Source organism: Python bivittatus, unplaced genomic scaffold (assembly GCF_059951505.1).
Source record: "Python bivittatus isolate LINGU-HERP-01145 unplaced genomic scaffold, Pbiv_v1 ctg000220_np1212, whole genome shotgun sequence".
Taxonomy (NCBI): Eukaryota; Metazoa; Chordata; class Lepidosauria; order Squamata; family Pythonidae; genus Python; species Python bivittatus.
Genome location: NW_028277048.1, coordinates 1,611,902 through 1,756,080, shown reverse-complemented (window position 1 = coordinate 1,756,080; position 144,179 = coordinate 1,611,902). Strand labels below are relative to the sequence as shown.

The 144,179-nt window shown below is 42.5% G+C and overlaps 3 protein-coding genes across 5 annotated transcripts; 1 reads left to right on the top strand and 2 right to left on the bottom strand.

Moving 5' to 3' along the window:
• Positions 1–31,965: 31,965 nt before the first annotated feature.
• On the bottom strand, positions 31,966–66,885 carry RASAL3 (RAS protein activator like 3). Its single transcript, XM_088137616.1, has 19 exons — positions 66,626–66,885; positions 64,751–65,159; positions 54,694–54,809; positions 54,288–54,366; positions 51,770–51,852; positions 51,063–51,151; positions 49,024–49,129; positions 48,366–48,464; positions 47,268–47,810; positions 46,807–46,951; positions 46,179–46,323; positions 45,343–45,579; positions 43,487–43,688; positions 41,844–41,947; positions 40,672–40,978; positions 40,154–40,276; positions 38,851–39,050; positions 38,126–38,201; positions 31,966–37,208 (listed from the first exon to the last, which is right to left on the bottom strand). Exons 2-19 carry the CDS (start codon positions 65,157–65,159, stop codon positions 37,128–37,130), a joined length of 3,144 nt encoding a protein of 1,047 aa, XP_087993742.1. The 5' UTR covers positions 66,626–66,885; the 3' UTR covers positions 31,966–37,127.
• A 4,060-nt stretch (positions 66,886–70,945) lies between these two features.
• On the bottom strand, positions 70,946–83,407 carry PGLYRP2 (peptidoglycan recognition protein 2). 3 transcript variants are annotated; one of them, XM_007440606.2, is made up of 5 exons: positions 83,135–83,407; positions 77,660–77,747; positions 74,725–75,621; positions 73,495–73,705; positions 70,946–71,427 (listed from the first exon to the last, which is right to left on the bottom strand). In XM_007440606.2, the coding sequence occupies exons 2-5, from the start codon at positions 77,721–77,723 to the stop codon at positions 71,088–71,090; spliced, it is 1,512 nt and encodes a 503-aa protein (XP_007440668.2). In that variant the 5' UTR covers positions 77,724–77,747; positions 83,135–83,407; the 3' UTR covers positions 70,946–71,087. The 3 variants fall into 3 exon arrangements, with proteins under 3 accessions (XP_007440668.2, XP_087993744.1, XP_087993745.1); XM_088137618.1 differs by lacking the exon at positions 83,135–83,407 and adding an exon at positions 82,218–82,676; XM_088137619.1 differs by lacking the exon at positions 83,135–83,407 and adding an exon at positions 81,572–82,127.
• Positions 83,408–89,707: 6,300 nt separating this feature from the next.
• On the top strand, positions 89,708–143,560 carry LOC103054301 (ultra-long-chain fatty acid omega-hydroxylase-like). The gene is made up of 14 exons (XM_088137617.1): positions 89,708–90,483; positions 91,048–94,235; positions 110,161–110,383; positions 115,134–115,278; positions 123,102–123,155; positions 124,846–124,973; positions 128,029–128,150; positions 133,168–133,435; positions 135,426–135,492; positions 136,349–136,478; positions 139,619–139,752; positions 141,291–141,355; positions 142,111–142,187; positions 143,120–143,560. Exons 3-14 carry the CDS (start codon positions 110,162–110,164, stop codon positions 143,295–143,297), a joined length of 1,590 nt encoding a protein of 529 aa, XP_087993743.1. The 5' UTR covers positions 89,708–90,483; positions 91,048–94,235; position 110,161; the 3' UTR covers positions 143,298–143,560.
• The last annotated feature ends 619 nt before the right edge of the window (positions 143,561–144,179 follow it).

Below are 144,179 nucleotides of genomic sequence, written 5' to 3'. Positions count from 1 at the left end.
CTTCTGTTATCAGCATTATCCTTTAGCTGAAGGGATTGTATATAAACCAGCCACCCAGTCTGGTGGACTGTATCACTGGGCGAAGATCCAAAGCTTCTCTCCCACACAACCTGTCTTCCTATCAAACCTCCCCTTCCTTCTCCTCAACTGACATTTGGAGACAGCCTCAGCCCCCTCCTCTAGCCCAACTGAGAGCAATTGGTCTGGTTAAGATGCTCTGAGGGACCAAGTTCCATTTCTCCAGCCATCGTACCATCTTACCCACCAGCTGAGTGTAATAGCAAAAGTTAAGCATGAGGTATTGCTGTGAGGGAGTGCTTTAAACAAAATATTTCTACCCTAGGAGTTCCTCCCCATGTGTTGGTTTTTATACAGGCAGGCAGATTCTTCTAAGAGAGGCTGTCAGGAGGCTGCAAACTGAACCTGCATTACTAAATATTTACTTTGTCTTGGTGCCAGGATGGATAATAAATGGGGACATAGTGGCTTTGTTTGCTCTCAGTGCTGTCATATAATTCAGATATGATTGACATGTACATCAACAGCTAATTATGTATTATTTGATTGGGATGACATCATCAACGAATAAGAAATGTAGAGGGGAGAGGTACATTTTACAGCAAATTGTATTACAACTCAGACCAACTCCAAACAACTTAAGTCCCAGCTGGAGCAGCAAATGTTGCCATTACCATCCTCCACAAGTCAAAATGTGTAATATCTGAAGCACCTTTTCCCCTTTTCATTGGCAAAAATGTAACAACAGTAGCAGTAGCAATGTGAACCATTTAAGAATCAGCCCTTGTGGCAAAAACCTCACTCTGGTATCTGGGGGTACCAATGTGTTTGCCAACACATTCCTTGGCACCCACTAAGCTCCCAGCACTGTTATATTTTATAAAATTGTGGGTGGCTGCAGTGGGCTCTGGGTCTTCTAGTCTTTGGGTGTTTTGTGACAACCATTTTGTGAAAGTGCTCATAACATGCTCTCAAAATGCCAAGGCTGCTTGTAGGCCCAAAAGCTGGAGACCTCTTGCCTAAGGTAAGGTCTGGCAGAGCTATAAAAATGAAAAAAGGAGAAAAGAAAAATAGGACCACCCTTAGAAGTCAATTTCACATCTACAAAGTTCTGGGACAAATGTTTGCTGGCACCCTGCTCTGACACTAATTTTTTATTTGAGAGAGCGACACACAAAGCCCAGCATACAAAGACTTGAATCAGCAGGGTCCCCCTTTTCTGCAGTGGGCCCTCATTTGGTGAAAAAGTAATGCAACAGTAAATGTCACAGTCAGTCAGTCATTTCCTCTAGAGTAGGCTCACCAAAACTGTTTACTTCTCAGAAAAGTTTAAGGTGTTGCTTAATACGTTGCGGCCAAGAGGAAATATTTTTCAAAGGCACCAAGATCTGATGAAGTTTCATAATGAGCAACATTCACTCTCAGTGCTTTGTTCCAAAGAAGTCTGCCTCCTACCCATAAAGACTGTTTTAGCATTCCTTTTTCAACTCCACAGCACGAGATCACTGTCCCTGGGAAACTTTTCTCCATGCACAGCAATGAAGAATTCTGGTGTTTTTCTGGGAGAAGCCCAAGACCACTTCCAGCAGAAATGGCAATATAAGACTCATTAACCTCAATCATGAGAAACTGCAGCAGAACTTCATATAAAAACCCCGCTTGACTAAAAAGGTTTTTAATGTATGCCTAAAATCAACAAGGAGGAAGCTAGGCAAGTTTTCCCAAGGAAAACATATGCAACACTCTCCCACCCACCCGCACTAAGAAGGTCTTTGCTATACTATTCTGGCTCATGAAGATGAAAGAATTAAATATACCTTTTCCTATCAATTCCCAATGTTTATGAAATGTATTCCTGTTTGAAAAGGGATACGACAAAAATATATGCATCTGTATTACTTACAAGTTTGTTCATATATCATGGAGACTGCTGTATGTACCATAAATTTGCAAACCACAAATTGCACATCTTGTGCAGACCACAGCTTGCATACAACATGGCATGACATCAATAAGTGGTTCTTACTTAGCCAGTCCCTCCCAATATTGCAACAGTTGCCCCTTAGCATTTCAAATTGCTCTTCTTCTGGCATCCAATCGGTTTTTCTAGGACCAGACAAGATAAGATGGAAGATATCATGGACCTTCACAATTCTACATGATGTTATAACTACTTCTGGTAGCAGGGATGACATATCCTTCAAGACAGATCTGAAAACAGAAACACATGTATATAATCCAGCTATCTCCCTTCTTTCTTCCTCTTTTTGGTTCCCATATGTAAAAATTATGCCATGTATAACCTTTTAAACCGCAGAGCTGTGCAATTAGTTTTTCAGTAGAGATCACATGTCAAAAAAATAGTGGGTGAGGTCTGGGCAAAAGTTAAATCTGGATTAATTAACTTTTAAATTCAAGGTAATTAAATTTAACAAAAACAGGCAATATGATTTTTGCCCACTTATTTAATAGTCTTCTCCTTTTGTCACATTAAAGTTTGTTTGTTTGTTTATTTATATATATTTCAAATTTGGTCACTGCCCATCTCACTCAAGAGCAACTCTGGGTAGTTATTGAATTAAAATTTATTGTTCAGTAGCAGTTTATAAGCCTAGAGCCAGTTGGAACTGGACACGTCCAAATTGGATTAAATAAATAAACTCTGCAAAGACAGAACACAAGACAGCTTTCTTTCTCTGGTATCATGTAATGCATTCCCTGGTAGCATGATACTATATAAAAAAGGGCCTGATACTAAAAGGGTAAACTTTGCAACAAAACAGGAAACTTGCCAAATATTTATATCCTGAGTATAGATGGGAACTTCAAGGCCTTGCTAGTACTTTTCCTCCTAGAAATGTAGCAGAAAGCTTGCCTGGGGTTTCCAGGCACCAAAGGCAGCAAAACCTCCCCTTCCTCTTGGGTGGGAAGCAACATCTGCTGAAAAACACTGAACCATAAATCATGATTGGAGAACCACAATGGCCAGATTCACACAACTTACAAGGCCAAAATCTAAACCGACTCAAATGCTAGAAAAATCTGCTGAATGATAAGAGCAGGTTGACAGTGGAACCAATTGCCTAAAGAGCCAGTGGGCTCCCCTTTAGAAGATATGTTTAAAATGAGGATGCTTTTGTTTCGATTCCTCTGCTGAGCAGGACATTGAACTCAGTGGCCTAAATGCCCCCTTCCAACTGAGTAATTCTATGAAACCACATGAAGGCTTCATGGGTTGTGTGAAGCAAATCCTAGGGGAAAAGTTCACCCGTGACAGGAAGCCATTTATCAGGTCAAATGATTGGGCCATAGACACTCTAAGCCAAGCAAAGCGGATTATCACTTACCAGAATGTAGAAATGTGTCTCTGTAAAAGCAGGTTAACCACCAAACAGACCCTTATCAACGGATCTCCATTATTAGCATTTCATAAGGACAAAAAAGCTTCCTAATGTAGTGACCAGATGCACACAGGTGAAATATAGGTGAACCTTGGAAACAGCAACAATGCTTGTATATTCAATATTACTGAAATAAATGGGGTTTTCTACTTTTTTTTGCTTTAGGAAAAACTCTGAAGATTGTAGCAGCAATTTTACCACAAGATAAGCCAAGAACAGGAGAAAATGATTGCCTGCTGCTTACGTCCCTCCATCACAAGGCTGACTCTTTCGCAGGACAGAATAGAGGATCTGAAGGCTAACCAAGGTTTCTGACTGATCTCAGCATCACATAGAGCCTTGGTGAGCAAGTGTTTGTTTACCCACTCTTGGTCCTTGCATAGTTTGCCCTGTTTATGAAGCAAGCTGGGCCCAAGGCCCTGGCAGTCAAGGAAAGTGTGTTATGAGGGATGCAAGAAATACAGTTCCACTAATTAGACCCCAAACGTAAAAAGTCTGAAAATCATTCAGTCAAGGCATCCTTTAGTCACATATAGTTTGCTCTCTCTTGATCCACATATCCTCTTATTCTTATTTTTTAAAATGTGGAGCTTGCCATGGCATGGCTTAATATAAAATAGTAAAACAATAATAAAATGAAGGTCATTAATTAACCAGAAGAGCAGTTAAAGCTGGGGTAAAATCAAATAGGTTAACATAGTGGATAGACTAGAAAGGGGCTCTTTCCAGTTTCCAAGGACCAGACTGGTAAATGCAGCCACCATCCTCCCAAGTCTTGCAAAATAAGTCTTTAACACTTTGAATTGTAAAATAAGTCTTTAACACTTTGAATTGTACAGTGAAAGGTACAATTTCCTGAAGGTTTCCTGAAGGAGGTGTCCCAAAGTAGCAGTGCTACATCTCTGGAGGCAGTAGGTACAACTTAATGGCTTAGAGTAGTGTTTCCCAACCTTGTTAACTTTAACATGCTGGCTGGGAAATTGTGGGAGTTGAAGTCCACACAGCTTAAAGTTGCTAAGGTTGAGAAACACTGGCTTAGAGAATAGCTACAAATTGAAGAGGCTGTGGATTATATCATAGATTCTTACCTGAGTCTCATGAAACTTGCAGTCTTCTTGTACCATATAGGAGCATAGAAATATTAATACTAATTCCAAGACTTATTGATGATGAGATTCATTATTTAGCTAAACTAAGTACACCCAATGAGATATCTAGCAGAAAGAAAAGGCAGATGAGTACATGAGATATGAGGAATATCTCACTCAGTCTACTCAATCCTCAAAAGAAGTAGATCTGAGGATCTACTATTATCCCTCCTGGAAAGGAGCTGAATTCACATATCATGATAAACCATAAAGTGATTTGTTTGGTATTGTCTTCACATGTTGTATATAGCCCATCAATGCATATATGAAGAAGAAAGCAAATAACCATTGTTTCTGCTGGAATATCAGTTAGGTCATAACAGTGGTCCTTCCTCACATGCTGTCTGTTTAGGAATTACTGAAGAGGGGAGCAAGATTTCTGATCTAGACAGCTGTTCATCCTGCAAAAATTAGAGACCATATATGGGGAACATACAGTACTTGATTGTTCCCAGCTCAGCTCACCCTCCGTTTCTTTGGCCTGCTCCATGGGAGGAAGCCAAGGTTCAGATATACTTCCCTCTGTGTCTTTAAATCTCTTCTCCCCTTGCCCCTCTTCCCTGCAGAACTGGCTGAACTCCCCTGACTTTCTTGGCAAATAAAACTGTGGCTTATTAGGACCATGTGATGGAAGACATGAGCGGGGAGGATTCTGGAAGGGAGCTTCAAGGTTGCCAGGAGAGGGGAGAGAGGTTCCAGGGGAAGCACCTCCTCAGCCCCCAGCCGGAGTGTGGGACAGTCAAAAGAAGGAGACTGGCCTCTCCCTAAGGGCATTATGGTTATAGTTGCTGTCGTTGGGGATTAGGATTAGTCTGGCGAGATTCTGTCTATTAGGTGTAAGCTAATAAAGGAGCTGAACTGCTTCTGGACTGTCTCGCTGTTGTTCTTGGGCTGAACCTGACAGATCATGAGGGAAAGCCTCCTTCAACAGGTAGCTCCAATGAGAGATAACAGCTTTTTAAATCTCTCCCTCACCTCCTGCATAGTTGCAAGGCACAAGAACATTCTGGGATGGGAGAGAGAAGCAACTCTAGTGCACATATTTTACATGTTTTAAAAGGCAAAATAACACCTATCCTACCCTGGGAAGTAACTTTTGTTTGTCTATTGAGTGACCACTAGCATCAAAGACATACCAGCACAAGGACTTTTCAGTAGTTCAAATGCAGTTCTAGAACTATCAGATAACACCATGTCAGCTAGTTTCAGAAGCTAGGTTAATTTATTTCTGCCTCTATGCTGGTTTATTTGATACTAGGGGAATGCTGGCTTCTCCTTTTCAATACATATGGCTCTGCAGAGATTGAGTCATTCGTTTTCCCATGCCTCACCTCTCCTATTGGCTCCTGAATTCAGGGCAATCATTACAGAATCCTGTTCCTGCTGCAGGTCAGTGGGCAGTGTCTGCACCTCTCCCTAATCTGGCCACTGCTTCAACACGCAACCATTGTTACAGCTATTGGGGAAAATACTAGTTGCAAAAAGGTTGAAATGCTATCATTTCACCTTCACAGCTGACATTAAGCTTTGGGATGCCAAAAGAACGACTACTTCACAGCTAGGTAGCTATAGCTCCAGGATTGGCAACTGGAGTAGCTCAGGATAATTAATCGATTGAATTACTTAATGTACATTAATTGGAGAAATCACTGATTAGCTCATGGTGTTCTCAGCATGGTCTGTTGGAATTTAGGCTCCTTCAGTGTGCTATGAGAATGTGGCTGTCTGGTTATTTTAGCTCTTGCTCATAGCAGTAAATACAAATGATCCGCAAGCTGTAGAAATAAAAGTCAAGGGACACAAAAAATGGGACTAAGATTGAATAGTGAAAGTTTAACTGTGTGAAAGTTCAACTCTGATGTCAAGTTTTAATATTTGTGGTTTTAATATTTTTCATTGTACACAGATAGTGTTTTATCTGCTGGTTGTGAGCCGCCCAGAGTTCGGTACAAGATGGGCAGCTATATAAAGAAGGCTAAACTCATGACAACAGGTGCAGCGATTGGCCTTAGAATTGACAGCAGAGATAGGGAAGTGGTGGACAGCTTCTGCCTTTTAGGAACTATCACCAGTAAAGGAACCAGAAGTCAAGAAATATGCTGCAGACTGGCACTCAGTAGAGCAACCATGAAGGCCTTGGAAAAGATAGTCAGATGCCAGGATGTATTTATACCTACAAAGTTCAGAAATGAGCAAGGAATAGTTTTCCCTGTGACACTCTATGGAAGCAAAAGTTGGACTTTGAGGAAGCAAGATAGAAAGAGGAGATTTAAAAAAAAAAAAGATTTTTTTTATCCCGCCTTTATTATTTTTATAAATAACTCAAAGCGACAAACATACCTTATACTCCTTCCTCCCCCTATATTCCCCACAACAACACTGTGAGGTGAATTGGGCTGAGAGAGAGTGCCCAAAGTCTTTTTTTTTTTTGAAGTCTATCTTTTCAAAGATAGAAAGAGTAGTGACACTTTTGAACTTTAGTGTTGGAGAAGACTGAGAATATCATGGATAGCCAAGGAAACAGATAGTTGAAGAATCCAAAATTCTCACTTGAGGCACAAATGACCAATTTCAAATTTTTATACCATGGACACGTATGCAAAGATCTAGCTCTTTGGAGAAGGCTCTAATGCTGGGAAAGGTGGAAGGAAAGAGAAGAGGATGACTAGCAGTGGCAATGAGTGTACCACTGGAAGATCTGAAGGACCAAGTTGGGGACAGATTTTCTTGGAGAAAATCCATCTATGTGATCGATAAGAGTCAACACCAACTTGATGGCACATGATCGATAGTGGTGAATGTTATGCTTTTGACTTTGTAGCATCTCCCTGCAATCATGTATAAAGCTAAGGGAGAAGGGAGCAAAATCTACTGTCCCCTGAGGGGCTTTTCCCATTTGCATCTAACCACAACCCTGGCAACATTTTTCCCCCAGACATATTCTCATTCCACTGACTTAACTCATCTCCAGCCCAAGCTTAAGTCATCCTTAGCTGTTAGCCTTTCTCACCTGTTACTTGCAGAGAATTCAGGAGACTGAATGCCTGGGAATAGAATCAGGGTATAGACAGCCATGAATGAAGACAGAAAACTACATGCAGGTATAGTTTTCTGCTGATTTAAGCATGGTTGAAAGTGCTTCAGCTGAGTGAGGAATGGCCCTTGAGTGTGTTAAGAGTTTTTAAACAACTTTTCCACAGCCCAGCACCAAGTGAATGTCCAGTTGGCCTTTTGTACTGGGGGCTTCACAGGAATTCCATGTGCTGCTATATTAGGGGCACATGGCAAAGTAGCTTAAGGGAAGCAGGACCATAGGATTAAGCTGCAACATAAGCTGTTAACAGCTTTTAGCCTTTCCTCTTGGTCAAAAGCAGCTCCTGAGGAGGCCATCACATGTGGATCTACACGGGCATTATACGACTCACACACTCACTCGTGAAATAGATGATGCATACTCTGAGGCTCAAAACGAATGGCTTTTCTTGACTGCATTCAGGATGGTTGTTCAGGCAGTTTGCACCATACAGTGAGTACAGGGGTTTCAATATGGTACAACAGTTTAATTTGTGGGATGCTGATTTAAGATGTGGTGAGATGTTGTAAACAGGGAACATCACGTTCATTTTCTAAATGAAACTGCTAATAAAGTATTAAGATGCTGGCTGGTGAATTCTAGAAGTTGAAGTCCACACATCTTAAAGTTGACAAGGTTGAGAAACACTGGACTAGAAATTTAGGGAGAGGGAAAGATTATCCTAATCTCCACTTTTCCCAAGGGATGACCGGAAAAATATTAATTTCATTTTTTAAAATCTATGTTGGACAGCAGGAATGAAGCAAGGATTGTTCAAACCATGTTTGTCATTCAGATTGAGCTAATCAACAACAACCTGTGGCTACACCTCCAGTCTTGTGTGTATGCCTTGGGCTCATGTTCTAAACACAGCAGCTATTGTGGCTGGTGTGGGTCTTCCGGGCTGTGTGGCCGTGTTCTGGAAGTTTTGTTTCCTAACGTTTTGCCACCCCCCCCACACACCCCCTAGCCCCCCACACACACCCCCAATCCCCCCCCCCTTCAGATCTCTATAAATACCCACAAAAGGGACACATCATTCTGGGCACAGAGAGAACTGCTCCTGTCTGTGCTCCTCCTCTCTGAAGATACCAGTCACAGGTGCTGGCGAAACGTTAGGAAACAAAACTTCCAGAACACGGCCACACAGCCCGGAAAACCCACACCAGCCATCGTATTCTGGCCATGAAAGCCTTCAACAATACACAGCAGCTATTGTTCTGCATTATTGGTTGGGTGTCTACTGAGAGCAGTTGTGGTAATTCCCTAGCCACCATGAGGCCTTATCCATGGAGAAAGCTCCCGGTCAGATCTTTTGGCAGGCTGATCCAGGTAAGGACAGGAAGAAGCTGTGGGGGAGCTGTGCGGATTAGATGACACCAAGGAATCCTTGTTTCCCTGCAAATCCATTGCTTGCCTGCTTGGATGTTATATGTGTCTTGCCCTTACAGCCACATTTTCAACACTGGGATTGGGAGATTTGGTGAATGTTTGTGCCTAGAATTCTGTTGCATTTGCTGAATATCGAAAAGGGGTTCTGGGACAAGTGTACGCAACTTACCCTTCCTATTTTTGTCCTTAGCCTTTACTGTTCAGTGCTTGCACAAGTCTCCTTTCATCATAGCTACCATCACCAATGTTTCCACTACATTCTAAGTTGTCCAGGTAAGAGAATAAAATATGTGTTTCCAAATTGGGATAAGGTTGGCTGTAGAGTTAATTGAAATCCTGACCTCAGTGATGGCTCTGCAGAACGAGATAGGAGGGCAAGTCAACATTGGTTTCTGCTGATTTTTATGACAGTGTTTTAACTTTCCTTTTGCAAGACGAACACATTGTTTTTATTGATTTATGGCAGTGAGACACAGTACAAGCTGGGGCTGGGTGGGTGGGATGAGAGAAAACTTAAGCTACTGATTAAGTCCTGCTTCTTCTCTGTTACTCTGGTTCCATCAGTTTTCTCCATTGTACTGTTGCTGCCATGATAGAACCATCAACAGAAGCATAATGCAATATCATTGCAGAATTATTTGTGGACCAGTTTAATAATATACAATTGCATGTTTACCACAATGGAGATCATTCCAGGACTTAGCAGCAATGCAGTTCTTATCCATAACCTGAGGACGTAATGCACTAACAGGGAGATAAAGAGATGGGGGGGGGGAGAGGGGGAGGGCAATGTTGCTTTTATCAGCAGTGAAATGGAACCAGTCTGGAAGAGGAAGAGACAGTTCTACTTGTTGTCATTGAAGTGACTGAATTCAGAAGTGTTCCTCAGATTGGCCAGATTTTAATTTCTACTATTATGGTAAGGATTCCTTCATACATGGAAAATGTGGAAAAATACACATTGACATGTATCTTCATACCGCTGTCTTATCAAGACACTATCAATTGCATCATTATAGGCTCCTTTTCAAGAGAACATGAACACATGGTGGTTTCAGAGTGGCACCTTGATTTACCACACCTGCACACTTAAGGATCCAGAGTAAAATTGACAAGAGCCATTCCACTCTTTGATTTGTTTTCACCTAAGAGATTTTTGGTTTTCCATTCTAAATGCCCTGTACTGGTCTACATGTTAGTACATGTTAAATTAGCTTATGTTTATTTGTTAAGTACCAATTTCAGATCACATTCCAGATGGAAAGTCTGGATTGGGCAAGTTTATTAGGGCATTTCACTCTTTTAGCTGTAAATAAAACTAACTTTCATCTATCTATCTATCTATCTATCTATCTATCTATCTATCTATCTATCTATCTATCCATCCATCCATCCATCCATCCATCCATCCATCCATCCGTCATGGTTGTCCGAACAAGCACCTTCTGTTGTCTTTGCCCTTCATGGATTCACATCATGACTACACTGCTCAGTGCATACTCAACCTTCATTTGATGGTTTTGTGCCCACAGCCCCATAACATGGGGCTGGATGTTAGCAGGAGGAGATGGACTTGTTTCAACTGCAACTAATTTCTGTTTGCGTTCAGAGTTCAGTTTGTGTTTATTTACTAACCTAAAATTGAATCTCAGTGCAGCCTCCAAATGCAGTTGCTTTTATGCACATGAAGTCCAGAAGAGTTACTGGTACAGTCCTTGTCCAGAGGCAGGACTGTCTGCCCACATTCCTCAAATTGGGGAAACCAATACACTCTAGATACATTTTTTTTTTAAACTCCCCAAAGAATGTACTTGAAAGGGTGGACATCAGATTATGGTTATATATGCATAGGGGGTGGTTAAAAGAATAAGATTGAGAAACTGGAAAAGTGATATCATTCTAGATGTTTAGGAATGGCTTTTGGAAATGTGTAACTTATCTGTCCTAGAAAAGGCAATATTTTCCACTAATCAATGGAAGAAGAAATACGTTCTATAATAATATTTTGTATCTGATTATACTACAGTATTATATGGTAGTAAACCACTGGCTTTCTATAAATTTAATATATAAGATTTTTAAAGGTTTTTTTCTCCTCTCTTTCTGGTTTCTATCATTTTTTTAAAGTTTAAAAATTGTTAAAATAAAATTTATAATTTTGGAATTTTAGTGCATTTTGGTATTTTGCTTATATTTTGTATTCTTCTAAAATAAAGATTAATTTTTAAAATATTAAAATTCCTTTTAAAATATTAAAAAGCGGGGGGGGGAGGTTTGAAAGGAGCTTCAGAGGTTATGTAGTTCAACCCCCTGCTCAGTGCAAGATTCACTAGAGCGTTTCTGACAAAAAGGCAAGTAGCTTCTGCTTGAAGATCTCCAGTAAAGTCCACTTCATGCGACAGCCTCTTCCATTGGCTAATAGCTTGTATATCCAGGTGGTTCATCCTGATGTCTAACCTGGATCTGCTTCCTTGTGGTTTTAATTCATAGGTTTTGGTCCTGCCTTCTGGGGCAATAGTGAATAAGTTCAGTCCTTCTATGTGATAACTTTTCAGTCAACTGCTTAAGTCTATGACTGCAGTTCCCTTGTTCTTTCTTCCACCTTTTGACAAAGTAGGTTGTCCACAAGAAAGGACAATAATTTATAGAATCTCTGTTTCGTTCAAGATATTATTAGATTTATATCTTGCCTTTATTTTGTACAGCTCAAGGTGATGTACATAATGCTCCCACCTCCTATTTTCTGTACAACAACCACCCAGTGAAGAGGGTTGTGCTGGGGGGGGGGGCAAAGTCACCTAGCTGACTTTCATGCCTAAGGCAGGACTAGAACTCGTGGTGTCCCAGTTTCTCATCTAGCAACCTAACCACTGTAGCAAATTGATTCTTGGCAGAATTAGCTTCACAGCAGATGTCAGGGTAATAGAACACTCCCTACATCACTATTGCATGTCTTCTTGAAAGTCTTGCTCATCTGATGCAGAAACACTTCATCCATATCTTCTTCTGCATCAGATGAGCAAGACTTTCAAGAAGACATGCAATAGTGATGTAGGGAGTGTTCTATTACCTTCATCCATATCTAAATTCCCCTTCATGGATCACTGCCTTGTCGTGGCGAAGGGGCTTGCGTAACTCAGTGAAGCCATGAGCTATACCGTGCAGGGCCACCCAAGACGGACAGGTCATGACAGAGAGTTCTGACAAAATGTGGTCCACTGGAGAAGGAAATGGCAACCCACTCCAGTATCCTTGCCAAGAAAACCCCATGGACAATGTTAAAAGGCTAAAAGATATGATGCCGGAAGATGAGCCCCTCAGGTCGGAAGGTGTCCAATATGCTACTGGGGAAGAGCGGAGGGCATTTCCAAGTAGCTCCAGAAAGAGTGAAGCGGCTGGGCCAAAGCCGAAAGGACGTTCAGCTGTGGATGTATCTGGAAGCGAAAAGAAGGTCCGATGCTGTAAAGAACAATATTGTATAGGTACCTGGAATGTAAGATCTATGAACCAAGGCAAGCTGGATGTGGTCAAACATGAGATGACAAGATTGAACGTCGACATCTTGGGAATCAGCGAACTGAAATGGACGGGAATGGGTGAATTTAATTCGGGTGACCATTATATCTACTACTGTGGGCAAGAAACCCTTAGAAGAAATGGAGTTGCACTCATAGTGAATAAGAGAGTGGGAAAGGCAGTAATGGGGTACAACCTCAAAAACGACAGAATGATCTCAGTGCGTATCCAAGGCAAACCATTCAATATCACAGTCATCCAAGTCTATGCCCCAACCACTGATGCTGAAGAAGCTGAAGTTGACCGCTTCTATGAAGACCTACAACACCTTCTAGAACTAGCACCAAAAAGATGTCCTTTTCATCATAGGGGATTGGAATGCTAAAGTAGGAAGTCAAGGAGTAATCGGAATAACAGGCAAGTTTGGCCTTGGAGTACAAAATGAAGCAGGGCAAAGGCTAATAGAGTTCTGTCAAGAGAACAAGCTAGTCATAGCAAACACTCTTTTCCAACAACACAAGAGACGACTCTACACATGGACATCACCAGATGGTCAATACCGAAACCAGATTGATTATATACTTTGCAGCCAAAGATGGAGAAGCTCTATACAGACAGCAAAAACAAGACCAGGAGCTGACTGTGGCTCAGATCATGAGCTTCTTACTGCAAAATTTAGGCTTAAATTGAAGAATGTAGGGAAAACCACTAGACCACTCAGGTATGACTTAGATCATATTCCTTGTGAGTACACAGTGAAGGTGATGAATAGATTTAGAGGATTAGATTTGGTAGACAGAGTGCCTGAAGAACTATGGACGGAGGTCCGTAACATTGTACAGGAGGCAGCAACTAAAACCATCCCAAAGAAAAAGAAATGCAAGAAAGCAAAATGGCTGTCTGATGAGGCTTTACAAATAGCTGTGGAAAGAAGGAATGCGAAAAGCAAGGGTGAAAGGGAAAGATATAAGCAACTGAATGCAGATTTCCAGAGAATAGCAAGGAGAGATAAGAAGGCCTTCTTAAATGAACAATGCAAAGAAATTGAGGAAAACAATAGAATGGGGAAGACTAGAGATCTCTACAAGAAAATTGGAGATATGAAAGGAACGTTTAGTGCAAAGATGGGCATGATAAAGGACAAAAAGGCAGGGACCTAACAGAAGCAGAAGAGATTAAGAAGAGGTGGCAAGAATACACAGAAGAACTCTACAAGAAAGATCTTAATGTCCCTGATGTCCACGCTGGTGTGATCACTGACCTTGAGCCAGACATCCTAGAGAGTGAAGTCAAGTGGGCCTTAGGAAGCATTGCTAACAACAAAGCTAGTGGAGATGACAGTATTCCAGCTGAGTTATTTAAAATACTAAAAGATGATGGTGTTAAAGTGCTGCACTCAATATGCCAGCAAGTTTGGAAAACGCAACAGTGGCCACGGGATTGGAAAAGGTCAGTTTATGTTCCAATTCCAAAGAAGGGCAACGCCAAAGAATGCTCAAACTATCGCACAATTGCACTCATTTCACATGCTAGCAAGCTTATGCTCAAAATCCTACAAGCTAGGCTTCAGCAATACATGAACCGAGAACTACTGGATGTACAAGCTGGGTTTCAAAGAGGCAGAGGAACTAGAGATCAAATCGCCAACATTCGCTGGATCATGGAGAAAGCACGAGAGTTCCAGAAAAATATCTACTTCTGCTTCATTGACTATGCAAAAGCCTTTGATTGTGTGGATCACAACAAACTGTGGCAAATTCTTAAAGAGATGGGAGTACCAGAACACCTTACCTGTCTCCTGAGAAATCTGTATGCGGGACAAGAAGCAACAGTTAGAACCGGTCATGGAACAACCAATTGGTTCAAAATAGGGAAAGGTGTACGACAAGGCTGTATACTGTCACCCTGCTTATTTAACCTATATGCAGAGTACATCATGAGAAATGCCAGGCTGGAAGAATCACAAGCCGGAATTAAGATTGCAGGGAGAATCATCAACAACCTCAGATATGCGGACGATACCACCCTAATGGCAGAAAGTGAAGAAGAACTAAAGAGCCTCTTGATGAGGGTGAAAGAGGAGAGTGCAAAAGCTGGCTTGAAACTCAACATTAAAAAAACTAAGATCATGGCATCTGGACCCATCAATTCCTGGCAAATAGAAGGGGTAGAAATGGAAGCAGTAACAGACTTCATTTATTTGGGCTCCAAGATCACCGCAGATGGAGACTGCAGCCATGAAATTAAAAGACGCTTGCTCCTTGGGAGGAAAGCTATGGCAAGCCTAGATAGCATATTAAAAAGCAGAGACGTCACCTTGCCGACAAAGATCCGCATAGTCAAAGCTATGGTTTTTCCAGTAGTAATGTATGGCTGTGAGAGCTGGACCATAAAAAAGGCCGAGTGCCGAAGAATTGATGCCTTTGAACTGTGGTGCTGGAGAAGACTCTTGAGAGTCCCCTGGACTGCTAGGAGGTCAAACCAGTCAATCTTAAAGGAAATCAACCCTGATTGCTCATTGGAAGGATCGATAATGAAGCTCAAGCTCAGATATTTTGGTCACCTAATGCGAAGAGAGATCTCTTTGGAGAAGACCCTGATGCTGGGAAAGATTGAAGGCAAAAGGAGAAGAGGACGGCAGAGGATGAGATGGTTAGATAGCATCACTGAAGCAATGAGCATGAAACTGAGCAAACTCAGGGAGGCAGTGAAGGACAGGAAGGCCTGGCGCAATATGGTTCATGGGGTCACGAAGAGTCGGACACGACTTAACGACTAAACAACAACAACAATATCTAAATTGTCTATAATAAAGTCCCATAGTGGTGTCACTTCTGTTTCTCTTCTCTTTTATTCTTATTCAAACCCTTCAACAGAAGTTCCATGCTGCAATTCCTGAATTTCTGTGCAAGTATCTTATACAGTACAACAATGCCACCCTTTCAGCTGGGTCTGTTCCATTTGAATAAGTTATAGCCTTTCAGTGCTATGTGCCAGTCATCCCACCAAATTTCAGTGATGCCTGTCACATTGTATTGGTCTTCTTGAATTAGGATCCCTAGTTCTCCCTGTTTATTTCCCATACTCTATGCATGAGTGTGGAGATATTTGAGGTTTTGAGTGGCCCCACCTACTGGCTTCACTGTTGTTTCTGCAAAATCCTGGCCTCCTGCTTCTTTCCTTGTATTGAGTTTTTTGGCCCCAGGCCTTGGCTGAATGTTTAGTGCTGAGTTTTTGCATCTGCCTCTCCCTGTTTTGTTCTTATTTAACAACCTTCTAAAGAATCTGGAGAGCATTTGCCAAGAACGCCTTTCCTAGCCTTTGTAAAATGTAGCTTATCTCTTTCCAGGAATATTTGTGAAAGTAGCGTAGGCTGTTATTATAGAATCCAAAGCCGTTTTGGTGACAGTATCTGTGTATGCAGTTGCTGACTTCCAGAATCCCGTTTTCTTGTCATGCACTGGGACTCTCAACTGGAAGAATTGATGAAAAAACCTACTTGTGCTCCCAATTCGTTTACTTTCCTGTCCAAGGCCTCATAGTCTCCAAAGATTCTCTCAAGGTCTCTTCTGGTGGTATCACGAATCAAGAGGAAATAATAGTTGTGAGTGGGTTTGAATAGTCTTGGTAACCTCTTTGTCATATCCCAGATATGGGTACCTGGAAGACAACACACCTCCCACAACATTGTATTAGATCTGTACACAGGGCACCTAGTTTCTCTTAGCAGGGATTCAGCCACTACCACAACACACCTCTTCTTTCTAAAAGTGACCTTTGGGTTTCTTCAGTGCACAGGGGTTCAAGTGACCTCCACAATGTTCTTTTCTTTTTTCTTTTGGTATAATTTTATTAAAGATTTTTTTAAAAAGAAGATAAAAACAAATACAAATACAAAGTGAGAAAAAGAAAAGAAGAAGAAAGAAATCAAAGAGAAAGCTAAAAATGCAAAAAGGGGAAAAAGTGAAAGAAAAATAGAAAAGAAAGAAAAAAGATACAAAGAAGTAGCCTTCGATCTTCTTTACAGCAATTATAAGTACAATTATAAGCTTACCTCTTACTCTATGGGTACAACATAACTCTCTTCTTTCTATAATCTATCCTGTCTAATCATCAAAACCATAAATCCTAAGTTCATTTTTTTCTGTTTTATGAAAAAAACCACAAGGAGTTTCCAGTCAGCAATAAACATAGATATTATCTTTTCTCTGATCAAAGAAGTCAATTTAGCCATCTCAGCAAGTTCCATCATCACCAACCATTCCTCCATTTTGGGTAGTACCAAATCTTTCCATCTTTATGCACACAATAATCTCTCTGCAGTTATCATGTACAAAAAAAAAGTTCCATAACTTTTTTCCGACTGTTTGTCCATCAATCCCAAAAGAAAAACCTCTGGTCTCAATTGTATATTAATCTTTAAAATCCTCTAAATCAGTGTATGTATTTGAATCCAAAATGTTGTAGCTTTTTTACACATTCACCAAACATGATAAAATGTCCCTTCTTGTTGTTCACATTTCCAACATAAATTTGAAGTGCCTTTATAGATTCTAGACAATTTCTCTGGTGACATACACCAATGGTACATCATTTTATAAAAATTCTCTTTAAGATTATAACATAATGTAAATTTCAATCCTTTCAGCCACATATTTCACCATTGTTCCATCTGTATGTTATGGAACCTCCACAATGTTCCATGACAAAGTTTGCTCAGTTGGCTATGGATTGTTGATGGGATCCCAGTTGCTGAGCTCCACTGGCACTGAGTGCCTCCTGATCCTCATGCTTCTTGGTCTCATGCTTCCATGTGTTCTCCTCTGCCAAAGGAAGTTTTTCCTGTTCTCTTCACTACCTTCAGCTATCCTGTCCAAGAAATTATCATCTTCCCAGATCCACTGCAGTTTAGAAACTCTTTCAACCCCACTCCCTTTCTCTGCCAATAAGAACACAAGCCTATAAGGAGCAACATAGGTTGCTGCCCTTTGATTAGTATATGTCACATACACAAATCTGTAGCTTGATCACTTTCTTGCATATATACAGGTAGTCCTCACTTAACTATTGTTCGTTTAGTGGCCATTCAAAGTTACGACAGCACTAAAAAAGTGACTTATGATCGGTGCCCGAAGTCACGACTGTTGCAGCACCCCCACGGTTATGTGATTGCGATCCGGGCACTTGGCAACCAGCTTGCACTTACAATGGTTACAATGTCCTGGGGTCACATGATCACCATTTGTGACCTTCCCAGCTGGCTTCCAGCAAGCCAAATCAATTGGGAACCATGTGATTCACTTCACAACCATGTGACTTGCTTAACGACTGCAGTGATTTGCTTACTGGCCACTGCAAAAAAGGTCATAAAATTGGGTCTGGTCACGTAATGATTTGCTTAACAACCACATCACTTAGCGATCTAAATTCCAGTCCCAATTGTGGTCGTTAAGCGAGGACTACCTGTAACTGATTTTCTCAGCCTTGAGAAGGCTGTGAAAATAACTGTGAAGAACAGGAAGAAGAGCCGCAACCAAAACAACATCAGATAAGAGAAATCTGAGTCCAAAGCAGGAATGTAATTTGAGAAAGCGTCTCAGATTTGACCCTCCCTAGTTCTCTTGAACCTAAAGGCAGGGAGGGGAGAGGTGCATTCAGATTTGCAAGATTCTCTTACTGCAACCTTATAACAGCAGTAATATTAGCATTCATAACTTTGGTTTCTTGGACTTCCTTGAAGGGCGAACACTTAGAGATCTATATCCATAAATCTGCTTAATGTTTTTATATATTTAGTTCCCAGTTTAAATAGTGAATATATGTGAGCTGACCTATGGTAGGTAGGTTGGTACGCTTTCTTGAATTATCTTGTCATTTCTGAGTGATCACTGGTAGATTATTGAGATGATCTGGGTTGGTATAGTTTCTTCATTTTTAACAAAGGGTTGAAATTTGCCCCAAAGCACACAAATACTTCAATCAGCATTTTGGGATGTTATGAATTAAGTGAGAGAGATCAACCTGGTGTATTTATTAAAAGTCTATTAGCTTGCAATACCTAAGCATTCAACTGCTTCCTTGTATTAATCCACGTCTTATTAGACTGGATATAATAGCTGCTTAGACCCCCAGCAATTGCCTCTCTCCGTTCTGTAGTGTTATTGTTACAAGTGTAGAACTGTAGGCTGAGACGGTGGTACCCTGGTCTTCAATTTTTCTTTTCTGTGCCTTGTTTCAATTTCATACAAGAATTCATAGAGCAAAATGACCCCCCAAATTCTGGCCCCAGGCATTTGTCAGCATTTATAGTGCCACAAGAATCTTCCCTGTTTTTTTCAATTCACAGAGGATACAACATTGAAAAATGCCCGGGGAATTGTTTCTCTGGGCTTTGATCTGCCTTTCCATGAAGAGAATTCTCTTCTGTGATACACAAAGCTCAATTATGTCAAGGCCTTTCCTTTTCCAAGGAGAAAACGAGAGTCCATGTGAAGTTGTCCTTGTTCAAATAGAAAGTTCACAGCCTAGAAGCCAACCCCATTTTCTTTGCAGGCCTTGGGATGGCCCAACCAAAAAATATCACCTCCTTGCTTTTTGTGCCCTTGACTAGTGTCACGTTGAGTTCTCTTATGTTCCAAATGACCTTCAACTATGAAGATTCAGCCAAGGCTGAAGGCTGTATTCACATGAACATAACCAAATCAGTGTGGAGTCCTTCAGTAGGATTACCACTGGGGAAAAGATACCGAAGAAAGATATCAGCATGCTGTCTCTCCCTATAGAAGGATTATCATGTCATGTCAGGATGGAAACTCCCCAGAGAACCTGATAAGAAAAAGAGGAATACAGTGTTGTGGTTTTGCTTTTAAAAGAAGACCAACCTTAATCTGTGTCCTTTTCTTGTTTTCTCTTGTCTTAAAGTTGCTGTAAGGAATATGCAATGTTGGTGTAGCTATTCCCACTGAGGTAGAGAACAGGGATGACATACACAGATGCATATGCTATCTCCGCCATGACCTGTTACTTATCCAGGAGGGAATCTTAGTATAAGTGTGGCCCATGTGCGTGCCTCCAGGGTTTGAGTCAGCCAGAAAGAATGCCAGTTTCCTCTGCTGGCCAGCATCTGAGTTCTAATCTGCTTTATTGATATGGTTGCAAGTGGTACTATCCTCACAGCTTCAATGCAGGACTATTTAAAGCTATTTAAGCCCAGATTCCCCAACTGTATTTGTCACCCACCAGTGGGAAAAGCAATCAGCAACCACTCTTCCTAAAGGGGGGGGGGCGGGGTGGAGTTGGGCAAGTATGGGCAGATGGCTGGGACAGTGGCTTTAGCCGTCTTTGAAGTTACCCAAGTTACAGGTGGACAGTGCAGTGCTGCCCTGCCCAGATGACATGTCATTTCTGAACACAGGTTTGTGGCTTCCTGGAAGAATGCTTAAATTATGTCCAAAAAAGGTGCAGGGTGAACCAGGAAGGTGCTCTCCAGGGCACTGAGAGAACTGTCTCCCAATTTACCCGGCACCCCTCCTTCATCAACCTACCAGGTGGGTGCTCTTTTTTTGACATGGATATAGCACTCTTCCAGAAGAGTGCAAGACCCTTTTCCAGAAGTGGCCTGAGTAAAAGGCCACTCACATGCAAGGAACATCAGGAGTGCCTCCTTCCTCACAATTCCCCATGGGCTACCTCTGCAATAGGCTAGAAATGAGAAAAGACAACATCACAAGTACTTTAAAAGTGGTTAGTAAAGCACTTTTGCGCTGTAATTAGAGGGATGTAAGAACAAGTCCTATGTATACACAGCATAGTAATTAAAAGAGCATTATGGAGTAAGCATGAGTTCTTTCTACATAACTCAACTTGTCTGTGTTTCTTCTCCCTTGTCTTCTACTGGTTTACCATTTCTTTACACAGCAATGTCTAATTCCAAGACAAATCAACACTTGTGGCTTAGGGTGGAAAGATACATTTCTTTTTCATTAGGAAATACTACTGATTCAGGCAATACAATAAAGGAAAAAAATCAAATTTAAAATGATTTCCTGTAGTTACTAGTTCTGTTCCTCAGTTGTGAATAGAGGTCATTACAGTCTCTCCTATCTGTTGAAAGTAGAGATGCCTTTGTATCACCCCAATTAATAATGTTTTACCAGGAAATATCATTTTCCAGATCTTGGCTTCTTGACAAATACTTTCATTGGAAAAGAGATTAGCATTTATAACATCTTCTTTATTCTTTTTTTCCTCTTGGGAGTTTACCTTAAAAGGAAAAAGTCACATAGAACCTGTTTGACCTGATATATATAATTTTTATTAAGAATTTTGATTATAATAGTAAAATCTATTACAAACTAAACTTAAAGAGAGTAGAAAGGAGGAGTAAAAAGTGCAAGAGAAAAAGAAAAAAAGAGAGAGAAAAATAAGAGTAAATAAATAATAATTAATAATAAAAATAAGAAAGAGAAAAGAAATATATAAAGAAGTGATTTCCAATCTTCATCATAACAAGTATAAACAAATTTAGTGACTCTTCACTTCTCTAAGGTTACATTTATCTCTTTATCCCATATCCCATCTCTTATCTATAAACAAATCCATCATCTTTTCAGTCCTGGTGTCAGCAGAAAGTCCATAAAGAATTGCCAGAGGTAACAATCTATCTTGTTTTAACCTTGATCAAATAAACCAAGTTTATATTTTTTCCTTTTATTTCTAACAGTTTTAATCTTTAGTTCATTCAAATATTGTCATAGGATTTGATTTCTCTCCATTTCTTCTTTGTCCCATCGCACAGAGTTCTTCAAAACTTTAACAAGCCTCTTTTGTAAATCCAGTAGGAAAAAATTATCCAGGTCACTCTCTTGGTTTGTCATTTGTGTTTCCCTTTTAAATTTTAAAGCCTCAGCCAGTTTCTTTTGTAGAGCCAGTGAAACATCCTTTTCTAAGTCATTATCTTGGCCTGTCAGTTGTAAATCCACTTTCGATACCATCTCTATGTTTTCAGATAAAATTTGTTCTATATCTGTGATTTCTTCAATAACATCTTTTGGACATAGTCTGTCCATAGAAGCAGATATCATTACTGACATTGTTGATATTGTATCTACTATTTTCTGATTCCATTCTTCAAAAGTCTCCTTCAGTATTTTCATTGTTAGAACATTTTGCAACATTTTGCTGTTTTGTAAATTCTTTACCTAAAAACTTTAGTCTCCTCTAGTGTCCAGTTTTTGAAATCAGGAAATTGCTTATATTTTTTTTTCTTCTTGTTTGGTAAAAACCAAAACAAAATCTATTTCCCACAAAAAGCTGTTTGTTCTTTGTAATTAATTCCAAAATCTTATTGTAAATGTTTCAATATTCCAATTTTATTTGGACCCTTAGTCTATTTATAATTTTCTAGGATCAAAATCTTATTTAGATTTTTGCTGTATTTCAGATCCTTTAAATTCTTAAACTTATGATTAACATTTTATTTCATTTAGGTTTGAAAGCAGACTCACCCAGTGTTTTCAGACTCATTGGTCTGAAGGTCTCTAATAGCTTAGAAGTAGTCAATGAGCAATTTTCAAAAGTGATTAGAAAGTGAGGTTGGCAAACTTAGTGTCTTTTAAAAGTCTTTGCCACGGTTGCAAGCAAGATGGCTAGTCCCATTGTCTCCTGCTGCTCAAACCTGCAGAAAACTGCTGTCCTGTGGTCTCCTTGTGGAGAGCGGCCATCCAGAGCACATGTGGGCAATCTCTGGTCCTCTCCTTAGCCAGAGAGGTTCCAAGGAACCAGTCTACTCATTGGTTCCTTGATCTTTGCACCAGTCATTGCCTTCGCTTTTGCAAAGCCGTCTTCAGTTCGCCATACCTTCTGCAGAAGTCCCAATTTTGCTTCCTTCCTCATAACCTTTGAACTATAAAGGAAATACTTGGCTGTTGGTGGGAGGAGTCAAAACTAGGTTAGTGACTCTAGATTTGCTGCATTATTAATAGAGTAGAGTGAGCAAAAGCTGTTTTTCCAGAATATTGATTACGGCAGAGACAGTGCTAAGTTCCATCCAGCACAGAAACTTGAGCAATGCAGAATATGATTGGGCTATTGATGCCCAAGTAGATTCCTTGGAAGAGCACCGTCAAAAAGGATTCTGGATCATACCACCAATGCAGCCTCTAACATCTCTGCAAAAACATACAGTAAAACCTTGGATTGCGAGTAACTTGTTCTGCGAGTGTTCCGCAAGACGAGCAAACATTTCTAATAAATTTTAACTTGATAAACGAGCGATGACTTGCAATACGAGTAGTACGTGACACCGAATGTCACATGATCACAACTGAGCCAATGGTTCTCTCTCTCTCGCTGTGGGATTGTGGGTGATCGTCTCCCATGCTTGGATGCTTGGTCTCAGGCCCTCCTCTCTCTTGTCTTCCTCACACCATCCACGAAGGTTTTCAAAGGTAAGTGCAGGTTAATTTGTTTTATTTTTCTTTATATTTTGTATTTTCTTTATTATTTTGTATTCTATTACAGTATTGTAATCATTTTTATATGAATATTTTTGGGTTGTGGAACGAATCACCTGAGTTTCCATTATTTCTTATGGGGAAATTTGCTTTGATATACAAGTGCCTTGGATTACAAGCATGTTTCCAGGACGAATTATGCTCGCAAACCAAGGTTTTAGTGTAATTCCTTTTAGACGTTTAAATTTATTGTAACCTTTTCAGTCTGTTACAAACCAGAGTATTATTTAAAAAAAAAAAGCCACGAATGCAGCAAATAGCAATAGGGAAAGAAAGCTAACAGATGTGCTTATATATTTAAGGGCACTGGTTTGTCTGAGGTAAGAATAACTGAGCGCTGTAAGAAAATGTATGTTTGAGCCTTTATGAGGTCTAATTACATAGACCCACTGAAGCAGGGAGAGCCAGTTTGATGCAGTGGTGAAGGCACCAGGCTAGAAACTGGGAGACTGTGAGTTGTAGTCCCACCTTAGGCACAAAGCCAGCTGGGTGACCTTAGGCCAGTCACTCTCTCCCAGCCCTAGGAAGTGGGCAATGGCAAACCACTTCCGGAAACGTTGCCAAGGGAACTGCAGGGACTGATCTGGGCAGCTGCCAGGAGTCAAAACTGACTCAAAGGCACAATGTGTGTGTGTGTGTGCATATGTGTATACACATACGTACATACACATATACACATACATACATTCATACACAGGTATATGATAATATGGTTGTACAGTATTGGAGTAGGACAGTCATGCAAGAGGAGAAAACTTAGTGTAAAGAAGGGGGAAAAATTAAAAACAAAAAAATTGTTCAGAAAATACACCACAGCAAATCACCACTGATCATACATAACTGTTACAATACCATCTTGTAACTTTTTTGCCCTTTGGCCTTTTGTTATACATTACCTTTAGAAGCTAAATGTACTGTAATGTTTAAGAGTCTATTAATATATTTTAGTATATATATAATATCCCCTGAAATATATTCCTAAGTCCAGGACCAAGTCTTGCTATGTGTGATATGAAAGCTCCCATTTCGTTGTTGATTGTGTTTAAAAGGATCACTGTTGCCATTGCACATATGCTGGCAAGGAGCTTGTGAACAGCAATGCCAGCAAGCAATGGCTGGTGTGCATTTGGGAGGGTTGTGAGGGACCTTGTTCAAATGTGGCTTTTGCAAGGAGACATGGACCTCTCCTCCAGAGCCGTCATCATTCCACCCCACCCCCAAACCAGACATGGAACATTCAGATGGCATCTCCTTACACAGGTTCTTTTCCTCTGTTGGTCAACAGCCAACGATAGAGGAGAGTATGGGATGGAGAGAGCTAGGAAACCATAATGCAGAAGGTCTGAGCTCTGGTGAAACATTATTGTTACATTCTCCATATGTTACAGTCAGTGGCAGAATGTAAGTTTTGCATGTTCAAGGTCTGGCTATGGGGGCAGCCTTTTGAAAGATGAAAAGCTAGCAGTGCTGGATTAGGTGAATTGGCAATCTGACTCAGTTAAAAGCAACTGAATATATGATTGAATTGGAGATGGGGTTGTAGATCTTAAGAGTTAGGTGACTCTATCCATTTTGTTTTCCCCAGATTTTTCAAAGAACTAATCCAATTCTGCTTTGACCCGTTGTTTACAAATCTTTATGCATTTTCTTGCTCACTCCTTTTAATGTGTAAAAAATATGGGTTTCAGTGTGTGCATGCAGTCTGGATTCTCCACTCCATTTGGCAAGTTGAAATTTGTCTCAGTTGTAGACATATGTTTATGTGTCTAAAAATTATGATAGACCACATTTTCCCCCAATCCTACTTCGGGGGGTGGGGGGGAGAACATAAGTAAACTGCCAGCTATTGCTATAAGTAGGTTGAAGAGCAGAATTATAAGAGCAGTTATTTCCCACCATAACTGTAAGTCCTTTCATCCCTGGTTAGAATGACCATTGCATTGTACACATGAACATGCTTGTCCTATGAGAAAACTAAGGACACTGCCTTCTGCACTTTGTTGCTGCTCTTCTGCAATTCATTGGTCCAAGAGGCAGTACTGTAGAAAGATCTCTCTCCTGATATTTATGGCAGGACCCAGCCCTCCCTCCAGAGACCGCCCCAAGATTGACAAAGGGCCCTCCCACGTGAGGGTGACTGCCAATGATCGCCTCATCGGACCACTCTGAGACTCCTCCCTTCACTCCAGTTGATTGGATGGACAATGGAAGAGGGAGGTGGAAGTATGCAGAGAATGCATGGAATTCTCAAGCTCAGAGCCGTTGAAGGGGCTGTTCCTCCAAGATGCAGAGATTGTGCGGCCTGAGCTGGCATTCCTGCCTCGGGTTTGATTTATGAGGGATCCTTGAAGCAGACAGGATTGGGTGGGTTCACATTTAGTACACGCAGTTCTTTTCCCAAGCAGTAGACCAGACCTAACTCTGCTTTCTCTGTCCCTCCCTGTGATTCTTGGACATGGGCAGGTACGCTGGGTTAATCGGGTTTTGGAGTCTCTGCCTTGCAGCAGTGCAGACGGTAACACGTTATGCCTGGCTTTGAAAAATGCTGTCCTCAGCTTGGGGAAAGTTAGATTGTGTAGGTAGCTTGCTGGTTCCCCGGTGCCCTTATTCATCCAATTTCTGCCATGTTGGGGCAGCCTATTAACTTCAGTCTGAAACTCCATATCCCTTATTCTTTGGGTGAACAGTTGTTTGGCTTGGTCACATCCTAAAGAAACAAGGAATGGTACAAAAAGCCCGTATAATGCCACCTTCTGCTCTACAGCCTGTTTCCAGGGTGAAGGAAAATTATCCATTAAAACTAGAGGGGTCAGTCTGACTGGGAAGAATTGGATTTTCAGCCAATAGTTTATCCTCCTCCTGGATTGCAGGCATCCTTGTCTTGAACCTTAACTGAACATTTGCTGTTCCACTGAGTTCAGCGAGGATTGATCTCAAAAATTTTGTTTGCATCATTCTTCACATAAAGTCCTATTCATACACCATAGTGGATTTGGACCAGTGGTTTGGCTTCAAAAAGTTGAATGGATTAACTGGCCTCTGCTTGTATAAAAGAAGCACTTAGAGGCACTTGTGGACCTAAGAGCTAGCTGCACTATGTGAGTCTGGTGCACGTTCCAGGTGACTTTAGAGTGGAAAACCACCCTGAGGTATTTAAATGTGGTAACCTGCTCTAATTTTTGCCCTCCAGCTCTCCAGGATTATTGGGTGGCTCTCTTAGCAAAGTCCAGAATTTTGGATTTTTGAAAATTAAAAACCAGGTGATTTTGTCTGCAGTACCAAAATATTGCTGCTATTGCTCTTTTTAGACCTATAGGATTACAGGGCTTTATATATGCTTTATAAATTATATATATATACAGAGAGAGAGAGAGAGAGAGAGATCAGCTTTATATATATGTGGATAGAGCAGATACATAAATATAATATATTTAGTAGTCTCTATATATCTAATTTGGCCTTTGTATCTCTGAAGTTGGAAGCCAAATGCTATTCTGAACATTCTCTAGAAACAGCTTCTGTGAGGTAATATTTTATCCCTGCTCCTACAATGATTTTTTTAAGTGCCTTGCATGTACAAGATTGATAAGTATTTTGGGGCACTAAATAGGATGCTAAGAGAGCCAGTTTGGTGTTTGGCAAAATACCGAGAGAACATGAATTCTAGTCCCACCTTAAGCTCAAAGCCAGCTGGGTGACCTTGGGCCAGTCACTCTCTCTCAGCCCCAGGAAGGAGGCAAAGGCAAACCATTTTTGAAAATATTGCCAAGAAAACTGCAGGGACTAGTCCAGGCAACTGCCAGGAGTCAGCACTGACTTGAAGGGATAGAAGCAACAACAACAGAAAAGATGTTGGGGGGTGAGGACTGAAACTACAAGGGCTCAGCAAGAAAAGGAACATGATTTTTCCAGGCTTGGGAGACAAGAGCTGCCTTATTTAGGCCTGTCTTACTGAGGGCTGTACCTCTGATCTGATAGCAGAAATGCTTCCTTTCCACAGGTGAGTGGGCAGATGGTCTTCTGAGCCCGAAGAAACCTATTTTTTACTGCCATTCCGGAACACAGGTCAGATTTCTTCTGCTTCAGTGTTTCCATGTGATGAGGAGGATTGCAACAGCTGTTCCTTTGCTTTCGCCTCTCAGCTGGCACTGACACAGAAGCAAAATAATATAAGATTTTGAGTTACCAAACTTCCTTATTTCTCAGTGAAAATGTACATTTTCCTATTACAACATAAGTTTTGTTCTGAAATATATCATTGTACCTGTTTGGAATCTTTTCCTCTTTGAGATGGATAATACCCAGGAGAAGAAAGCTACCAGGGGTGGGGTGGGGAGGGGAGTTAGGTTTATGGTGCAACCATCTTTCACAGGATTTTACAGGGTGCAGATCCAATTGTCTCCCATATGGAACCCTCTCATATTTTCTTACCTCTTCTTTTTTTTTTTAATCCATGTAATCTACTGAGAGAAAGATAGAAAAGCTGTGCAGTGTCTTTTGATTGGTAATACCAGAAGTCCTGGGTCTGGAAACACCCCTGGGCAACTTAAACCTAGATAATAATGCAGCACAGTAAGCACCACACCTTTCTTTCTTGGGCAGCTATCCCAGAGACGCCGAGAACAACGTTTTTCTATATCTTATCCTGCTGAGTAAAAAAGCTTCAAAACCAGAAGCTAAATCTGGGAGATAAATCTGGGAGCGACAAGAAGGAACATTTCCTTTTTCGGTGTCCCTTCCTTTCCACCAATAGATGATGAGTAATCACATCCAGTAGCAATGCATGTAGGGCTTGTGTGTATGACTAATATTATTTCCAGGGCTGCTGAAAAATCCTTTGACAAGTTCCTTTCACAGTCCTCATGGGGATTCCAGAGTTTTAAAATCTTGGATGAAATCAGAAATTCTGAGGAAGCAGTGAGAAGTAAGGAAAGAAGAGAAGCAAATTCTCTTTCTTCTATGCCACATATTTTTACAAACAGCAAAATGCATAATTATGAAATCTCTACAGGTAGAAAGTGAGTCTATATTTCATAGATATGTGGTAGGATTGTTGCAAGACTTCTGAGTCTGCTTGCTTCTCTAGAAGATTCCCAAGCATGAAAGCAGTGTCACCCTGGCCCAGACCTGCTGTGCTGGGTGTGTTCCTCACAGCATTGTCCCTGCAGTCTGTGCTTTGTCCCCCCATCAGGAATGTGCAAGAAATGTGCATTTATACTGCATGGCTGGCTGGGGAGTTGCAGTCCACATATCTTCAAGTGGCCAAGGCTGAGAAACACTGCTGTAGAGAATAAAAGCAATATCTGGAATGAGGAGCAAGGTTAGACTCTTATTAATATACCAGAAGTAGTTGTTTTCTATTTATTAATCACATGAAAGTGGGAAAGAATTTTGGGAACAGGCCTTTGGATATGCATTTGTCATAATGAAGGAGTACATCCATGGAGCTTATTCAGTATTATATTTGTTAGCCACAGGACTCTGCTGGTTTTGTTACAAGAGATTAGTACATCTATTGCTCTAGAAAGAGACGTAGGACATTTGATTTGTTTGTTTTTTAAAGCAACTGATACAGTGCAAAGGATTCTTAGCACTGTTCTTCCACCGTTTTAGAGGGCAAGGGATGGATCCAGCCTCGTCCTTCTACTAAAAGTGGGCTCCTTCTGTTTGCAGAAAGAACCGAGGAAGAGCCCACAGTTATTTCTGTTCTAGAGTCTTTGTGTCAAAATGACAATAGCGGGGATAGGTTTTATATCACCTTGCCAATGGAGAGGCAAAGCCTGAAGATGCCATAGGTCCCCAGGGGAGAAGCTGCAGTCACTCAGGTGGTTTCTGAAGGCTGCTGTGGAAGGTCACCCATTCTTGGAAATAACTAAAGTCTAACAGTCTCCGTCCAGTGGATCCTGTTGCTGCCTGTTGCAGCCAAGTTTGTTTTGAACCATAAGAACTTTGTTCTGTTGCAGAGAAAACGCAATAGTTGTTGTGCTCCCTAGAAGTTTGCTCTGCGACAACAAAGGCTTGTTCTGTGGGCAAATGGGCAGACGAGAATCAGATGAGATCACAAATGTTGTGGTGGTCTGTCACCTGAGTATGAAGTCAGGGGTAAAGTCAGGCCTCCTCTGTTGTCAGTTCCTGCAGCTCAGACCTCTGACCTACAGGTGCCTCATAGTCCCCAAACTCCTAAGAATGGTGTCACCATTAAGTGCAGAGAAATGCATTGAATGGTACAGAAATTCAAGGCTCAGAGCTGGGCTTCTTGGGAGTAAAGTTTTTCTTGTGAGCCAGGAATTTCTCCTGAATAGACCATTCCTCCTTAGGAGCACAAGCTGTGTCTGTGAGTAGAGCTGTCTGTTACCTCTGCATAAATACCTTAGATGGAAGACAGACAAAAGCTGGAAACAAGGTCTGTTGTGGTCTTCCTTGTTGCTATGCAAGTCTAAATCCTGTTTTATTTGGTGAGTTGCTTCTGCATTTCAGTCTGCCTTTTGATTGTTCTTTAGACTTGACCCTCTGAATATCTGGTATTTTGTAGTTTTGAATCTGGATTGAATTTGGAGTACTGTAACCCAAATCTTTTCTCTTCCCTGCAGATGGCTTCTGACCGCCTGCTTTATGTTCTTTGCTTGCACCCTTGGACCCATTATCCATGACTCAGAATGCCTTTGTGCAAAAGCAGAGCAGATATTACTATATATTAAAATAAATGTCCAGCTTTAGTTGAATTATTAACAGATAATTCACAGGGAATGATGCTGAAAGGTTATCCATAATGACTTCTTGCACCACATATACCTGAAGGTTGTTTTGTAGAAGCAACTAGATTGTGCTGGAGCAATCTGACATCTGCAGTGCATTACTTCCATACAATTCTGTTTCTCTTGCTTTTGTTTTTGTTATTTTTGTGTTTTGTGTTTTTTGTCTTCCAGGTCACAGTTGAACCATGGAGCAGGAAGGTAACTAATGCAACAAATGATGTGCAAAGAAGGCACAGGAGAGGGGCTTAAGTAGGGCACATTCTAGGGGGCAATTCCAGTGGGTATTCTGTCCCCCCCAATTATGCAATAGTATAAATGCCAGCATCAAACGAAGATGAGTTAAGCTTTCCCTGATCAAAAACCTATGAAAAAATAATATCTGAAAAGAAGGTTCAGTACTGAAAGCCATATACAAGTAGGACATATTTTTTAAGTGCTTACATCAGGTTAATGAGTGTTTTAAAACTCCAGGGCAAGGAAATTTATCTGTGAAAGAAATGAAACCAGAATGGTTTTTATTAAAAACAAAAGGTTCTTGGTCATGAAGATCAAAAACTATATAAAATAATATTAATTACTGTGACTTTTATCCCACGTCAGTCAAAAAACTTTAAGTGGTTGATAAAGTCCAGCAATATAATCTAAAAATAAACAAATAGAACACAATACACCAACAGAATTAAATTTACAGTTCCATATTAGTGACCATGATCTTTTCTCATTGCCAGGAGATGAGGGTCCCCGAAGGACCTTTGGAAAAGCCAGGGCTTAACCAACTTCTTCTATGTTAGAAGGGATAGAGGCTGTCTCACTTCAGAGGGTGAATCGATCCAGAGGAGAGTAGCCCCCATAGGAAACACTTACTTCTGAATTCCCTTCCACTGAACATCACAATGGCTGGAGACAGACAGCTTACATGAATTGGGTGAGCAGATTATACCTGGAGTAGACAGACAGTCTCAAAGATATCCAGATTCCAAGCCTTAGAGGTAATCACCAGCCCCTTAAATTGCATCCAGAAATGAAGGGGCAACCTGTGCAGCTCCCTCAGTAGAGATAGAATATGACAGTTATCTGTTTCTTCTGTGACCAAGTGGACAGCTGCATTCTCTACCAGCTGAAGTTTCCAGGTGGTCATCAAGGCTAGTTCCATGTAAAGCGAATTACAGTGGTTCAGTCAAGGAAACACCTGCTCCAAGAAAGGTATACCAGCCAAACTACACTTCTCCTGGCCACAGTTTACACCTGCTCTTCCAGCCAGAGATATCTTGAGGAACATTTCCAGATGATGAGCCTGCACTTTCAGGGGAGCACAACCCCATCCAGGCCAAAGTCGATACTGTACTAGAATCAGCTGGCTTCTCAGCTAACAATGATTCTCTGGAATCTGTCTGCCAGAGGTATGCCTATAGAGAGCATTTATTAAGAGATCCCATCCTCTGCAAAGGGCAGCAGAGATGAGTATTCTCCATGGGAATTCCTCTCCTGTAGAACCAATTACCTTTAGAGTTAAGAACTGCATCCTAACATTTATATTCAGAAAGTTGTTAAAAATGTTTTTTTTTCCAACAGGCATTAGAATAAAGATGTCATAACTAGATACCAAGATATTTATGATGCTTTTTATTATGATTGTATGCATATTAGAAAAGTGAGACTTTAATTTTGTCCCATTACATCTGGCAACAAAGCAGACAGACTTGTTAATGATTCATACATCCGAGCCAGGAGTCCATAATACTTGTACCCTGAACATGCAGGGCCATCTGCTGTCAGGAACGCCTCTTGCAATGGGAAAGATGAACATGTGCATTTGAGCTCTCAAGGGGACCTGTCAAGTCCTCTATTTCTTGTTTGGATGGTTGGAAAATAATGCTGTCTGCCCTTTTTTCCTACTTGATGCACCCTACTTGTTTTGACCAGGGTCATTATATTTTGGACACGATATGGGAAGACCTAGCTCTCTTGAGAAGTCTATAATACTGAGAAAGGTAGAAGGACAGAGAAAAAGAGGACACTCGCAGAAGGGTGGATGGACTTAGTTACAATAGAAATAGATGGACTATTAGAAGACCTGAAGAGCCAGGTTGGAGACAGATTATCCTGGTGAAGATCTATCTGTAGGTGGTTGCTAAGAGTCAACACTGACTTGATGGGACATAATCATCAAGCATCTGTTTTGGACCTCATGGCCTTCTAGGTTAGAAATGTATACATTCCTTGCATTCTCTTGTCATTTTTACCCTTCTTGAAACTCAAGACAAAAACCACTCTTCCTTAAAACAGAACTAATAAAAGAGCAGCAACACAGAATCTCATGCGCTTTCTAAGCTGATCACCCCTTTCTTAAACAGTTTTCCCCAGTTCTAGCAACTTGCAAAGGTACTAGGCTAGAAATCATGTCCCTAGACAGCATAACAGTAGGCTAGGTGGACATGAGGAAAATTGGGGGAGGCTGAACAAGTTTTGGTGGACCACAATTCACTTTTAGATGTCTGGAACCAGGGCGGCCCCCTAGTGACCAGAAGGGAAATTGCATGGTGGAATGCAGAGTGCTTTTCTTCATGGCTGCATTAAATGTTATCTTCCAATCCTTGATGGGCAGCCAAGCATAAATTTTGTTGCCCTGACTGTTGAACTTCTGTCTCAGTACAGTGACAAGACTGGTGAGTGGTGCTGTCCCAACAGATTTAATGTGGGACAAATTAAGGAAAACGACATAAAGATTTCTATGACTTTGTTTCCCCTCCCACCAAAGGGTTACATGCTAGGGGAAAATCCTCCACCAGGACTTCTCCTTAACATGCGGTGGAGTGAGTAGATGGCTCCTGGAACAGAGGGATTAGCTACCTTTCAGGTTGCTTAAAGGACTTGGGCTATTTTTGGACACAGGTCCAGCATCTTTTGAAAGAATGCTAAATCTGTATCCAAAAACAGCTCAGCTGACAGGTCGCAGAGGAAGGCCACAGGATGAAATGAGAGGGAAGGATCTACAAGTGCTTCAAGGGAATTAAAGGGCTAGCAGTGAATGGCAATGGCTGGCATCCGGAAATACTCCATGGAGTAAGCAAAATGGCACTGCCCCCTCCCCAAGGTAATCAAAAGTGCCTACAGTTATGGCCATGCAAAATCCCTCATTGGGAAACCTGTAAATGCACTAATAAGTGGCAGAACCAGTTTCCTGCAGCCAGCAGAACTGGGCTCTTGTGATTCAAATCAGCCTTATCTGCAGCACGGGGCTAGTGGGACCTCCAGAGCGTGCCTATCTTGTTTCCTAAATGTAAATCTGGCACTCTTTCCACAGAGCACCAAATCTGTTTCTGATAAAAACAGGGCTGGCACTCTTTTAAGAAGGGGCTAACCCTGTGTGTCCAAGAAGCCCCTGAAGTCCTGACAAGTGGATCGCTATTTAGCAAGTCGTGATGATATAACAGTACAATGAGCCAGCCACATTTGACTGCATGACAACATAATTTATAGCAAAGAAGCCAGTGCCTTGCCTCATTTGAAACTGGTGTGGGGAAGAAAGATATATTGTTCTTGCGGTGGCCAGCTTTGGAAGCAGAAACACCTATCCAATTATTTTGCCCAAAGCTATTACTACTATTGCCTGCATGGAAAATCTGGAAAAGTTGGAAATTTCATGAATGCTTGGCTGTCAATTTCCTGAAAGAGAACCTGAGTGAGAAAACTAACTCTGGCAGGATGATTCAGTTCTGAAGAGGTCTTCTGAACGATGCCACTGTGGCCATTTCACCATGTGACACCTGGAGAGCCTTTAAGAGTGATGCCTACAGGTGGGCTGGTAGGGGCAATAGTGGGAACACTGGCGCTACGACTGGGGAAGGAGGCTTCAGAGACAGCTCAATGGGAGGAGCAGGTTCTTCTCCTTCCAGCAGGGGTACTTCTTCCTTTCCCATGTCCATGGACCTTGCTTCCCAAATGCCACGCAAGTGGTCCATTTCCTGGGATTTTATTAATGGAGGACAATTTTTTTAAAAAAATAGCCAATGTATGTAAAACTTTCTCCATCTTGATTAAAGACAGAGGACGCCTTTTAAACCGCTTTTTATTTCCATCCTTTCTTTCCTTGTGTTTTAAAAGCTTTTTTAAATTTCTAAAATAGAAACTTCTTTTTAATCTGATGATTTTTTAAAAATGCAAGTACACGGTTATAGAAGAAAGAGTGGTCCGAGCATTTAATGAAAGGCCAGGGCTCAATCATGCTGGTGGTTTGGATAACCAGTGCCTCAAAGAGGAAACCCTAACATACCATGTGCTTTTCTCTCCCTACGTGGATGAACACTGCTATTATAATGAGGAATAGTGTGATTCTGAGTGCTTTGTGAAACCACGTTGTAATTTCAGTTCCAATTGCAGCTCAACATAGCAGATCAACGCCTCAACTGTAACAAAAGGATTATGGTACGAAAACAACTTCAATCCTATTTCAGTTCATATTTTGCTGTAAACGTTCTGTCCCATCTCTCTGAAGCTACGTAAGAGCCAAGTCAGCTTTTGCATAATTTTCTACGGGAATACCATCTGTACAGCAGACAAACTCATGAGTTCTGCACTGTATCCTTGAGCTGCTTGTTTCCCATATGCAAACCAGCTGGGATCAAAGGTGGGTTAAGAAATCCCTTTCCAGGGATTTCAAATGCCTTCCTCCATTTCGGCCATGGGGATCACATTTCCCACAGCCCCGGATTGGGGAAATCCACTGTGAAAAAAAGGAAAAGTGCTTGGGCTCGCAGGGGAAAGTAGCAGAAAGCCGGTCAATTTCATCTAATTAAAAACAACTAACAAGCAAACAAACAAACAAGCCGGCATTTTATTGTTTCATCAATAAACTCATTTTTTAAAAAGCCCAGTTTTTCACCATACCAAAGGCACGTGGATGTGAAAGCATCAGGGTCGTGGAGGACAGTGACTGGGGGTTGGGGGAGGTATTCCTGCCCTGTGCCAGTAGCTAAGGGGGCAGGGGTCCTTGAGAACAGTGAAACGGAGCACGGCAGGCAGCGTCTCTTGAACTGGCACGAATGAAAAAAAGCTACTCTTTAGGACACGCAGCGGAAAAAGGACAGGAGGAGGTGGCCTTCCTGGAGGGATGGGAGCAGGTGAAGGACAACATTGTGCGTTCCTGCTCTCGGAAATGGTTAGTGCTTGCCCTGAGGCCAGCTGGTCATATGGATCAGCCCTGAGTGAGTAGTCTGCTTGATGCAAGGATAAAGACCCCTTTTCTCAGTGCATCGTGCAGGGGACAGTGACAGACTGTAAGGGCAGGGTCAGGGCTTCCCAGAGTGGCTAATGCCACTTCATCAACCCCACCCCTCACATCCCCTGGCCCAGGTGGGCTTACAAAGGCAGGACAAAGAAACTGTCAAAATTTTCTGGTGGAAGAAGGCAGCACTTTACACCTTTTAGGTAACCATTTCAAGAAAACAAGGAAAATTAGTCACCCTGCAGGACATTCTCTTTCATTTTTGCTTTGAGATTTTCTGGTCATAGAAGCAGCTATTGCCCAATACTTGCAAGGCTGACCTACGTACTGCAGGTTATATACACCCTTATGTATAGAAGCAGCAGCATCAGGGAACGGAGGCAGAGATGCAGCCTCAGGGCTCCTCCGCCCAGCTGCCCTGATGTGCTTCTTCCACCCAGGAGGAAGGTATGCCGGCGGAGGAGTCACTGCCCCAAAGCCTGCCTTTCCCCAAGCCTCAGGAGTGTTGCTGCTTTCCCAGAAAGGGGGTGACTTTTGAGGCAGTTTGTTGGACTTTTTGGAGAGGGGGAACCCAATAGCAGCACAACGGAGCTCTAGACTGCAGGCTGGTAATATAAATATACTTCGTCCTGCTAACAGTCTGTGCAGGAGGAAAGCATGTGAGGAGTGGGCTTGGGAGGAGACGGTGAACTTGACAAGGCTTGGGGAAGGCATCTTTCCACCCAGCTACCTCTGCAGTCACTCCAGGAAAAATTGCATAGGCAGCTGCGGGTTTCCGCTTGCCGGCTCCTGACAGGGGCACCTGTTCTCACCCTGGTAGTGTGCCTCCTTCAACAACCCTGTGTGACGCAGAGCACAGCAATGGAAAGTGCATCCCCTACAGCACACACACATTTGCCTTCTCTTGCAGTACCCTGCAGGGCAGAAGTGGTGAGGTGGGGTTGCACCTCTTCCTTTAGTTCCAAGCAGCTGGGAGGGGAATGGCAGGAACAGAAGCCCCTCCCTGCCCCTGGAACCACCTGACTGCCCAGAAGGGAAAGTCCTGGCTCCTCCCCACCTCATTCTCATCTCCATATGTAAACTTGGGACTTCAGGATTGGAGTATTCACCACCACAAAATAGCATGCTGGGGGAGAGGGAAGAGGGGAAGGAAAGGGAAGAGCAAAGTTACACTGAAGAAAATTTCCTGCTTACCAATGGAGTATCAACCTCACTGAAGACCCTCCTTTGGTCCACTATGGGGGCACTATTTCCCTGACCAAGCCAGTAGTACAGAAAAGGAGAAGTGCACAAGAAAGGTGTCTGGCCTCTCTGGCAGCCACAGTACACAGCCATGGAGATACGGAGTCATCTAGCCAGATTTTTTTTTGGTGGGGGTGTCTGTGTGTCCTCAGCCAGCCAACTGGAGGACCACACATTTCCAAGCTCTGGAGATGCTTCCTCCATGGGCTGGAGATTATCTGGAAGGGAGATTTTCTTCCATTTTCTCAGGGAAAACATTTTCAAGCCAAGTCATCAGGAATCAGCGTCAGCCTGCTCCAGTATCAGGCTGACACTGCGAAGGATGCTCCACTGTGAGGATATGTCCCTAGCAAGTGGTAAATGGGGTATCTTTAAGTTGGAGCAAGGAATATGTGTGAATAAACTATAAGGTAGGGATGGATTGGAAGCTGCAGCAATGGTTGAATAGCATTGGGAACTAAGTAGAGCAGTGTTTCTCAACCTTGGCAGCTTGAAGATGTGTGGACTTCAACTCCCAGAATTCCTCAGCCAACATGCTGGCTGGGGAATTCTGGAAGTTGAAGTCCACACATCTTCAAGTTGCCAAGGTTGAGAAACACTGAAGCAGAGGATGTAAAGCACAGGAGGTTGTGGCACAGGACCCGTTCGAGCAATGCTTGTCAATAGAAGACACATTTTTCCATTATCTGAGTTCTCTGCAAAGCATCCATGGGGCAGGGTTTTATACAGGATCTGCAAAGGAAGAGCCTGCTTTGGACTCAGGGATGCCGAGGCATGCGACTCTCCCATTGTCAGTCCTATTTACCCACACGGGCCCTGAAAGTTGCTGCAGTGCTGTGACGGCCTATGCTCGATACCCCAGCATCTGGCTAACAGCGCGGAAAAGCTGGTCGTGGTCCCTTTCCATTCTGGAGAGCTGCTGCTCCTGCAAGACACATGCTAGAGAGAGTCAGTCATATCGCACCACTTTTTAATCTAAAGCAAGTTAGTCCCCAGGAAATCGCGCTGCCACCTCTATGTGCCTAACAGGCCTGATAGTGCCTAACGCGGAGAAGTCTTATATGAATAACTTATATAACTTATATAATGTGAAGAAGTTTCTTCTTGAAACTCTCTCTGGAATACAGTACTGTAATGGCATCTGCAAGGGCAGAGCCAAAAAAAGCAGGATGGTGAGTGTCACAGTGCCAACCCTACCCCTTTTGTCAATACACGTAAAAAGGGCCGGGGCTTTTTGACCCCTGCCCTTCCACAACACTGCCACCCAGGTGGGATGTAGGCGCTGGCTTTCTACCTATTTTTTGTATTTCAGAACTTTCTTTCTGTGACTTCTATGACACATCTCAACAGCCTTTACATAGATTGGACCCCCTTCTCCAGGAATACAAAAAGCTCCCTTCAACATTGGGAGCATGGAGCCCATATGAACATTCAAATGGATCAAAACCCCTGTCTATCCCAACCAGGGACAACTGGGGACAAGGGGAAAGAGACAAAATGTCAAGATGGTGGCTTCAACTGAGCACATATAAAAGAGGCAGGACTTTGATTCCTTGGTTGCAGATGCCATCTAGCCATATTTGACACACACCCCATGGATGCCTCTGCTCCCAACTAATAATTCATATTTCATCTTAATGAAACAAGAAGTGTGAGAATTGCCCATTGGAGTAAGTTCTTCCTTCACTACATGAGATACTGCTATTTCCAGAGTATACATTAACTTTCTGCCTGCTCCTCTTACCACCCCAGAACCACTGTTGAGCAAAGATCTCTCTTCTTTTTTCTCTCCTTAACCATTACGTTGTCCAAGGACTGGGAATGGCTCTGGAGGGCTCTTACCAGATGTTTGGCCTTCTCCTCACTCACTCGCAGCTTCTCATGATCCTTCTTCCAGCTGGCCTCTACGCTGGACACCCTGATGAAACAGAGGAGTCAACTCTCCTACAGATCTGACCCCAGATGGATGTGGTTTCAACCTCCCTCCACATTCCCTTGCTGGCTGGGGAATTCCAGGAGCTGAAGTCCACACATCTTCAAGTGGCCAAGGGTGAGAAACGCTGCTCTAGATGCTTAATTCAGCCTATATGAGAATTATTCCCAGTGGCACAGCCAACGAGGTACCTCATCAACTTTGTTTTCCATTGCAAGGATTGTACTGCCATGTTTACTTGTTTTTTTTCAACCCAGCAGAAGACTTCAGCAGTGGATCATAGCTCAGAGCAGCTGGCCTTGCTGTGGGAAATGGCAGGAAAGATCAGGCCACGGGTGCCTACCTCACTGCATGAGCCCCAGCAGTTTTTTACTTCCTGCTAGGCTCCTTAGCATAAGTGGGTTGGGCCCCAACTACGCCCTGCTGGATTCCCAGACAGGAAACTTGGGCTGTTCCCTTCCTTAGCTCCTGCCATGGGATCTGCATTGCCTGACAATCTGGTACTCAGACTGTGGATAGGATGAAAATTCCCATGGGACTAGCAGTGCCCCCCACCCCCACCCCCAGCATTTGACAGGTGCTACATATACATATATATCAAAGTGTCTCGCCTCCTCTTGCTGGCTTCTCCTACCTGCTGCTGAGCTGGACCAGGCAGTTTTCTGTCTCTTCCAGCCTCTTGCCAAGCACCTCTTCTCGTTCTTGAAATCTGGCCTGCTCCTGCAGCAGCACTTGATTCTGAGCAGACAGTGACTTCACCTGCTCCTCCAGGAACTGCTGCTGCTCCCTGGCTGAACTCAGCTTCATTTGGAGCACCTCCATCCGCCTCGCATACTGGGGTGGGGGGAGAAGGGAAGGGTCAGTACGGAAGCTTTCCTAGGAAGAGCACTCCTGGGCTGCTCTGCAAAGGGGGGCGGGGGAGAAGGGCAAGGGCTCAAGGCTAAGACAGTGCAGGAAAGCTAGGCAGGAGCCAGAGAAGAGCTGGATAATGGGATTTTTTAGTCTCTTCTCATTATAATTGGGGAAGACTCTGGATTCTGAAGCCTTAAGAAAGTACTGGCTTCAGCTGACAAGATAGCTTCGGTAATAAAGATTTTCTGGGGCAAGGGAGAAAAGCCCCCATTTTCCCCATTCAAAGAAGCAGGACAGCTACACATTTAGACTGTGTTGACCCATTGTAAAATTAAAGCTTTGAGGCTTCTCTTTCCTAGTTTCATCTTCCCCCGATTAGGGGGAAGATCTGCAGTATAACATTCCAGATGTTGCTTCTATGTGAAGTTTCCCTAGTGAATCAAAATGGCTCCCACTAGCTGTGGTTTGAACAGATGTTTGTTACTGTTGTTGTTATGATTCCTAACAACAACAGGAAAATATTTGTTTCACTTCTTCCCCGCTACAAAACTACAGGGGAAGAATTGGGAAATGTAAACAGCTAGAAGAATGATCTGCAAAGCACTGCAAAGTGTGTCTTCTCCATTCCCTGTATTGTCCAGTGCAACATGTCAACTGCCCATTACATAGGAGTCTCAGTTACATACCTGTGAATGCATAGCTAGGTCTCTGATACAGTGTCTTTCAGGAAAAGTAACCTGCAGCAGACTGCTATTTTTCAATGTTGTTTTACAACCTGTGGATATTGACCCACCGAGTTTAGGCTCATTGATCAAGCATCTACAAAGAGGATGAGCCACCCAGAGTCATATAAGCGAGATGGGCAGCTATATAGATTGAAATAATAAATAAATAAATGGTGGTCATTCATTACATTTCTGGAATGACCTAAGTCCTTTAAAAGCATTACTTCTACTAGATGCATGTATGCAACTTTCAGTGCCGTACATTCTCTTCCATCATTTTTTTTGTGGATTTCTAATTAAGATTAACCCTAGACAGAATCCTAGCATGTGGGTGATCCTCTGAGGAGAATCCTCCTATACCTGTTCCAGGGGTTGCATGGTGTACAGGCAGTTTTGCATTGCTGATGCATCCTCAGAATGTCGTAACCAAGGCACCGACGGTTTCTGGGGCAGCGATACACAGGGGTGGAGCTTTGAGCCCCGCTGGAGCAGAAAAACGTTATTTGGTGAGTTTTAAGGAGGCCATGAATCACAGAAATAATTACAGAGACATGGAAATAGTTCAACCCACTTCCAGTACAGAATGTCCAATAAATGGAACCTTCATGCTGGAAAACCAGGAGGAAGATAAGGAAACCATCCGAGGTGGTTCAGAGCCCAGATGGAGAAATGTTGAGGAAGTCTGAATAGTGGACTTGACCACATCTTCTCTGTAGAACTGGAGAGAGAGACTGCCCAGTCTTCTCGTGGAAAAGGCCTTCCTTTCTGTTACCTCAGCAGCTTTCCAGGAAATTGCAACTGGACTAAAGGGAGTTGTAGGCAATCAAGACCACATTTAAATACAGAAGTTGAGTGGCCCAGTCTAGATCTCGGCTTACCTGGGTCGCCTTGTTGCTGTCACCATTGTACAGAGAGGAGTCATAAGGCTGAGGGCTGCTGTCCTGTTTGTCAGCCACACGCTCTGTGCTGTTCTGCTTGCGAAGACGTCGAGATGCCTTGCTCTGGGTTGGGACGCTCTGGGTACGCTGTACTTTGCTCCTGTTTTTGGTTTGATGTAAAGGAGTCAGTAGCTCTTCCTTGCCTCTGTTCTTCTGGATGCTGGTCATGGACTGGCTCTTGATCAGAGGGCTGTATTTGCTCAGATCCCGTGGTGGCACAAACCCTAGTTTCTGTTTTTCAGTGTGTCTGAAACACAAAGAATGAGGGGTCAACTGTGCAAAAGACATAATAATTCAGAGCAATGCTGGTCATCTCAATTCCAGACTGAGTCTTCAGACCTAAACTTGTCTCACATCTACATATCCTTATGTTGTGATGCATACATTTCTAAAGTGTCTCCATCCCATTTTCTTAGCCCAGAGTACTTTTAGGGCAATTTCTGTGTGCTATCAAACTATGGGCATAGCCAGATGGCCACATTAAAGTGCAACCCACCAGTCCTTTAGCTGGCAGAAAAAAATTGCTGTCCTGCCAGCGAAGCCCTATTCTGCTATAGTAACAAAGTTCAAGAGTGGTATTGTCTTTATAGTTTTAATGCAGGACAACAAGGAAAGGGAATGATGGATTCCCCCAGCATGGTTTCCCCTCTCTCCATGTGTCACCTGCCAGCTGGAAAAACAGCCACCCATCACTCTCCTTCACATGTGGTGGGGTGGAACAGGTAAGTGTTAGACAAGTGCTTTGAACAGCAGATTTGCCATCTGTCAAGTTGCCAGATGGGTCACAGATACTACAGAGCTACTCCACATCTGTGACCTGTCAGGCTAATTTTGAACACAACTCTAGTGGTTTTTTTGGAAGGCTGGGCTAACAAATGCAGATGAGGGCATGGGGGGAACCAGGTCAGAGCAAGTGATAAAGAAGGGAGTTCCATCCTCCATTAATGCTACAAGGTGGCCATGACCATAGCACAAAGAGGTAAGCCATTGGAGTAGGCCAAAGAGCACCCCTTCCCCAAAGAAATAAAAAGGGCGGGGGGACAAGTGCCATATGAAATTTCTTGTCAGCTCCCACAGGACCGCACATCACCTTTGCTGCTGCCATTCATTACCTCTCTTCCATGTGAGGCCCAGGAAGGATGGAGACAGGCACAGGGGTTCCCTCTTGGATGGCCTGGAGGATTGCTGGCAGAGGCTGCAGTCTCTCCTGTGTCCGCTTGTAAAGAGAAGAGCAGAAAGGGTCCACATAAAGAATGTGGCCAGACTGATGGTAAAAATTGCTCTCAATCTGGCCAAAGGCTGATCCATTTCCTATCTTTTGCATTTATGCATTTACACTCATATATACTTATTTACTTATGCTGTATATTTAAACCCACACACACAAACTTGAACAAACTTTAAAAAGTGTATCCTGCCTTGGGCAATTTGCCTGTAAAATGGCCTTTCCTCCCTTCCTCCCTCTCTTGTAAACTTTACTACAGATACCCTGTCCTCACAGTTGACCCCAGCAGCATACGGACGCATGTCCTCCTCAGATGAAGCGGGACCATCTTTGGCAATCTCCCAGCTACTACAAAAATAGCTGGAAGGCGGTGAGTTTCTGATTTTTTAAAAACTATTTGAAAAAAGTAAATACATCTTAGAGGACTAATCAGGGTCAGCATCACCACGGAGGGCAGTTGAGGAGAGTTATCCACCTCCACCCATCTTCCCCCATTCTAGAGCCACATTGGGGTAGAAGAGAAATGGAATTCCTGGAGCAGTTCCAAGGCTACGGGGAAGCACTTCCTGTAGGCGACTCATTCTCGGTTATCCCTCTACTCCAGGGTTTCTCAACCTTGGCAACTTTAAGACGTGTGAACTTCAACTCCCAGAATTCCCCAGCCAGCATATGCTGGCTGGGGAATTCTGGGAGTTGAAGTCCACACGTCTTAAAGTTGCCAAGGTTAAGAAACTTTGCTCTACTCTCAGTTTGCATGACATGGCTGGCTGGGGGAGGTTAGTTTAGGTCCCAAGGCTGTTTTAATGAATTCCCTGTAACCTGGTGTTGACTTGGTGTTTCTGTCAGGCCCAACCCAAGAACAACGGTGAAACAGTCCAGTTGAGTAAAGTTCCTTTATTTGCTTACACCTTATAGACAGAATCTTGCCAGACTAAATCTATATTACTGCAACAAGTGGATACACCCTGGGAGATTCTAGGGAGTGGCTATCCTGAACCTCTTGCTTTCCACACTCCCTCTGTGGACTGTGCTGTCTTTTGTCTCCTTTCCCCTCCTGGAATGCGCCCCCTCCTTCCAGATAGCCTTGATCTCCCACAGTTTCCCCAACATATTAAGTTGCCCTTTATCCAATTAAGCATCTCGTGCAGGCACAGCCAAACACTAGCTTTTTCTTCTCTCATGCATCCGGTGTTCCTAAATTCACTGCTGGGTCTTCTGTTTTCCCTTCCTCTGATCCCATTTGCATGATTACTATACTTTATTACTATATGGAATAAAGTTCCTGGTGTGCAACAGGCAGACAACAAGGGCTCAAAGCCAACCCCAGAAGATTTTGACAACAACATTTGAGACAATAGTTGGTGGCTTGAGCTTTAAATTTTAACACCTGTTTCTGTCTTGTTTCCATAGGTGAACAAATCCAGCCATTGTAGATGATGTGAAAATGCTTGTGTGGCATCCCGCCACTAGGGGGCAAGCTAGTCTATCAAGTGAGAATCCCCCCCCCCCCTCCCCAGGAGTAGCTGGTACCTGTTCCAGAGCAGAGAAGATGTTACAGAGCAGAGAGTGAAGGATGGACAATTCCAGGGCCAGGTCAATAGAGTCATCATAGGCACTCAACGGTATGGTACTACCAGGGCTTGAAACACTGCTGAGAAATGATGTCATGGTATCCCAGTTGTGCTCGAGAAACTCATTCATGAAACTCATATAGGCCTCCTTTTCCCCAAACCTATGAGAAATGAAATATCATATCAGTGCCACTGAGGGAGGTTTGACTGAGCCCTCTAGATCAGACATCAATCCCTTTTGCCACTGGCCAGATGAAGAACTTACCCACTTCCTGCTGGGACAATCCATTTCATCTTCCTGGCTGGGGAAGTCAATTGATCCCCCTGGCCCCCAGACCACCAATGCAATGCCACTGGCTAATATAAAGCTGCCCAATTCTTGTCTTCTGGTCCAATAATTGGACCATGAGACCTTCCCTGTGCTTTCAGCTTGACTCCCACCTTCTCCTGAGCAGATGGTGCCATGGGCCCAGCACCATGCCAGGGGAAAATATCCTGCATACTTTCAAGTTTGAGAGCTCAGAGCCAGCCTGAAGTCTCATAATAAGGTTTGGAAGCCTTGGCTACAGGTAAGGCTTTACAGAAAGGCTCAGAGGGCATCTAAGTTCTCTCTCTTTTTCCAAGGCATTGTGATGGCCCTGGATTTGGGCTGAGAACAGTTTGGTTCCCAGTCCTGCCATATAGTCATTGGCTACACAACTTCTCTCTTTGTTCTTTATCTGTAAAATAGGCTTAAAAAGTGATCTAGTTCAGGGTTTTTGAAGCTCTGTTCTGCAGAATCTGGGGGTTCCATGGTGGGTGGCGGAGTTCACTCAAAGGCAGCCAGGGCATCCACAGTGGAAAGGGCAGAACTCATTCCCCCCCCACCACACACACACACACACACACACACACACAAACCACAGCCTCTATTTTGTGGATCAGGAGTTCCAGACTGTTTTTTAATTAATAGATTCTGTGGCTGAAAACATTTGAAAACCCTGATTTAGTTCCCCATAAGGCCACTGCAAACATAAGAAGAACCCAGCTGATCAGACTAAAATCCTATCTAGTCAGCACATCTTATTGCCGGGCCAACCAGATGTCAGTGGGAAGCCCCCAAAGCAAGGCACAAATGTAGCACATCTGTTTTTCTGGTTCTGAGGTTCTGCTACCCTACATTCTGGTATGTGGCAGGTGCTATTTTTTCCTCTCCCAACAGCTCTTATGTAGATTTGAAGGACATTAGAGAAATTCATGGACAATGAGGCCAATTATAGCTATCAATATGGATCAACTGGAAGAAAAAATATCATTATGACTGCACTCATAACTCAGTCACATGGAGACCTTAGCATAGCTCTGCAAAGGTTCAGGCGTATAGATTTAGGCTATTGTACATTATATCATTATTAACATGTGGGAGACCTCAAAGATACTGGTTGCCAATGAGCAACTTCTTATTAAAAGGAGAGAAAAAATGGGGATATCATTCTCCTTGTAATTATTTTCCCTACATCCCCCCTTTAAAAAAGAAGTGTTTTCCTGAAGATATTAGTTATGATATTCTTCTAAACTGCATTTTGTTATGTTGTCCATTACGTTGAACCCTAAGCATATTTTTACCTTTGCACCGTTCCAGACAGTTGTAAAGGCTGCTGCCTGCAAGTGCCTTTTCAAACTCTGTTCCTCCTTTCACACCTTCTGCATGTGCATACCGAAGCACATAATGTTGTTGCTCTGATTATCAGTGGGCTCCTTTCCTTTCCTTGGGACAGATTAGTTTATACCTGACGTCAACTTCGAGAACCCTGAGCCAGGGACCTGGTTACTTACGTGGTGAAATTGGCTAGATTCTGAATAACCTTGGCCACCAGGGTGAGGGTGCGGGAGGTGGTGTCATCGGGGTATTTCTGCGTGAGGCCGAAAAGGCTGGGGGACATAATGGCCGGGCAAAGGAAGCGTAAGAATAGAGAAGCAGAGACGAGTCGCTGGCCAATGTCCACCTTTCCCCGCAACTGGCACTCTTCTTGCCAGGCTGTGAAGATTTCACTCAGCTCGGCTGGAAAGGAGCTGCAGAGAGAAGGAAGATGGCGGGCTGAAAGCAGTCCTAAAGGCATACCACAGATCCAGGCAGTTGTTATAGCCGTGTCTCCTAGCTAAGCGACCTCACTTGCACATATGAGCTGTGCCTCAGAGGGTGCTTGGGTCTGGATGCAGGACCAACCACAGCAATTCGCCTATTGCCCGCCCAGGGACTGAATTCAGGAACATCTGGTGATCCCACCTGCAGCCAACCCAACTTGTTACTGCCTTTTTGTATAATAACCCACTGCCTTTTTGTATAATCTCACATGAAGGCACGCTGCTTATACTAAGGTAAGAGTGGGGTAAACCACAAATGTACAAAGACACTCATTATACTTCGCTTTACATGCTAAACCTTATTCTAGCAGACAGCCCATTTTTCTAGTTAATTTGGGCCTATAGGCTGCCTGCTCGATGGGCCATAAATGATCCCAGATCAGACCCTTCTGGCCCAGCAGTTTGGGGAATCAGAAGCCCAGAAATCCCTACCCAAAGCATCTCCAAAGAGCAGCTCTGATTCCCCCTCAGTGGTGGCAGGAGGGACAACTCCCTGACCCATCCTGGGGCTGCACTCAAGTACTCACTTGCTGGACATAGCAATCCTTCGGAAGACCTCTTCGCAGAGTTGCTGCAGATTGTTGCGATTGTCAGCCAGGTCACGGGAAGGGCATTTGCTTGGGTCCACTTCACAACAATCCTCCAAAAAGTTTGGCTGGGTTACAATGTCACCTACGACACATTCCCCCATAGGTTTCCGTTAGGTGACAGCGATGGCTGTAGATGCGACTCTGTTGCTTGCAGAGCCACAGTTCTGGGTCACAAGGGTATTTCTAACCTAATTTCTTGCCTCCAACTAGAAATACTCCCAGATTCTTTGATGAGCCTATCATTGCTTATGAAGGACATAAGCAAAGATAGTCATATTCAAGCAATATCAATTATGGATTTAGCTAGCTCTTCAGGGTCCTTCCAAACTGTAAAACAACCAAAGGAGTGGGAGATGATTACTGTAGTGAGAAGTATATGGCTACTATCAGCCATAGATTTCTCTTACCATCTCTAATCACAGTTCCCCTTATGAATTGAGTAACAGTTATAGGCAGTAACACTGTGCATTTTTGTTCAGTATTATAAAGTGGCCTTAACTCATTGTTCCTAAAAAATACTATACCTTTGCTCTTCTACTGCTAGCCAGCTTCTAATTTAACTTACTTAATGTGGCCAGCAGGTATGAGCTTCCCACCAGCTTCATGTATTCATCAATGGCCTTGGTGGCAAGTGTGTTTTCACGAAAAATCAAAGCTTCCCGGTCATCAAAACGGTCCAGCTCGGCTATACCCAAGTCAATGAGAAAGTCCTGCAATGCAGAGGGGGAAAGGGTTAGGATAAGTCCCATCCTGTTCTATTCCTATGTTTGCATTTATATCCTACTTTCAGACCAGGCTTGGGATGTTAGGGAAAAGGCAAAATGATACCAGGTTCTCCAGTGGACCTGAGAACCACCTTGACAGCTAAAACAATAATGTTACAACACCAGATGATCTAGCAATAAAACAGCCCATGAGGGAAAAATCAGCACAGCAGCAGGAGGAAAACTCTGATGATGAATCTGAGTATCAAGTTATTTCCCAGGACCTCAATGTCAGTCTGCCTATTAGTAAAAGAGCTGGTACCTTGGCTTTGCCTGTGCTTTGCAAGACCCGCACGAGAACACCCATCAGCTCTTCCTTGTCCCTGGCACTGAGGTTGGGCTCCAATGAAACACATAGTTCCCGATAACGGAAAGTAAGATATTCAGCAAATTCTTTGTACTGCACGATGGGCAACACTTTGATATTGCAGTATCGTCCTCGTAGCCGGAGGGTAGGCATGTTTGGCTTCTCTTTGCCCAGTGGGTACCATCTCTCCAAAGGTTGGCGCACAGCAGCCAGATCCTTTAGGGGAACAGACATACTGGCAACAGAGCTGTCCCTTGGCCACAGCCCTTCTTCTTCCTGTACCAGGCAGATCTGGAGTTCCACAGCTGGTGGAAGAGTCTTGAGGTCAAAGTGCTCGCCCCAGAAGAGAGTTCCTATGGGGCTGGCTTGCTTGGCTGTTGTGCGGGCATATAGGGCCCCATCCAATTGGAGTTCACAGCGGTAGTGCTTCCTGGGAGACAAGTCTCGGGCTTCATATACCCAAAGACTTAGCCTGCGCTCCATCCGTTGGCAGTTGTCCTGGAAAATGGATGCAAGGGACAATATTAAGAAATGGGACTGGATGCAAAGCAAGATGTGCTACAAATTGCCCAGTGTGGCACCTTCTTGATGTGTTGGACTCCAAGTCCCATGAAACTCATACCTCCACCATAACCACTGAAGAAAACTGTGTGGTAACACATGAAACTGTTAGATATGAACGTAAATGAATCTTCACAAAGAAACGGCAAGAAGCAAACAGGATTAGGTCCAAACCAGATGAAAGTTCAAGATCAAGGATCTGCTGGTGGGAGCAGGGGGCAGGCAGACGAGTGGGAGGGAGTGAAGGGAACAGAGGCCTGTCAGTGCTTACAAACACTGCTAACTCTTTATGACTCTTTGGTCATAAAGACTAGAATTTCTGCTTTGGATGAATGACTGAGACAAGCACAGAGACCATGGTAGAAGACAAGCAAGGAGATTTTTACAAGGGAAAGACACAGGGAGAAAGAAAGGCAACTTGGTGATGGTGGGGAGACTTTTCTATGAAAAGTAAGTCCATATTTTGAATAGCACAAGGCAAGACTGCTTTACCATACTGGGCTGGACAGCTTGGCGCAGGTTCTCCATCCAGTGGGTTCTCTCAGCAGCAGATGGGCAGGTAAAGCAGTAGCGCCTCCCAGCACTCAAGATCTAAGAGAGGAGAACTCTGGTTAAGGCATGCCATGGGCCAGGCTGGCCTCTTCTCTCATTCTGGGGTAATGGTCCCTTTGTCAGGACTAGCAAAGCTTTAGGCAGCTGAAATGGGTGCTAAGAAAGGACATGATTCATTACTGCTCTATTTTGATTGCCAAGGAAGAAAAGGGGTTCATTTAAGATATTCATCTTGAGACACCAGACTAAGCTGGCTTGCCATGCCTATCAGAGGGCAGAGGACACCTTTTGTTTATCCAGCTCAGGCAGCAAAATGTTTAGGGCCGGAGCTGCCCTATGACAAAGGGTACACAGGTTAAGCCTTCTGCCTCTTTTATAGATCCTGGCAGCTAAGAAAAGAACTTCCTGCAGTCCCTCATCTAGCCAGGACAGCTTTATGGATGAACTGAGTTTCAACCTGAAGACAGTTGAACCTCCAGGTCGACTTGCAGAATATAGGCTCATGAGTGATCAGAACCATTATCTTATTACTGAGTCAAGTGATGAAAGAATATATAGCTATTCTCCCCCATGTATACAGGACGGGGAAACTCTATACCTCAAAGCAGTACTGCTCTCCCACAAGGCTGCTATGAAGTGGTCGGATCAAGACATCTTTCTCATTGCTCAAGTCCAGGGTAAGAGCTGGGCCAGGCAAGGCCTCCCTGTAGGAAGCAACAGAAAGACCAGGCCAGAATAAGAACTAGAATGTGTCCATGAACTCCAGCCCAATTGCAGAGATCAATCACTATCTGGACATGTCGCTATTCAGAGATTCTTTTCAAGTCATCGGCTTAGCTGAGGAAGTTACTGTAGGCCTGTCTCTCCTGCCAGGATTAGCCCAGAACTGAATGAGACTCCAGAGGAGGAAGAGCCTAGTTGTCTGTCCAAGGATTCAAAGTATTCTACTAGAGTCAACCACCAGCTTTTCCAAAACCATATCCTAGAAAAGAGGCTTTGCTTCAGAATTCAGGGAGTCAATGACCCATTCTCCTGTAGACCTGCCAGGATCACTTTTAGAAGCAGAGGCATAGGCATGCCTGAGCAAAGTTCAAAGATGGCACTTTGGACCCAGAGGCCTATTGAGGATGAGTAAATGAGAAACCTCATGTATTCCAGATCAAGGCCCAATGATAAGCCACAACTGAACTATGAAACAAACTATGAAGCCAATCATTTGGGGCCAAGCCAGAGCTGAAGCAGCAGATAAGCTCCCTGTGCTCCCTGTGCCCCTGCTTTCCTGTCTGCCCTACCAGACAGTGCCTGAGTAAGTGGAGACATCTAGATAACTTCTTAGAACCTAAGCAGGGTTGGCCCTGGCTAGAACTTGCTTAGGAGACCATCCAGAATTCCAAGGTTGTTATCTAGACTGGAAAGCTGAAAAACCATCCCGGAGGACTGTAATGGTAAAATACTTCCACAATGCTGCCAAAAAACCTGCATAGATGGAGTCATCCTAACCTTTACCAGCTAGTTCTTTGGCTTTTTCATATGGCTGAATTTTGGATCAGATGTCAGGAGTGGTAGGAATGGGACACACTGGCAAAAAAGTAACTATAAAACAAGTTATACCATGTATCCAATCAGGTAAAAATGCCCTTGAAACCATGAGTTGCTGCAGGATAAAGTACTTTTTAAAAAATTCAACCATTCAATAATGGGGAGAGCATGGGAGTCCTGGGGGCAGCTGGCACCCTGATGTCACTCCTGACTTATTCACCAATTCCATCATTCTTGGAATTTATTTATTATTTTTTAAGATTGTTATTATATTGTATTTTAATTGATTTTAATCTCCTTTGTAAACCACTCAGAGTCGCTTTTCAATGAGATGGGCAGTGACAAATTTGATATATAAATAAATAAAAATAAGTAATGGGAGCCTGGCAACTTATCAATCTTTGAGAGGTCATACTGATTCTCAATATTTCTCACTCATGTTTTTAATCTCCTTAACAATCTTATGCAGATAGCACTTTTATTGTGTCTTGATAGTGCTCAGTTTGTTCTCCAGGCATGAGAAGCCCTAGGGTCCCGCTGCTGGAATATCAAGGGTTCTGGGGGACAGCTATGAATGCTAGTGCCACACTCTGCCCTAAGCCAGCAATAAACTGGTGGTAACAATAACATACTTGGAAGAGTTTTTCATGGCATTTTAACCTCTCAGAAAGACATTGTCCTAGCAATCTTTTACATGCCATAGTAGTGACTTTATAAAGATGCTTTCAATATTCTGTTTTGCTTACACAGTCCTCCAATATTTTTCTCTGTTACAAAACCTTCAGCTCTTTTGTTTTGGATTGGACTCTTCCCCAAATGGTGCATTTCACATCAAATTCCCACCACCCCACCACCTCCAGCAAGTATGGCCCATATAGAAAGCACTAGATTGAGGAAGTCTGGATTAAATGAGTGGAAGCTCAGAGAACAGACAGATAACATTTTGGGGCCATAACTCAAACTGGTTGTCAGAATACTAGCTGAACCACAGAGAAATAGATGAGCCCATCACACCTCAGCTAATACGTTCAGTAAAATAAAGTGAATCAAGAAAGAGGCAGACAAGATAAGGCAATGAGAATTCCTGTTAGAGCCTACCTATTGCCATCCACAACAGATTCACCCAAGGAGTCAGTCTTAGAGTGGCCCCGTCCCTTCCGATCTCTGAAACGTCTCCAAAGCAGCCCCTGGAAATAGGAGGAGAAGGAAAGAACAATTATGAGGATTTCCTGCCATTGGGGCAAGGGGGCAAAGCTAGAAGTCTTTTGGCCCAGTGTTCTTCCAAGTTTCTCGGCCCTTCACAAGTCAACCTAGGCAATGTCCCCCAAAGCAGAGAGCAAGAGTGACCAGGCTACACCTTAGCAAGATACCTGCGGAGCAGTTAAGACCAATTGATCCAAGCCACATATCGTAACTGAAGACAGCACCTCTCCCAAATGAGTGTCCCTCAAGGCCTCAAATGTTGATTTTGACAGACTTTAATGTGGGGAAATTTGGGGGTGATACAGCTAGACAAAAGTGACTGAACAAGTTGGCAGGAGGAGAGATGAAGCAGGAGGGGTGCAATGATCTGCTATGACTGGGGGAGGACAAGAATAACATAGCAAGCTGCTATAACTCTAAAGTAACATTCCTACAATAGGATTTTCATTCCAGATTCTGGGACACCTGGGGAACACTGAGCTAGGTAAAGGAGGGCCACAGAGAGATCCTGAGAAGCCAGGGTGTCATCAAGAGAGTGCCTTCACTTGACCTCCTTGCCCTGCCCCTCCACTACTCTGCAATATAGCACACGTCTCTTGTACCTTCACATTGCCAAGCTGGGTGCCAGAGGAAGCATCCTGGAAAGCCTTTTTCTCAGGAGCCTGTCCTTCCATGGAAAACTGTCCTGGAACAAAGTGAATTAAATGGAAGTCAAGCACAGTGAAAGAGCTGGAGGACAAATGAATTATAGAATCATAGGTTTGGGAGGGATTTTGGAGGTTTTTCTAACCCAAAACCCTGCCCAGGGTCCTTTTCCTTATACCAGGATAATTATACCCTAATCTTTATACCATCCCAGACAGGTTTACCAAGCTTTGCTTGAAAACTCCATCAATAGAACACCATGACTGCAGGGAGGAGGCTGTTCCACTATTTAATAGCCGTCGTACTCAGGAAATTCTCCCTTACTTCAGATTTGAACCTCCCTCTTTAAAGGTTCTACCCATTGCTTTTTGTCCTACCTTGGGTGCTATGGAGAATAAATCCACACCTTCTTTCTTGTAATAAATAGCTCTTATAGTATTGGAAGACTGCTGTCATGCCTTCCCTTAGCCTTCTCTTCTTTAGGGTAAACGTACCCAGTTCCTTCAACCATTCTTCATAGGATTTAGCTTCCAAGCCCTGCTGTATCTTTGTCACCCTTCTCTGCATTCTTTCCAGTTCCTTAGCATCTTCTTGTATTGTGGCAACTAGAACTGGGTGTAGTATTCCAGGTATGCTGTGACCAGTGCAGCACAGAGCCAAACTATCGCTTCCCATGATCCCAACAGTATATTTCTATTGATGCAGCCCAAGATTGCACTGTCTCTCTTATTAGCTGCAGCACATTGCTAGCTCATGCTTAATCTGTGGTCTATTAGGGCACCCAGATCCTTCTCACAAGTACTACTGCCAAAACAGGTACAGCCTGTTTTGCTACCTAAAAGCAAAGCCTTAGCTTTCTTGCCACTGAACTGCATATTGTTAGATAAGGCCCAATGTTCAAGTCAATCAAAGTCCTTTGAACCTGGAGCTGGTCTCTCCCAGCTCTGTGGTATCTGCAAATTGATGAGCAGCTCTTCTATCCTCTCATCTAAAGTCATTTATGAAAATGTTGAAGAGCACTGGACTCTGGAGGGCCCTACCGCCTACCTCTCTTCATGTGGACATGGGTCCACTGAAGATCACATATGGAAGATGAACGGCATATCCATTCATCTAATAATGGGATCATCTGTCCCACATTGTTTCATTTTATAAAAAAGGAGGCTATAGTCAACTTTATCAAATGCCTTACTGAATTGTAGGTTACTACATCCACAGCATTCCCTTGGGTTACTAATCTGATCATTTTGTTAAAAAAAAAAAAAAAACAGAAAGATTTCTCTGGCATGACCTATTTTTAACAAACTCATACTGGCTTCTGGTAATTACCTTGTTCCTCTCTGAGTGCTTGCAAACCCATTGCTTGATTATCTCTTCTAGGATTTTCTTGGGTACCAATGGCAGGCTGACTAGCTTGCAGTTTCCTACTTTTTTTCCTTTTTTAAAGGATAGGAGCAACATTAGTTCTTCCCTAATCTTTTGGCACTTCCCCCATATTTCTCCTGCCTCAAAGATGACAGTCAATAGTTCTGAGATCACATCTACCAATTCATTTAGCACCCTAGGATGTAACCTATCTGGTTTCAGAGACCGTAATGGAACTCAGATTTTGTAGAGACACTCACAATCCCAATCTGCGGCCCCTTTAATCCTGAGGTGCTATCCATTCTTCTACTGAAGGGCTCAGATTTTACTGGGACCACGAGCAGATTTAAGCCCCATGAAACCCAGACATAAGCATTTTAGAAGTAAGTACCCCATCAAATCCCATAGTGTTGGCTTCAATGTTGGATTAGTGGTGGGAGATAGAGGGAAGAGAGGGGCAGTCAAAGATCATTTTTTTGTTTTCTAAAAGTTCAGGCAATGGGAATGTCAATCTCTCAATCTCCTAGAAGGTATAGAAAACTGGGAGATTGATATCCCCATGCATTAAACTCCTTTGCAGTTTCTCACCTCTTTGGGTTTTAACTGGTGTACAAGTCCCTAACAGAAGCCTTGGCTGGAAACCTGGGCTTTTGCCACCCCATCCACAAGAAACCCCTGTTTGAAGAATCTATTTACATTTGAGATATGATGATCTACCAGAAGACCAGTAGATCTATCTCCTGGTAAGTTGTCATATCTCAAAAAGAAAGGGGAACAAAAGGAGAAATTTAGTAAGAGTCCAAAATGGCTAGCTGTGTGGACTAAGGTGCTAATCCCCAGCCAAATGTCTAGTCATTCTCACAGCCAAGACAAAATGGCAAGAGTGTCATGTTGCCCAGCAGTAACGCTCCCTACCATTCAACTCCAAGGAAACAGTCAATACGTTTAAGCAATATCTGATATCAGTAATAGGATGGATGAGGGAGAACAAGCCGAAATTAAATCCAACCATCCCCTTCTTCATCTCCAATCAGCTGGTCAGAAGTCTATCCTAGGGATGTGTGTGTGTATGTGTATGTGTGAGTGTATAAAGAGAGAGACAACACTCACTATTCTCCTTACCCGGTCGGAATATTGAGTTACTCTCTGAAACAGAACTGCTGGTTCGTTTCCGGTTCTCAAGCAGACTCTGTAACAGAAAAGAGAACGCTGTAGGCAGACTCACTACTTTGTTGTCCATTTGTTGTTGTTGTTGTTGTTATTAATCTAGCCTCAACCCCACACCTCTAGCCTCACAGTCTAGTGAGCAAAATAGATGTCTGTCTCTAAGGCAGCAGTAAGAAAGAGCAGCATTTTCCAGGAACACAACCCTGGACACAGTGGCTTGGGTGGGAGGGTGGGTGATGTCAGCCTGCTGCAGTGCTCTCCTAAGGAAGAGATGCTCCTTGACAACAGGAGCATTCTCAGATTCCCCTCCTCCCCTTCCTTGAGTTCTGAAAGCCAGAGATGCCCCCACCTCCTCATCTCTGCCCCAAAACACCAGCCGTCCATCCTGCAGAGACACATTAGCCACATCCCAGGGAGGAGCACCAGGAACCTTGCTTGGAGTCAGCTGGACAACAGAATCATCACCTGTAAGAAGGAACATGGATGCAATGTGTGGGAGAGCTGGAATATGTCTCTGAGCTTACCAGGATCAGACCCACAACATACGATATAGAAGAGTGAGCGCTACTCACTTTTTCCTCCCACTAAGTAACTACAGCTCATCATGGAGCCTTTTCACAGTGGCCCAAGAGTTCTCTTTCTTTGTTCTTTTCCCTTTGAGAGCTTTTGTTCACATGTGCCAGATGTTCAGGTAATGCATATGCTCTGCTTTCCTTGGAATCCAGTCACTTATTTTTCTTGGCAAAGACCCAGAGGGTGGCACCCATGAAACGGGGAATCTGAGGCACTGAAAGATGTGGGTGTGGGGTGCAGTATGCTTGTCAACAACCCATTCAGTCAAAATGAGATAGGAGCAACCAAGGCCCCAGAGATAGGTTCTGGGATTATCAGAACTGAATCATGCATGGCTACTGAAGCAGGAAGAGCTAGACTGGAGGGACGTCTAGTCTCCTGGGGCCAGCAACAAGGCTTTGCAATGGACTGGGTTGAAAGAATACTGGCCAATACAGAACGCTGACGATTTGACTTTATAAAGTCACCAATGCTGAACAAAGGCACAGATATTGATGATGGAGGGGCTAACTGTAAGGTTTGGAAGAGTAACCTGGAGTGTCTTTAGCCTTCCTTGTCTGCTGCAGCCCTTCTCTGGCTGGCTGGGATTCTCGGGAAGGCAGCTTCCCTCAGCTTGAATTGGAGCACCACTCCCATCACCCTAGGAACACCATAATGCCTGGAGCAAGGGGCTTTGTAGACCAAAAGATCCAGAAGGCAGCGGATTAGAATATATTGCTTGATATTTATGCTCAAGCTCAGGGAGGATCAGAGGGAAAGGAGGGAGTGGCTGTCACACTCCTGGCCCGGAGGAGACTCCTGCCTGCACTTGTATTTGCTGTGCAGCGATAGGGATCAGGACCAAAACGGGCTGGCAGTGTCCTTGTCAGATGAAGAAACCAAGGTGGGCAGAGAAAGCTTCTGTTGCCACCTCCAGACACCTCCACCTGCAGCGAGGGTTAGAACCAGCTGAGGAAGAGCAGGGCTGTGCCCCATTTGATGCCTTTTATTTTCGCAAGATTTTAGCTAGTATATATATTATTAAAAGAAACCCAAAGGAGGGAACAGTAAAAAATGAAATAGAATTTTAAACAGCAGGAGGAGGAGGACGCTCCCTAAAAAGCTTATATTTAAAACTCTAACATGGTTAAAAATACTAGCACTTACCGAAGTCACAGACACCAATTTACCCCACAATTAATTAATTAACGCACACACGCACACACACACATTGGAGAAAAGGACTGAAACTAACAGGAGACGAGATTTAGCAGAGAGAAATGTACAGTTCTTCAGTTAGGGAACAGAAATTAAGTTGGAAACACTTGGCTTAGCAATAATACTTGTGAAGCAAAAATGGGCACAGTAGCTGACTATAAAGTGAATATACAGTAGTTAGCAGTGTGATGTGGCTGCTACAAAAGCAAATGCAATTATAGGCTGCCTCAACAGAAGTACCATTTCCAAATCACAGGAAATCTTTTAAAATACTCTAGCCCCACGTGTACATTTCTGCATGTGTGTACACACACACACACACACACACACCCTCCTAACAGCAGTTTGACAGTGGAACTGATTATCCACATCTAGGGAAGGGATAAGTTTCCTCTCATGGAATTGTTCAAGTGGAGGCTTGGCACCAAGTGTCAGAAGTGCTTTAATTTGGATTCTTGCCCTGAGCAGAGCATTCAGTTCAATGGCCTACCTGGACCTTTCCAGCAATCCGATTTTACAAAGTTCTATAGACAAATCAATTATAATTTCATCCCAAAGTAATTTTCATCGTCATGATTTTTCTCATTTGCTCCCACTTCCTGGATCATTGAGTTCGATGGGCAAGAAATAATGGAGGAAAGAATGACACTGAGGTAGGATGCAGTGGGAAGAGGCAGGGGAATCAAATATTCTGCTCCCTCCTCCCAGCGTGAAATCATGATTGACTTCTAATTAGAAGCTTAGAGCAACTTTGCAGCATTCATCAGATACCACAGAAGCAGGGGGATTATGACACTTGCCGACCTGACTGCCTGCTTCCTTTTGCTCACAGCTTTGCACTGTGAAACCATTACAGTGAGTGAGGGGCCATTCTATAAGGAACACTTACATAATGCTGTTTTCTGTATGATTATCTTTCCAACCAAAAATAAATGTTGACTCAAATATTGAGCTGCCTTTTGTAGGAAAAGTGGCCAGCAGCTACCAGGTAGTTGCTGAATAAGGACCCTGCACGATATCTTTATTCACATCTGTGATTGCTTTCGGTTTTAGTCAAGAGTTTGGGTATTGTGATAGCAAGAGGATGCAGCTGACTGATACCTGCAAGTCTGCAACCACCTCTTATATTCTGACATAACTGAATAATGTGGATGTCCATGTTTCAGAATCAGATTGAATAAACCTAATCTTATCTATTTTTCCACCATTTATACTGAAAATGGACATGCACAATTCATTACCTGGGGTATCCATCTTTTATAATTTAAAGCTACAATCATTAAGATGAGTTTGGACAACAAAGTTTGGGGTAGCGGTTAAGGCACCCGGCTAGAAATTGGGAGACTGAGAGTTCTACAACCACTTTATGCACAAAGCCAGCTTGTGACCTTGGGCCAGTCACTCTCTCTCAGCCCTAGGAAGGAGGCAAGGGCAAACCACTTCTGAAAAACTTGTCAAGAAAACTTGCCAGGAGTCAACTGATTTGAAGCCACAAAACAATACAAATAATTTTTTAAAAAATTGTACCTGAAGCACTGACATCAGAAATGGAGGGTATCACATTATTGGATAAAGCAACTGTCTCTGTTAAGAGGCTGCAGTACAATTTTCCGCATGCAGGAGGAAACTACCTGTGGAAGTATGAGTAATCTGGGAAGGAAATGTGACATATGGATTGTATATAGCCTCCAGCCCCCCCCCCTTTTTTTGGCCTTCTTTCCTTCAATATCACACAACCCCCAGTCAGTGAAAAAATGCTGATTTGGGGTAAGGAATCTGGGAGTGTGTTTGTGGTACACCATGCAAATTAATCAGAATCAGGGGACTTCCAATGATTTTATCATAAAAGCAGTAATATCTTTTTAGAAGTCGGTAGAAAGATATGTATTTGAAGAATCTCTGCAGCTGTGTTTCTACTGCAGCTTGTTGGCTTGAGGGCTACACCAGAGATGGCAGAACATTTTTTTCCTGATTTATTTATTTATTTATTTTTATGTGTGTGTTTTTATAATAGCAAAATTGTGGTTCCCAATTAAACTGATTTTTCCTGATCTGTAGTGGGCATATAATGCTTGCATTTTTCAGTGTTATAGCTCCAATATTAATAAACAAAAAACACTGCAGCATTTTCTCTCTTTAACAGATGGAAGGACAAATTGAAGAGTGAAATTATTGAAGTGGGGGAAGCCCAAAGCTCTCTCTTTTTTCCATTTCTAGGGCTCTGGAGGATTTTAAGAAGAAAAAGAGTACCTTAAAACTGTGCAAAAATTAAATAATAAGTTTTGCTCTTTGAACTCCATTTTCTGACAAATAAAGGGTCCTAAAATTTTGGCCCTGCCCACTCTGGGGGCTCTGGAAGTTGCAAGCAGGGGACAAAGATAGCACACTAAAGCAGGAAGTTTTCAAGCAAGCACCAATTCAGCATCTTTAACTGACTGGTTTAGAAATGACTTGACTGCATTTGAAACTTGAAATATGTATATAAATATGCGCCATTACCTCTAAATTAGAGCTGCAAGAATTGCAGAACTCATAACAGAAAAGCACATATTATGTTCAAAATGGGGGCCCAGGAGTGGGAAGCTGGAAGGCCAGAGCTGAGGCCTCATGAACTCCCCTGTGCAGCAAAGGATACTTCTAGATGGATGCGTCCTGATACTACCTGATACTAATGGGTTACCCCATTAACCTTCTTAATGGATTTATTTTTAATTAAGCAGAGGGGGGGGTTACTGGACCAACTGTAATTTCCAGATGATCTTCAAGGGCAGCCCCATGTAGAGTGTGTTGCAGTAATCCAACTGGGAAATGACCAGGGCACGAGTGACTGTGAGTAAGGCCTTCCAATCCAGGAATGGGCGCAACTGGAGAAAGCAGAAGGCCCCCCTATCCATGGTTGCCACTTGCCCCTCGAGCAGGAGCTATGAGTCCATTTGTTAAGGACAGATACACAATGCTGTCCTCAACCTGCCCCGGCCCACTGTGAATGCAGCCTCCCTGTCTCCTTGCTCTGCTTCCAAAGGGGTTTTCCACCTCTGTTGCCACAAGCTGTGCTGAATGGCTAGACTTCTATGGATCATTTCAAAGTAAGTTTAGGAGTGTGGCCTCCTGTGTTCCTACTGTGTTCCTATTGGCCCACCTCTGTGGTCCCTGGCCCTCCACTTTCAGGGCCATTCGTCTTTTGGCAGTGGGAGAAGCAGGGCTAGCTCACGGGGACAAAAAGCCATCTTTCCCACCTCTCTTGCCAGACCACAAGAGAAATGGGGAGAGAAGGAAGGGTGCATGAAGAGCTGCTTCCTCCACTCCCCTTCTGCGATACAGCTACCAGAACTTAGATGCTGCAGCACCAAAAGTGCAGATTGCGTATACTCTAAACATGCACCCAATGGTCTTTTAAAGACTAAGATGTGTCTGGCAGTCCTCCAAAAGACCGCTGGACAGTGGAAAAACCCTGACATTCCTGCTGTCAAAAAGTGAATGGCTCTGAAAACCAATGGCCAGGCACCGGGGTGGGAGGGAGCATGCCTCAATTAGCCTCAGTTAGCCAGTAGAAGCGGGGCATGCCCTCATCCCAGCACTTACCTTGGATGATTCACTGCAATCTGGTTGCTTGGCATAGCTTCTGTTGACAGAAGTGAAAAGGCACCACATCTGCAGCAGAACAAGAGGCAATGGGCAAAGGCTACTTTCACCGTGGGCCAGGGTCAAGATGTGGATAACACTGTGTATTCATGTCTTCAGCAAAGTGTTAGAGGGACATTTCTGTGCTGGAGCAAGCAGGACATGCAGAGGTGCCTCTAGGTTTGCCTTGACTAAGTTAAATTCCATTGATATCAATCAGCCTTCTCTAAGGCTGCATTCACACATCACTTTAGGCAGAATTAAAGTGGCCTTCTCAAGAAGCCATAATTCAACTGTAATTTTGGACAATTATAGTCAACAACCTTCCATTTTTGGGAAAGGTTGTTGAGAAAATGATGGGGTTGCACTTGTGGAGGACCACAGAGGAAAATGAATCATCTGGACCCATGTCAGTCAGTTTCAGGCCCAGGCGCAGAGATGACAGTGACCATACTGGTGGATGTGTAGGATAGGGAATGTAGCCCTCCTGGTGTTGCTTGATCTCTGTGAGCCCTACAAGACAGACCAGACCAAGAAACAGATGCCAGGTGTGCCTAAAACTACTTTTACAGGTAGTCCTTACTTAGCAACCGCCTCAGACAGCAACTGTTTGCAGTTATGACAGTGATGAAAAAGTAACTTGCAACCAATGCCCACATTTACAACTTTCACAGCGTCTCTCTCTGTCATATGTTCGCCATTACAGTCAGTACACGTTGTCCTGTGTAAAATCATAAGCACAGCTGTTGTCATGTGATTTTTCACTTAGTGACCTCTTCCCTTAATGACCAAGTTGCTGGTCCCAATTGTGGTCACTAAACAAGGACCACCTGTATTAAGATTGGCTACAGTAAGAGAATCTTGCAAGTCTGAACTCCTCTTTCTTTTATCTTCATGTGAATTTGGGGGGTGTCTATCTGAGACGCTTTTGGGGCCCTCTCCCCTTGTCAGGCCTTCTGCAGTGTTTATCTGCTCACTGCCTTGGAAACGGATCTTCTCTCTGACCATCAAGGTCATCCTCTTTACTCTCTATAATGTCTCGGCGGCTTTTGATACCATTAATCATGGTACCCTTCTAGGCCACCTCCAAGGCTTAGGGATGGGGAGGACTCTTCTGCAGTGGTTCCTCTTACTTAAAGGGGTGATCCCAGTGGGTGGTGATAGCAGGGTACTAGGCACCTTGATTGTGAGATGCCAAAAGGATCAACATTCTCCCTGCTCCTATTCAACATCTATGTGGATTCGCTAGGCAAGGTCATCCATCAACACAGGTTAAGTATCATTACTACAACTCTACATCTCACCCCCTGGCCAAACAGGTGATATTGTCAAAGTACTATCCAGGTGCCTGGAAACTGGATAGAAAGGAACACAAAGAGACTCAATCCAGCAAGACAGAGTGGGTTTATAAGCCATACAATTCCAAAGAGATACCAACTTCTTCACAAGGTTGTGCTCCCCTAAACCAAACTGGTCATAATCTGGTGGTCCTTGGGGCTCACAACTCCAGTTTGAGGAGCAGGTGGGAGCTCTGGCCAGGAGGGCCTTTGCACAGCTTCATTTGAGGGCATCAATTATGACCCTTTCTGGAATGAGAGACCTTGCTTACAGTCACCCCTCAGTTGGACTACTGCAGTATGCTCTGCATGGGGCTATTCTTGGAGAGCACTCAGAAACTATACCTGGTCCAGGATGCAGCAGCTCATCTAGCAATGGGTGTTCCTTGTTGCAGTCATATAATGCTGCTGCTGCTGCTGCTGCTGCTGCTGCTGCTGCTGCTGCTTTGGGAGCTGCACTGGCTAAATGCAATTCAAGATACTGGTTGTCATCTAGCCCTTGATAGTTTAGGGTCTGGTCATCTGTGAGACTACCTTCTCCAAATGACATCTGCCCACTGGATGAGAACAAATAGGATACGCTTTCTCCAGGGGTCCTCAGGGATTGTTATCTCAGGGTCTGTGGAAACATAGCCTTTTCTGTTATTGCCCTCTTCCTCTGGAAAAGCATTTCTCCAGACTTTCGATGATCATGAATGAGCGGAATGCTGGGGTCCATGCTGCCCAAGCACTCTCACTTGGCACTTTTCAGGCAGAATTCATGAAATAAACCACAGAAATTCCTTTCATTGGTTTCCCTGGCAGGTTATGGAGGGATCAGAGCTTAAAACAAACCATGGCTTCTGACCCTGACTTTTTAAGAGGGCAAGAAGCCAGAGCTGATGGTTCAGATGTTACAATAATCCAAATGTAGAAAGAGTTTCCATGATAATTTCTGCCTGGAGAAACCTAGTTGGACCAATCAAGCAACATGCAACTACATGATTAATACTGAATTCTTAGAATTCTGGCTTATTGTGATGTGTGAATATTAGCTTCAAGCCTAAGCCCAAACTATTATGTCTGGAAAAAGACACAAAAATGATTATGGCTTTTTCAAAATGGAGCCAGTTAAAGTGTCTGTTAAATGAGCGTGCCCATTGTTATCAGACTGCAGAAAGTTATTAAGAAAAAACAAATTAAGAAAAGCCTGTGGATGGGAGGTGAGCAGGGCAAACAAGACTTTCAGTGTTCAGCTCAGCTGTTAAATGGGTTGCAAAGGGAGGGTTAAGGCAGGCTGGGGCTGTGGGAGGAAATGGAAATGGGGGAGATTTTTAGGGAATAATTTGTGGAGAGGTTGTTGTTGTTTTTAAAGAAGCTTAATATTGTCTTAGAAATAGCTGCCAAAAAGTATTCCCACTGGCAAGAGTTGTCCAGTTTGTACCTACAATGGAATATAAGCACCCCAAGATTTAAAAAGAAAGCCCTACAGAACAACAATGTAATCTCAAGCACAATGCAATCAAACCTAGCTGCATCTTAACAATACAAAGAGCCTGATCCACATTCACATCAAGTTGTCATGCCCAGCTCTCACGCCACCACATTCCACAAAAGGGTTGCTGCTGAGGAAGCAGGGCGGGCAGAGCACCACAAACAGGTTCACAGAGCATCTTCTGACAAAGAAAGAAAAGTAGCTGTTCTGCTGGTCATTTAACTAGGACACATTTTTATTGTGGCTCTTGTCAAAGTCCGAGCAGAAATCAAAACTGAGCCATATCACTGAGATTTCCTTACACTCTGTTTTCACAAAACCCAAAAAGCAATACAATGGAAGGATGTTTAGACCAAGTACAAGTGTGGTATCTCCCCACCCCCAGAGAACTTTACCTACTTAGTCAGTAGCCACATTTCCTTTTCCACAGAAGCTTGAAAGACAATTGGCTGTTTTATTGCACAATAGTTTCTAAAATGTGGCTAAAAAACAAGGATTATTATTCCCCAAAATGGACAAGGAGAGGCCAATTCCTGGAAAGGAGAGTCTCATTCCCTAAGGACTGGGTGGGGGATGAAGAGTGAAAGAGAGCCCACATACAGGGACAAAGTCCTGAAATCTGTTGCATAATAACTAACTCAGTTTTCAACAGGCCAGGACTATGCCACCTTAGCTCACGCAATCCAAATTCTGTGACAAGAATGAAGCATACCAATTCAGGAGATTTGACCATGAGCTTTTGGCTCTGCCTACAACACAGTGGAGAAGCCCACCATCACCACGGCTTTTTTTTTCTGCTCCAGAAATTGCACTAGGCATGCCTGCATGTTTTCAAAAGCTAGCACTTTTTTAAAAAGGGAAATAGTAAAAGTGTGCTGAATTTTGGATTAAAAAAATACAAAACAAACCCTACTGATATGTTAAAGGGGCAGCGGCACCAGATAGGCTGGAGGGTATCTGGGGGCAAATGTAGGGTAATTCCAGATGGCAGCTGCTTGTACTCTGTGCTGCTCCCAGCCGTTCCTGAAACTGGCACAACAAATTTCTGTCCAGTTTGCAGTGGTTTGGCACCAGGGCCAGGTTGCTGTTCAGCCTGGACTATGGCCACCACAAAGTCTGGTTGATCCTTCCCCTGCTTCTTGCCCTTCACATCAATGCTGGAAAGATAAGCCTGAGTGGCTGGCCTCTGTGTAGGCAGCAAGCAACTTTCCCAGAGCCTCCTCACTAGTCCTTGTTCTTTTCCTTTGCTTTCCCAGATGTTTGCACACATGAATACCTTCATACCCCCTTCCCATGTTCTCTCTCTTGATGCTAATGCAGACTCCCCCCCCCCATTACTTTGATTAATTAAAGCAAATGGAACACATTGTTCCTTCGTTCCACTGCAGGTCCATAGAAATTTTGTGGCAAAGAAGAATTGATGGTTTGAGTGCATAGGAGCAAAGAAGTAGCATTCATTAAAACTTTGCAGCTCTGTTCCAATGGGCCTACCTTGCAAATTAACTTAAGTTTAACTTACAAAGGGAAAGGGAACCATTGCAGTACAGGGGGCACAGGGTAGGAAAGAAAAGAGAGTGTGTTTCAGCCACCCTGGGCAGAAATGAAAACGGGGGCCACTGGGAGATATAAGGGTGGAATTAAGGAGTGCTGGCAGAAGAGGTGGGGAAAACAATGGTAGCCAGGAGGCTTTACTGGACTCCATCCTTTATGGGCCATAGTTAGATCAACTGGAAGGGGGAAAAAGGGAGCCTCTGACCAGCTGAGAAGATGGCCGCCCTGCAGCCCAGGATGAAATAATCCTATAGAGCAGCGACCAGCCACTGCAGAAGAGGGGGCATGCCAGGCACTGTGGCCAGCTGGAGCTGGGGATATCACTGGATGGAATGAAGCATGGTAAACCAACTGCTTAAAATGCTCAGGACAGAGAACAGGACATTGGAAGTTCAGCTTCAAAACATAGATGGGGAATTCATTTACAGTGGGATGGCAGTGAACAGAGGACATTGTTGTCCTTTCCTGCAGTCAAGAAATGACGGCTGGCAGGTACTAGTGATGGGGCAAGCAGAAAGTGTTGATCTGGCCTTAGACCTTGGCCCAATTCTACACAACCGTTCTTCCACACCAGCTCCTTCTCTCCAATCCCAAACAAGGCGAAGCCCACTGGATCCATGACAAAGTTGACTGGATAATGTAGCTCCCCTTACCTTTGCTTGTATCCTTGGTCTCCCTCACCGTTTGGGAGGGACCCTCTTGGCTCTTCCAATGAGACACGGAGCGCAGATACTTCCTCACGCTAAGCTTACTGCTTCTCTCTTGGCCCTTGCCATTCTTGGCTGGCAGAGAGAAAGCCCTCTGGAAGACAGATCTCTTAGTGGCCGCTCTGCTGTCTTGGGAGGCCAACGGTGGGAGATGGTCATGGCCAGACTCAGATGCTTCACTGTCAGGCTGGCTTTGTGCTCGCTTCCACTTCTGCATCTTGCCCCTGTGCCTGCTGCTTTCCGGTCTGTCATGAATAGGTCCCAGTTCTGGCACCTTCTCCCCATTTGGCGGCACAGTCTGCCATAGGTAGGCCCTCAGTAAAGATGGGCCCTCTGTTCCAGGCTGAGCTGCCATCTGTCAAACAAAAACAAAAACAAAAAAAAGGAAAGAAGAACCAATTCAGAAAAGCAACAGCACTAGAGCCTCATTTGCCAAGCATACCATAGTCAAGGTAGCACTGGATTCAGATTTCTAACCACAATTGTCTCTTCTGACCTGACCATTTCTCCAAGGACACATGATCTGGATCCCTCACCTGAGCAGCCAGAAGCAAAGAGGTACTCGTCTGCTTTAGACAATGGAAAGATGCACTTGTTTTCTACTTCCCTGCCTTCAGGCACTTGTGGGGGGCGCGGGTTCTGCCAATGAATAGCCCTTGCTAAGGGCAGGTCACCCTCCAGGATGAGCACAATGCCACTCCACTCTTCTCACTCCAAGGTGCATGGTTGGTACTGCTCACTTGTTCCAAAAAAGACTTTTGTGCCTTCTGTGGCAGGAAACAAAAATATACTGGCAGCCCCACTGCTTCCTACATTGCTGTTTGCCTACTCAGACACTTCCTGTGATGAAAGAACTTGTACCGCAGAACTGCCGGTTGCACCTTGCAGGCCAGTCTTGCAGACCCACAGCGTGGGATACCCTTGGAGTCCACCTGCTTGAGATCATCCCAAGAAAGCTCACCCTGCCCTTGTTGGCAACCCTGCAGAGTCCATGGCCTAACTCCAAAAATGATGGGCGGAGCATTGCGACACTTGCATCTTGAGGAACCCGCTCTTCCCCAACCCACGGAACCTGTCTGACCACATCCCTTGTGCACTGCAAAGCCACATGGCCCAACCTCCTTGCAAAATGCCAGTTGTTGAGAAGGGACTCTGCTGTGGGGGATGCCAAGGAGAGAGAGGTTGTGGGTCCTACTCTTCTTACTAAGGTGATGGTTTTCTGCTAAACAGCTCATTCCACATCTCCAGATTGCTTTTCTTTTTGGGGGTGGGGGGGTACTGCAGAGTACTTCAGACTTAGTAGGGCTAAGGAGAAAGAATGAGAGCCTGTTTTCTCTGAGATGGGTTCTTTCAACCAAAGAAAGGGAAATTTGGCTTAAGTATGTCTGCAAAGCAAAATTATCTAGGGCATCTTTATGCAGGGATTCATAGGCTGATCCTGTGTTGCTTGATAGATCAGGGAGCCATTGGACTCTGCTGAATGGAGAGGGATGGAAAGTATCTTGCAGCTCCTGTAGCAGATTATGTGCAAAAGTGAACATGCCCCTAGACCCTGATAACACAGGTAGAGGCAGGAGGCATAACACAAATGAAGCTAGGGATTACCCCCTTGGGGCCATGCTCAACCCCACCACTCCCTGGTACCCACGTGCTCTTACTTCCCAGCTCTGCTGCTGCCGCCGCCACCACCACCACGTTTCTGCCTAGTTATCAGAAGGAGTATGGAAATACTCTGCTTTTATGCTCCTTCAGCTTCTTCCCAGGACCCAGAATCCTCCCCTTACTATGGCACAAAGGCCCCCCCACCCCCACCCCCATTACCTTGGCTTCTTGCTGTCCTTCCTCCTCACCCTAGCCTTCCTTCATCATCTCTCTGACTGACTGGTTTCTTCTCCTGCTCCCCCAGCTCTGCAAATCCCCATGTGATCTTCTGTGACATGATAATCATCTCACCTCATCCTGTCTGAGTAACCCCGAGGCTGCCGTGTGCCGTGTGGGTGGCTGAAGCCATCCTTTGCTTGGTTGTTCTTAATCCTGACTGCTCACCTAGTTGAGCTCCACTCCCACCCAAAAGCAGATGACATGTTTCCCATCCATCCTCTTAAGAGAACTCCCTTAATAGCCCCAGTCAGAATGGATCCACCGTGCCAAAATTAGTTGGTCCAGCCTTGCCATGCTGTTCCACACAGAGTCTGGGCTGCTCCTGGATCAGCTCTACAGCTGTGACCCCGTGCTGTCCTCTTTACTGGCAACTCAGTGATTCTGCAAGAAGAACCCTCTGAAGCTAGTTTTCAATGGGAAAGAAATTGGGGGGGGGGTCATTTCCCCATCAAAGGGAATTCTTACTTTGCCCTCCTCCCAACTTTTCAGCTTAAGCTGTCCCGCAGAGAATGGAAGGGGAAGATTGGCTTGACGGCTTCAGATCACTTTGTCCATCATTCAGTCAAGCCAAAGCTTCTCTTCTGCAGAGGACCAGAAGCAACGTGGCAGGCTGCTCAGCTTTCTTCTTTCTTTTCTTTCTTTTGTGTAAGATTTGTTGCTCTGGGACCAACGGCCTCTCTTGTTCTCAGCATTTTGGAGTTGGCAGAAGTGAAGGTGATGGCAGGTCATTTTCAAAGAATTTTTGAGAGATTGGGGAGCAGAAGCGGGGTTGAAGATGACCTGGAATCAAGAGCAAGAAACTCTTGAGTCTGGCTCAGTCTGTAACCCCACTGGTGGTGTTGCTAGGAAAGGCTTCTGAGGTCCCACAACCCTGAAGCCCAGAGAACGACGGGAGATGCCAATAAGGCAAAATAGGCCTTGCCAGAGGTGGCTGCTGTTAACACCATAATATCCTTTTTTTATTTCCAAAGTACATTTTATGGCTAGGAAGCAGCCAACTGGGGATTTTATTATCTTGACTTTAAAACTCTGAAATTTTCTTCAACAGCAACAGCCACCATGCTTATTCCCAAAATAAGGGTCCTGAGCATCCTGGTAACAGAATCAAATTCCATTTAAATTCTGGAATCATGTACGTGAAACAAGTTTAAAATAAAACGCTCTAAGCAAAGAGTTAATAAGTCATGTTGTGCTGGTTGCTCTAACATGGGGGGAGGGGAGGCAGGTTTTGCCTGGAGAGCAACATGGGGTGTAGCAACTAATGAACTGAAGTCACCTATATTCATAGGAACACATTCATTCATACACACAAACACACACGCATCCACGGCTGCTCAGGAAATAGAGCCTTAAACCGGATCACTCTGGGGACAGGGGAGAGTTTATTACCATGCGCCTGTTCAGGGATCCTGACAAAGTGCATATAACCCTGTGATTCTGCTAGGTGGCACTAGCAGTTCAGTCTTGGCTGATCTTGAAAAAGCTCATCAGATCTGTTTAGTGGTTGGATGGGAGACCACAAGGAGATTCCAGGACTGTAAGATAGATGGGAAGTAAAAAAAAAAAATTCCTGGAAGAAAGCGGTGGCAAATCATTTGCATGTTGTTGTCAAGGAAACAGTGTGGACCTGTCCATAAGTCACAAGGAGTTCGATATGAAGGAGATTTAATCCCTTCGTGGCTTCTTACCCAGCACAATTCAGACAGATATAATGGTGGAGACTGGTTAATGGTGATGAATTAATTGGTGGTGAGGGAAAAATCTCTGGCAGACTAAAAAAATTAAGAGGGCTTCAAGAGCTGCACGTGTCCTGTAGCCTGGGAATTGTCCTCTTTTGCCCTAAAGTGCCCTCCCTCCTTCTTTAAGTTCAAAGAGTAATATTAGCTGCACCATATATTTATCAGAGATTACTGTATCCTGTGTAACGACTGTTAAGAAATGTTATGAGATTTACTGGAGCCCCTCAAAAGCTGAGCTGAAGAAGAACTTTTTAAGTGTGCAGTAAGATCGACGCTGTATTTCCAGAGGATTTTTTTTCATGGGTTCCCAATCCCACTTCTCTGGGTCAGACTCTATGAGGGAGTGCCTGGGACACTCCGCTCCAGTTTATAACTCTCTCATCATCTCCCACTGCCTTTTTCCTACCAGAAAAAAAAAGAAATCTCTTTGAAAAGAAAAGATGGAATAGTTGGCAGAGTTAAGAGCACCTGCCTGGATTTAAACCCATTATACACAGTTCCAAGAAGAAACACGTAGTTCTGAAACGACTTTTGTGCAATTCAGAACCTGAGGCCACACAAAAATCATAGTAGGAGCGTAACATTATTTAATGTTTAATTCAATTAAATAAATATTAAATAATGTTACACACCTAATGTGCTTAAAATTATATTTATCATATGTATATATGTATCATATTTATTATAATATTATAATATATTGTTATTTATAATTATATAATTATAAAATAATTATAATATATTATGCTGTACTATTGTATATATATTGTATACATATTTTATGTGTGTGTGTGTGTGCGTGTATATAAAATTTAAGAGCCAGATTTGTGTAGTGGTTAAGGTGCTGGCCTAGAAACCAGGAGACTAGGCCTGCCTTAGGCATGAAAGCCAGCTGGGTGACTTTGGGCCAGTCACTCTCTCTCAGCCCAGCCTACCTCACAGGGTTGTTGTGGGGAAAAATAGGAGGCAGAAATATTAAGTATGTTCGCCACCTTGAGTTATATATAAAAAAGGCAGGATAAAAATCTAATAATAATAAGAACATTATGTTAGCTAATATAGTAGGTTAGGTGTCACTATGTTAGCTGAGGTAAAATACATGATGGTTATGCGTAAAATAAAGTGAGTACCTCAACCAAGCGGCCCCATTTCTTCTGTCTCTCTAAAGGTATACCAGGACAGGTATAGAGAGCTCCTATCCGTCCATAAACTACAGAGTCTGGTCAGAAAACTTCCTTTCTAATGCCGAATACATGGATTGTGGCTATGATAATTCATGAATAGAATAAAGGCATTCTGCACATGTTCAGATGCACTCTGTCATTGTCATAAACCTGACGATGAGCGCAAGGTTTAGTAAATCCTGCTCAGCAACCGGCACCCCTAGGTAAGTGCTGATCTGGTTTTCAGGGGCCAGAGACAGCCGCAAAGAGCAGGGACTCTCACTGACCAGTCTTCTAGTCCCACTTCTAGCGCCAAGCATTTTGCCCAGCCCAACAAAAGAAAGATAAGAAGATTGACGGTGGGTCTGTGATGGCAGCTGCCTGTAAAGAGCTGAATAACCTATGTTTAGTTTGGTGCAAAAATCTGGTTGAATGTTCTGCATGATTTAGTTGTGGTTTCTCAAAATACCAGTGCTGGGCCTGTTTATGCTAACAGTGAGTGCTTTGCACTATTACAGAAACTCTTGATTATTTGCAGTATTGCTATGGAGCTCCAACCATAATTTTCCTTGAAAAGAAGTTGCTCTTGATTTTTATTTTGGGTTGTTTTCTTTTCCACTTTTCTTTTTTAATTTTAGCTTTTTCTTGTGTTGCAAATGTGAAGGGGGGAAAATGGGTAAAATAGCTGTCTCCTCTAACCCTCCTTTAAAACTGTTAGACTAGTGCTTTCAGAAGAAAGAAAGAGGAAATGAAAATCTAAACTGAGCTGAGCAAAAGCTTAACGTGCTTGTTTTGGACAAAATATGTGAAAAATTGTGCCATCAAAAATCAGTGGTTTTCCCAATGCACTTTGGGGATACTCTAGGGATCTGCGTGCAAAGAGCAAATGATCTCTCCTGAACTAAGGATGTGATTCAGACGTTGTCTCTCTCTCAAGCCACCCAGTCTATGAGGAACTCCACATGTGCCCTCAAATCCTAGGTCCCACTCATGAAACAGGTAAAAATTTATTTTATTTATTTTACCTGGAATTCTGTCAGTATGATTGTTGCCTTTTCTTCTTCCTATTTTAACCTTTTCAAAATTAACCTTTTTATGGGCTCTGGGCTGTTGTTTCCTCATGTATTTGACAGGAGAATCCTCGTAGACTGGGGTTCAAAAGTGCAGAAAAGTCACCCTCCTTCTCAGAGGGCTGGCTGCTTAATTCTAAGCCAGATTTGGGTTTTTCTGCTGCTCTGACGGTATTTCTCCGTCTCTTCCATGCCTTATCCATGCTGAACCCACTACTCTTTTCCCAGAATGTTCATATTACAGCTCCCACTCTAAATGTTTAAATAAAGAATACAAGTGCATGAATTTCTGATAATGGACTTTAATTGAGGAATTTGCATGGAGCCGTTGCTTCATTGCCAGCATGAAAGGTTGCCCCCTGGTGTCTGAGAAGAACACAGAGGTAAAAGTTTTTTTTTTTCCTCTTGTATCTTGGTTCCACACTGCACATTAGATGCAAAACTCATTGCCGTCCTCTGCTTCAAAGCATCTCAGTTTGAAACCTTTCCACGTTTCTATCTCCTGGAAAAGTCTGTCACCTGGGCATGAGGTGGGCACCATCTGTCGGTGTCCATGGATGGTGTAGTTGGCCTTCAGCCTGGCACCCTTCACTGCACACTGAATGAAGTTGTTCTTCATAAGCTCCAGCTGAAAGGCGTCTGGGAGGACGTTCATGTAGTTCCCGATGAAACTGATGCCATAGCCTTTGCTGTTGTAGCCCCTGGTATGAGCTCCTACCCAGTGCCAGCCTCGGCCTTGGTAGAGATACCCATCACTACCGAAAACAAAGCTGTGCAGGAACAGAAGAAAAGCATCAGGAAGGGATCCTGCATTGGAAACGGCTCGTGGAATTTCTCCCATTTCGTACGTAAAAAGAAATACACTTTTTAAAAAATTCTAGGAAAAATAAAAACTGCAGAAGAATGCACAGCTTTGCTGAACAGGTAAAAAGATACAGTACTTCCAAAGCCAAAAAGATGTGGAAGTGAATACCATTTAAATGAGCTTTCCTAGGAATAGACAGTAATCTACAGGATATAATATTTTAGTGCACCTAAAATGAGAACTTGTGATACAAATGTATAGGACTGCAGCTTCAAACAGAACATTGATATAGGAATGCAAGACAACATGCAGATAGCTGATCTATGTTCACCTTTGGCCTATTAAAGTTTGTTGTTCAAATATACAGATCCCCAATGTATGATATTTAATATTTGGATCAGCCATTCCCATCAGCCTGACCCACAGCTGGAGGTGATAAAAGACAACTTCTGGAGGGGTTAGGGTTATGGGAAGACTGAACTAGAACCACTCCCAGGGTCAGTTAAACTAGTATAAATCTATAATTTATAGATTTATAGCATGTTAACCTGACTGGGGGGAGGGGGAAGTCATGTTGACTGCAATTTGGAATCGTGAAGGCATGAAAAACTCACCTACAGAGATTTTGCAAGAGACCTGAGCCATATGGTCCTGACAGAACATGCTGATGCGATGCTAACTACATTCATCACAATAGGCAAGTCAGCCACTGTCTTCCATCCTACCTTCTCCCACCGTGCAACAAAGATTTGGAGATGTTATTGAGAAAGAGGTGTCTACTTCCAAATTTTGGAACATGGGGGAATACAGTGCAAAAGGAGTCTTTGGGGAACAAGAGCAGTTCCCCTTAACTTCTCCCTGTTCAGTGCTGTCCTGAGTCCAGTTGTGAGCATTATAGTACTCAAATGATTTTGATAAATTGGAAAAGTTGTAATAGAGAACCAAACACATAATGAATGGAATACAAGACCCATTTTAAGACCTGCTGTATGTAATTTTTCCCTCTTCTCCTTCAACCAGAAAAGAAGCAACAGAAGCATTAAACCACAAGGATAACTTTATTAAGTCAATTCAGCCTTGGAAGAAGCTGTAAAATCGCCAATAGAAGAGAATATATGTAACTCAGGTTGAACTATACAGTCCTTGGGGCTCTCTGAGCTTGGTTGTTTTCTTGCAAACGTTTCATTACCCGGCTAGGTAACATCTTCAGTACTAGAAGGGAGTGGAATTTGCTCTCTGTTTATATATGTACATTAGCTGGCCCTGTCAGTGTTGGAGGGGGTGTTGTTTTTTCTTGGTAGCTCCTAGGTTAGGTTGTTGTTTGTCTGAGTTGGTAGTTCCTTGATTAGAGTATTGTTTACTGCTTGATTGTTTGTCTGGTGTTAATCCCTGTTTAGCTGGGTGTTGATTGCTGGCGAGGAGGTGTTCACTGCCAGAGCAGCAGAAAAATCACCTTCCTTGGGGATTTTCTGAAGGGAACTGGGTGTTTGCTCCCCATTTTCAGATCTGCTATGTTATTCCTACCAGCACAGCTTTATAGGTCATAAAGCTCTGCTTTGATTTAGTACTTTAGACTAAAGAAAACAAGAGGTCAGGAGAAGTGTTTTAGCCTAAACTTCCCTTACAATGCTAATTTTTCTTTACAAATGCCTGGACAAGTCTCTGCAGTTCTCCTGGCAAGATTTTTTGGAAGTGGTCTGCCATTATTTGCTTCCCAGGGCTGAGAGAGAGGGACTGGCCCAAGGTCACCCAGCTGGCTGTCTTCATGCCTAAGGCGGGACTAGAATTCAAGGTTTCTAGCCTCATGCCTTCACTACATTAAACTGGCTCTCAATTCTCTTTATACCTCTCAGTTAATTAGAACTTAGCTCTTCACTACATTTTGCCCTACTGTAAATGTTGTGAAGCAGCTTTCAATAGTTTAAATGTATCAAAATACGTTCTACAATATGATTTGATAAAAATGCTATTAAAATATCCAGCTTGCTAGTTTACTCAACTGGAAATGTATATTGCATAAAGACACTCCTACCTGTAGCCAATGTCATCCCAACCACGGTCATCTTGGTGGAATCGCTGCATGCTCCGCATGTCAGCTGCACACGAGGAGAAGGTTCGGCACGGCTCAGAAGGGGTGCTGGTATGGTGGATGTAGACAAATCCCAAAGGCAGCTTAAGCTGCGTTGGTGTTCCTTTATAAGGTCGGGCCCCCCACATGCACCGTGGGATTATGGCAGGACATTCTGTAGGGTAGAGGGGAGAAAAACATCAGAGCTGAAGAGAAGAACAGGAAGCATCTCAGCATACTAGAGAGCAGTTTTAGTGCCAGGGCATTGCTGATACGCAGTGCGTAGCATCAAATCATCCAATATATTATGGCAAAGTGGTAGCAGGAGTCCAGAGATGAGCAAGAAATTGTAGATGTTTATAAAATTAGATATGACAGGGGACTTCCAACTACTATATATGCGAGAATGTGGGAGGTTGAGCCCCAAATTATGCTGAACCATGGACAGTACTTTTTCACACAGCACATAGTCATACTATGGACATCATTACCCCAGAATGTAGCTATGGCTTCTAAACCTAACAGCTCTAAAGTGGGAGTGGACAAATCCAGGGAACGTAAGTCATCAGTGGCACCTGTTCCTTATAGCTAAGTCGTACAAACAGTATCAGGAGCAAAGAATCTCTCAATGGCACAGATGTGCATAGGAGGAGGCATGCTTGCTCTCATGTCCTGCTTATGAGCTTCCATTGGCATTCTGCCTGCAATAGGGTGAAGACATTCCTGAGCATCTTCTGTCAATTAGCCAACCTCAAGCCCCCAAAGTGATTGTTTGTGTACCTTACCCTCAGTGAGACACAATGTGCTAGTCTGAGTCACTGTGTCAGGGAATAAGAATGAGATAGCAGAGCATTGTGATGGGCCTAGAAAGCATATTGGGGCAGGTGGCGGGCTGAAGGCCAGTGTCCTTTTATTAATTCCCACATTTCTACATGGATGGTTCAAGGGCCTGAGAAGAGGCTTCATTTAACTACCTGCGGACACTGCAGGCACTTCACTTGTCCTGAGATGTTTGCTTAGAATGGGCTATAAGAAGAGGCCAGTATGTAAGTGTTGCAAATACCTGTATATATAGTAAATGACCTCACTTGAACTAATTACCAGCAATCCTCAGCAACTTAGAGGATTAGTCAACAGCAGTAAGCCAAATGATCCCATCAGGATGTCTATTTTTCTGACCAACGTGTGACATACCTACATACAACATCATGAACTCATCAACAGCCTGTTTTGCCAGAAATGTCAGTTCCTTGTCCGTGATTCCTTCAAAGAGGGAGCTGGCTTCATTCATCCTCCAGAGCAGGTGCAGGGCATTCTCTACCTGCTCCTGTAGCTTTTCTTTGCTCAGCAGTGCTGCAAAAATTTTTCTGCGGAAGTTGCTCCGAATCTTTTCTTCCCCATCCAGGCCTTTAAAGCCATAATAGTCATTCAGCAGAACACTGATATTGGATGGTGGATCAATCTTTTCTGCCAAGTAAGTGCCCAGAATAAGACCATCCATTGCACCATTGATAACAGCATCAGGGATATATGAGGGAGGACCCATTAAGGTAAATGTATGGGGTGCAGAGATATTATCCCAGCAGCCATTTGGTCCCAGGGCTACCTGGGTCTGCTTAGAGTGAAAAAGGAGAAAGGCCATTCCAAGGTCCATTGCAATTGTGGTAGAAACGATGGGATCCAAAGAAAGGTGTGATTCTTCTCCAGAACTGTTTGGAGGACCAGCGGTCAAAGGTGTGTCAGGCAGAGTCAACTCATATCTCTTTTTGAATCCAGCTGCAATTCCAGCTAGTAAAGGACTAAATGAAACTGTGGTTCCATCAGGAGTTAAGACTACTCCATGTTCCACTAGGGAGCCATCAGCTGTATGATTCACCAGACTTTTGAAGAATGCTCTCTTTGGCTCACTTAGGTAAGGCAAATCCGAGGTCTTGGAAGTCACTGGACCAAGAACAATCTGGCAAAATTTACTCTTACAAAACTCCAGTTCCTGGTACAGCTCTACTACAGTTAGGTCTGGGGTCTCTTTCAAGTGGAATTCCACATCGTTCAGAATTTCAGTCACAATGTCCATATGGAATATCAAGTCACCTGAAAACAGTAGGATTGAGATATCACAATTAGAGTAGCAAGCAGTGAGTGGGATGGGTCAGCCAAAGAATGGTCACAGATTCACATGGGTTATGAACTCTTGGATCAAGCATTCTGAATGAAATTGTATCTGCGCAAATAGCTGGAATCTCTGGCAAATAACATAGAGGGAGGTGTAATTTGGAATGGATTCAGGTGTTTTGTAATGCCATAATGAAGCTAAGGCTGAAGACATGGTGGACTGTGGAACAGAAAGAAGTGCATTATTCTCTTGTGAAATGACCATTTTTGTGTATGTATTACAGCTAGCAGCATTTCCTGATGAAATACTTCTCAGAAAGACAAAGTTAATGCCCAGGCAGCAACCAAGTTTAATTCCCATCCCACCACACAGTTTTAATAAAATAACAGAACAGCAAGTTCTTGGCAATGAACATTTCTGCCATTAACATTTCTCCTCCGCAGACTGTAATTTCTTTGTTGTACCTTTCTTTGGTAAAATTAATCAGTAAATTGAACTTCAGCTCCTACAACCCAAACATATTCAATGCACAGGAAGCCATATGCAAGTTTTTTTGTGAAAGAGAATAATGTGCTTTTTAAAAACAAGAGTAGCACCTATTCTCGAATGACAAAACACAAAGAGGATAATTTTACCTGCTTACAGATTGGATGACTATTGCTGTGATTCAAATTGAACCACATTACTTTGCTTAAAACCTCTGTGGTTCAATTAGGTATTATTAAAGGGGAAGGAGGAAGTCTCATTGAACTAAGTAGAATTTGCACCAAAACCTATTTAAATCAAACTATGAATTATGTTTTTGGGGGCCCAATCATGGATAGGACTTACTCTTTGGACCAAGTCAAGTACCCCAGTCATAGAAGATACATTTTTTTTTTTTTTGAAGTAATGTGTTTCTTGATACTGGCTGTGCTCCCACAATATGCTTGAACCAGTGTGTGGCTATGAAAGATAATATGGCGCAGTGGTTAAGAAGTACATGTCTGTCATCCAAGTAGAATTTTATCAGCCATGGAAACTGACTGGGTGACTTTGGGCCAGTCATGTCCAACCTACTTCATAGGATTATTGTTATGAGCAATAAAATGGAGATCCCCCCCCCCCACACACACAACATAAGAGCTCCTGGGAAAAAGGCAGGATACAAATCTAACTAATACTAATGGTAACAAAAAACCAAACAGCCATATTTTAGCTTAGCATGTTCCGCAAATGCAGCCTGTGAGTTTTAGTTTACGGTTCATTGTCTTATGCGAACTCATCTAATGGATCAACTTCCTGGAGCTATAGTTCCTTTTTTCCATGTAAAAAATTGGACACATGTGGACACAATTGGTATCAGGTTCATTATTCCATTCAACCACTTGGAATTAAATCAGTGGAAAGGGAGGAGCTGATCACACAGTAGTAAACTCCCCAAATGTCCCCCGCTACAGAGCACAGCCCCACCCTTTGCTCTTTCCCAGCAGGCCTTCTGCACTTCTGCACTAAGATGGGCCATGGGGTGGGATAGGAACATTGCCCTGAATCCAGAGGGCAAGACCTAAAGGCAGCCTAGGCCAGGCTTCCCCAACCCAGTGCTCTAAGATGTGTCTGATTACAAACCTCTTTTCTCCAGTCAGCATAGTTTTTTAGACATCAGATTCACCATATCTTGAGGGTGCAAGATAGAGAAAAGCTGACCAATAGAAGGGCAGTGGGACCTTTGCAGGGTGAATCAGCCAATTGCCTAGAATACTGGGGTCAAGATCATTGCCGGCTATAGCAGATAGATGATGATGATGATGAAAAAGAAAATGACGTGCTTCCATTTCCCCAATATGCATGTGGAACCGTGGCTAGAGCCTTATCAGAGCATGGGACTCATCTGCAGTCTCCCTCCCCCCAACCCTACTGCCTCTGCCCTTCTCCATCCAAGGTGCCTTTTATCCAAGCAGTTTGGTTAAAATACTGTATTGCTAGTCCAAGTCTGGTGGTGTCCTGCAAGAGAAAGTGATCTGGCTGAAATCTTACCTGCACGGGCTGTGCTGACACAAAAAAACATCATTGGCACGAGTCCCAGCCATATCAGGAACATCCTCTTGGTGGCGTGAAGAACAACCTATGATTATGGCGAGGAAAAGGAAAAGGAAGAATGAAAAATAAATAAATGATCGGGGGCTGGGCCACACAGATAGCTTGAAGGCCAATCAGAAAGGCAATCTGTCCATTGGACTCTGCCCTCCATCGCGCTGGGAATCTGCTAAGAAAGCAGGAGGGCCAGGAATTTCCCTCTCTTTACTGGGGCAGCAACTCCTGAGAGTCTGTGACATGGTGCTTTAGGGCAAGTGTTGGTGGGGTCTCCCATTCAGTTTCTGCCAAGGTCCCTGGTCAAGCCAGGCGGCACTCTGGAGGCAAGGAAACCAGCCCCTACTCTGCCATGACGGGGGCACAACCTGTGCTGCTGCAACGCACGCACAGTTATCTAGGCAGCTGCCTGAGTACACACGTGCACCCCCAGAGAGTTCACTCTTCGATAAACATTAGTGTTGTGTATTAATTAAACATTTTTCTCCTCTATATGAGGTCTGTACTGAATTCAGCCTTGCCTCCTCCAATTAAAGTGCCAGTTGTGACCAAAAGTGCCAGTTATCAGTTTAAATTAGTACACCAGCTGTGTCCTTTCCTGTGCAATGTTAACTTTTATTATATACACTTTGATTTCAGATTAGATTCCTGTAATACTTTGGGTGCAGGACTGCCCTTGGTGAGCTCCTTGCAGCGACAGGTGATCTAACACCCAACCCGAGCACCTATTTTTTGGTCACATACCCAAACTTTCTCCAACTGTGGAACAATCCTCCCCATGCACTATTTGATCCATACTGTCCCTTGCGATAATCAAAGGATTTACTCAGTAAATTTCATTTTGTTTTTGTTTTTTTCTGTCAGGGATCAGAGAAACTATAATTCAACATCCCTGAGGTATGCTGGATTGGCAAGAAAGGTCCTCATCTTTTTGTTAGGATGAGACGTCGTCTGAAGGAGCCACCCCTTCCCCATGCTGGGGGTAATCTCTCTGATTTTTATAGGGATGGTTCTCATTTCCCTTCTGAGCCACTGTACGTGCTAAGGACATGCCAAAGGCTCACACTGGCTCGATCCGAGGTTTAGATGGGGGAGCTGCTGAAGAAGCAGCAGCTACAGCTGGTCCAGCGGCAGCAGAACGGAGGTGCCTTTGCTCTCCTGAAGAGTTTAGAAAGGGCCTGCATCATTCTCCAGCTGTGAGATGCTCTTCCCTCAGAGCTAGGACTGTCTGTCCCTATTCCTTCAGCCTCAAAAATGATTTAAGATTTATTTCTTGCTGAATATGTACTTTGCACTTTTTCTTTGTTATTCTTTTTTTTTTTAATTAGGGCACACTACCTTGATTATATTTTCCAAAAGGCATATGTCAATAGCATAAATACATTTTTTAAAAGAGGAGGTGGCTGGAGATATACTGTGCTAAATAATCAAATGCCAATACACCCCTTAAAAAAAAAAAAAGGGCAAGGCAGCAATACTTGTTTTATTTTTCCTTTGATAAGCGATTGCCCTCTTTCTCTTCTGCACTACTAGCAACATCTAGTTCTCTTATTTATTCTGATGTAAAAGAATTAGGCAGACTACCCCTTGGGGCACTCTTCTTCATGGTGCTACATGTTTCCCCGTGTGTCAAAGCAGAATCATGGAAGGAGATGGATTCTTTCTTCCCATCCTCCACAAGGAATTAAAGAAATTCAAGAAGTGACCCAGACAGAGATAGGATATTTATAAACAGGATTATATGTTCACACTGTTTTATTCTCCCCGATCAAAGTGAAATTGTAAATAGCTTTCTGCCTGCCAAACTTTCTGCTGATGGAGTGGAAGATTCTGTAATAATGTTCTGCTGATTGGACCCTGACTGCCAGGCTTCATGCAAGTAAGATCATACTAGGAAACAAGTTTTCAGAATATTAAATAGAACTCATGGAACTCTTTGATTGGATGGGGCAACCAAATGACCACTGTGCAAATGAGTTTTGTGCTGTCTCTTCTCTTATTTTTTGTTTGCATGAGTTCACATAGGCTAAAACTCAATATCTGTAACAAGAACTTTGTGACTCAACCTTAGTCATATTTAGGGTAATCTCACCTGAAATCCTTGGAACTGATATTAGCTATATCTGACAAGCCCGACTGATTGCAATGGACTTACTCTATACTGAGACTGGATCCATACAAATATAATTTAAATTATTTTGAAACTGATAACATAACATATCCAAAAGCAATTCTTCTGCCCAAGTTGACCAACAAACAATAAACACCACTCTACAGTTTTAAGGTGAATCCACCTAGCCTTTTCATTCCAGTCGTCAGATGGCAGTCCAAATCTCGAACAAGCGTAGACTAGTAGACTACACTAGATTGCCTACTTCCATCTTAGTGCCAAACAGTACTTGTTCATCAAATTTGTGCCCCACCCAGTTTCCTTTACTCATGAATATGCTTCTAACGGAAGAAACAAAACATAATTAATTATAATTACCATAATATACGGTTATATACATTTGTCCAAATGACCTTTGGAAAAATGGAACTACACTGTTGGATGATAAGTCTGTTAGACGATAACAATTAAGATGGCAGCTGTGTACAGCATCTGTGATTCAAAAGCAGAATACAGGTAGTCTCTGGGTTAAGAACGCCTGGTTTAAGGATGACCCATAGTTAGGAACGGAGCCTATTGTAGCAAAATTCAAGTTAAATACACAAAGATTCAAGTTAATTACACAGTGATTCGAGTTCATTACACAATACTACTTGTACAGTATTATACGATAATACTGTTCTGACTTACATACAAATTCGACTTAAGGACAGACCTTGGGAACGGAACTCGTTCTTAAACTGGAGACTACCTGTACTTCTTACTAGGAACAGCTAGCCAGAAGACCATCCTTCCCTGTATCTCAGAGGTATCTAACTTCCCAGTGTTGGAAACACAGGGACCTATGATATGCTCCAACAAGACATTCCCCTATAAGGGAATTCTAGTCCACAGAGTTAATCCCTCAAGTGATAAAAAAGGCCTCTATTTCCAGACCACAAAATTTTGAATAGTGGAGCCAGCAGTTCTGATACAATGCTCTCCACTTTTTTTTCTCAGTTCCAAGGCAGCACCACAGTTAAAACCACGATAATATGTACCACCGTATGTAGCTTCTTCATAGGAATATGATGTTAACTGCATAGTAACTAGGACTTTACAAAGAGTTGTATGTCTTTCTCATATATAGAATATTTTTTACTTTCAGCTGGTGTGGAAGTTTCTCTCTAGAGTAGTCATAGTGAAGAGACAATTGTAATTTCTTTAAAAATACATAGCAAACTTAGCTCCACAGTTCAACCCTGAGCTACACATATTCTCTTCTATTGGTACAGCAAACTTAATTGATGAATATGGAAGAATTTTTTACCACAGTTTTCATGCATCTATGAACAGAGTCCTTCACACTCTATTTTCAAAAAGTAATATTAAGCTGGAATTTGGGGGGTATTATTTAGGCGAGATATATACAAGGATGTTTAATCCAAAAGTGATTGTCTCTACAGAAATAAAGCTCTATCAAGACTCAGACATTTCTAGAGTTTTCTTCCCTTCAGTGAATAACCTTTTTCCCATCAGGAAGCGCACCTAGCTTAAATTTAGCAGCAACTTGAATTTCCCCCTTTGTTTTGGTAGCTGTGATAGTCATTAGTCACCCCTTCATTCCAGGGTTCTACAGTATCTATATTAGCATCACAGGTTGTAGCCCATGTATTTCCAAGATTATTTCACATGATCAGGAAACGTAGCTTTTGCAAAACTGTAATCTGAAAGCTGATCTCCCGTAATCACAAATGCATAGAACATACACACATGATCTGCTGGATGGGTAATTTTATGGCTTTTCTTCTTCCCTGGGTGTGTTTGTTTGGCCTGCTTGAAGGATCTGTGGCAAACAGAAGGCAAAATGACTTATCTTGTGGGCTGGCGTAAGCTCTCCGGAGCTCTTTGACAGCAAGCAGTTACCATTCTTTTCAGCCTGTAGGTAATCCTACACAAAACAGCTTAAGTGACTTCAAAGCTAGAACACCCATCAGAACTATTCTGCAGCTTGGTGGCAGAAAGACTGTATTGTTTCTTAGTTCCTGCTCCCTGCCAGGCCAAGGGATCTGTGTCCATCACTCATGACAACAACCAGACGGTCTTTGCATTTTCACAGATTTGGGGCTAGGAAAGGGAGTAACCACTTCCTTAGTCCCTAAAGATAGGGTATGCTTTGATACCTTTGATCCCAAACATTGTGGGATCAAGAATTATTTTGATTTGAAGATCCCTTGTCCTAAATGTCTAGCCCAATTTTTTGCTTCTTTCCCATCCTATTTTTTTGTAACATCTTGTATAACAATTCTGGGAAAACTGAAAGCTTGCAAACCCTTTGGGGACACTCTGGTTGACTGAAGTCATCCAGCGATTGGGGCAGAAATACATGATCTTTTATACAGAGATGACACCTACCTGCATTTCTCTTTTCCACCAAAGCCTTAGCCAGGAGACGTGAGGCAGTGGCTGCTTTAAACAGGGCCTCCGTGAGCCAAGGAAGAAACAAACTGACCCACCATCCAACCAGATGAAAACGCATTTTATAAAGGTTTGTCTGATTTATTCTTGGAAGGCGGAGGAGTTGCATTCCTCCTAAAGGTTCCAGAAATCTTTCTTATTCTTTCCAACCCTGTGGAATGTTAGCAAAAATTAGGTGAAGGGACTCAGAACTCCGTCTATTTGTCTTGCTGGCTTGCACCAGGTAAGCTCCCTGAAAACAGGAAAAAGGGCACCAAATTTGTTGGGAGGGGGAAGAAGCTGGCAGAAGAAAAACTGCATTTGAAAATGGGCTAGATCCAGCCAGGGGCTGCAGGGAAACAAATCCAGAAAAAATTCCTCCAACATATCTCTATGGGACAGGCCATTCAGCAGCTGCTCGGAATATTACCGGCTCCTCCGTTCTAAGCCCCCCTCCCTCTTCCTTCCCAGTCAGGTGACCCAGAGCAAAGTTCTTATTCAGGAGTCAGAATGAGCTTCAGGAGCCTTGCTCTGCATGCCTTCGCTGCCTTGCTGGTTCAGCTTCATTACTAGAGGTAGGAGTGATCTTGGGGGCTTAGAAAGCCTCGTATCTGCTTAGACCATAGGGCTGCATAATAAGCAACAGAGGAAAACTGCCATACGGTACTATTATATGATATTCCTGTAATGGATGTCAAGTAGCTTTCCCACAGTCTCAGCTTAGATATGGCAAAGATGTAGAATCAGAAACACAAAGATTAGAGAATTCTTTTCCCCGGAATGAAAAACCGCAAGGACTGAGAGCAGCAGTCTGATGGCTGATGCTCTCTCTGGATGCCCGCTCCAGATGCTCCCATAGAAAAATGATCACTCACCTCCCTCCTGAAGACGATAGATGAGCTGCCTGGGCTTCGACAGACCTTATATAATCCCCTGAATTACACAAGCAACTTCCCCCTTCTCAGTACAGATGCTGCACCTGTTGTTTCTGCACTGCTCGCCAGGCTGGTTGGCTCGGTGTCAACCAACGGGAGCCGCCCAGAGGAACTCAGCCCTGCTCTCTGACTTTGTTGACCTTTGAAGGGAGATTCCCTGAGTGCTCATCATAGTGATCTGGCCCAGTTCTGCTGGGACTCACAACAAGGGCACCAGGAACTCCGTTGGGACTTCAAGCCGTGCAGGAACTCGCTCGCCCCTCTGGTATTGAAATGGGTGTGTCAGGCCTATGGAGCAGGGCGGAGGCTTGGCTTGCAAGACTCCCCCAAAGCCACGTGTAGGAGACCAGGATAGAGAAGGGTTACTTGTGGAGCTATGCTTGATGCTGAAAGTATCCCACCCACTACCAATATTTCTATGCAGGAGAGGGGATCCCCTGTCTTCATTCTTCACTATCTCATAAATATATTTGCATTTTGGAAGGGATGCCCTTCTTTTTGTCCTGATTCCTTGTTTTGGAAACCCAACTAAGCCACAAACTTTATTTTCAATGTAGGTTAAAGGGAGCAGGTATCCCCCCAGCATAAAGCAAGGTTTTATTAACACAAGGCCCAGTATTGTTAATTTAAAGAGGTTAAACATTGCCTAGTCCACAGATGTCCTTCAGTGGACAACTGGACCTCTTTAGGTACAACCAACTGGCCTCCAAAATCTCCAAATCTCATGCAAATTTTTTAAATTATTATTTCTCCTATCCCTACCACCGTGTAAATACAACAGCAAAGTAAAGTAGTGGTGGGGGCAGGGCGGGGGCGGGGGGACTCTGCCAGAGCCTTTTTCTTTCAGTCATCCTGGGAGGGAAGGCGTTAAAGAGCCTTTTGGAAGTGAATTGGTGGAAAGAGTTGAAGTGAGGGACCTTCAGCCTTTATTAAGAATGAATTGCCTTGTTTTGCACTAGGGCTTCAGAAGAACTGCTCTCTGCCAAATGAAGATTAGATTACAAGGTTCATTTTAGGCTGCTAGAGATAGAATCTGGGTGTAGGACTTTTAGCTTCCTTGTCAACTTTAGCAGGTCACAGTTAACCAAAAAGGTTTCCTTCAGGAGCAAACAACTGGTTGAAGGCCCTGAGTAATCATATTTAAGGGCTAATATGATGATGATGATGATGATGATGATGATGAAGAAGAAGAAGAAGAAGAAGAAGAAGAAGAAGAAGAAGAAGAAGAAGAAGAAGAAGAAGAAGAAGAAGAAGAAGAAGAAGAAGAAGAAGAAGAAGAAGAAGAAGAAGAAGAAGAAGAAGAAGAAGAAGAAGAAGAAGAATACCCTGGGTTCCAGGAAAATAGTGACATCCCCAGAAGGAGTATTTCTTCTCCCCATCTCTTTCCAGAGTAAAGGGTCAGCACAACTCCTGCCCCAAAGGTTTACCATCTGAACTAACTGATATATATTTCAGCCACATACAGTAATTAAAAGACTACCATTACATGTTCTAAGGGCTATTTTGCACATACTAGTACACCTACTTAACTGAAACCACAATATAATGTGCATATTTAGGTTAGTCCTCACAGGCTCAGTAAGGACAAACATCGCATTTATTCAATATTGTCTCAATGTCCGGTGTTAATACCTGTCATGAAACAGGGATAAGTGGAAACCAGGCATTTTAAAGTACACTCAGCTGAAAACAAAGGCTAATCTCCAAGCTATAGCTTTCTAAGTTATTTTTTAAAATTATTAATTTCATTATTTTTATATTGTTAGGTATTTTATTATTGTATGATTTACTGGTTTTTATTTATTGAACACCACCTCATCTTTGTGAGACAGGAGTATGTAATTAAAGGTAAAGATGTCCTGGGGTCAAGCCCGCCTCCTATTGACTCCTCCAGCCCCCTCCAAGGGAGTCAAAATCTGCAAGAAGGTGGATACCAATTCACAATTCCTGCTCCTTTTGCATGTACATCTCCATCACAGACATGTGCAAAAGAGCGTGGCTTGGCTCAGGATGCTGTGCCGGCCCTCTTGCAGACTTTGACCCCTCCCCTGCTGATGCCTATCATTCCAGGCAGTTTTCTGGGCAGCATTAGAAAAGTATTTGCCGTTGCCGCCCCCTGGGATGTTTTGTCAGCTTCCGCATTCAGTCCACAACCCTGGAATTCCCTGGTGGTCTCCTATCCAAATACTACCTATGCCTGACTCTGCTTAGTTTCCAAACCCAGACAAGTTCAGACAAGTGCTGCCACCTACTGCCACAGTACATAAATAGGAACGTAGAAGCATAGAAAAGCACATGACGCTCTGTTCTTACTAGCATTTACCAAGGCACAATCATATCTTGACAACTGTAATTTCACCCTTTGTTCCCATGGCATTGCATTTATTTCATTCCTAGCAAATGAATGAAATCAGCTTACATTTTCATTAGCTCTACTAGTCTAAAATAATATTTTCCCTCTTATTCTGATATTGTCCCAAGGTGTGTAAAATCTGTTACCCCACTATTTTATTTGGGAAAGATGTGGGTGGGGGTAATTTGTACTTTTTGCCAGATTCCCTTTATCTGTCACTTTTTTTTTTGCTTTCCTTTTTTTAAATTACACCCTCTCCTCGTTTAGCAACCACAATCCGTTCCTTAAATCAGAAGCTAAGTGGTTGCTAAATGAACACGTGACTGAGAGAGAGAGAGAGAGAGATTGTGAAGATCCCTGATTGCTGCCACCTCATTTAGATAAAGTTCTCTTGTGCAGCAACGCCAGCATTACACTCACTCCAGCATGCGTTGTTGTCAGGTGCACAAAATTTGGTTGTAAGTGCACGCGTTGGTCGGAAAATGAACTTTATATTATTCTTGTTGCCCATAAAACTCGGGTGTCTAAGTCCTGAAATCAAACCCGCCTCATTCCTGGTCCAGTGCCCTGATTAGAGGAGGTTTCCTCGCTGTCTGGTGACATGCTGAAACAGGATGACACCACAGCCAAAACTCAGCTTATCTATAATTACTGGCACACTTACAAATCAGATTAACCTCATTTGATAATGAGGCACAATAGACACAACAGCAGAGGCAGAATAGGAATTAGCAAGGGGACGACAGTGTTTACGCTAGCATTGTTTGGGGCTGAATCAGGCACGAGTGGTGAGCATTTTAATTCAGCAAAGTTGAATGGATCTTACTCAGACCATTGATTCATTTCACCAAGCATCTCTCTCAAGATTTCAGGAAACGGTTTTTTCCCAAGCTTCCTAAAGTTGTCAGAGGTGTGTTCTACCACTGAACCTGTGGATATATTTACACTACAGTTATTCATTATCCTTCTTTTGAGGTTCCCTGGCAACTTCTTCTTTCTGCTGTATCCTCATGAGATTGCCTTCATCTGATCCTCAGCCCACACTTGAGGATCATCCTTATGATATATTGGTATAAAGTACAGTAATGTTTTTCCTCTTATCCCAACACAAGTTTGTCATGGATACAAACTGACATGGTGCTTTGCTGGCCATTCCATTGGTAGTATAGTCAGGTGACCCTAATGGGTGGGATCATCCTGGTGTGGACACACCTCCCCTCTGATCCTTGGGTTACTCTACTTTGGGTTGGGGGAGAGTCCAATTCTTTCAAACTGGGTTCTCTTCCTCTCCCACACGTATCTACCAGACCTCTGAGGTGATCTCAGACAGTTGACTTATAGTAGTTGTGGGGGGCTACACTATGAAGTGGGAGAGAGAGAGTGGGCCCTTACTCTGCTGTTTCTCCCCACACCAATCAGCTGTTGTTTGGGCTCCTTTTGAATATGGTGTAATACTGTTCCAGAAGAAACATGGGTTTAAGTACCATTCATCTCCTTCTGAATACACGTTTAGTGTTTGAATGACTTTTGTGCAGGTTCACTTCAAACGATCTTATACAAAGCCCTAGTGCAAAATCAGAGTGAGTTTTAAGGAATGACTAAACCCACCATATGTCAAAACTCAACTCCTCCTCCATCCCCATCCTTTCAACATTAAGGAGAGTGATTGGTGGATGCTTCCTGTCAGCTGATGAGATTTGGGGATGGGAAAGAAACTTGGAGGAATCCATCAAGGTTTAATGTGCTTTCCCTGTACAACATAAATAAGGACAGCAGCAGTGCCAACATCATGGCAGTGGGGCAGCCAATTTTATGCTGGTGTCATTTTCTGGGGTCTCAAGGACTAGTGGATAGCAGTTCTGGTACCACCTAGCTGTAATAGAACAGGCATTCATTCATTCATTCATTCATTCATTCAATCAATCAATCAATCAATCAATCAATCAATCAATCAATCAATGTATATGTTTACCCATCTCACATATGCCTATTTGGCAGAGATCTGTAAAATCCCTAGGTGGTGGCAGAGAGTTAGTTAGCATTTTCTCTGTCTCAGAAATGGCCACCAATATATTAATAAAATCAAAATGCACAGTATTACACTACCCTTTCCCTGTCCCCACCCCACCCCCAACCCCAGCAGTTGAACTAGTTTGTGAGATGCTTTTCATTTGCCTAATCTTTCGTTTTCCGGAATTGTTCCTCCGTAGCCATTAGTGGGAATAGCTATGGACATGGTGGCAGGAGAAGTCCACCCCACAAAGGCAGATGGAGCAGGTGAACTGTGGAGAGAGGATCCCTCTCCGGTAGGAACTGGCTCTGCCTGACTTTCTATTCTCAGGAAACAGAAAGGAGGAAAATAGAAAGCCATACTGTAGATAACATCTAGAATCTCTCTCTTTCTTAAAGGTGGAATGCAACTCTCGAAAATGCACGCAAGATCCATTGTTAGTCTCTTTTTATGAGCTGTCTGGGAAATCGGACATTTAGCTACAAATAGCTGAAAACTTCAGTGTATTTATTTATTTATTTATTTATTTTATTTATTTATTGGATTTCTCCACGGCCCGTCTCCCCCACAATAGGGGACTCTGGCGGCTTACAAAGACCTTAAAACTATAAATATATATAAAATGCATAATATGTAAAAAAATTAAAGCAATACTAAAATATTATAGTTAATCTACTGCCAATAATTTTACAAAGAATTTTACAAAGTTTATTCACTTCTTCACTGCCAAGTTAACAAATCCTTCATTAAAATAACTGAAAACCATGACATTAAGAAGCAAGGAAGAAGCCACTTGGATCTTAGACATAGAAAGAAGCATAGAAGCATAGCAACAACTTTATAATCCAAAGCATCAACATTTACAGAAAAAAGTTTGATTATCAAAGTTTAGGAATCTTCTGTGACCCAATCATTATATTAAAGTCTTACTTCTTCAAAAGAGAAAATATGCATTATTATGCAAAAATATATTATTAAAAGAATGAAAACTAAATCTGAAGGAGCAACATCCATTTTAAATGTGCTTAGGATCCAGGCTGGAAATCAGCTATAACTAAAATACATGGTTAGGCATATGGACATGACTATTGTTATTTATTCATCTTCCTCTGAATATCTCTAAAGGTTTACTGAAGATTAAAAAATCAGAGACAATCTGAATAGTAAAGTTAATTGTGAATAGAACTGGCAAGAAGATTATAATAAAAGCTCTCTAGCTTTCCGAAAGTAATTGATAGGCTACATTTGATGAGTGTTTTAAAATCCAAAACTTGAAATTAAAAAATACTTTAAAATACTTTTTATTTTAAATCTTCATCAGATTGTCCTCTTCTTTAGTATAAACAAAGCCGTATGCTTCCAACCTGCCCTACTGCCTGAAAACATGGATCACGGAACTGTGAAAAAAAAAATCAATTGTTAGGTGAAATATTTGCAGGTCAGATGTCTCTCAAGGAACAACTCTAAGCAAGATTGATTTCTCGGCAAAAGTTTATTGACAGCCAACTGAACAGGCTTCAACCTCCTGGCAGAGTATACGCCCCAGCAAAGAGTTTAGAAACTTTTTATACATTCCTGCATTCTGTTACACATGTGCATTAAAATGGTATATTCCTCATCAGTATTACATGGATACTTTCTCATTCTAAGTCTTACTGTTTATGTGTCTTTCTCGCTTTGATGTAATGGCACCTTCTGTGCAAGTGTGCTTACAAAAGCACAAGGCCATTGTTAGCAGAGAAAAGGCATTTTAAAAGCCTAAAAACTTTCTTTTACAACCATTATTCAAACATTGCACTAATTAAAATAAAATGAAAGTGTGACTAGCCCTACATGTTACAGTGGCTGAAGTGATGGACTACGGCCAGGGAGACCCCAGATTCTGGTCCAGCCATAGCAGTGGAAGCTTATTGGATAATTTGGGAGCAGTCATTCTCTCTCACCATTCAGCCTACCTCACAGGATTGTTGTTGTGGGAGAAAATTAGAAGGAGCGCTTTTTATGTCACCTTGAGCACAACCACCAGCTTTAAAGTGAAACAAAATATTTTCTAACTGGCTTATTAGTCTCTTTTCTCTTTCAGAGCTACATTTACCATGAATGTTAAAATAGTGTAACGGTTTTAATACTTGCTTTGCAAATAGGAGTTTAGAAATCAGGCAGATTTTTTTAAATTACTATTTTTCTTTCATGGTTCCCATGGTATACATTGTTGGGGTGTTTCTGCCTCTGTGAAGTAACTGGGGTTAGCCCGTAGAAACTGAAATGCACTAACCCAAACAGACAGGACCATTCAAGGGAGCACAACAGAAGTGGAGCAGAGAAATTGTGCCCAGAGGCCACTTTGCTTGCTGAGTGGGGGATTAATGTTGTCAGTTTCAGACTTGTAAAACTGATTTCCAGCCTGTTCTGGTGATGGGGCAGCTGGGTAGTACAGATAAGCCCTATATAAAAGTTAAATGTTGCTTCTTTAAACTATCTGTGTTCTAGTTCTGTAGTGGTTAAATATAATAGCAAACTACTGCAACAAAATTAAACAGATTTAAAAGCCAGCAAATGTCAGGCAGTGCCATGAATCAAATCCCATTAAACTCCAAGAGCAGCATTTTAAATGATCTAGATCAAATATATAACAGGCTATAACAGAAGATCAGCAATTGTTGCACTTACAGTAAACTGCCCCAGTGCTTTTCTTTATCTTTTTATTATCAGAAAAGTAACGCCATTTTCCTCTGTTCTCCTGTTTTCACTCTCCTTGCTGCTATCTCCCTGGCGGCAAGGAGTGAGTACCATGAAAGCAGCCGCTTCTGCAGCATTGCAGAGGGATCCCTCCTGGTTGGAAGAGGAAGGGCTGGCAGTGGGGCGAGTGAGACTCCTTACCCAGTGGCCGTGGTGTGGGATCCTGGAACACCAGAAACACTCTTGGTAAAGACATAGAACCTCTTTTCACTTTTACCATTTTGAGATAAAAAGCAGAGAACTAAGGGCAGTCAGGCAAGTGAGCACCTGTTATGTTATTTCTTTCATTAGTTCTTGGGAATGATGCTTCGAAAGGGAAGAGCTAGGTGTAGGGCATGTCAGCAAAATGACTTCGAGAGCCATGCCTACAGGCTGCAGAGGGAGAACAGCAGAGCCAGCCAATCAAGATGCCAGCCAGAAGCTGGAGAGAAGTATGGGGGCAGCCCCTCAGGATAAAGAACAAGTTTAAGTAGAAAATCGGAATTGGAAAGGGAGAGAGAGAGGCTCCCGATAGAACAAGTCAGACGAGTTAGGCCAGAGAAGAGAATCCAACTTGCACGCAGAGCACAGAGAGCTATAAGATACAAGCAACTGCGCTGTCCGTTCCAATGGCTGATCCCGCTGAAAGATACGAGGCTGCTTATCTCAGAGATGGAGAGGATGAAGACTTTTGTCAAGTTTTGAAAAAGCCTGAGTCAGCAACCAAATTTTCTGTGAACATCATATTTACTATCTTTGGTCTCTCCTCAGCAGCGACCGGATGAAGGTGGAAGAGATGGAGGATTACAAGCAGTTTCAGGACAGGGTGAAGTCCAGGCTGGTGTTTACTCCAGAAAATGTACAGTCACATGGATTTCCCACCCCTTTGTTCACCAGGTGTGGCGTGCATATGAAGCATGGCAGGAGAGAGCTGGAACTGAAACCCCGACTGAAGGCAACGCCTGGAACATGATTCAAGCAAACAGTGCCTACAGCATTTGCCATAAGCTACTCATGAACAGCAGTGTTTTGGGAGCAGGTGAACAGGAAGAGAGATTTGTGGAAGCTGAGAGAGGCCCCTAAAATGCCCATTAATGCAAAGGAAGGCATGAGGGCACATACCCCAAGCCCAGCCAGAAAAGGAGGCTTGAAACCCAACCAGCAAGTAGACAGGCTTCCTGTGACATGCTGTTTTGAATGTAAAGAAAGGGGGCATATGGAAAAGGACTGCTCCACTTAACTCTCAGTGTTAAGATTGTGCATCCACAAAGGAGCCTTCTTCAAGGCCAGTACCCAGCCCACCTGCTTCAATGTGGACACCATTCCAAAAGATTAGCAGGTGCCAGTCGAGCTTAAAGAATGGCCAGTTGTGGCATAGAGACCTGCTGGAAACAGGCATCTTGCTAGTCTACCTGATGCTGATCCCAGTGCGAGTAGGCAGGGCTCACTTAGCAAAGAGGTACCTCTTCGTCAAATTGCTAATCCAGATTAGGGTTTGAAAAGAAGAGTGGGCCCTTGCTGCTTTGGGTGGCATATCTGGGGCATTCTTCAGGCAGAAGAGGGATGCCTGGAAGAGATGGGTTTGTCAGCATCCCATGAAGAACAGCTACGGACAACTGAGACTCTTCATCAGCCCCTGAGGCCAGCCTGAGTAGTGCAGGTGAAGAGGGAAAGTTTAAGCACACTAAGCCTAACCCAGGAAAGAGAAAGGAGGAACCGCCAGCTGAAGGTGAGGTCTCAGAAAGCTTTCAGAGCTTCTTCCCCAGGAATTGCTTCAGGATGGAGGAAAAGACCAACGCCTTCGTCTAAGGAGCATCACCTATCCACAGTTCCCGACAATCCAGTGAAGACAAGAAACTCTAGCACTCAAACACGGTGATGCTGGTAGGTTTGGTCTTCCAGACAGTCCAGGAAGACTACTTAAAACTAAACAATATCTGGTAGCTGGTTGGAAATTATCCTTACCATTAGGCAGGTTTAGTTGTCTGAGGAAGGGAGGGTATTGGGAATTCCAAACAGTCAGTAGTTTCTGCCCAATATTGTATCCTCAGTTTTCCAGGTCTCAGGCAAGAACCACATGCAGACTTCTAGGAGCAGTAAGTAAGCCAAGGGTGTCGTTTTGTTTGTTTCACTTCATTTTGGACGGTCTCAAAACCTTGCCCAATTAATTTCCCAGCTATTGTTCCTCAAGACTCCAGCTTCGTTTCAGGTGAACTCTGTTAAAACTGAATCCAAACTTTTACAACAGCAGATTGACTAACAGTTCCCAGACTTAGACCACTCTGGTGTTTTCTTAGCAGAAACGAGAAGGCATTTTTCATGCTTTTAGCCTTGCTGCTCTCTTCGTGGCTTGGGAGAGGGGCAGAAGGTGCCTGGAGTGAGTACCCATGAGATCACCCCAGACTCTCCAGACTGGGTGAGGCTGCAATGAGGTGTCGGAGCCCTTTGCAGAGAGGTTCCCAGCAGACTGTATAAGGAAGAGTGTTAGATTAATTCCCGAGAGCCAGCAAATAATTAACGTCTATAATAACTTCAGTTGCCAAATACTTTGGTGATGCAATATTTCAATATTAGGAAGAAATGTTTTCCATTTTCGAACATTGTACCATCACCAAAGCAGAAGTTTAAAACTACGCTATACTGTATGTATCTTATTCAGACTGTGAGATTGGAATGAGATAACTAATAAATGAAAAGATTTTTAAAAGAAAGGGCATTAATGTTTACGGATGCTGAAAACACTTTGGAAAGTGTTAAGCGGAGACCTTTATTTCAAAATCTTGAATTATAATTTCTCAAATTCTTTTATGATGCTTTATAACACGCCTATAGACAGAATACTGTCTATAGGCGTGACAGAATCAGGCAGAAACCTGATTGACCCATGTAACATTACATAGGTTTCTCCTTTCCAGTTTGCAATTGGATGGAACCACTTGCAATGCAATCACATTTGATTAATATCTGAGTAATGCAGAGTAGGTAAATACAAATGATTGGTATGAGAACAGAAACACATAATGAAGGGTTCTCAATGAAACCAAAGACCACCTTATCAGGTATTCTGTTACTCAGAAGCCCATAAGCAGGACACTGAAATCACCTGTTTCTTTTGAGATGGGCTTTTGATCTCGATGATAACATATACGCTTACTGATGAGTAGCTACCAATAGCCTTAGCATTCATAAAGAAGAAAGGAAGGAAGGAAGGAAGGAAGGAAGGAAGGAAGGAAGGAAGGAAGGAAGGAAGGAAGGAAGGAAGGAAGGAAGGAAGGAAGGTAGGTCATCAACTTGACAGAGAAAAAAACTTAAAAACATTTGGGCTTTTAAAAAAAAATTAAATAGCAAGTGACTTTCTTGCTCTTTCCCATTGGATTCTTTAATAAATGTAATTATTTGGGAGTGGCTATAGCAAATAATAATAGTAATAATAATAATAATTATTATCATCATCATCATCATCATCATCCTGGGGAATATGCTGGACTGCTGGAATACACATATTCCTGGTTCTTAAGAACCTTAAAGGAAAACTCTGGAGAAGGTGACTCGACTTCCCTATATGTGCAAACCTTAGTCTAGATTCTTGCTAGTTCTGGGTAGGGTTTACTGTACTAATAAATGACCTGACTTGTGGAAACCTATCCCTGTAAAAGTAACAAGGGAGGACAGGTCTGGCAGCTTGTACTACCTTTCAGTGCCGTGCCTGTCCTGAATGTTAAAATGAATTTGGAAAATCGCCACACTAAAAGAAATCTTCCAAGTTTGCTCTTTGTGTCTGAATACTATGTTCCGATACCACTGGAAACATTATGGATTTGGAAGGAAATATTGATATGGGCTTGGATCCTTGTTGTTTAGGATGCCCAAGATGAAGAAGCAGCCCTTCTGTACAGGAAAGTGGAACAGCTGGGGATTTAATGTTTCTATCAAGAGGACAATTAACAAGAGTGCTAAAGGTAACCATCCTTATTACAGAAAAGGAGGATCCAATGTCTTCAGTGTGGCCTTCATATATTATGATGGTTCTTGTCTGAAAATAATCTTCATGGATGAATTCAGAGAAGAATAGAACAAGTAAACACCATTCTCAGATGGCTTACGTGCAGATTGTTTTATTGTCAGTGTTGGCTGTCTGGGATACAGTCCCAAGGTTCTTAAATTTTGAAGTTTTTCCAGGCTTGCTTTATATATTAAACAGAGCTTTTCTTTTTTAGAAAAATTAGCCCTCTCTCTCACACACACACACGCGCACACACATGAAGATGTTGGGGACCTCATAGTGAGGGGTGTGGCCTCAGGCTGATGGTTATGCTTCTTTGTCCTATTGTTCCTCATAACTCCCACACTCGTGCTTCTATTGGTCGGTTTCTTGATCATCACTTGGCTTGACATTTGGGCGGATTCAATGGCTGGTGACCATGGGAGGGCACAGGTAAAAAACAGTTGTAGGGGTGGTTCTGTTCTGACCGAGAAGGAAGGTGCCAGGGTCACAGACAGGAAGTACGAAGGAAAGATGTCCACTGTTATATGGCCTTGAATTTCTTAGATTTCCAGAAGGCCACTTTCAAGCCCTTGAAACTGGATGATGGTGGGTGGGTGAGGTTTCTTCCTGGCTGCGATGGAAATCTCAGCCTGTAGTCCAGGCTAAAGCTGCAGTATTGCTTATATGACCAATATTCAAATGATACTACCCTTCAGTGACAAAGCTGTGATGAGATTCCGGAGTTTTTTGGCCAACTTCCTTGGCAGACAGTCTTAAGTGATTCAGACAGTTGCATGCCACCAAAGTTGCAACTTAGGCAAGCATGAATTCTAATATTATTTTCTTGTGTATTGCTGGAACCCGGGCAGAGTATAATGGGTACCTTCATATGCAACATGAAAATGATAAAAACTGCTTACAGTACTTTCAGATGATTCAGTCTCAGACCAGAGAAACTCGCTTATGGCCTGAAAGGTGAGTGAGGGTGGTCCACAGTTCTGGTTCTATGTGCCTTTTTGTTTGGGAAATGTGATTAAACCTCCCAAAGCCTAGTTTGACAGTGGTTACTGATGGTTTGCTATCTCCCTTCCTGGTTTTCTGATATTTATTTATTTGTTTGTAATCCACATTTCTACCCTGCCACAGTCCAGAGACTTTCGGCAGCTTATATAAAGGGGGCAATATTGATGGTCTGTACTCTTCAAATGCCTGGAGTAGCACAGGGTAAAATCTTTAAATACTGAAACGAACCCTGCAGGCATGGCAGTAGAGGAAATGGTTGTGCTAGGAGACAGATGTCTGTTTAACTTTGGGTCAGATTCACAGCTGGAGCCTGTGAAAAATCTGTTTTAGAGATCAATTTCTGGGTTCTCTTGTTTTCTTGCTCTTCAGGGGATAATACGACAAAGGCTAGCTAAGATAGCCAGTTGAGTCACAATAAGAATATTCTGTTTCACATGCCACTCAATCCTACTTTCTTGTGGACATATGGTCAAGAGTTGCTTATATGTAGGAAAAAAACATAAGTCTTACTGAAGGCCCAAAGCTTGCAAGAAGGCAGCATTCCCCAAATGATGTCTGATGATGTTGAAGGTTCAGTCCATGAAGAACACCCAGTATTTTTCTTGCCATTGAAAGGCCTGTGCACTGAGATCTCTATGATGAGGAGGATTCAGCCACCCTTTCCTATAAGTGCTGGCAATTCTGGCTGAAGATCCTGGGAGTTCCATTCCTAACCTATTTAGAAAGCGCCAGGTTGGGTCAACTAATATAGGCTGTTTCATATCCCTTCTAAAATATATTTGAGGGGTGTGTAGTGTTAGAGACCATTTAAGCATTTTGAGAGGGCAGTCTGAACGCATCTGAACTGTGTGCTGTTTTGCCTAGTGTTAGGGAAAGGATGGGAGCTGAGATACCACTTGTTACTTTAATGGTCAGTGCTTCTTCTGATGTGAATGCTGCACAGTTTCCAGCATTGTGCAAGATAAAGGTACTCTTTGCTGTTAGTTTTGAAACACCACAGGAGCTGTTGTACTTTGCCTTGAACTTTTGTGCTTAACACCAAAGCTTTGCATAAGCCTTCTCTTAAAGGGGGGGAATCATTCTAGTATAAACAGACAGTATCAGGTGACTTGGCTGTGTGACAAAATAGCCCGCCTAATCTTTGTGAAGAACTATACAGATTAGGGGAAAAACGGTCCTGGACAGAGAGCTTGACTAATCCTCAGATGAAGATAGCATTCCTGGAAAAGGCCATGGAAAGTTGTGAGCAAACTCATACTTTGCCTCTCAGGCAACTGTTTGCAACAGCATCACTTGTAGGATGAATGCACAGAAACAAAGAAGACATTTCTCTCCTTCAACTGGTGAGAATGAGGATTACTATAATTTATCACAGAACATAAGAAGAGTCTTGCTCTTCTTATATTCAAACAAAGGGCCTTCAGAATACTTTTTCTTGCAGGCCAGCAGGTTGTCCACTTTAAATGAAGGAAGCTCTCTTCTGCTGCTGGTTCTTAGTGACATGTTTTTCAGACATGTGCCGACTCCAGAGTACTATTTTTTTTTTAATAAAATTTTTTATTCTTTACAACAAACACAAAACATACATAAACAAACAAAAACATACAAAAGCATAAAAAAAAGACATCTTCCATTTTATACCGTGTGTCAACCAGTTACCAACTCGTTGGTGCCCCTTTCATAATCTTAAATTCTCATATCATCTATTCAAAATATACTTGTATACTTATCAATTAACAATTATTAATCATTCATAGCTAGTCTATAGAATCATTTATTACAAAAAAATTTAACTTTCAATAGGATTAGTAGTACATTTTTATCCATCGATTATATATGTATATATATAATAATTAATATCAAATTTCTATTATAAAATTTCCTAATCCATTACATTACTATATTTTCTCATCCAATCATTAATAAAACAAATCCCGTGTCATATAAAATTACTTATCTTCTTACTCTAATTTCAAATATCAATTTAACTCATCTCTGCACATTCCATAATTTTCAATAACTTCCTCCTGCATAGGTACTTTTTCATTCTTCCAATTCTTAAAAGTTACAGTTCTAACCACTATCAAAACATACTTAATTCTTCACTACATGTTTCAACAAAAATGTCTCTAGTTTAAAATCTATATGTTACTATATCCAACCATGTATGAATTTTAGTCTAATCTCTTAAAACATTTACAATCAAATACAATTCTTTACTATATATCTCAATTTTATACCTTATTGCAACGCTTGCATAATTTTAAGTTCACCCTTTTCATTCAATATCCCAAAACATCTAGCTGTTTATTCCTTTTTCTATATTATTGGATAAGAGAAAGCAATAATAAATGTCCTTTCAAACATTCTGCTTTTTGAAGCTTCTGTCAGTTCCATCATTGTTGTATTCCCCTCGTTTTTTCTTTAGGCATCTGGAGTAGTTTCTTTCAATATTGTTTTACTTCTTCTTTTTATGCATTCTCTTAGTACGATTCTCCATTATAATCTTGTATAATCTTTTTCTCACCCTCAGTACCAAGAACAAGTCTGTCCCTCTTCATTTATCAGTTGATTAACCCTTTTAATTCTCAGTTTATAAGCCTCAAAATAATTCTGTTTAATGTTTCTAATTTCTTGTGCTATTTCTTCCTTTTCCATTGATCCCGTTTTATGTTTAATTAAATCCATTTTAGCTTTAATGTCTTTTTTTTTTTTTGAGGGAATTTCTGCAGCTCTTCTTCCAGTTTTTTATAGTCATCCTCGATAGTTTAAAAATCTTTTTCTGCATTGTGTTTCTCGTATAGTCTATTATCTTGTATAAACCTTCATTAAGTCAAAGGATTCTTTATCTTTGTTCTTGCCAAGAGAAAGAAGAAAAAAAAAGCAAAATAAAAAAAAAGAAGAGGAGGGGAAAGGCTAGGTCTCTTTAAAAATCCAACTGGGGGGGGATAGAGAGCAAAGCAGAGCTTCTAGCAGAAAGAAGAGCTACTGCCACTAATCAAGGCTCTTGTGACTAACTCAAACTTTCCATCTTGAATTATTTTCAAAGTCGCTTTCAACTCCGCTTTCTTGTTTATAGTTATTCGGATGGCACCTGTATAAACATGCACATCCCACTATCTTTTTAGAAAGCCCAGGGTCCTTGAGCATACGTCACAATGAAAAAAAAGGCACTATATCGAGCCTCTAGATGGCAGTGCAACTTTCTTTCATTTACTTTCTCTTAACTCCACTTTCCCCATTTCAAAATCAAAAAATATAAGTTTCTTATAACAATAGAAAAATCTTAGTCAAAAAAAAAGCTTAAGATAAAAAATTATTAAGTATTGAAAAGAAAAAGCCAGTCCAATTAAAAATATATATATATTTTTTTAAAAGAAAAACATCTTGCCAATTCCACTAAAAAGGGAAAGTTAGAAAGAAAAGATTTTTCCCCCCTTTTTTTTATAAGGCTCAATCTCGCCGCTTAATCCACTTTTCTTCACTTTTAAAAATCTCTTTAAGTTACTTAAGGTGTTCTCTAAGAATAGTTGAATAGTAAAGGTCCATCTCACCCGGTTGACACCCCTCTCTTTCTTCTTCCTTTGGAGCTGTCCCGGCTTTCGCAGTCATTAAATGGCTGCCTCTCCTCCGCCGGCTTCAAGAGCTTCTCCTGGGATCAATCTGGGACTTGCGGCGTCCCTGAGATCCACAGGACGCACCCTTTGCGATCGCCATCTCTACGGGACGGCTTAGGTCCATCGGGACCGTCCGGGGGGGGAGATATCGGCTGCGATCCTGGGAGCCCAGGATCGCCTGCCGTATCGCCGCGACGCCAGCTCCGCCCTCCCAACTCCAGAGTACTATTGAGCCATCATAATAAGCCATTGATAGCCTTACTCAATGTATCTATTCAATGTTTACGTTGCATGTTTTAGCAAGTTTACTTGTCAGTGCAACCAGTTCTCTCTTGCTTGCCAGAACTAAGTTGCGCATCAACAATCACATGATTACACAAAGTTTGCTTCTACTATTGATTCATGAGATGTGGGATGTGATGAATGCAAATCACTCCTGCTGATTTGCAGTTCAGAAATTATCACAGCTGCTCTTGCTTTGTAGGGACAGTGGTTGAAGACTCTCTAAAATCACTGTGCCAGCTGAATGGTGATTTTGCATATCTGAGCGACCCTTCATGTCTTGCTCTTGAAATTTCCTGGGAAGTTAAGGAAAAAGTGTATCAAAGGCCATCTTGGAATGCAGGCTACACTCAACTTGGGCCACCTTAGTAAGGAGGGAAAATGGTAGCTCCACCCCCAGGCCTCATTCCAGCCAACAGTGCTCCAGCCTCTAGACTGCAGCGCAAGCCACTCCAGTCTTCCACGCAAACATCAGACGACAGCCTTGACAACGCCACACCAGTGATGCCCATGTCTTGCTCTGAGGAGGACCTCTCTTGTTCTGCTTCCAGTGCCACCACAGTTCTCACACCCAAGAATATGCATTCTACTTCCATCCAAAATGAAACTGCCAAGCCAACATGCTCTTCACCTCAAACAAGAAAAGGAGGCTTCATCTTCTCATGCTTTCCTCAAGATTTCTCTTCACTGGCCAAAATATCTTTGCCAGGGGGTACTCCAGCTTGTTCAAGAGCAGAAGCTGGCTCCCCTGGGCCTTGTTTGTTCGCTCAGGGTGAAAGGTATACCTCCGAGTCCTGCCCTCTGCCTTCCTTTGGCTCTTTTGACTTCAGGATAGGAAACAGGTCAAAGGAGGACAGGAAGAAACACATTGAGCAGCAGCTGTCCAACGTGGAGGCCAGGCTTAAGGCCCTGCAGGAACAGCAAACTCTGTGGCTGCAGGAGCTGGTTCCAGCAATTAAGCACGTACGCTTAGAGCTTGCCAGCATTGGCCAGAGTCTGGATAGGTTAGTGAAACTCTTTGAACCGCGGGTGGCTGCCGATCCACACTTTCAGCCCATGCAGGAGAAGGCAGCAACCAGGGCGGAGGGGAGCTGAGTCAAAGGAAGACACTTGTCCCCCCCCTTCACCTCTCACCCCCACCAAGGAGTATAAGAAGAGGCCTAATTCCTCCAAAGCTCAGGAGCCCCTATTCATAGAATGGCTTCCGTTATAAAGCAGAACAAGAAGTGCCAAACACGTGTCCGTTTATTTCCTTAATGTCTTGCTTTCCGGTCAAGAACCCTCTAAAAAAAGAGAAAAAAATACAGATGGCGTGCGGGGGGGACTACCATTAGACACACAGTGTGGGTTCAGGCATAATGCTAAACCCAAGTTAGCAAAACAGAATTTCTGTGTTCACATAACTTGCTATGCTGAAACCAATTACATGGTTTGGTACAATGGGCTGATTGATACAGCATGCTAAAGCAGTGGCTGATTTCCCACAAACGCACCTTTTTTCAGCCTGTACTAGTGTACTCTAGCCATATGTAAACCAAGGCAAAGAGGGAGAGAACTTTTTCAACGAAACTCTCTGGCCTTCCATACAATAGGGGGGCATTGTGGGCTCCTCTCCCCTGTTGGTTGTCACTGTGTAAACAGGACCCTTGTGATTAAGGAGAAGAGGAAGAAGCCAGTTCTGAGTTATCTTTTTCTGCGTGGACTGGAAATTTGTATCTGCAGGGAGCTGGCATGGAGATAAAAACTTTTAATATTTATTTAATATTTTATTTATTATCCTTGTTTGCATGCTGCTTGCTCGAGTGACTTAAATAATTTATTGATTGGTAGAAATGGTTTAGTGTCTCCTGCACCATTACAAACAGAAGGGCAAAGCTGTTTTACTCTCAGCGCCGTTGGTCTTGCTGCACTTACAGCCGCAGATCGTGGCCATAAGCCAATGGAGGAGATCAGAAGATGCCCAGTAAAAAGCAGCTGCTGGAGCAACCTAAGGGAGATATAATGCCACAAAGGCCTATTGCATTGTAGCCTTATTGGACTGTAAAGGGGTTCCTTTTGTTACCAGTCGAAAGGTGCTGGGCATTCTGCCTTTCCCTCAACATTTTTTTTCTGGTAGGAAAACACGGAGGAAGCACTGGGCATTTCCAGAGGAGACTTAGTACGCAATGCTCTGTGCCATCCACGGGGTTTTCACCGGTGGGGAAGAAGAAGTCGACCACCTGAAACCTCCAGCGTGGATTTCCAGTGCTGCCCTTTGGGACTTGTCCTTATCACATGAAAGGTGGGAGCGCTAGGCAGCGACTTTCCAGACAGGGAACTCTCTGAAATCAGCCAAGTGTCGGATCGGTCTCCCCTCCGTTCAGTTCCCTGAATGAAGCACAGAGCGATCGTCCAATAAAAGCCTTCTCTGGAAGCAGCCGGAGCGGGATGCCCGATAGTGGACTTGGCGAGGAAGTGGGAAGGAAAAGCCGCCGCGGGCCGGCACTCGTTCCTGCCAGGCGTCCTCGCGTCGTGACGCGGGGCGGCGGCGGCGGCGGGAGTGCGGGGGTGGGTGGAGGCCGGCTGTGAGGATCCTTGGTGAGCATGCTCGGGGAGTTTCCGGGCTGTTCACCGCCTGGAGGACGTAAAGACGGAGACAGCCAGGAGTAAACAAAAGTCTCGCACGACCAGGTAAGGGAGCGCTGGAACCACGCGGCCTGCCGGCTCCGGATTCTTGGCGGGAGGGCTTCACCACCTGTGGCCGAGATGTCGTGTGCCTCGTCCGCCCAAGGCATCCTCGCTGGGCTTGGCGCTAACTCCTATCCCCCTGCAGGGCAGTCCAAAGGGCAACTTACAGCCATGTTAGCTGTTGCTGTTATGTCTAGGGATAGACTTGGGATTCACACAGACGGAGGTTATGGCCACCCTAGCCTCAGCAGCAGCAGCAGCAGCAGCAGCAGCGTCCCAAATCCGGGTGGGCGGATGGGTGTCGATCGATCGATCGATTGATTGATCATGTGCCATCAAGTCAGTGTCGACTCCTAGGATGATCTGTCCCTGACCTGGTCTTTCAGATCTTCCAAGGGGGTGCTCATCGCTACTGTAACTGAATCCATCCAGCTTGCTGCCGGTCGTCATCGTCTTTCCTTCCGCCCTTCCCAGCATTAGAGCCTTCTTCAGAGAGCTGGGTTAGGGTTAGGCATCCTAATGTGCCTGTAGTAGGATAATCTGAGCCTGGCCATTTGTGCCTCAGTGAGAACTCTGGGTTGATTTGTTCGGTGATCCACTGGTTTGTTTCCTTGGCTGTGCATGGTATTCTCAGGAGTTTTCTCCAACACTGAAGTTCAAAAGCATCAATACTCTTCCCATCTTGCGTCTTCAAAATCTTCACTTCCATAGAGTGTCACAGGAAATACCATGGCTTGCACGATTCTGGTCTTTGTAGGTATATTTTTATACATATAATTTGTGTTAAAACTTTTTTTAAAAAAGATAAAAACTAACACAAACTAATATAAAGAAAAGAGAAAAAGAAAGCAAGCAAAGAGAAAGCAAAAAGTGCGAGAAAAGGAAAACAGTGAATGAAAAATAGAAAAGAAAGAAAAAAGATACAAAGCAGCGGCTTCCAATATTCTTCACAGCAGTTCTAAGTACAATTATATTTTAACCTCTCTCTCTAAAGTTACATTATGACTCACTTCTTTCTGTAATCTATCCTGGCTAATTATCAAAACCATAAATCACAAGTTCATTTTTTTCATTTTTATGCAAAAAGTCCATAAGAGGTTTCCAGTCACCAATAAATGTAGATAGTGTCTTTTCTCTTATCAAAGACGTTTATCCATCTCAGCAAGGTCTGTCAGTTTCACCAAGCATTCCTCCGTAGTGGCTAGTGTCAAATCTTTCCACCTCTGTGCATATAATAATCTCATCGCAGCAATCATATATTGAAATAATCTTCCATGAGTCTTTTCTAACTACAGTGGGGCAAAAAAGTATTTAGTCAGCCACCAATTGTGCAAGTTCTCCCACTTAAAAAGATGAGAGAGGCCTGTAATTTTCATCATAGGTATACCTCAACTATGAGAGACAAAATGAGAAAAAAAATCCAGAAAATCACATTGTCTGATTTTTAAAGAATTCATTTGCAAATCATGGAACTCCTAGAAGAAGGGACTCCAAACGCAAACCTGCCGAGCCACTTCCAAATTCTTGCCAAGAAAACTGTGCGGACATAGCTGTAATAGTCTGATGGGCCTGGGTGCCAGATGATGAGACCTCCCAGACCAGAAGGCACTCTAATAATTACTGGGGAGACAGTAGAACTTCCAGAAGTAGATCTGGAGGTGATGTAGCCAGACCAAAGCAGCAAAGTGGTCATTCTGGTCATCAATAGTGCAATACTGAAAGAGGGGTTTCTTGTATTACAAGGAGGAACTCATGTGAGAATCATGAATAAAAAAAATCTGAAAGTGGAAAAGCATACCAGACTGACTGTTCCTAGATTAAGTGAAGCTAGGGTCACTTTAATTCAGATGATTACATGATATACTACTATGCGGGGCATGAGTTCACGTAAGGGACAGGAGTGGCAATGATAGTCAAAAAGGGCATTGTTAAGTGCTTAATTATAACCCAATAAATGACAAGGTATCTATTAGAATAGCTGGATATCCATTAGCCATTGGTGTAATACAGTCATATGCATCTACTACAGATGTAGTTCTAAGGCAAACTGTAAAAGATACAACATCAAAAAAGAATATAGTCCTATCACTAATAGGTGATAGGACAAAAATTGGATTTGGGTTGGGTGAGTACAATAATGCAGACAACTAAAATTTTGTAAAGAGGTGGTTTTGTTTTTTGCCAACACCTGTTTTGAGCAACATAAATGTAGATTTTACACATGGGTGTTGCCATATGAAAAACTTGGAATCAAATCAACTACATAATATGAAACAGAGGATAGAAAAATTCAGTGCAATCAAAGATGCTTCCAGGTGTTGATTATGGTTGTGATAATGATCCAGCCCTTTAATTATTAGTATCAAATATATTAGCAAGACATAACCTGGAGAACACATCGTCAGAATATAAGATCAAAGTAAAGAATAAATGTCATATGCTTAAACTTATGTGAAAGAAAATCTGAGGTTATGTGGAAAGATATAAGATACAGACTTCTCAACTCAGGCTTAATTTCTTGTGACTTCATGGAAAAACCCATCTAGCTTTCTTGGCTACAATACGAAAGTTGTTTACCACAGCCTTCTTCCAGGAAGTTTTTTTCAATTTCCCAATCTATCTGTACTGCTTGAATATTCAGATTGCCTCCTACCTGAGTATTAATTTGATCTGACTCTGCTTTAACTGTTTTTAAATAATCCAAGCTCAGTTACTTGCCAGAGCCATCATGAAAACTAAAGTGGGAAAAATGTTCACAAAATTTAAAAGAAAAGATCCACGTGGATTTTAAAACAAGCTGTCATGACAGCCAAAGAAAGATGGAGGATGAAAACCTTGGATAAAAAGAAGGATGTAGTAACTGAATGCAAACTTCCAATGTCCTGCAATGTCAGACAAGAATGTCAACAAATGCAGGAAAATAGTAAGAAAAACAAGAATTCTTTTTAAGAACGTTAGAGAAATCACAGCAAACATTTACAGCTGGAGGGAGAGGTCCACAATGGGATGCCACAAGGCTTACTCCTTTCCCCTGTCCTGCTTATTATCCACATGGAACCATTGGGAGGAGTCATCTGCTGGTTTACTGTCGATAATCAGTTATGTATTTCTGCCCTATGCCAAATGGGAGATGCAAGGGAAGTTCTAAGCCAGTGTCTGGAACCTGTCAGGGTCTGGGTGGGAAAAACAGGCTCAGACTGAACCCAAGCAAGGCAGAGTGGCCATTCCTCAGAAGTCTGCTAAAGCTGGGTTAGTAGCAATCTTGGCTGTCACTGGGATGGTGCTTTGCCATGGAAAGTAAGCTTATAGTCTGGAGGAGCTGGTAGAAGCCAATAGAAGCTATGGCCAGGAGGGTCTTTGCCAGCTCTTTAGCTTTACTAAAGAAGATCACCCATGTCTTGTCATCTCACAACGGGATTACTGTACTGTAATTCACATTACATGGGACATCCCTTGGTCAATAGTATTGAAGGGTGTTAAGAGATCTAGCAGAACAAGGATGGCCATACTCCATCAAGGCCTGCCACAGGTCATCCATGAGGACAAAAATGCAGATTTGATTCCATAGTCATGCATTGAGTGCCTTGGGTCCAGAAAACCCACTTCTATGCCTCACTACATTCTCCACAACCTTCCCTAAAAGGGGAAGTTGGAGATAGGACAATAGTTGTCTAATAGCAGAGCGGTGCCTATTTCAAGGTCACTGGTACTTCCCCCTTCCACAATGGGGTGTTGATTGTGGGCTGGATCCACATGCCTGCTCCTTCCTTGTCTGATTTAATGAGCCAGGAAGCAAGTCTACAGTTGGTGGACCTTAGACTTCAGAGGACCCTGTCCATTTTTTCAAGATCCACAGGCTCAAAAACTCCCTGATAATGATACATAAAATCATATCTGTCATTTCACTGTATGCTATTCATGAAGACATCAACATGATTAAGTGTGCAAGTTTTATATTTGGGTCATGACATTGCATGCAGGTATGTGTGAATCAGACTTTGTGTCACAACATTGTGACACACATTTTGTCAATTGCCCCCCCCAGTGAATGCCCATGGCAATAGATAGTTTGTTTTCTTGGGCTCAAGACAAAGACAAAGTCTGCATGATAAGTAAAGAGAATATTAATCCTGAGAAGGAAGGCAATGACAAACTTAAACAAGAGTATGAAAGATATAGATATTTCAGTGACAGCAGAGAACAGATTGATTAAAACAATGGTGATGCATGGTTATGAAAGCTGAAAATTGAAAAGGAACAAGAGAGGAAGATACCAAATTATGGATTTGGAAATGGTTACTAAGAGTACCATGGACTGCAGAAAGAACCGATCCAAGATGAATCCAACCAATCCAAGATGAGAATGTATTTATTTATTTATTTATTAAATTTATATAGCTCACATATGTGATTAATAGCTAATTGTAACTTTTAATAAAATTACTATACAAAAATGAAATCAGATCCACTGGTGAGCTGAACGAATTGGAATCCTAGCAATTAGCATTTTAGTCTGATCGCAGCCTCTTTTAATATATCCAACGTAGATCATGGCAACATGAAGTGGAACTGCCATTTCCATATGGCAGTCAAATGTGACAAATCTGCCTCAAGTTGCTGGCTCACCAGGAGGGCAGGTATCAGTGGATCATCTCTTGATGGGTAAATAACAGCCTTTGCCTGCACTCCTGCTGTGAGAATGAATGGCAGATTGGAACTGACTAAGCCAGCGTTTGTCAACCTTAGCAACTTTAAGGTATGTGGACTCCAACTCCCAGAATTCCCCAGCCAGCATGACTGGCTGGGGAATTCTGGCAGTTGAAGTCCACATGTCTTAAAGTTGCCAAGGTTGAGAAACACTGGAGTAAGCCCTTTCAAGATGTTATGGTGGGCAAACCAACATTTTAATGATACAACGGCTTTTCTTAAGCCATATCGTTTCTGTTGGATTCAAAGATGAATCTTGAAACAGGTGTTTTTCTTTACAAATGTTATCTGTGGCTGTTAGCATGTCAGGACTTAATGCTTCTAAGTACATCCAGACATTTTCTCATCTTTCTCACTGTGCTTCCGCTTCCCTCCCTAAGGGGAGCAGTGATTTCACAGAAGCTTGTACTTGAAAGTTATTTCTGGTTTGACCAGTAAAATTCTAGTTGGGTTAGTTGTATTAACTGGTTTTTTCATTTAGGAACAGGTATTGATATGGTATGATGTGAAACTATTTAGATCATAGGCAGCGCGTGCTCTTGTCTTACCTGATTTGCTTTCATGACTCACAGGCCCTTGAAATCCCCATCGGTACAGACATTTTATGCCAAGATTGTGATGATACCATCTATGCTATTTCATTCTCCATATTCCATTTGCCACAAATAACTTTTATGACTTTTTAAAACGACTGTTAATGACTTTTTTGTGGTTTACGTGTGGTATCAGGTTATGTGTACATCATCTGTATAGCCAATAGCTCTATTGGGTAACAATGAGGGAACCACATTCCAGCACATTTCAGAGAGCCTGAGGTGATGAAAGACTGCCAGCCTGTACAAAAGCTAATTGGATACTGATCTGATGTTGTGTATGGCAACATTTTGAAAACAGTAGAATATTTCAGTCTCACACAGGACATTCTGCTGTTAATCTAAAAGTTGCTATTCTTCAACAAAGGAATTCCAAAGAGTGGGAGAGAATTGGGTAGGGGGTAGGGAATGAGCCCAAATGTCTATGAAATGCAACAATTACAATTCAGTCTCTGACTATGTCAGAACCTCTGCAATCAAGCAACTGTCCTGCTAGCTTGCTTGCTTCGGTTCTGCCATTATAATACTAAGAGGATGAGGGGAGAGCGTGAGACGACCTGAGGAGCAGGAAGGGGATCATCAGCCACAGGCACAAGACAACCTGAGAGACAGAAAGGGGGGAGGTGCAATGGGGAAAGGGGATAAGTGTAACTTTTGGCACGCGTCGGCTTCAGTCTCAGCAATGCTCTCAACCTGTATACCAGTCCTTAATAAATAAACTTTCCTTTGAATCCACAATGGTGTCAAGGGGAGTTGCTTGCATTAGGACAAGTCATTACAGACTATTTATACCAGTGTTTGTCAACTTTGGCAACTTTAAGATGTGTGGACTTCAACTCCCAGAATTCTCCAGCCAGCATGCTGGCTGGGGAATTCTGAGAATTGAAGTCCACACATCTTCAATTGCCAAGGTTGAGAAATGCTGATCTATACAAAGCTAAGCTTCAGATAACTGTACAGATTCAGATCCATTTATAACTAAAATAGTAGTACAAATATCCCACCTGGGCATTGTTAATTAAAGCCGGTAGTAGAACAGTAAAAGGTTTTCCCCCTCAGGCCTTAATACAAAGACAAGCACACTGAAAATAAGAGATTGAAGAACTCTAAGCCAGACTTTTGGAGGTCACTAGCTTCCATCTTTTGCTACGTGACCCTGGAAACAGGCACCTGCTTTAATGCAGACAGATGATCCTTCATGCTCCTGACGTTCCAAAGCTCCCCTTACAAACTGAATGTGAAGCTTTGCACAGACTTAATGGCGGAGTCATGGGTTGGACCTGGCCCTATTCCCAACGTTCTCCACATCCCCCACTGCATTATTCCCACTGTACGTATGAGAACTTGAGGCTGCACATGAGTTTAGCCAGAAATCAAGATTTGGGAGAAAAGCTGATCACTTCTCATTTGGAAATACCACGTTATTGTATGTCTTCTTTCTCCTCTCAGTAATGTCCACCAAGGAACAAGTGCAGGGCCCTTCCATACCCACCCACAGCCACAAAGGCAGAAGAGTCAGCAGCAAGCAAAGTCAACCCTTTTTGTAATATATGCAAAAACCAAGGAGAGCAGATTGGAAGCAATTGATACAAAATGCCTGCTTTAAGGCATTTTCGGTGTGTCCCTCTGTCTCAGCCTTGGGAAGAAGAAGGCGAGGGCAAACCACTTCCAAAAAGGTTGCCAGGAAAACTTCAGGGACTTGCCCAGGCAGTCATCAGGAGTCAAGACTGACTCAAAGGCACCCAAAAAAACCAAACATGTATATTAGTAAGCAATTCATATCTATTATATTTTTACAGAGCTACAGCTTGAGGGATTAGTCTACTTGCTAGACTAATAGAAGATGCACTTGCTATTTCTGCTCCTTTTCCAGATTGAGTTTTCTACCTTTAAAATGTATTTGTTTCTTCAGCCCCTGACCCCCCCAAACATAGGGAATTTGTGGCACATCTTTGCTTTAATGACAGATATCTTGTCTGGTGGTGCATCAGCGTTCACCTCTCACACCAGAGTTAATTTTTGGTAAGAATTGGGTAACTTATTTTTCAGCAGGAAGCAGTTTTCAAAACGTGATGGCTGTGTTCACACACACATATATGCTAAAAAGAGACCACATAATGGCCTAGTATCATGTGTGAACTAGGCCTATGAATTTGAATTAAGAACAAGTTACTTAACTCTATCCCACTTGAACATTTTTTCTCACGCAAAATTACTTCCAGCTGCTTTTCTCCCATCAGGACTACTAATTATGAGTGGCCAGAGTTCCAGCAGGTTCTCCCCCCTGCACTGGACAACCAGTTTCTTAATCTTTTGTTGTTGAGCTTCTCACTTTCCCTTTGCCATCACCAGTTTACTTCTGAGAAAGTAGCGTGTGGCTGCAGAGTCAGTCCAACACTTTTCTTGCATCCTGTAGCTTGCTAGTGTCACCCTGTCCCTTGTGTTGTTCTGGGACCTGCTCAGTCATCATGACAGGGCCTTGGACTTTCATCCAAAGGTCTAGTGGACACAGCATCACACTGACCTCTTTTTCCCAACTAGCTGGGTAATAAAACGTCTGCAAGAAAACAACCCCAAGGACTCTACAGTTCCACCCCGAGCTACATATACTGTATTCTCTTCTGTTGTTGTCTTTTCAGTATACTGTTTCTGTGTTGGAAAAGATGAATAAAACATTGTTTAAATGTTTAAACAGTCTTGCTTCTGCTAATCATTAACTGCAATGATTTTCCTACTAAGTTTTCAAACTGAAGGAGAGATAACATGTGAGTGATTGCACATCACATTGTGGAGTTGCCCATTCTGCAGAAAAGGTAGAGGTAGGATTGGGTTGCTAAGAATAGCTTAGAGTTCTCAGCTCACCTGTCAATGTCAGTTCCACTCTCCAGGTGACCCATAATTGACTATCTGAAGGAAATGTACACAGTGGGTAAATCAAAGGTATCTTTCTCTCTTTCGCCAAATATACAAGTTCTCCAAGAATTCTGCATCTACTTTCTTTTTGTCCCAGGATGCTGCCCTTCACAGACTTGATACTAGAGAAACTGGCCTTGGAGAAAACCCTGTTCCGAACCACGGTTATCTCCAGCCTACTGCTATGCCTGCTGGCCCTCTTCATCCACCAGTGTTTAAAGGCCTTTGACGTCTGGTACCGTTACTATGTCAACTGTCGAAGACTACGCAGCTTCCCAGAGCCCCCCCGCCGCAACTGGTTCCTCGGCCACATGGGCTTGGTAAGTCCAGCTACTGGGCTGAAAGTATAAGGAATGGAAAGATATCAAAATCTGAGCACTGCACAAGCTGTCACTACAAGAGACAGCAAATGCTGCCCACAGATGCTTCTCCTACACCACAGCATTGAGGCACATGACTGACAGAGTCACAGGGATGCTGCATCTTCCAATTCCAGCAGAAGGGAAATACCCAGAACAAGAATTGCTAGGAAGCTAACAGCTGGGCAGAAGGAAAATGACTGATTTTTAAAAGAGCAGCTTCAATAACACAGGAAGGTGGCTGTGACTGGCTGCACAATTATTTTTTTAATTTTTAAAACTTCATTTCTGTGCACACATGCATTTTTCAGAAATTGATGCCATTTAAAAAACCAGACAAGCACAGGAGTAGTTGGAACTAGCAGTGTTCAGGGTTGAAGTGAAGCAGATGGAGAGAGGGAGGAAAATCCATCAGGATTCATTGGGGAGGGGAGATCTCTTTACCTCATCAGTGATGGATGGGGGTGTTTTTAGAAAGGCCTTTCCCTCCATCTTCTTTCTTCTTAAACTGGCTGGGCAATTTGCGTGGTCAGGTGATTGTCGTAGAAAGAAAAAGAGATGGGAGCAGTGACCCTGTTGCATGCATTTATGGGGGGCTTTTCTCAGGAAAAAGGAGAATGGCCATTGGCAAATAACCATCTTTTCTTTTTTTTATTCTTGCTTTGCCTTTTCTCCAAGAATAAAGATTCCCACAAATGGTGGATCCCCAATGTTTTACAACTGATTTTGTAAATGGGGTGTTCAGGCATTCGTTGTTTTTCTTCTTCAGGAAGAGGCAGGGCAACCAGGCTATTCGCAATAGAATGCCCTTACCTGTACTCCGACAGTAGTACTGCATAGTACATAAAACACACATCGTGCAGCTCCATTTCCTTTTTTGTTTTACTCATTTGGAAGAACACAGTCCTCCTGCCACTTATTATAAAGTGATGATACTGTAATTCTGTGGTGTCAGAGGAAGCTCCTGGTGTGGAGTGAATGTCCCAAACTAGGAGGCTTAAAGGAAGAGCACAAGCTTGTCCTCGTTGGTGCTAAGTGGGGACTGACTACTTACATTAGAATAAAACCAACACAGAAGCTGCATAGCATGTGTCTTATGTATTGTGTGGCCGTGCCCCATCCTGTCCAAACATTGTCCCATAGTTTCTGTCCTTATTCTGGGTTCCTGAGATGACTGTTGCCTTCATCACAGTGTGTCATTTCATCCAGTGCTTCCAGACACAGAACAGGTGGATCTGCGTGATATAATTTGTCCCAGCTCTCTGTTGGGAATACAAGAGAAGCTGCAACTAGTTAATCTTGCTGTGGAAGTGGGGAGGAGGCCGTTCTAAAGGCTCTGAAAAGATATACTTCAATAGAAGAGAATATATGTAGCTCAGGGTTGAACTGTGGAGTCATTGGGATTCTCTGAGCTTGGTTGTTTTCTTGCAAATGTTTTGTTACCCTGCTGGGTAACATCTTCAGTGCTAGTATGGAATGGGGTTGCTCTCTGTTTATATACAGTGGCATGCCCTGCCAGGGTTGGTGGGGGTGGGGGTGGGGGTGTGGGTTTTGTTTTGTTTTATTTTTTCCCTCTGGTAGTTCCTTGATTAGGGTACTGTTTACTGCTTGATTGTATGTCTGGTGATAATTTTGGTATTAATCTCTGCTTATCTGGGTGATGATTGCTGGGGAGGAGATGTTCTGATCTTTTGTTTTCCTTTTTATTGTCTCTTTTGAATAGTTTGTAGATGTTGTTTATCTCTGTGTGCCTGTTGATGGCTGCCTTGTCTGAATACCAAGTTTCCAGGAATTCCCTCGCATTTTTGGATTCAGCTTGGTCTAAGATACTGACAGTTTCCCAGTTGAAACTATGGTTAAGTCTGTCCATTTTGTGAGATTAAGTTGTGAGATTAAGTTGTGAGATCAAGGAGTTTTCATCGTGTCTTCTGCCTGCTAGTTGGTGTTCATGGATGCGGTCTGCTAGTCTTCTGCTGTCTGTCCTACATAGTGGTTGTTACAGTCCTTACACTATATGTTGTAGATGACTCCTGTTTTTTCTTCTTGGGCTACTGGGTCTTTTGGTTTGCTTAAGATGTTTTGGAGGGCTTTAGTTAGTTTCTGTGCTACAGAGATGCCATGTGGTTGTAATAGTCTGTTGATAGTTTCTGAGACATTTCTGATGTATGGCAGTGTAATCCTTTTCATAGCTTGTGTTGGTTGTGCTGTAGTAGGTTGAGTGGTCAGGCACTTTTTGATAAAGTTGTGTGGATCCATTTTGTTGGAAGATGTTGTATAGGTGGTCTGTTTCCTTTTTCTGCTGTTCTGGGTTGCTACAGTGCATTTGTGCTCGTTTGAATAATGTTCTCACACAGCTCCTCTTGTGGGAGGTTGGGTTGTTACTTTGGTAATGGAGTACTTGATTAGTGTGTCTTAGTAGTCTGATTAGTAATCTTCCAATGAACTTGGGTTTCTAATTTGCTGTTGTTTCCTCTGATGATAAGGATATCCAGGAAGGGTAGCGTGTTTTTGTTTTCTTCCTCACTGGTGAATTTTATTCCTTTGCAGATGTTGTTGATGGTTTCATGTGTCTTCCCTAGTTGTTCCTTTTTTATTATAACAAAGTGTCATCTACATACTGGATCCATACTTTAGATTGTATGTGTGGAAGTGCTATAGTTTCTAGGCGTTGCATTACAATCTCTGCTATGAGTCCTGACAGTGGTGATCCCATGGGTGTGCCTCTGATTTATTGGTATATTGTTGGTATATGTCCAAACTGATGGACAAATACCCTAGCCAGGTAACAAAATGTTTGCAAGAAAATAACCAAGCTCAGAGAACCCCAAGGACTCCACAGACTTTTTGTTACCTGGACAGGTAACATCTTCAGTGCTGGAAGGGAGTGGGATTTGCTCTCTGTTTATATACAGTAGCTTGCCTGAGAGTGTTGGTGGGGGTGTTGTTTTCTTCTTGGTAGTTCCTTGATTAAGCTGTTGTTACTGCTTGATTGTCTGAGTTGGTAGTTCTTTGATTAGGTTATTGTTTACTGCTTGATTGTTTGTCCGGTGTTAATCCCTGCTTATCTGGGTGTTGATTGTTGGTGAGGAGGTGTTCTGGTCTTTCTGTTTCCTTTTTATTGTCTCTTTTGAATAGTTTGTAGATGTTGTTTATGTGCCTGCTGATGGCTGACTTGTCTGAATACCAAGCTTCCAGGAATTCCCTCACATTTTTGGATTTAGCTTGTTCTAAGATGCTGACAGTTTCTCAGTTGAAACTATGGTTAAGTCTGTCCATGTGTTGTGATATTAAGGAGTTTCATCCTGACTGCTAGTTGGTGTTCATGGATGCGCTCTGCTAGTCTTCTGCCTATCTCATTGAATAATGTTATTACACAGCTCCTCTTGTGGGAGGTTAGATATACTTCACCCTTTCTCCAACAGGCCCTTGTTATTCTTGTTCCAAATGTTGGTCCTTTGGAGAAGGTGCATATTGGCCTGTCTCCTTTCATATTTGCCCATGCATCCCACCCTGGAGCAGACAAGGCCTCTTGGCCCCCTGATGGTTCTGTTGGAAGGCAAGCTCCTTGACAAAAACTGCTGAACAGGCAGGGAAGCCTCCCAGAAGAAATCAGTTGCACTTCCAGATAAGGAAGTGTGAAAAGAAATAGTTCCAGGACACCTGAGATGTGAGATTTGTCATATATCTTGTCCTGGCATGCTTAAAAAAAGTGCTGGTAGAGAAAAAGGAGCTGAGGGTAAAGGAAAAGAGTATTAACTTATTTCTCCAGCCTTGTTTTCAGGAAGATTCTCTTCCCCAGGCTGCCCCTGCTGTTTTGCAAGAGGAGAAATGGTTTCCATTGTAAACTGTGCACGTGGTGAGACCATCGTGGGGGCTAAAGGCCCCACACCCTTATAACTTGCTCCCAGTCCTATTGGCCTCTTCCCCACTGGTTTGGCTTTATTTATTTATAACCAAGGAAACCAGGCCCTAGTTTTTGGTTATTTGCATTTGTTTTGTTCTTTAGCATCTTAGTGTCTTTTATTTAGCTAGTTAGTTAGATTTAAAGGCTGCCTGACTCCAGGGCCACTCTGGACAGCTTACATTAAAAAAAAACCAATAAAAAACAGAGGAAACTTTGTATGTCCAGAAAAGACAAACTCCATATACTACCCAAAAAAACAGAACAAAGAAACGGGGGCTTTGCAGCCACTCTGTTCCATGGACTGGGAGAACAACCAGGTTTTTAAAGACTTTGGGAACTTCAGAAGGGTGGGTGCCGCATGGATATCTGGGGGAACGTTGTTCCAGAGAACAGGCACCGCAACAGAGAAAGCATGCTTCCTGGCTCACAATAGATGGCATTGAGGCGCAATGAGGGGACACGAAGGCAAAATGGACCTGGTGAAATTGTAGCCTAGTGCACTTGGGGAAGCCTACCTAAGACTTGATGAAAATGAAAGGAGGTAGCTGCATTCTGAGCCAGTGCCTCTAGGGCTCAGGATCTGCATTTCTGTTGTTCATCTGAGTGAAATATGCAGGAGTTTTAGAAGAGCTGTAGATGACATGGGGCCAGAGCCTCAACACCAGGTACCCCAATAGGGTACCTTCAGAGCAAAGCTCTTCTTTGTAGTGACAAGTCTTTCTCCACTCTCTTTTCTTGTTTGGCCAACTAGCCCTATCACCTTTCCATCCTGCTAACACCAGTATTCAATGCTTTTCTCCATTGCAGATTACACCCACCGAGGAGGGATTGGAGAAAGTGTCCCAGATAGTAAGCAACTTTTCCTCGACATTTATGATATGGTTTGGACCCTTCTTGCCAATTGTGACCTTGGCTCATCCTGATTATATCAAGCAAGTTATGACAGCATCAGGTACTGTGGTGGTGAATGGTGGCAAAACTGGAAGCCCACAGTTCATTGGGAGAGACTACAGAGTTCTGTGGATGTTGGCTGAGTGTGCAGCCTGAATTCATATTGCAGAAGACATGGCTTATTTATACATGGGTGGTGGATGAAGCTACAATTAGGTGCATCCATATAGTACAGTAGGCCGTAAGCTATTCATAAATCTCTGTGGCAGGGATCATACAAACTGAATGCAAAACAAACCAGCCATGATCCAGACAGTCTCATATTGATGCAGGGAGGTTCAGATTAGGAGCTTCAGGCCAAGCCCAAATCTGACTTCTGTGATTTCTATTAGAAAATAATGTTTAAGGAGACAATGAAGTACCTTGTCAAGCAAATTCAGCCTTTTATGTACCTGACTGACTTATTTTTATTGGATTCCCCTTTGTGTAAATGTTATTTATTTGAATAGGCTAAAACAGAGACAGACTTTTAATGAAAAAAGCATTGAGAGTCAGAATTTTAAGAAACTTTGGATTTTTTAATAATTTGGGTTTGTGTTAATTCATTTATATTAATGTGTCAGTAGAGGCAAATAAAGAAGACTAGTCTTTCACTGAGGAGGGGGAGGTAGAACAGGAAAAAGAGCACCAAGACAAAATACCTCATCTTAACTGAGAAATCAATACTCATATAAGAGTTCTATTTTCAAAGACTCTGGTAGTGGATTCTCAGGATCTTAAGTGGTCTTTACGTTCTCTACAATGCAATCCTATATATGTCTGCTTGGAAATAAGAGCCACTGAATTCAATGAGATTCTGCAGGCTAAGCTAATAAAATCAAACGTCAGCTGGAAACCCAACCAAGGATGATACAGTACAATTCACAGTCATAGTTGTGACACTACAATGGTTTTTGGCATACACACGTCATCGTTTCCTAATTGTCTATTCACCAGATGTGATGGACTTTAACTCCCAGACAGGATGTCATCCCTGGACATCCTGGATAGGAATTCTGGGTTTAATAGGCAAAACATCTGAAGAGGATTGTGCTGGGAAGACTGTCAGCCTTCCCAGGTAGACCAGATGGGGAAAAACGACCAGGTGAGCTAATTCTACTTTATTGTAAGGCTACATTAACAGAATCCTGCAAGTCTGAAAGTACAAATCTCCCACCCTCTCTTTTACTGCCTGATAAGTTAGGGAGATTCCTTTTTGAGTTTCTGTCCTGTTCCAGGCCAACATACACATGCAGCCCTGTGTAGCTCATTTAGCAGGGCGAGACTCCTTTCTCTCAAGTAATCTCGCAGAGCACCTTTGCTCTACTCTCTTTGCAGCCCACTGAGCTCTTGCATTGAGAGGGCATGGTAACTGTGCCTTCATCTTTGGAGAGTGGCAGCTGCTGTGTCTGCTGGTTGCTGGCCAGCCCAACCTCCTCTGCCTGCTCAGACAGCAGTCCATCCGGTGCGTCTGGAGCTGATGGCTCATTGTCTGTGGGCACTTCTGGATCTGATTGCTTGTCAGTTTCCTCCTCTGACTCCAAATCTGAGTCCACCATGACAGTTTCTTTCTCTGCTTGTTATGCAGTTGTGGGCCACACCCCCTCTTATTTGATCATTCCCTAGGCAGCATCTCTTCTCCCCATCTCCCAAGGTCATTCCCACACACCATTACAGACTGACATGGATCAGTAAATCATATGTGACTATCTGGATGAGGTTTTGGAATGCCTATTAGCAACCCATGGTGTTATGTTGGATATTTCTACTTCATTTTCCTTCTATCTGTCCTACGCACACTCTCTTTATCATTGCATGCAGTGTTTTGTACCAGCTGATTTTTTTTTATTTAATGCCTGTATGGCTGTTGGGTTGTTATTGCAATCAATCATGATGACCCAACATTAGGCCCCAGTCATCAAAGACTAAAAGCCTATAAGGGGACTTCTGGGGAAGAAATGGCGGACTGAAGTCCACTCCATGAAAAGTAGAGCTGATGACTGTGGTGGAATGAAGAGCCAGTGAGTAGATCGGCTCTTCAAAACCTCTCTGGACAAGGAGAGGATTTGATATCATCCACAAATGTTCCGGATAGTTGCTCCTCACAAAGAGTACACAAGACTGTGGTCTTTGGTGGGTTCAGAGTTCTGGGAGACAAGGGAATAGTCATCTTGCTCAAACTGCGGTTGGTGCCTTTGAAAGGACACTGGGCTCACATACTTCCTTTTCTAATCAATTTTTGAAATTGATTGTTAACTGCTTTTCAGCTATTAGGAATCTTTGGATTGACAAGTTTGATAGCACTGGATGATTTCCTTCAATCCTTAGCAAAAGAAGTTTTAACTACAAGTTTAAGAACTTAAAACAAAATGGGGAATAAACAGCAAAAGGGTGATTTTGATTTTAGAAAGTTACAAACAGACTAAGGGTCTAGTCTTGAAATAAGATTTTGGAATTAATTATAAAGAATCCTTCCCATGGGAAAATGATTTTGTTTTGAATTCTCTTTTAAAAGAACATAAGATAAGACTTTAAAAATTGGATGCTTGCGGGAACTAGAAGGAATTGAAGATTACAATTAAAGAGAAGAACACTCAAACGTGACTTACAAATACAGAATAAAGCAAAATTATTTAACATTGGACAAATTGAAGGATATTTTTGAACAATGGACCCAGAAGTTAATTTTATGAGCATCTGCTTCTAAAAATAGACTGTGTTTAAAAGATGTTATGGAAGAGGAACAGGTTTTGCCTGGCAAGATTGAGACTGATTTGAAAGTGGATTTAAAAATGAGAGGCTACAAAAATGACATGGAAAAAGATGTTATACTGGATATCTTAATAATTAAATTGGATATATAAATAACGAACCAAAAGAGTGACCTGGATAATTTTCCTATATTGGATTTACAAAAGAGGTTTGTTAAAACTTTGAAGAATTCTGTGAGACGGGACAAAATAAAAATGAAAATAAATGTCGGGCCTAGCCCAAGGAACTCCAGGAGACCATGCAGAATCAATCCAGCAAGGTTTATTAGCTACAACCCCTTAACAAGAATCTTCCCAGAATGAAACCAGTTCCCAGGCTCAGCCATTTCACACCGATGGAATTTCTTAGGGAGGTGCCAGTCTCCTCTGCTTATCTCTTCTTCGCTCCTTTGGAGATGAGAGCACATTCTTTACTCCCCTCCCACCATTCCAGTCCATCACATCAAATCAGGTTTTAGGACTTTATTTGAAAGGACTAAAGATCAAGATTGCTAAAAGTAAAAGGAAGGAATATAAAGTTGGTTTATTTGATCAAGGTTAAAATAGATATGCCAGATCTCTGGCAACCCTTAATGGACTTTTGCTGATCAAGACTGAATGATGAGGCTTTAAGGATTTGTTTATAGATAAGAGATGGGATATGGGAAGAAGAGATCATTTGTTGTATTTTAGGAGAAGAAAATACTAAAATTGTTTATTCTTGTTGTGATGAAGGGGAAAGTCATTTCTTCATATATTTCTTTTTTTTTTCTTTACTATATTCTTATGTTTTCTTTCTTTGCTATCTTTTTTCTTTTTTTCTTCTCTGCACCTTCTATTGTTTCTTTTTCTTTTTTCCTTTTTTTAGTTTGTATTAGTTTTTATCGTTGTAATTGTAACTTGTAATAAAATTACTGTTAAAAAACTAGTAGTCTATAAAGAGGACATGAAATGCTTGTTTAAGTAGTAAAAACAATAAAGATTCTTGTGGCACCTTAAATAGTCACTGATCCATTATTACATACATTTTCATGTATTATATGTCTCATGATTATATAAGCAATTATGGATTAGCTCCTGTACTAGTAAATTGGTTAGTTGTCAAGGAGGCACAAGACCTTTGCTTGGGCTACAAAAGTCTAAGGAGCACCCCAGTGAAAAAGAGTACACCTTAAATCCCATTTGACCTCAGTCAGGTTGCTTACTTTGATAGTTTTGCTAATGTGGAGAAAAGGCATTTGCAGTGCAAATAAGTACTTTACTCCAATATTACAGCCTTCACTCATTTTTAACTAAGGGGCTTTCTTCATCTGCAGCTAGCCATGATGCAAATATGCCTTGGTAAATCTTTTTTTGCTGCCCTCATCTCATCCCCAGCCCACGAGTGAGACTTAGATTGTGCTTAGCCATGTTAAAATGGTGTTTTCCCGCTTATTGCAACCCTATCCAAGGGCAGCTTCAAAGACTGCAAAATCTTTATGCCTTATTACCCATTAACTTGGAGGGAAATCAAGTGACTGCAGCAGCAGTGTAGGTTAGGGGATGACAATGAAGACATCCACTTTAATGCTGATAGGGTGTTCTGCCACGAACAGAGAGAGAGCACCAGCTCAGTAATGGGGAAACTGCTTTGAGGCTGGCTTACAGGCTAAATTTTTCCAAACATGTTGCATGATGAAGAGAGAACCTGAAGCTTTGGCTCATGACATTCTTATTCAACCTCTTTTGAGCAGCACTACTGTGGCATATAACGTGTGTGTGCGCGCGCACACATACATAGATACACATGCACAAATAACTATATATATTATAACAATGAAGCATAGCCCTTCATAAACTAGTTCTTATTCAGCCTGTTTTCCAATCTAGTTTAAAAAACCACCTCTATTGATGCCTTTTTCCTGACTAACAGTCAATGCAAGCTTGCTGCTTTTCCCCTCTTCCACACATGGTCAGGGGACACACCGTACTCTTGGAAGGCTTGGAGATGTGTACATCCTAGACCACCTAGTAAGGCAGTGGTGAGTCAGCATCTCTGCTAACACTGATCCTTGTCCTAGGCACAAAAATCTGAGGAAGGGCTAAAGGATGTAGAATGACTGGTTGCCCACTACGTTCACTCCTGTATCTGGTGGCTTGGTCCCTGGACTCCTATTCCGAGACTTTTCCATCCAGATGTCATCACTCCTGTGCTGTGAGAATCAGGTAATAGCTAGAGGCAGAGAAACTGTGCTTGTTTGATGACTCTCTTAATGGGAGGTCATGCTAACTTAAACTTAGCCATGCAGTCAGCTAACTTAAGGGAGCTCCTGTCTTACCTTGTACGTGTCCTCCAGTCCTTGATATTGAGAGGTGGCTCCTTCCCACTTAGAACCTGATTTTAGTTTTATTTATTTATTTATTTTATTTATATTTCAAATCTAGATACCGCCCATCTCACGAAAAAGTGACTCTGCCACTTTTCTAAGTTTTAGCACTTACAGTAGGTTCACTCAGAAGATCTGTCTGCTTCATGTTGCAACAGGAATATGAGCTGGTACTAGCAAGTTCTTACAAAGCTTTAGTTCCTATGAAGGAAACATGATCCATAGATAGAAAATTATGTCAGATCTCTATGTTATTCCCCAAGAATTACTATTTATTAGAATTACATCTGCTGATTAAAAGGTTTCAGAGAGTGATGGTCCCAAGCCTGGCCTTTATTTCATGGGGACATCACGCAAATGCAGACCTCTTGTGTAAGTCATAAGAAGTTGGATAAAAAGTATCTGCATAGAGAGGGGATAATTCATATTGGTATCTTATCCCTTAATTATTCAATACTTTATATACAGTGTAATCATCTGTCATCAAGTGTATGGAAGAGAAGACCTATAAAATAGGTCAGACTCTTCAAACAGATGCTGCCAGATGTTTTGGGGCTCCCACTTTCAGAATTCCCCAGCCTTATGTAGATAAATTTGCCCAAGGTGTTGATCCTTGGTCATCCTAGGAGAATATTTTCCAGTGTGGGGTCACTAGCTGTATTCGCTCAAGGTAATGAGCAGTTCATTCCAACACTCCCAAAGGGCATCAGACTGGGAAAGTTGGTGGGCTGACTGTGAAAAGAGAAATGGTGTTGAGAACTGGCTTGAGAGAGAATAATAATTTGAAGAGAAAAAAAGGGAATTCCTCACATAGCGATTGAGACCTCAGCTTCTGAACTGATGTTACTTTAACAATACAAGATTTTCTTCCTGCCTACTGTTCTTTAGAGAATTAGAGTTCTTTTGTTGGAGCCATTTATATAAGAATTTTTTAATTATCATTTTTGTTACAGTTTTCCCATTTCAGCCATTATATTAAATCTCTTTTGTCACAGAGTTGATGTTGCTATAATGACGATAATGATTGTCCTGACTTTTAAAGTAAACGAGAGTCAGAATAGTGCTAATCTACTAATGAAATTTGCCCTTTTGCTTTTTGGAAAATGAAACTTTTAGAAAAAAATAGATATCATAAACATAGTTTAGGGTCTGAAGAAAGTGACTATAGACTGGCTGGCATTTACTTAAAATTTGTGGAGAAAGACTTCCTAAGTCTCAGAAAGATATGTTTGCAGGCCCCACATAATAAAATACTGATAAAGAGAAACTACAGTGGTACCTCGGTTCACGAACTTAATTTGTTCCACGATTCTGGTCGCGAGCCGAATTGGTCGTGAATCGAATCAAATTTCCCCACAAGGTTCAATGTAAATAAGGTTAATCCATTCTGACCCCTATGAACGTGGTCGCCAACCGACTTGGTCGCCAACTGAATAAAATTTTCCCATAAGGTTCAATGTAAATAAGGTTAATCCGTTCTGAACCATATGTATTTTTTTTTAACCACAAAAATATGAAACAAAGTACAGTACAGTACAGTATGAAGAGAGAGAACACTAACCTTGCTTGAGGCGACACCAAAAAGCTTCACAGCAAGTGTCTGTCTGCGACCGTGATCTCGCCTAGAGGAAGCCACGACCACCTGTCAGAGCAGGGAAGATGGCCGTGGGTCGTGTTCGTCACCCGATGCGGAGTTCGCGAACGGAAGCAAAATGTTGCGAACGCTGCTGTCCGTGAACCGAATTGCTCATGAACAAAAGCGTTGGTGAACCGAGGTATTACTGTATGTTTTTGATACCTAATTTCTCATCCATAATGCTTTTTTTAAAAAAACGGAATGGAGTTAGACTAAACATTGTAGGGCACTTCTGTACCATCACTGGTTTCACTCCCCACCCCTTTAGCAACAGTTTGAAAGAGATCCACAGCAGTCTTCACTGTTGGCCCCAAAGGAAGGTTCCTAGTTACGAAGCTGTTGTTCTGAGAAGCTGCCATCCTTGTATCACTTAAATGCGAGCTGAAAGTTATGAAGGTAAAAGATCATCACAGTGGAACTTCTGCAACTGGGGCTTCCACCACAGAGGCTCACGTGTGGCGCAGTGGACTGACTGAGCTTTTGGAGACTCCCTTGAACTTCATTTCAGAGTCTTTTGCGTTCCCTGCACACATTTGGAAACATCTGCTCCCAAAACCAGATCGTTTGTCTGGCTTATATGCATACTGGCATTTTTTCTGTTATCTCCTAGAAATACTTTATACTGTCATGAACTGCAGAATTTAACATGGAAATTGAAACACATTCTGGGAGCCTTAGTGACATTAGGTTCAAATTAAGCCTATACAAATTATGCAAAATATAGAGAAATTACCCTCCAATGAAGTTTTCTTCCTTCCTTGATGACCTTCACATGACCAACCTATCAATAACATCAACTGTACTCTTGTTGCTTAATTCCTGAAGTGGCATTGCCCCAGGCATTGACTAGCCAGGCAAAGGGACCCCAGCTCATCATTGTTAAGGTACAAATGGCAAGACACTTGCCAATCAAGTGGTAAGACCAGCATTTAGGAAAGAGTGGTTGGCTTCTAACTCTAGGGCGGAAATATACCTGCTGAGGGTCGTGGTATTTCAGTGACATTGTTGCGAGGACTGGGAGGTTGGAACTATTTTGCTGTTTTTAAAGAGAGCACCAGGAAGACTGTTTCTCTGTTTTTCTCTTCTATTGCAGCTGATATTGCTCCCAAGAACAAACTCTTCTATGGCTTCCTGAAGCCCTGGCTTGGTAAAACACCTCTCGCTTTATTAATGGATTGTTATGCAAAATTGCTCTAACTCCCAATAATAGGCATTCTCTGCATGGCTAATAACAGAATTTTTAGGAACATTTTTTTTTTTTTTTTAAGTACAGTGGTACCTCGGGTTACGAACGCCTCTGTTAACGAACTTTTCGGGTTACGACTAGCTCCGGCCGCAAAAATTTACCTCAATTTGCGAACTCCGCCTCGGGGTACGAGCAGGATACGCGGCCATTTTCCGCCCCTGACACGTGGTCCGCGGCCATTTTTCCATCCCTGACACGTGGTCCGCGGCCATTTTTCCATCCCTGACACGTGGTCCGCAGCCATTTTCCGCCCCTGACACGTGGTCCGCGGCCATTTTCCACCCGACACGTGGTCCGCGGCCATTTTCCCGCCCCTGACACGTGGTCCGCGGCCATTTTTCCGCCCCTGCCACGTGGTCCGTGGCCATTTTCCGCCCGACACGTGGTCCGCGGCCATTTTTCCGCCCCTGATACGTGGTCCGCGGCCATTTTTTCGCCCCTGACATGTGGTCGTAGGGAGAGGGACCCTCCCTCCAAGCAATAGCCGCCTCCCTGTCCTCCACGCCAGAACGGATTAACGGTAATTACATTGAACCTTATGGGGAAATTTCCTTCGGGTTGCGACCAATTTGGGGTGCGGCCAGAGTCATGGAACGAATTAAATTGGTAACCCGAGGTTCTACTGTACTACTTATATACATACGGGTAGTCTTCACTTAACAAACCTAATTGGGACTGGCAACTCCAGTTGTTAAGTGAAATGTCACATGACCACTCCACTTAGCGATGGCAGTTCCATCAATGGCTGCTGTTGTTTAGTGAATAAGCAAGGATCCACCCAGATCCAAGCCATTCTTGGAAGAAGGTAAGGGATCGCTTCCACTTCAACTCTCCCCAGCCACCTATCTCCCCCATCTCTGCCCTTTTGGCCACTTGCCTACCCATCACCATCAGCTGCCCCTGCCACCTGGGCCTGCCTGCCACCATGCCTGCCACCCTGCATGCCACACTACTGGCCAGGGCCTTCTTTTGCCCTGCATTCTTTCATACCAGTGCAGCCTGGGCCTTCTTTTGCACTGGCCAGGGCCTCCTTTTGGGTGCCAGCCAGGTACTTCTTCACACCAGCACAGCCAGGGCCTTCTTTTGTGCCAGCCTTCTTTCGCACACTGGCTGGGATGATGAGCCCAGCAGAGGGGAGGCAGGTAAAGATGATGACGAAAGTCAGCTGAGGGGGGTGGCGGTGGCAGGAGGGGCAGTTGTAAATGCGAGCAGGCATTAGTTCAAAGCATTTGTTCTGGTGGAAGCTGTAACTTTCATCTCTGATTATCACAAGCCACTGATAGATCCAAGGTAGAATAGCTTAATTTAGTGTCCATCATCGTGGCTGCTTTGATAAGCTTTTTCTTAGATTTGGTGATTTGGGCCAGCTTCCCCCAACCTGATACCATGTAGATATGTTGGATCACAATTCCCTGAATTGCCAGCTGGCACAGCCTACTGGTTGTGAAATCTGGAAATTGTAGTCCAGCATATCTAGAGAATACCAAGTTGGGGGAAGTTGGATTTAGTTTGTATGGAAAGTTGATTAGCTACAGACAATTTTTCAGCCAAGATAATTTGCCTCAGTCAGCCCTAATTTTCCTTACCACAGGAGATGGATTACTACTGAGCAGTGGGACAAAGTGGTCACGACACCGGCGCTTGCTCACTCCTGCCTTTCATTTTGATATCCTGAAGCCTTACCTGAAAATCTTCAATCAGAGCACAGACATCATGCATGTGAGCTCTTCAAAAACTCATGCATCCCCACTTCAGTCTGCCTATTCCCACACCCATTAAACATCTTCCCATCTTAGCACCACTGGTGCAGTCCATCTAGAAGTAGAACTGGAAAGGGAAGGGGATTCTAGGGGCCTTTCTACTTCATCTTAAATGGGCTAATAGGTTATCCCACACTTGCTTCCTACTTATAGGACATAAATATTGCTTCAGTATTCAGCAAACATGGAATATTTATTCATGCATTAGTTGGGTGGGTTGTGCACTTGTCTTCTAAGCTCAGGACCCATGCCTGGCACGTTGAATGGCAAGATCTGGACGTGGGTTGTACTCACGTTCAAGTGGATGCAAGGAAAACCTTGCAGGAATTGGAAACAGGACTAGGTATATAACTCCATTCTTCATAGCTAGGATAAATAGTCTAGCCAGATTATTTCCAAGCATGAGCAAAGAGTTATAATCTGAATGTGGGAGACTGTGTTTTTCCTCTTTCAGATAACATTTTCATAACCTTTGTAATTTAGTCTTAATTATGACTCCTCAAGTGCTCACTGCTCTTTTGTGAACATTGCTTCTAACATTTTGAGACAGAGGTATCATTCCATTCTTACTCAATACATATTGTAATCGGTGCCATATTTCTATGTAGGACGGACAGGCAGAAGACAGACAGACAGAGAGGCGTTTATGTAACCCATTCAGGAACATGTTGAGACCCACCTGCATTGTAAAAGCAACCAGTTCCGAAATGCTGGAATTGTGCCAGTGCAGCTAAGTAAACATGCAACTCTGAGATGGGAGGGAAGAAATAAAGAATGGAGCATAAAGGCAGGAGAAACAAAAGGAAAGAACAGTAATAAGAGAAACACCCTGATTAAGGGAAGAAACCACAATTATTTACTGCAGCTACAATTTCATTACAACAGGGCAGGTGTATAGATATTACAGTGTTTCTCGGGAGGGGGTAGGTTAGCTGCCTTGATTTTGATATGGCAGAAAGATTTAGTTTTTAACACATAAAACAAATGAGTCACAGATTATTCACTATGCATGCAAAGTAGACTGACTATTTCAGGATGGGCAAATGCCTGTTGGGAATAAGTGGACACTAGGATTTACCCTTTCTCTTTTCAACAACATCCTTCTTTCTCCCTTTTTCTCTCTCCTATCTTCCTCCCTTGCCAATGGGTATATTTTTATCACCACTTCAACTTGGGGAGAACTTCTGCCTGCTGAGAAGTTTAGGATTTCTCTGGTTCTTGCTCTGTCACATAATAGCCATTCTGAATGATACCCATTAAGTATCAGAATTTCTGATTTTTTAATTTTTTATTTATATATATATATATATATATATATCAAATTTATCACCATCCATCTCGTTGAAATGACTCTGGGCGGTTTACAGCAGAGATAAAATCAATCTGAATAATAAATAAATTCCAAGAATGATGGAGAATTGGCGAATAACTCAAGGAGTGTCATCAGGGCATTAACCACCCCCAGGGACAATTAGAGTTCCTAACACCCCACACAAGCTGGCAGAGCCAGGTCTTTAATCCTTTCCGGAAAGCTGAGAGGGTAGGGACCTGCCACACTTCCGGGGGGAGAATATTCCAGAGGGTGGGGGCAATAGCAGAGAAGGCTCTCCTCCTGGACCCTGCCATCTGAAATCCTCTCACTGACGTGGTCCACAACATGCCCTCTCTGCCTGACCTGGTGGGACAGGTTGATGTAATGGGGCTGAGATGGTCCCTCAGGTAACTTGGACCCATGCCATGTAGGGCTTTAAAGATGATAACCAACACTTTGAATTGGAACCAGAAGCAAACTGGGACCCAATGCAGCTCCTGCAGTAAAGGTGTTATATGTGCCAATCTTTGGGGCACCTCATATTATCCGTGTGGCCGCGTGTTGAACCAGCTTTAGCTTCCAGATACTCTTCAAGGGTAGCCCCATGTAGAGCACATTGCAATAGTCTAACCGAGAGATAACCAGGGTGTGAGTGTCTGACCGGAGAGCCTCCTGATCCAAGGAGTATAACTGGCACACCCCATGAAGATGGGCAAAGGCCCTCCTGGCCACGACTGCCACCTACTCCTCAAGCTGAAGCCTGTTGTTCTCCATCCAGACCACGACAGCCTCCAGGCACATGAAAGTTACGGCATCACTCAAGTCACCCAGGATGGAGATGTATAACTGGGTATCATCTGCATATTGATGATACCTCATCCCATGGTGGCGGATGATCTCACCCACTGTAGATGTAGATGTTAAAAAGGAGCAGAGAAGTACCGAACCCTGTGGCACCCCGTAATGGAGGGGCCATGGGCTGGATCTCTTGCTCCCAATCAACACCAACTGGGATCGACCTTGGAGGAAGGAAGAGAACCAGCCCAGAATTGCACCACCCGCTCCCAACTCCCTAAGTCGACCCAAAAGGATACCATGGTCAATGGTATCAAAAGCCACTGAGAGCTCAAGAAGAGCAAGGATGGATGCACTATCCCCATCCCGCTCTCACCAGAGATCATCCATGAGTGCGACCAATGCCGTTTCCGTCCCAAATCCAGACCTGAAACCTGACTGGAAGGGGTCCAGATATAGGTCCATATATAGAAATCATACATAGAAATGGAAGGGGTCCCTATATTTAATCATATACCAGTGATTTAGATACAGCATAATCTAACAAAAACTGAAATTAATATTGGGCAGGACCATGATCCTAAACAATTTGGATTCAAAATCTGAAAGTACAGGTATGGCACATTTGAGATATAGAACTTAAGAGTTTTTCCTTGCACAGATATTGATCATGAGCTCTTTTTGCACTAGTTCTCCATCTGTAAGTCTCTTCTACCCTCCATATTTCCATGTTCACTGTGCAGATGTGAACTATCAATATTCTCTCTCATTGGTTTATTTCCCAGGCATTTGCACAGTCCTTTACCCATCCTGGATCACATTTGCCTTGCCCTGGGCCACCTCCCTGGCCTCAGCATCATTTTGTTCTTTTTCTAACTTTGAAGTTTTTTTTATCCTCTCTTTACAGGCCAAGTGGCGCAAACTGACTTCAGCAGGCCCTGCTTCTCTTGACATGTTTAACCATATCAGTCTCATGACTCTAGACAGCTTGCAGAAATGTGTTTTCAGCTATAATAGCAACTGTCAAGAGTGAGTAAACCAGCAGCTTGAAGAAGTGCAATGGAAGGAAGATGGCATGAATATGCTATATTCCTGGAGGCCGATAATTGAGTTCCTTCTCCAGGACATGTGGGCAAACTGAGGCCTGGGCAGCATAGGAGGTGCAAACCCAATTTTTGCAACCTCATTTCTGTCTCTAATTCTGAGAAATAATTGGCATGTTTTTTCAACATGGTGAGGCAAGAAACACATGAAAACGGTAATCTAAGTCCTAAAATAAACTTAACGTTGTTTTATGCAATAAAGAATTCTCCCAAACAACTCCCCCAACTCAGTGGGGAAAAAGAGAAAGTTCTGGGCCAGGCATTAGTGCCACTCAGCCCCATGCATTTTTGCATCATAGCTGTCATCCTCTCAAAACCCAGCCACCAGATGATGGGAGCCTCTGCCTCAGGATAGGAGCCTGAACTTAGAAATAAGCATTGCCTTTATAAATAGGTTTAAGATAAATATTAAAATTGCATTCAGAACTTGTGGCTTCCTATTTAAAAAGTAACAACTCAGAATGGGTGTTACTGTATGTGAGAATACTATTCTTAGTTACTTATGTCTTCAAAGAGGTTCCCAATAGTTTAGCAGCGTTGGATGCGCCTGAAATATTTTACTTAGGGAAAACCAATTCTTCTTTTACATTGAAATATCAAAAATCTTTGAGGTGGTGCTGTCAGAACAACAGGTGTATTAAACTCGCTCTTCTCAAAGTGATAAGATTTTGGATATACTTTGATTCAGTATATCATAGACAGGAATCTTTGGCTCTTTGGATTTTGTCAAATGTCAATTCATGTTGTCTGAATCTGAAGGGAGCTAGAATCCAATAGCATCTGGATAACCATAAATTCTCATTTTGCCAAAATTACTTTTGCCACATTTCAGCCTCACCATACTAACTACTATATACATATACAGTTGTTATTAAAAGTTTTAAAAGTAAGATAAAAACTAACAAACTAATATAGAATAAAGATAAGAGAAAAAAAGAAAAAGACAAAGACAAAAGTGCAGAAAAAAGAAAAAAAAGAATATATAAAGTAGCTTCCAATTTTCCTTGCAGCAGTGATACGTACAAGTATAAATTTACCTCTTACTCTGAGTACAACATAACTCACTTTTTTCCCTATAATCTATTTTTTCTAATCATCAAACCATAAATCATAAGTTCATTTTTTTCTGTTTCATGCAAAAAGTCTATAAAGGGTTTCCAGCCAGCAATAAACATAGGCAATGTCTTTTCTCAAATCAAAGAAGTCAATTCTCAGCAATTCCATCTCAGCAAATTCCCTCATCTTCACCATCCATTCCTCCATTGAGGGTACTGTTGAATCTTTCCATCTTTGTGCATATAATAATCTCGCTGCAGTTATCATGTATAAAAACAAAGTTCCATAACATTTTTCCAACTGTTTGTCCATCAGTCCCAAAAGAAAAGCCTCCAGTTTCAATTGTATATTAATCTTTAAAATCTTCTGAATTAGAGTATGTAATTGAATCCAAAACTTCCTGGCTTTTTTACATGTCCACCAAGCATGCTAAAATGTCCTTTCTTGTTGTTCACATTTCCAACATACATTTGCATTACCTATGTCTTTCCAAAAAATAAGTATGCTTTCTTGAATTACCATTTTTCTATCTCCATATATCAACCAATCCTAAATTGGAATCAAATTAAAAAAAAAAATTGGTAATTTGCCTTGAGTGATTTTAATATTTTTCTCTGAAGTTCTGTCCAGTTGTGGAGAAATCACTCCACTCCAATCCTCCATCAAACACCAATTTTCATAAGAAAAACCTATTAGTCTCTCCATAGATTGTTTGTAGATTATTATTTTATCCTCGTTTGGGGCATAGATTCCCTGTTCCATGGTCTTAACCCCATGTACCGTATTTTTCCGACTATAAGACGATACTTTTTTCTAAAATCCTTATGCTCAAAATTGAAGGGCGTCTTATTCAAGGAAGTCAGCAGAAAAGAGAACCGTGCGGTGGCAAAACTGCCCATACCATGTCTCTGCGAATGGGCTTCCTCCTATTGCTAGCCTCTAACCACGAGTGAAACTGCCCATACCTTGCCTCTGCGAACGGGCTTCCTCCAATCACAACCCTCCAACCACGAGTGAAACTGCCCATACTTTGTCTCTGCGAACGGGCTTCCTCCAATCAGGAGCCTTATGTAACTGTTGTCAGCTGATGCTGAACAAACCAATTGGAACGCATCCCATTGGAGGTGGAGAGCCCAAAAAGATGTCAGAAAATAAAAATATAAATAAGAGAATGTCTTACTGTGCAAAATTTAAACTGAATGTAATCAGTTTTGCAAAACAGCATGGAAACAGAGCTGCAGAGAGACAGTTTGGACCTCCTCCCACTGAGTGTATCAGGTAAATGTTACCTAATTACTAAATAAAAATGTGCTCTGCTTTATCTTTAAAATATTGATTTCTTAACTTTGGGTTGGAAAAAAAGTCTCCCATGTCTTGTACATGGGAGCGTCTTATAGTCAGAAAAATACGGTAAGTCAACTTCCACCCAACAAAGCTACCATGTTCATCAGTCAATACAAGTTCTGGTTTTAGCTGGGGATTAATATACAAAACAACTTTTTTTGTTCCTGCTGAAATAAATTCTTCACCCAAATTTTTATAAATCAAATATTTTACATCCTTTTTCCTAATATGAGTCTCTTGTAGGCAAATTATATCTTGGTTTAAGTTTTTTAAATAATGAAAAATATTTTTTCTCTTGTGAAGAGCATTTGCTCCATTTATATTCCACATTAAGCATTTGTAATCCATGATCAACCAAAACTTTAGAAAAAAATTAGAAAAAGGAATACCAGTAATGCCTACTTCAGTATCTTTCAGAATCCTGTTGCATCTGTTGTAATTTTTGTGTAATCTCTTCTGACACTTCCATTTGAATCTCTTCCAATTCTTTAATTTTTTCTAGAAACTCTCTCACCTTTTGAACAGAATTCAGTTGGAATCTCTGCTGTTTAAAAGTAAAATCACATCTTCCAGTTTGTCCCATCTAAATGGAATCTTTTTCTGCTTTAATCTTTCAGTCAAAAACAAATTCCTTTCTCTTATATAGAATTCTAATAGGAATTTCTTTTAAGATAATTATATCTATATTGTCAATCTTCACTCTTGTACAGTATTAAAATGCTGCTACGAAACTTGCTCCCTTGTCTTCTTCCTAACAAGATGCACCAAAACATCCCTTGGAACATTTCTTGTTATCGCAAATCTTGAATTTACTCTATAAACTTTATCTTGTTTCTGCCTCTGTATCCTCCTCTTCCCAATCCAAAAACTTTACCAAAGCTTTTATAATCTTTTCTCTAATATCTTCATCAGAAATCTCTGGGATAGCTCTAAGTCTCAAACAGAATTCCTTCTCTCTCAATTCCAATAAAGACAGATTATCTAGTTCTCTTTCCAACTCTCTATCTATAACTTCTGTCTTACTCTCCAAAATTTCCACTTTGCCATTAATTTGTTTTATATCTTGAGAAATTTGTTTTACAGAATGTTCTATCTTTTTAGCTTCTTCTTTAATCTCCTCTTTCATCTTTACAAGTCTTTCATCTATTCTTTTTTCAAAAACTATAAATTTAGTATCAAGTGACTCAGTTTGCTACCATGTTTATCAAACATCTTCTGAAGTAAATCTGTAAATTTAAGGTATAATTCCTCTTTCTGCCATCTGTTCTAATGATCCCCTTATCCCCTCCATTCTTGTTGCTTTTTGTGTTGTTGCCATTATATTGTAATCCAAAAGTGAAAGTGTCTTAAAGAATGGAAAAGGAAAAGACAAACTCCCCCCCCTTTTTATCTCTTTTATCTTCCTGTGCCTTTAATGCTTTAATCTCTAATGACACTTTGTAATTGCAGTCAATGTCACATCCACATCTGCACAGTAATAGTCAACCACACAGCCTACTTGAATTACACTTATCCTTTGTTTTGTAAAATCCACCAACTGTCTGCAGTCTTTAGTAGTAAGCAAAAAGCTTTCCCATGGAAGTCCAGTTCGCTTGCCTAAATTAATTACACTTTATTCCAATGTAGTTTTGTTAAAAAAATAATCTTTAAAAAACAACCTTACAAAATAACTGTCCCCTTTATCCATTTTAAACTTTTAAAAATCATCTCTTGTTAAGCTTTTTGCCAAAATTTTTTAAGACTTTAAGTCCTTGAAGCTCTTTTTATTTCTCATCCAGAAAAAATGAAACTCACCAAAAGGAATCTCTTATCCAGCTGTAAGGAAAACCTCTATCTGTAGACTAATTAAATCCAAAAGTGAGTAAGAAATGAGGTACAGCTGGGTTTATTTTCTGTATAGGCTACATTACAGCTGTGAGACTAGATGGAATCCCACAATTCCCAGCCCCTCAATTGATGAGCCAACTGCAAAAACTTCTATTCTTGCAGTTTACTCATGAGGAGCAGCTATCTGGAGTACAAGTGGGTTATATCACAATCTCTCCTTTATCCAGAGAGATTTTGGTGTCCAGCATTTGCCCTCTGGGCACTGATCTCCACTGTAATGTCGTCTCTGCTTCTTGGGGTATCTAGTCCACCATAGACCTCACTGGAAGCTCCACCATACTAGTTACTTTTGTGTAAATATGCATAGAATTGCACTGAGTCAATTCTTTGGAAGTTAGATCCATCAAATATATTGAGGCTTTCTGATGAAATACCAGATGTATCAGGAAATAAAAAGTGTTCCTATCCATTACTACAGATGTTTTTCTAGTGTATGTTCTAAGTGTAAAAAAAAATGTACATTTTGGAAATTCAGTACAAAGAAGAGTTACTATGTTTGTGTTATATAGATATGGTGAGCACTCAGTTCTTCAGACCAGTGGTATATGTTAAGACTTCAATCGTATTTCTTAGAAAAACATATTCCTGGATTCCAAGTGCTGTTTCTATTAAATCTCTCGTGTTTTCTTATAACAAAATAACTGAATACATTCCAGGAAATCAAGTGACTACATTGCAGCTATCTTGGAGCTCAGCTTCCTTGTTGTGCAGCGGAACCAAAACGTGTTTTACCATTTTGACTGGGTTTACTACCTGACATCCGACGGCCGCCGATTCCGCAGTGCGTGTGACATTGTGCATCATTTCACAGCAAGTGTGATTCAGGAGAGACGAACAGCACTTAACCGCTTGGGCCAGAATGCCTGGCTCAGATCACATCAGGGCAAAACCATTGACTTCATTGATGTTCTGTTGCTGGCCAAGGTAAGGGGCAATTTGGGGCTTAAGGGCTAGCAGATCAGTATACATTGGTTCCTTTGGACAATCTGTTTTGGGGAACAGCTTTCTGATACAGAAGATTTTCATTCTGACTTTTTAATAAAGAGCTATAGAAAGATATGGATGATGGACCCAAGGATGGAGAGAGATATACTTAATAAACCTTAGGAAGTTACCTGGATCTATAAAAGATTATGTAACACAGTTTTAATAGCAGAAGGAGATGAATTTTGCAGGTGAGCTAGAATGTTATGAGGAAGCAAAGCATTTATTTTATTTATTAAGCAAATTTATATAGCCGCCCACTCACCCAAGCGACTCTGGGTGGCATATAACAAAGCATGCTAGATTTCACTAAAGTTGATGGAAGAACTTCCCAGCCACACACCTTGAAACCAGAAAAGACAATTTGGTAGAATTTCAGACTGATTCATGACAAATTAGCTAGAAGGCAGGGCTAGTCAAATATGATGTTGAGATAATTGGCACTTAAGCAAGAGTCCTATATAACAATGTTAAGGGGATAAGTCAGTGCCTGTCTCTTGATGAGAGTCAGTATGTATTTGACTCCTGTTCAGGTGTTTTAGGCAACAGCTGGTTGCAGCCTCTCTTCTCCTCCATCCTTGTTTGCAATATAATCACAATATTTCACCTAAGCTTGCACATACAATTCATTAAACAAAGTCAATCTACTCTCCTTTTCTCTCTCCTCGATATCCCCAGCACAGAAGACTGGCTACAGAGCTCATTCCCCACCCCCACCCCCACGACACTTCACTCTAAGTTCTTTTGCAACCCTACAAGAGCATGTTTGTGCCAAGTTACACAGTGTGCTGGCTTATGGCCTCCCATTTTAAGTTGTCTTCCTTCAAGAAATAAAAGAAGCATAGAAAGGAAGCACAGCACTTCAACCGCTTGGAATGGGCACACACTGATAGGATTCACTATGACATCTCTCTGGAAGAAGCTAGGGAAGAGCAGAACAAATTTAACAGCAGGTTCTCATGAAGCAGACATCAGCTTATGTGTGGCTCAGCATGAGGTCAAGAAAGTCATTGTCAGAATTCAATATCAGAGTGATGTTCCTACTCTGGTTTTGAAAGCTAGATTGTTTTGGTTAAAGGAGGACTTATCCTACCAGACAGGTTAAAAAATGAAATGTGATAGTCTCCCATTCTTTTTCCAGCTCATAAGAATAGGGGGGAAAAAGAGCAAAATATAAAGCCTTGATGGAGATGCTCTGAAGAAATGATCTTCTTTAGTCCCCAGCTGGGGTTTTCCAGCTTTTTCAAGTCACAAAAAACATTGGTTAAAAAAATGTCACAGAATCCATGATCAAGAGGCAAAACCCTATTTTCTTTCTGATAGAAAATAGGCTGTGTTCAAGAGAATTTTTTCTTTTTGCCCTTAGTCTCACATGGAACCCCATCAGATTCTTGTGGAACCCCAGGATTGCACTGAACACAACTTGAAAAACCCTGCTATAGTAGTTAATAGATCTTTAAAAAAAGCTTCTCCTTGTAGGCAAAGTGGGGGTGGGTGGGTAATTGCTAGGATACATCTGAATGCTCATTGTTCTTCATCCCCATGGTGTTTCGTATGAATGATGCCGCGTGGTCACATGATTAATCCCAGAAATGCTGTGGAAGAAGCCTCTCCTCTTGGAAAGGCCTGTATAGAATACTTCTAATTACTAATAGGGGTGCTATGGTTGCTGTCTGTAGGGCAGAGTTTTCATTGGAACAGAAGCCCTGCTTTTCCAAAAATCCATCAGCATATATGAAAAACTGAACTGCTCAGGAGATGGAGACCTTAATAAATGCAGAGTATGTGGCTTAGTGAAGGCTGTTGATAGCAGGTGTGGAGGATGGCAGAGAATGAGTGTGGTCTGAGTGAGACTCTTGAATGTGGAAATAGCATTAGTGAGATTTTCAGGCTGTCTTGTCTCAGCAAACACCTGATTTTGTGATTGCAGGATGAAGAGGGTCAACATTTGTCTGATGAAGACATCGCAGCTGAGGCTGACACCTTTATGTTTGAAGGTGAGATGGGTGAATGGATCTCATGCTTGCAGTAGATTTCTCGGAAGGAAAAAGCTGGAGAAATGGGGCTGCATTCCTCCTCCAAGCTCCCTCTGCAAGACTCAGAGGGAGGGGCTTAGTTGTGGCTTCTGCTTTGACTTGTTCAGTGGCTTGTTCAATGCACAGGCTGTATGTTGCTCATTGCCTTATCTGGTGCTGCCCCAGTTTTGATGTATCCCACTGTTTGCATCTCTTCCACATGCCAGGCCCCTGGAAAAGGACCTATCTTAGGCATAACATTTTGATTTATGGGCCCAAACTATGGGGCAGTCTGCTCTGTAAATAGCAAGCCCCTCTGAGAGTCGAACCTATTATCAGTTGATTATTTCCATGAGCTGCAACAGATTGATATTTGAACCCCAAAGGAGCTATGCTGCTATGTTGCTCCCTATATAAGGACTCTAGGCAGACCCTTATATATCTGATCTTGAAGAAATTTCCAGGTAGGAAATGTGATTTCTATTTAATGTTACTTCTTTCGGACAAGGACTCAAAAATATCTGCCCAAGTTGCCAAGTTTTGTGCCACCATCTGTACAATATGCTGCACCATTACCTAGGTTTGGAATGTCTTATAATGGTATTTTATTTTGATTTATTTTAGTATTTTTATTCTTAATTATTTTAGATCCTATTATATTCACTGTTTTTCTGTCGTGTGTGTGTGTAAAAGGATGTAATACTGCTTTTATTACCTATTTTGATTGTATCTGGCCTTAGGGCTGTAATAAACTTGATTGATTGATTGATTGATTGATTGATAACTACCAAGTAGTCCTTCTCTGGGCATCTTCCATATACCTTTTGTCTTGCTGCAGGCCATGACACTACAGCAAGTGGCTTGTCCTGGATACTATACAATCTGGCTCGACACCCCAAGTATCAAGACCAGTGCCGGGCAGAGATTCAGGATCTGCTGCAGGGACGGGAAACAGAAGAAATTGAATGGTAATGGGCTGGGGGTGTAAATAAAGCAATCCAGAGGATGGAAGATCAAGTCAGATTCAAATGTTAGTTACCAGGTTAAAAAGAGATTAAATGAGAAAGTGAACAAAGCTAGAGAGGGATGGCAAATGTGTCATGTGTCTTCCATGAGTGAAATTATGATGTTACATCATTAAGATGAACATCATTAGATGCTGGCTGGGGAATTCCACACATCTTAATGTTGCCAAAGTTGAAAAAGACTGGTCTAAAGGTTCATTAAATGACTGTATTGCTGGGGATTGTGCAAGCTGTTTGCTTAGAGCTCTCCCTCGCAGAGGGTCTGTTCATAAGGCATCCTTGAAGTAGTCTGAGTGGGGAGTATTACATTTGTATGTTAAAATGCCAGTAACCTCTTGGCCAAATGGAGTTAGGAGTGGGCTGACTTCCTCAGAATGGAACACACAAACTGGGAAGAAGATCGAAGAAGTGCTCAGGAAGGGTTTCATTTTAAAGAGCAGGCCGGAGACCATAGGCTGCCCAAATGTCAGCAGGACGCCATGGCAACTGCCTCGAGGTGGAAGTCATTCTACCTTTTCTAAGTCCCTCAGTTGTCTTTCACAGTAAAAGGTCTGGATGACAATTTTTTTTAGATCCCCATCTGCCTCTGTTTATTCTGTTGTTTAAAATTTGCAGAGTTATCTGACTGCTTTGTAGGGGACATTTACCTTTTGCAAGCTTCTCACCTTTCTGAGTTGGCCTCTTGCCTTTGTCTGCAGGGCTGCTTAACCTTCTCTGTCCTGTCCCTTTATTAGGCTAAGGTCAAGGGTAAGGTCCCCCTTTCCTCTGCCAGCGGTTGTAGGGCACAATTCAGGCACGTATTGTTTGCTTTAGCAGGGTGGGCAATTTTGTTTGATTGGCCCTCAGTAAATTTTGCAAAAGATTCTTTTAGAGAACCTACTTTGTTCTTAAGTGTGGCGGTCAGGAAGTTAAACACTGGAATAACGGTCTGTGCTGTCAGGAGACTTTGTCTGGTTACGAAATCAAGTGCATTGATTTCTTTTAAGAGTTTAAGGTTTGAGTCCTAGTTTCCCTCCTGTATGAGCCATTTTATAGCTGAGAAAACAGCAGCAGTCTGAGGGGAAGGGACATCCTCTGTCAGAGAGGAGGACAGCTCTAGGGATGACTCTCAATCCCTGTCGGATAAACGAAGTGGGCTGATGTTACTTACAGGAGGGTCCTGCTTGCTTGTGCTATATCTGTCAACTGTTTTTTTCGGAGACTTAGATGAAGTATGTGTTGCAGAGAGTGTCCGCTGTCTCTTCTTCCTTTTCCCCAAGACAGCAGTGCAGATGTTCTGTCTATAAAAGGAACGAATCCAATAACCCAATAATAAAAAATAATAAAATTGTAAAATATGAGAAGGGAGGATCAAATGATATGAAAATAAGGCAGTAAAATAAAACGAAAGATGGTATGAGAAGACTTTTAGGAGGAATTTGTTATAGGGGTTGTAACCCCATTGCCATCTTCTTTCCTTCCCCGGTGAATGTTCTTCACTTGCTTTCCACTTGCACAGTGCTGAACCCACTTGGGCACAGATTGCAACAAATCTACACTGGGTGCTGCTGAGCAGTTTGATTCTGCTTATACCCCAGTTCTCCAAGAAAATAACAAGCAATCAGTTGTATGGGCTCTGCCAGTCACCTGGGAGGGTCCATTGGAAAATATTCATTGCTCTGTGCTTTTCTTTCAAGTTTGCAACTTAGTCACTTTTTTGTTCTCTCTGGGAATGAGGAAAGAAGAAAAACTGCTGCTTCGGGGGGTGGGGGGGAAACCCTGCCAAATGCTCGCCTTTTGACTGCAGTCTGCCAGCAGTCAAGCTGTAAATGTGCAATCCATTAGTTTGGTTGCACACCCAAAGCTAGATCACCATCAGAACTCACTCTCATTCTGCCCAAACAGTTCTGACAGGCTTCTGACTTTCTGTAGCTGTAGCTCATCAGAACTGGCTCCTGCTTTTTCTGGGTATGACCAGGCAAAGTGAATAGGACTGCTCAGAGAGAGTTTTGAGAGATGGTTAAACTGGTAGGCTTTGCCATCTGTCAAAACCAACCACTAACCACAGCAGTTTTATGTAGCTATTTCATTATTTTTTCATTATTCCTTAGTTTGAGTAGTCCTGCCTTCTCTTTTTTTATCTGTTAGCTTTTCACTGTCTTTACTGAGCAGCCAGGATACAAATACTTTTCTTTTTCTTTTGAACATCTGAAGAAGATCACTCTTTGTGATTAGCATACTTCCTCAACCTCATCTCATTCTTAACCCTTCCTGACACCATCCTATGGTTCATAGCTATTTGTACGTGTTCTTCCTTGGTGGTCTGAACTTCTCTCCACCTCTTGTATATGTCCTTTTTTCTTCTCATTCTTCACTAACCACATTGGCTTATTCTACTCACCTTTCCTATTTTGTTTTCCTTGTTTGCAATTGCGCTTTTAGGGTCTTGTTTTTAGCAACTCCGACCCAATGTGAATTCTTTTCCCCATTAGCTTCTCCTGCCATGGAATCTTGTTTATCATTGTTCTAAGTTTATTAAAAAATATTTTGAAGTCTAAGATACATATTCATCTATACTCAGGGCTTCTCCAGCCCACTAATGGTGGCAGGAAGAGATGCCTTGTTAACCTTTTTAGGAAGACATAAACGGATGACACCATCTTCATTTCATCTCCAAACCCATCATAAAGGCAGCCTGCCCATATCTTTTCCTGTTTCACCTTTAAAGTGGTGTATTCCACATTCTGCCAACAAAAGGTATGGTTTCTTGTTCTCAAAGGCTGTATCTGCTCAGCTTTTATGTTGCCTTCTTTCTTTCTTTTTCAAAGAGGAAAAGAAGGAAGAGCAACAAGGGGCAGCTATTTAAAAGAGAATGATAAAGTACAGGTTCAGCACTGAGGCAGCTCTCTTGGGATTGTCTTCCATTGTCCTCCACTAGTTCCCAAACATTTCCACCCCCGTGTGCAGCAACCTCTGTCACAGCAACATTCCCTGCAGCCAGGTCAAGAAGAAGGAGAGAGGGCTAGCTGAGAACAAACCATGTGATGCTACCGTATCCCGAAGTCTTGCTAACTACTGCGGCTTGGTCCCATTTCTCTTCTCAGGACAGATCTCTCCCTCATGCCCTTCACCACCAAGTGCATCAAGGAGAGCCTGCGCCTGCACCCTCCAGTCACAGGTATATCTCGATGCTGCACTGAGGATGTGAACCTTCCTGATGGACGAGTTATCCCTAAAGGTATCTGCTCTGGAAGGGCCCCCATGCCATCCCTAGCCAGTTATCATCATCTCTTCCATCTGTATCTGGCAGCTGGATTCTCTTCTTCACTCAGTGGCTTTATGCCCTGCCGGCACTAGCAGTCATCCCAGGCCACTATGTTATCATTCGTTGGGCTCCATGAGAAACAGACATGCTGTGAGCTTAGCAAAGTGCAAAGTATATTGAACAAAGGGAGAAAAAAAAAGTTCCCAGGTCCTTGGAAAGTTGGTTACATATTGAGCTGGTTCTCCCTTGTATTAGAGACCCTTTACAGTATTTATCTGATGTAAGCTGAATGTGACTCTCTTGCTTTCTCAAATGCTATAATGGCCACCACTAATCTAGATTAATCTACATTTGCAAGCAGCTGGATCACCCCAAAATAATAAAAAAGAATCCCATCATTCTTTACCTTCCACACTTATGGGTCTTACAGCAATAAGGTGGCAAGCTCCACATTTTGCTCACGCTCCATGTCTCATTCATCTTGAAAAATATGATGTCATTTTTATGTGTACTGTATGCATGCTGCCCTTTCCTCCTGCTGTTTTGTTTGTTGCTATGTTTGCTTGGCACATCATGTCATTCATTGGTAACACAGCTGCCAAAGAGATGCGGGAGAAACCGTGGGTCTTCCTATGTCATGTAGTTTGGGCTAGACCTTTTATTGTCGCTTTTTAACCTGGCTTTTCACTGCTCAGGAATCTTTATAGCCTTTTCTGGGATGAGCCCATCATTAGGGAGTCCCTTTCAGAACTACAACTTTCCTGTGCAGCTGGCTATCGAAAAAGGCTGCCAGTTACAGAGCCGATCCCAAATGCTGTGACCTTTTTACCATAAGGGCAAAACAGTTTATAGTTTCACCTTAAAGAGGGTTTGCACTGTGACAAAGTGATTGGCAGCTGTTTTTAAATGCTCGTAAGCCACAGTTGCTGGAACAGAAGCCAAAGGGGCTGCTCCTGTGGGTCTCTGAGGGCTAGTCTGGTCATGATAATTCAGTAGCTAAGTATATTGATTTCCAAAGTTATATTCTGCTTTTTGTTCATTGAGAAGTGTAAAGAATCCAGCAAGAAGATATGTAGGGAGGAATGAGATAACTGCACGGTTGAGGCTGGGAAGTGGAGGAACAGCAAATGGCTGTCACGGCAAATGCAGCAGTGGAGGGGGGTGGAAGAGCTGGGAAGAAGAGAGTAACAGCCAGGCAGCACATGCTGGTCCTCTTCAGGGGGCAATTCTTGGCTATTAGTGGAGTCAGAAATTGATTGATTGATTATGTGCCATCAAGTCATTAAAGGAAGATCTCAGATCTTCTGAAAATCTGTAGCACTAGCAGAGACACGAAATGTGCCTGATTCTAAAGACAAGCCAAGAGAACGCTGACTTATTCTTTGCTCTGTCGGTTAATGATAGCAATTCATTTGCCAAGTTCTGACACGTCCTTTTGCCTGCCTCCTGCTTTTGTGAATCCTTCTGTCTTTTGTGCACATCCAGAGTTCATAAGGCTTTTTTCTCTACAGGGAATGTCTGCCTGATCAGTATCTTTGGGACCCATCACAATCCTGCTGTCTGGCCAGAGCCTGAGGTAGCGGTTTCTGCATTTCTGTCTTTGTAATTTGTTCCTGTCCGTTTTGGGTCCATGCAGACCTCAGCCATGGAAAACTCCCAGGAGATTCCCTTCCCTTTGCAGGTTGCGTGGACCCACAGTAGGATGCTATTTTGGAGGTGGAGGCAGCTTAGTCTGGTCATGATAATTCAGTAGCTAAATATATTGATTTCCAAAGTTATATTCTGCTTTTTGTTCATTGAGAAATGTAAAGAATCCACCAAGATATGTAGAAATTGTGTATCCATTAAGAAAAATACACACCATCACAACTATGTAACAGCATAGATTGAATCTTCAAAAATTAGCCAAAAATAACCTGTTCTGTATAAAACAGGTGGCTGGGAGGCTCTGTTTGCTTGGTGGATTGTACATTTATGCAGACTTATTCTATAGACAGATATCCCTCTGCTCATAAAATAGTTTCTACAAGTTTTGGGACAGAATGTTTTCAGAAGAACCAGCTCCATAGTTTAAGAGAGTTGTGTTGGGCTTCCTATTTGTGTCAGAACCATAAGCCCACTTTCCCAAGCCATAAGTTGGCAGATCTGATCTTCCAGGTCTTCATTGGCTGGTGAGTACTCCTGGGAATGTCAAGTGCCTGTTCCTGAACTTCTTATGCTTGGATATCATGGCATGTGACAAATGAAACACTTGGTGTCAACAATCAGTTCCTTCTTATGTTCACAGTTTCACATTCAACCCATTCATCCAAATCTGTTTGTTTCTCAAAGGTCTATAACCCACATCGCTTTGATTCATCTGCCTCATATTGTCCACTGGCTTTTGTGCCCTTCTCTGCAGGACCCAGGTAAACAAGTATACAGCTAGAGACAAAATATAAAGTTCCACATAAGAACGTGCAGTTTTGGAAGTCAAGTCTTTCAAAATATGTATTAGGTTAGCTGATTTTTTTTAAAAAAAGGAATAAAATGAGTCAGTAAAATAAAAAAGTCAGTCATAAAAAAGTCAGTATTCCAGGCTCCTCTAGATCTCTAAACCCAGATCAAGGATGTCCATCTCTTCTTCACCAAAACACAACTCTACATTTTAGCAAGGATAGACATCATAGTGCCCATAGACATAATTCTCTTATACTCTCTAGGCTTCTCATCCCCACCCTTATTTTTGTAAACTTTTCATTCAAAATAATGATGAAAAGGAAAGCTGGTATGCTTGAAAACAAAGTTGTGGGCTCTCACTTCTTTATTTAGAAGAGTGCCTCAGGACCTCACAGAGGCATTTTTAGAAATGAAAATCACTAAGCCCAGGACTTTGTTTAGAAGCGTGCCCACCTAGCCAAAAACAAAGGTGCAGTGGTAAGAAGCATCAAGAGGGAGCCGGGGAGGGTACCAGGGAAGAACACCTCAAGTTTGTCTTCTGGTAAGAGTGCATTTGTAACTGCCCAAATTCTTCTGGGCAGGAATTTTACAACAGTGCGCATAACACGCTCTCAAAATTGCAAATGTGCCCACCACCCTGAAGAGGTTACCTACCCTGCTCTATAGGGAATATCCCAATGTTTCAAAGATGAAGTAAGTCTTTTTATAATACAGCAATGCCTTTCCTGACAATGCATGTGAAGTTATTATGCAACTTTCAGCACAGTAGTCAGTCTGGTCTCTAATAAAAAAAAAAAGCCTTCTTGAAGCTAGATTTGCCTAATGAGCTTCAAGAAGAGAGAATCATTGTAAAGAAAAGTCAGCCACATAGCCACTGAACTGGAATCTTCCTTCCCTGCAGGAACTGCATTGGGCAGAACTTTGCCATGGTGGAGCTGAAGGTGGCCCTGGCGCTGACCCTGTTGAGATTTGGGCTGCGGTTGGATGAGAGCCGAGCTGTACGGCGCCAGCCACAGCTAATCTTGCGGGCAGAGAATGGGCTGTGGCTGCACGTGGAGCCAATCCATGCTGAATCTTGATCAGAAGTTCCACATGGAAGATTAAAGTCTCTGCTCTTCAACCTGTAGTCGATATTGTAATGTGCCAAGAGGACTTGTGATCAGAGATGTTCTTTGCTTCCAGTTTCGTGGAGAGCAGGATAGATTGTATTTTGCACACATCTTCCCACCAGTGTGCCTGTGCCCCATAGTCTACTAATTGCTGCTCAGCCCTACTTTATTGCTTTGCTACCATGAAGATCACCAAGAGGTATTCGAAATAAAATTGAAGTCATATAAAATGAGTTTTGGCTTGGTTTTAAGTATTTAGGCAATGGATATGTGCATTCTGGATATTCCAAACATCATGTGGGTTGGCTTTCAACGCTGCTCTTTTATATACTGCTGTTACCATTCTATCCCTTCCAAGGGTAATTTCTAATTCTTTCTGACAGGAGCGATTCCCATTCTGGAAAATCTTCTCCACTGTGATACAGAACTGAGAACAGGGGCCTTATTTAGAAAATGAGAGTTTTCATTTTCTGTCACACATATACTTGATAAATCAAATTTGTCCCATTTCAGGAAATCTAGGGTACTTTGGGTGGTCTTTGTACCCTTCCCAGATCACTCACATAATCTCACAATGTCATCTCTCATCAGCAGCTATTTCTGGCTTATCTGCAGTTCATCAGGAAAAGCACTGAATCTAATTTTCCAATAAAAGTACTACAGCTCCGTGGTGGTTACAAATGGGCTGTTTTCCCATTGGCAGCAAATCTGGCTTCACCCCAGTTCTTTGGTTTTCCTCCTTTCCTATGGAGGTACCTTTATACTACCATATAACATTTCATTCAGGGTGTGAATTGCTCAAATGTTTTCAAAAACTCCAAATGCCAAACAAAGCAGTTTGTGAGTGGAGGA

What these genes read in the sequence shown, in the direction of transcription:
- LOC103054301 (XM_088137617.1), top strand. Translation starts at nt 110,162, where the DNA reads ATGCTGCCCTTCACAGACTTGATACTAGAGAAACTGGCCTTGGAGAAA. An exon ending in CTTCCTGAAGCCCTGGCTTG is followed by an intron (nt 123,156 to 124,845) that starts GTAAAACACCTC and finishes TCCTTACCACAG; the next exon opens with GAGATGGATTACTACTGAGC. An exon ending in AGAGCACAGACATCATGCAT is followed by an intron (nt 124,974 to 128,028) that starts GTGAGCTCTTCA and finishes CTCTCTTTACAG; the next exon opens with GCCAAGTGGCGCAAACTGAC.
- RASAL3 (XM_088137616.1), bottom strand. Translation starts at nt 65,159, where the DNA reads ATGGCAGCTCAGCCTGGAACAGAGGGCCCATCTTTACTGAGGGCCTAC. An exon ending in GACCAAGGATACAAGCAAAG is followed by an intron (nt 54,810 to 64,750) that starts GTAAGGGGAGCT and finishes TCCTTCTTACAG; the next exon opens with GTGATGATTCTGTTGTCCAG. An exon ending in TCTGTTGTGGATGGCAATAG is followed by an intron (nt 49,130 to 51,062) that starts GTAGGCTCTAAC and finishes TGCTTCCTACAG; the next exon opens with GGAGGCCTTGCCTGGCCCAG.
- PGLYRP2 (XM_088137618.1), bottom strand. An exon ending in TGTCAGCACAGCCCGTGCAG is followed by an intron (nt 75,622 to 77,659) that starts GTAAGATTTCAG and finishes TACTGTTTTCAG; the next exon opens with GTGACTTGATATTCCATATG. An exon ending in TGGGATGACATTGGCTACAG is followed by an intron (nt 71,428 to 73,494) that starts GTAGGAGTGTCT and finishes GTTCCTGCACAG; the next exon opens with CTTTGTTTTCGGTAGTGATG.